The sequence below is a fragment of the Dipodomys merriami genome, unplaced genomic scaffold (assembly GCF_024711535.1).
Source record: "Dipodomys merriami isolate MVZ:Mamm:240054 unplaced genomic scaffold, mDipMer1.0.p SCAF_1, whole genome shotgun sequence".
Classification (NCBI taxonomy): Eukaryota; Metazoa; Chordata; class Mammalia; order Rodentia; family Heteromyidae; genus Dipodomys; species Dipodomys merriami.
In genome coordinates this window covers 12,566,024-12,710,202 of record NW_027202270.1, presented here as the reverse complement: position 1 = coordinate 12,710,202, position 144,179 = coordinate 12,566,024, and the positions used below count along the sequence as shown (strand labels likewise).

General features: G+C 40.4%; 2 protein-coding genes across 5 annotated transcripts; one reads left to right on the top strand and one right to left on the bottom strand.

Moving 5' to 3' along the window:
- Positions 1–60,793: 60,793 nt before the first annotated feature.
- Positions 60,794–117,695, bottom strand: Ap1s3 (adaptor related protein complex 1 subunit sigma 3). 4 transcript variants are annotated; one of them, XM_070016022.1, is made up of 5 exons: positions 100,899–101,033; positions 83,941–84,119; positions 81,477–81,585; positions 70,793–70,930; positions 60,794–65,824 (listed from the first exon to the last, which is right to left on the bottom strand). In XM_070016022.1, the coding sequence occupies exons 1-5, from the start codon at positions 101,016–101,018 to the stop codon at positions 65,789–65,791; spliced, it is 582 nt and encodes a 193-aa protein (XP_069872123.1). In that variant the 5' UTR covers positions 101,019–101,033; the 3' UTR covers positions 60,794–65,788. The 4 variants fall into 4 exon arrangements, with proteins under 4 accessions (XP_069872123.1, XP_069872127.1, XP_069872134.1 ...); XM_070016026.1 differs by lacking the exon at positions 100,899–101,033 and adding an exon at positions 116,739–116,819 and having other exon boundaries at positions 60,796–65,824; XM_070016033.1 differs by lacking the exon at positions 100,899–101,033 and adding an exon at positions 117,590–117,695 and having other exon boundaries at positions 60,797–65,824.
- LOC138828741 (NADH dehydrogenase [ubiquinone] flavoprotein 2, mitochondrial-like) lies at positions 108,111–108,959 on the top strand. Its single transcript, XM_070024891.1, has one exon. It carries the CDS (start codon positions 108,142–108,144, stop codon positions 108,889–108,891), a length of 750 nt encoding a protein of 249 aa, XP_069880992.1. The 5' UTR covers positions 108,111–108,141; the 3' UTR covers positions 108,892–108,959.
- Positions 117,696–144,179: the final 26,484 nt, after the last annotated feature.

Sequence of the window (144,179 nt, the reverse complement as noted above, 5' to 3'; positions counted from 1 at the left end):
TTTCTAGATCTGGTTTACTTAGCTTACTATAATTTTTCCAAGTCTTTCCATTTCCTTATGATTAGTACAGTATCATTCTTTCTGAATGATAAGTAGAATTCCATTGTGTGTATATACCACATTTCTCCATTGGGAGGCATCTAGACTGATTCCATATCTTGGCTTGGGTAGATAATTTTGCAATGAACATGGTTGTGCTGGTGGCTTTAGTGCAGCTTTGTTTGTGCTCTATTGGATAGGGAAGCTCAAATAATATAATTCTTCAGGAAGACTAAGTCAAGGCCCAACAAAATAAGTAAGAGGGGAAGGGAGCACAAGGGAACAGAGGTAGAAGAATGAAAGGGCAATTCAGGTAAGAATGCATTGTATATACCACAAAATTGAGAAATATAAGGGAAGAGATAGGTCAAAGTAGGGATGAAGATGTTGAAGTGGTAACATAGATCAATTTATGTTGCATACATATATTGTCTTGTTAAATGGCAAAAAAGATTCAGTACATAATCTAACAATTAAGAAAAGTGAGGGAAAGGATGAGTTGAAAGGGGTAGGTGAAAACATTAAAAGGGGTAACATTGATCAAGATGCACTGTATTCATAAACTGCTTTGTTGAATGGTAACTTCTTTGTATAACTACTTAAGGATAATAAAAATATTCAGAAAAAAACCTGAATGAGCACCAAATTTTTTAAAAAGCACAAGATAGAGACCACAATGTCCTCATGATACTAATCAGAGAAGACTCCAAGACTTTTTGAAAAAGTGTGGTGAGTACTTTAGTAATTTAGCCATTTTACAATTCAGAAAACTCTAGAAACAGAAATAATGTATCAGAATTGTAGATGGAAGAAGACATCCAGGATACAAAGATGGAAAGGCTTGCTGTATAGCATTGGAACAATGATAAGGCCTTCACCAGAAACGACACCCAGATTTCCTCTGAGCTCAAGATTCTCCATTTCACATAAAGTATGAACAAAATATTGAGCACTATTTCTGAAGAATAACCTGTTTTTGTAATGGTATGATGGAAGAAATAGGAAAGGTAAAAACAATTAGGCAGAGTCTGGGTGTTGTAGAATAAATTTTTCTATTAAAAATAAATGCCACATATAAAAAGTCACCACTGTGTTAGACTCCTAAGTGAGTAAGAGTGACTATGTATATTTTGCTGCTTACCTGCTTACAATGGAACCAGGGTGGGAAAAAATGCAATCTGCATTCTCCTACTAAAAGCAAATCGCTCCACCATGTTCTCTTAAATACATTATTTTTTTCTTCCTTAATTTCAAAATAGATGGAAGGTGATTGGGTACTCTTGGCTCTTCCACACTACTGATAAGATCCTATAGTAATTACCTTGTAGGGATATTCTAACTTACTGAAGTAGAAAAATCATTCCTCAAAAATGATAATGTTAGGGGCTGGGAAGGTGGCTCAGTGGTAGAGCGCTTGCCTTGCCTGGGTTTGATTCCTCAGCACCACATAAGCAAAAAGAAAAAAGCCAGAAGTGGTGGTGTGGCTCAAGTGGTAGAGCGCTAGCCTTGAGCTGATGAGCTGATGGACAGCACCCAGGCCCAGAGTTCAGGCCCCATGACCGGACCCCCCCCCCAAAAATGATAATGTTAGGACAATCTCAGAGCATCTGTTTAGTTCCTCCAAATTCTCCACTCTGTCAGTTCAAAGATATTACCTGTGTGACTTTGTCACTTCCAGGCCTAGCTAACTAGCTTTCTGCATATCATCATCAAATTGAGGGTATAGGCAACATCTTTGGTGTCTTTTGTACTATATTTTTCTGATGTGCTCCTCAGCTGTATTGGGTGGAATACCTTGAGCTTTAGATTTTTTTTTAAAACCTACTCAAAATTTACCTCTACAGAATACCTTTACAACAAAATAAAATTGTTTTTAAAAGCCTACTCAGAATGTCATAACAACAGGCTCGTGTAACAAGGACGACACTGGTTCAATGATATTTTCAAGATCCAAGTTCTGTCTTTCATGTCTGCTTCCTTGTGTCCTATCGTGGCCTAAAACAAGCTTGCCAGCAATACTTGCAAACAGAACAGACTTCTGAAGTAGAAAAGTGACTGTTTCTGTGTCTTCGTATAGAAAATATGTTCCTGTGCATGAAATCCACCTGGTAGCCTAGAATTGCATCTCATGCTGATGTTTGTGCACAGTCACTGGTGGGAAGTTGGCTCAAACAGATCCAGACCAGCCTCCTGTCTTTGGATGGGCCAGCCTTTCCTAAAGAATATACCTCATAAGAGAAGAGAAATTACTACACCAAATCAGAGTTCTGTTAGGAAGAGGAAGGGAGAAAAATGGTGAAGGTGATGTGAGCAATCAATGCGGCTTGGATTCTCACTCCACCCAATCATCCACCTTTCCTATCGCCTGACATTGAGCTGGCAAAGTAGTGTAGCCTACGTTCTGTATGCTCCCTGATGACAATGTGATATCTTAGGCCTTAATACTTTCTGACAGTTCATCTACGGATGTCTTTTACTCCATTCCCCAGAGGGAGATTGTAACCTTCCGCATTGCTTCATTCTGACACATGTCCCCTCACAATCTGAAGATTGTCTCACCTCCCAGAGGAAATTGGTAAGATCAGACAAGAGCTCCATCCATTTTATAAATCATATTGATAAGTGTACACAATCTTCTCCTAGCTGTATCTTCTTCCTTCCACTGTCAATGGAAAGATTGTTCCTTATCCCAAGTATAGGAATCTTAGAAGGACCCTTCTGCCACTGTGGTCCCCTCTCTACACAATTTTCAATCTCTCTTTCACTGCCCACAAAATCTTAACCATATGTCAATCTATCAGCACTCTTAGCTGATAGATTTAAAATAAATTCAAGGGCTGGAAAGGTGACTCAGAGTGTTTGTCTTACATGCATGATGCCCTGGGTTCAATTCCTCAGCACCACATAAGCAGAAAAGAAGCCTGAAGTGGCGCTGTGGCTCCAGTGGTAGAGCGCTAACCTTGAGCTGAAGAGCTGAGGGACAGCACCCAGGCCCACAGTTCAGGCCCTATGACCGACAAAATTAATTAATTAATTAGTTAGTTAATTAGTTAAAATTAAATAAATTAAAATTCCCTCCTTCCTCCCACACCCCCACCAATTCCCATGTCCTTTCTGTTCACACTTTCAAATGGGGAGCTCCACTTCCCATCTGTTCTTCCTCATACCTCAAAAGGTCTGGTATACACTTCATCATCCTTTCAAAGCACTCTTACTGTGAACCATGACCCCAATGCTTAGCCCTTGATGCTCTGCAGGCAAGCGCTCACCTGATCTCTGCTGTGTTCTGAATGATTGCATCCCCCAAAAGATCCATATGTGAAATTTAAACCCCAATGTGATAGAATTAGAAGGAAGGGCCCTTGGACTTTTGGAAGTTACGAGGACTCCATCCTTATGAATGAAATTAGTTCCCTTGTTTTTAAATAAATTAAGGCTTGAGGAAGACAAATTGTCCCATCTGCCTTATAAGAACCCAAGAAGGTGGCCATCCAGAAGCCAGGCACAGTAACATGCAATCGTAGCACTGGTGGTGGCCGAGGCAGAAGGACTGTGGACTTCAGGCCCTGTATTCAAGAAGATCAAGAGAATTCTAATTCTAGGCCAAAGCCAACCTGGGGGAAAAAAACTTAGCAAGACCATTATCTCAACCAACAAGCCAGTGGTAATAGGATGTATTTGTAATCCCAGCTATGCAGGAGGTATAAGTAGGCAGATCTTAATCAGAAGTCACACCAAGAAAAATGTGTGAAATCCTGTCTGAAAAAATAACTAAAGAAAAATGGGTTGGAATTATAGTTAAAGTAGTTAAGTGGCCAGAGCTTAAACCTCAGTACCACCCACTCCCCTCAAAAAGGATCATCTACAAAGAGCAGGCCCTTGCCAAACCCTGAACCAGTACTTTAGTTTTGAACTACCCAGCTCCCAAAATTGTGAGAGACATTTCTGTTGTGGCCTCATTTAAGATATTTCCTACAGCAGCCTGAATGGACTAAGTCAGTATCTTAGAAGATTAGGCACCTGACTATTTACTTCTTCCTCCATGACACACTTTGCTTCATATTTCACTCCACACACCCTGACTTCCTGCAACTTCAGCCTCACCCATTGGTTGGATATCAAATCTTGTGAAGGAAACATCACATTATAGGCAAATTTCCATAGAGATACCTCCTACTCTCTTGCCTGCAATGAAGATGTAGTCAACAGGAAGGTGAGTAAACTGTGGAGTAAATTTATGCAAATGGAATCCAAAATTTTTCCACCAACCACAAGCTTAGATGAGTTATTTTACTTCTCTAAGCCTCCATTTTTGCATTTCATCTCATATTTCATTTTATCCATCTCACAGGACTGATGTAAGAAAGGAGATGATGAAAATAAACCATTTAAAGCAATGTCTATGTATAGAAAGCTCCCACATGTTCATTTTTTATCAATTTTGTTGTACTGACTTCGTGTGTGTGTGTGTGTGTGTGTGTGTGTGTGTGTGTGTGTGTGTGTGTGTGTGTGTGTGTGTGTGTGCCAGTCCTGGGGCTTGAACTCAGGGCCTGGGCACTGTCTCCAAGCTTTATTTGCTCAAGGCTAGCATTCTATCTCTTGAGCCACAGCTCTACTTCTGGCTTTTGGTGGTTAATTGGAAATGAGCATCTCATGGACTTTCCTGCCCAGGCTGGCTTGGAACCATGATCCTCGCATATCAGCTTCTTGAACAGCTAGGATTACAGATGTGAGCCTCCAGGTGTCTGGCTTGTACTGATGACTTTTAAGACTGTCAGGTTCAAATCTCTTTTGAGATTGAAAAGTCTATGCAATTGAGTCTTAAATAACTCAATTTTCCATATCATGGGTGATTCCAAATGAAGAAATTATCACTTAAAATGGCTATCGGCCTGCTGTACTCTGGTGCATCCTACACCCATGCTCTGTCTTTGAGGATGGAAACTCTAGCCATGTGATTGTCCAAGCCAGCGTGATGGGATGCATCTCAGAATCCTCCTCACTGCCTGGTTCCAACTGCTCTCATCTACCTCACGACTCACTCCCCACCCCTCCCTTCACCTTCCACCATGGAACCCTCGGTGTTCTCTCTCCCTTTGGATGACTGTTGTGGATTTCACTCCAGTCCGTTCTCTGTTTTGCTGTCGAAATGTTGATCATAGGATACCCTTGTGAGCAGCTTTCACATTCCCCTTCTCCTTTGCCTTCCCACACACTTCCAACTTTTATTAAGGTAGAGTGTTTACTTGGTCAATACTCATCCTCCTCCATTCCTATCTCACTCTACTCTCAGTGGGGCCAACCCACACCCCCACCCTAGGCACAGACACACACTAGGTTCAGTGGTCCTCCCATGTTGTATCATGAACAATTTTTCAAGAGCTTGGTCATCTGTCTTCCTCACCAGGGAACACCAATGAGAATAAAAATCCATGTTCACCATGACATATCTAGTCTCTATTACTAGGCAGGGCAGTTCAAAGCATTTGTACTATGAGTATCTTTCTCTTTACTTTCTACTGATTTTTTTCTCCTTCCTTTCCATCTTTTGCATTCATTTCTCATAACTGTTCCTATTCACATGCTTTCCTCAGGTCCTATATTTCCCAAGCCTATATTTGCCAAGCCAAGGCTGGCACTAGAATTACCAGTGGAACTTTTTTTTTTTTTTGGCAAACATGGCTTCCTGTTATTGTTCACAGAACTACCAAATCAGAACCTACAGGAAGTTACATTTTAAAATATCCCAGGTGTCTTTGATAATCAATGGATCCTGAGAACCCCTACTGTCTACAATCCCATAAAGGCCTGGCTTATAGATGAGTGTTTCTCATGGAGAGAATTGCTAATTAGATGAGTTCATCCCAAGCAATATACCAATGAATTACTATGACATTCCTCCAAGGGAATCTAAAACAACATGATGCCTTATTCTAATTAAAGCTACTGTCTCCAAAAGTCCCCTAAGATCTAAATGCAATGTGGAGATTTGGAGGGTAGAATCGTGGGAGACTTTCCATCTATCTGGGAGACTCTGGCATCCTATTTCTGGGCCAATCTGTCTGAAACAGAGGTACAGAGATGTGTAATTTACAACCGAATGGGAAGAAAGTCTCATGTACATAGAAGGCATGTGTGTTCACATTTGACACTTTGACAAAATAGGCAGGAAAATTAATTTATAAAAAGGGAAAGTTTATTTTGGCATGTGTTTTCAGAAGTTGGCTTGATTTAATATAGCTTGGCCCTGTTGCTCTGGGTCTGTGGAGCACAGTACATCATACCAAGACCATGTAGTAGAGGATTCTGCTTGCCTACCAGCAGCTGAGAAGTGAAAAGAGAGGAAATGGAGAGTGATATCCTAATATCCCCTTCAATGGCACATATCCAATAGCCTAACTTGCTCACACTCGATCCCACCGTCTGAAGTTTCTTCCACCTCCCAATAGCTCCAATAGGCTAGCATCAAACACGTGGGCCTGTGCAGAACATGTCAGTTCCAGACTACAAAAGCATAATAGAGGATGAAATGGTCAAAAGGATTATACTAAAGCACTGGAATACAGAACAAATGCTATTTGAGACGAGCCTTGAAAAATGGATGGTACTTAATGTGTAGATCTGGAGTAAAGAGAATTCCAAGAAGTAAGAATGGCAATGGTTGGGGAACAAAGAATACATTCATGGAACAGGGAGCTTCTAGGTCAAACTGGATCATGGGAACAGAAGTGCAAGTAGGGTGAAGTAGGGAATATGACATATTGGAAATGAGACTGGATACTGAGACTGGGATACCAGAAAGGCATTGAATACTGAATCAAGACTTAATTACTTAGTTTTCTGGTTTCTTTGGGTTTGTTTGCCTTTTTCATATTTGTCTAGTTTTTGAATGAAAGACTTGCATAATTCAACATCCTATCTCTCAGCCAAATACATTTGAGGCCAACTGCATACAGTACTTTTCCAGGTGCTACAGGTGTTAAGACAAAATGCCTGTGCGTTTTAAAGCACATCAGACAGCTTTAATTTGTTAGGTGGAAACCTCCAATTGTTTAGTAGATCATTTCAAGGGTGATGCTACTTCTGGAGGTTACTGAAAGGAAGTACCCCCAGGCCTTTCCTGTCCAAAGTACAAAAACATCGAGAAGAGTTTATCTGTAAAAGCTTACATGGGAGGGAAACACAAAAAGGAAGAAATGAAGGGAGGGAAAGTGAAAGGGAGGAAGGGAAGAAATGGAAGGACAGATGAAGGAAAGGAAGGAGACAAGGAGGGAGGGAGGAAGGAAGGGACGAAGAAATAGGACAGGAATGATGAAGGGAGAAGAAGAAATCGGATGGGAAAAGAAATGGAAGTGAGAAAGATAAGGAATGGTGAGAGCTGTTCCATTGGGATTCTTTAGCTCTTACCAATGCCTCTTAGCATTAGAGAAGAAACTCCGCATAAATGACTTCTTTTGCTGGATGACTTTATGCACTTTCTCAGTTCAGATTGTATCTCCTCAGCAAACATTCTCTGATGCTCCAATCAAAGTCTAAGGGGAGACACGTAAGTCTTTGTTTCCTCTGTTTCCATTCTCCTGATCAATCTGTCTTGTCTTGGGCAAGTTGTTTTATATCTGTCTGTCTGTTTGTGTGCTAGGAGACTGTGGGCCTCTACTGGCTAATGTTTATATCCACAGTACTATGTGGTCTACATCATTTGGTTTCTCATATGGTGTTAGAAGCCCAAGAGCTATTTGTGGATTATAATGGCAATTTGTACCAAAAATGATAAATTAATTAGTCATATGATAAATGAATTAGACTCTCTCTATTCTTTGCTATAGGAACAGACTAGGTAATTGGGGAGGAAGGACAAGTGGAGAATATAGACATACTATGCAATGTATATGTATGAAAATGTAACTAGGTAAATTGAGGGTAGAGATGAGGGAGAATGACCAAAGAGGTGACATTGATCAAGATACCTAGTACTCAAAGTGATTTGCTGAGTGGTGACCTCTTTGTACAACTATCTAAAGACCATAAAAATAACTTTAAAAATTAACTTAAAACTATAATTTTAAAAATAACAAAAACGAAATAAGGAGGCACGATTTGGAGTTTCTGCTTCTCACAACTGAAATCAGAAAAGTGACAGTATCCACAAGTAGCTCATGGCACGCTGCAATAGTGGGTTAATGTTAAAATATTTATTTGAAATTTACAATAAAGTTAGAAATTCAGTTTTAACAAAATTCAGTTGAAATTACTGAAGGGACAAAAACTTCCTAAAGGAAGATCTGATGAGGTTGTAAAATGAGAAAGAACCTTAAAACTGCCTTATTAACTAACCATCACTGAATTTTAAGTAGTTAGAGCATTAACTCTTTGCTGCAGGGGGTCTCAAAAGCAAGAGATCTTGTGATGCTAATTGCTAAAATACTCCTAATTTGTTTCCAAGGGTTTGAAACAGCTTTTAATTGCTGCTCTATCTTTGATCAAGGCAAAAGGGAGAAAAAAACAATCTTGCATGTCAAATTAATTCAATATTCCCAATGTCCAACAAAAGACCTGTATGTTAAAAAAAAATTAAGTAGAACCACAAATGAAAAGTTGGACAAGTAAGTTGAGAATGAACATGAATGTGAGCTTGTTTCTTTCTAGCATTCAGGAATTCATCTGGTGTGTAGATACTATCATCACTCATTTGCATTCCAGTTTTGGAGGAATGCATGAACAAATTTTGGAAAAAATTTAAGGCCTGATTCTTTGTTTTTATCAATACTATAATTTAACTCATCAACTTAAAAAAATATACAGATTCTCCAACCAAGTCTACTCATGAAGCACATAGCTTAGCAGAATCATTAAATGATGTTGTAGCAGCAAACTTGCCTCTTCTTCCCATTGCTGTGGACTTTGAAAAAAAGCAGATAAAGAGGCATATGAGCCTATGGCCAATTGAAACATCTTAAAATATTTACAGACATACATATCTATGAATGAATGGTCTACATAGACAGTTAATGATGGTTCCATAAAGGAACAATTGAACTGAAAAAAAAAATTTCTCATCTAGCATTTTCATTCTACCTTTTCTGTAATTTGGTATGCTCTATGCACAAACACTATCATGCTGCAATTGTCAAAATAGTGTAGAAATGTGTAGCTTGGGAAGCCTAGACTATGCCATAGAGCCTTCATGTGGAAAGGATAGGACACAAGGATTTGTGTGAGTGCACTAATGATGTTCACACAATGTGAAAATCATCGGTAAAAGGAATATCAAATCCATCTATGATATAAGGGGTCTTCACTGACAGCTGCTGTGCAGACATCAGGGGATCGAGGAAAGAGAGCCCTAGAGGAGGTCAATCAGACTACAATGTAATACACGCACGTGTGACATAGCATGGTGAAGTTCCTTTGTGCCATTAACAGAAAAATAAAGGACAGGAGTAAACCAGGGTCCACTGGAGGCAGATTTCCTCAGAAGGGGGCAGGCCAATGGAGAGGGTAAATGAAGGGGAATATGGTTAAAGTACTTTATATGCATGTATGAAAATGTAACAATGAAACTTCTAGAAGTTATTTTAAGAAGGAGGAACTAAGAGACAGTGGCAGGAGAGATGAATTTGTATGCAGATATGGATATACCAAGATTAAAACCACCCTTGTATAACCAATGGATATTAATAAAAATCTCTAGCCAGCACTAGTGGCTCATGCATATAATCCTAATTAGTTAGGAGGCTGAAAACCATACACTGGAGTTCAAATACAGTCCAGGCAGCAAAGTCCAAAATACTCCATCCCTAAAATAAACCAACCAAACCTAAATTGGAGGTCTGGCTCAAGTGGTAGAGTACCAATTGAGCAAGTAAGCCCAGCAATTGAAAAGCCCTACATTTAAGCTGTGATATTGCCATTCTAAAAAACAAAAACAAAAAAACAAAAAAACCATACTTTTATTTAGTCCATAAATTTGAAGTGTTGAGAAACTTCTCTGAAGAGGAAAGAAGGATGGCCAATAGACACATGAAGAAATGCTCAACCTCCCTAGCCATAAAAGAAATACAAATCAAAACAACATTGAGATACCACCTCACCCCAGTTAGAATGGCTATAAACAAGAACTCTAATAACAACAGATGCTGGAGGGGATGTGGACAGAAGGGAACCTTACTGCATTGTTGGTGGGAGTGTAAACTTGTTCAACCACTTTGGAAAGTAGTATGGAGGTTCCTCAAAAGACTCCACATAGAGCTCCCACTTGACCCACAATCCCACTTTTGGGCATTTACCCAAATGATCACAAACAAGACCATACTTAGCAGCACAACTATGTTTATTTCAGCATTACTTACCACAGCTAAGATATGGAACCAGCTCAGATGCCCCTCAGTAGATGAATGGATCAAGAAAATGTGGTATATATATACACAATGGAATTCTATGCCTCCATCAGAAAGAATGACATTGCCCCATTTGTTAGGAAATGGAAAGACTTGGAAAAAATTATATTAAGTGAAGTAAGTCAAGCCCAAAGAAACATAGGTCCCATGGTTTCCCTTATTTGCAATAACAGTATATGTCTGAGACAAGCAGAAGAGGTCAGATAAGTTGATGTTAGGTGAAATGAACCCCAAGATAAGTATTCAAATTTTTTTTCTTTCTTGCAATTGTTTCTAACCTATTTATAAGATGATTTTTTGTTGCTTTGTATGTCCCTCCCCCACGGTATAACCCGTTTTCACTGTATTTGATGTTGGTATAATTTGTGGAGGGGAAGGGCAAAAACAAACCGTTTAAATATGGATACAGGTGGACCCATTACAACAATGAGATGTAAAAGTCATAATGTTGAAAAACAAACTTTACAACTTTGGCAGGGGGGGAGGGGCGGAGATGGGAAGGGGAAACAAAGGAGGAGGCAACAATGCTTGATAAGAAATGTACTCATTACCTTGCCCATGTAATTGTAACCCCTCTGTACGATATTTTCACAATTAAAAATTAAAAATAAGGGCTGGGAAGGTGGCTCAGTGGTAGAGTGCTTGCCTTGCATGCATGAGGCCCTGGGTTCCATTCCTCAGCACCACATAAGCAAAAAGAAAAAAGACGGAAGTGGTGCTGTGGCTCAAGTGGTAGAGCGCTAGCCTTGAGCTGAAGAGCTGAGGGACAGCACCCAGGCCCAGAGTTCAAGCCCCACGACCGGACCCAAAAATAAAAATAAAAAATAAAAAATAATTAATTAATTAATTTAATTAAAAATAAAAAACTTGAGGTATTAATATTTTACTCAATTTGAAGTGTCAATAATTATAAATCTTGTTATCTTTAAAGAGAATTTGCTTTATCCACAAAAAGTGTTGTGGTTGATTTTCCTTTTTTATTAAAAGTCTATTACATAAACATTAAAAGTTCTAAGTAATTATAACTTGGACTAAATACAATTGCCTGAAGTACTATCTATGATAAAGTAAACAAAGCAAATCCAATCAAGTAAGATTATTAAGCATCCTATTTTAATTATCAGAGGAGAATGTTTGGATAGAGCACTCCTACTTTTCCATGTGACATGGAATGATGCTTTAATTTCTAATTAATCCAAAAACTGTCACTTCTAAAGACCAACCAACCATTTACTCATGTCAGAATGGGATTTTGCAGATTTAATTGTCAATAAGCAACAGTTCAGAGCTTCCTAATAAGCAAAACAAGAAAACATTTCTAGAAAGAGCCCCCAATATTTAAATTATATTTGTTAGGGATTTCTATTTAACCAGCCACCACGGGTCCCTGTCTCTGAATATTAATCAAAGGTAAAGCTGTCTGTTGAGTTTAAATCAGTACCGACAACTGGCTGGACAGATATCAACTTAAGCTAAGCAATCTATTTGGGTCACATTGTGTCCCATTTGGTTGTTCTCAGAGCACAGGCATAATGTTCTGAGCATCTTAGTCAAGGTGGGCAAAGCACTGTGTGCTGAGTGGCTTGTCCACAGCTGACATCTATTTTTCAGCAGCTGTGGAGGCCAGACATCCTGGATCAAGTGTCAGCATGGAGGTGCTCTCGTGAGAGCCTTGTTCCAGTTTCCCGATTGCCAATATCACATCTTCACTGGGAGAAAGAACAAGGAGGCTTCCCAGAGGTCCTCTTATAAGAACACTCATCTTCATGAAGCCTCCAGTTTCATGACCTCATCACCTCCCAAACAGCCTGACTGAAAATACCATGAACTGTGGGGTTTGATTTCCACCATGAATTTTGGGACATCACAAACAGTTAGTCATAAAATTCATAACACCGAATGTCTCTGGACAAGCCTGTGCACACACATACATAACACACACACACACACACACACACACACACACACACACACACACACACACACACACACATGCTTGATGCCATTAATAATTAGAATAACAATAAACAGATGAGCATTTGTGAGTGGTTTGTAGAAGGCAGTGATTGTGCTAAGTTTTTGACCTGTGCTGTCTCATTCAACCCTTGGTAACTACTTCTATTATTCCCATATTCCAAATGAGGACTCTAAGGTCCCCAAAGGTTCAAAACACTTATCCACAGTTTTATAGTTAGAAATGTATGGAAATAGGTAAATCTTAGCAGGGGAATTCACTCACTGAACCTTTATTTTTCAATGTAAGTGGGTAATAGCCACAATCATAATGCTAGTTATTGTAAATAAAGTGTTCCTATTTTTCCAGGTTTTATTTTATACTGGTTATCTTAATAGGTTTAATCCTCTTTGTTACAAGTCTCACTTTAAAGTTAAGGAAAAGATAAGTAAAAATCAAAGTAATTTTCTAGGCGTCTCACAAGCAGTCAATGCTGAGGCTGGAACTCAAACCCAAGTATCCAACCCACTGTCCTGTGAAGTAGCAATTCATCAGAGAAGTCCAGGCACCATTCAGATGCTCTGTAAGGACAAAATTCCTTACACAACAATATTAAGATACTATATTCCCTTTGTACTCTTATCCTTTTGTAAGTGCCAGATTGGGAGTCTTTCAGAGATTACATGATGTGATATATTGCCACAGATTAAATGTAGAATAAAATAGGAAGACTCTTCAGTCATGGATAAAGCAAGTCATGAAATATTTTGCAAAAACTGAAAACAAAGCCACACTTAGGGGCAAATATAGCTATATTTCAATTGAAAATGTTATATTGACAAACAGTGGACTTATTACTCTTTTGAAGGAAGTGTTACATAGGTATTAAATCTACAAGTGATACATATATATTAATATGGCAAGTATTGGTAGGTACAAAGACTCTTTGGAACCTTCATTAAGTTTTATAAATCCTGAAAATTTTTAAATTGTTTCATTGCTATATACTAGATATTTCTATTATAAAATCTACTTATAAAAGTATGCATATGCATGCATATAGATAGACCATGTAAAGAGCTTAAGGTAACACCTACTTCATATTTGTTAACTACTATTAGAGGTCAAATATCTGGCCTGAATACAAACTGTTAGTAATCTCAAAAAAATGTGAAAATCTCAATGATCATGTAATAAGTTGTGTTCAGTAATGATTTAATGTGATGACCAAATTCATTTCCAGTAAGTAATGTTAGCACAATAGAGGAAAGAACTTTCCATGACAAATACCAACGGAGAGACAAGATAGTGAGATTTACGAACTCTAGGGAGGTGACAATAGACATAAAATAAAAACTACTCACATATCCATCCACTGATGGAGGAATAAGAAAATAGGGCACATTTATATAATTGAATATTATTTGATAACAAAAAGGAATTCAGTACTTATATAGGCTATCATAGAGATGAACATCGAAAACATTATGCTACGTGAAAAAAGCCAGAAACAAGAGGCAAACACCATACGATTGCATTTGTTTAAAATGTTAAGAAATAGAATATGAAAATAGACTCATGATGATATAAGGAAGGGAAATTGGGAAGTGATTACGAAGCAATGGAGCTTCATTTTTAAGTGCTGAAAATGCTTTTGAGCTAGCTAGTGGTAATGGATACCACTATTAAAAATCACTGAAATGGTATGTATATTATATCTTATAAAGCTGTTATAAAACATATTAGAATTCACCACTGGAAAAAACATGGCTTTAGAAAGTCAAAATTCCACTTTTAAAAAGTATGATGTTAAATGGTGGAGGAACAAATTGTGCAGTGAAATACGAAGCACATTTATAAATCAATAAGGAAAATAACTGGATAAAATGATCAAAACTTATGACTATGAAGTTCATAAAAGAAGAAACAAATGATAAATATACAAAGTTCTTACCTCTTAGTCTAAATTAACATGAGATTTTTTTTTGTTTACCAGATGAACCAATATTATAAAACGCAATATTCCCTGGACAGGTACGTGGAGACAGATTTTGCATGGGCTATTGAGAAGTTTACTCAGGTATAGTTGTCAGCAAACCAATATAACACGTAGGACATTTTTTTAAAGATGCATGCATTTGTATCTTAAAATTCTAATTCTGCAATATCATAATAAGAAAAAACAGGGACAGTAACATAGGCAAATGTGCAATAAATATGTCAAGGTAATTTTTCTGAGAGAACCTACATGTTAAGTAATGGAAAAGGGGCTGGGTGCTGGTGATTCACACCTGTAATTCTCAGATCTCAGGATCTGAGGATCACAGTTCAAAACCAACCTGGGCAGGAAAGTCCTTGAGACTCTTCTCTCCAATTAACCACTAGAAAACTGGAATTGTAGCTGTGGTTCAAAGTGGTTGAGCTCTAGCTTGAGTAAAAGAAATCAGGGACAATGTCCAGGCTCTTAGTTCAAGCCCCATGACAAAAAACAATGAAAAAGAGTTAAACTGTTCTACTTCTATATTGGAATTCTTAGAGTAAAGATATACCAATGTATATTTATTATTGTATAAATATATCCACATATTATATCATGAGCCAAAAATGTAAGTCCTAAATTGTATAAGAATCGGATACCAATTTTGTAATATATTTTAATTTAAAATGTTGATACATATTTATGCTATAATTAATACACATTTATAAATATGTCATTGTAGATAATATATTTATTTTATACCTTTAAGGACAATTTATGCTTTATAATTCACTATAACATGTAATATCTGTATGTTATATTGTGCAAATACTATGTGATTTTTTTGTTCCTTTTGTATGTTCTTCTTCCATGGTATAACCCCTGTTATCATTATATTTGATTCCAGTGCCCTGAACCTTTTTTTTTATTGTGAAAATATTGTACAGAGGGGTTACAATTACATGGGCAAGATAATGAGTACATTTCTTATCAAGCATTGTAGCCTCTTCCTTTGTTTCCCCTTCCCATCCCTTCCCATCCTTCCCCTGCCCCCACACCAAATCCTCCCCTCTTCCGCCCCCCTCCCCCGCCACCCCCCCCAATCCCCCACCCTACACCAAAGTTGTAAAGTTCGTTTTCGTTTTCGATATAACGACTGTACATCTCATTGTTGCGATGGGTCCACCTGTATCCCTATTTAAATGATTTGTTTATTGTATATACATTTTTCTAATGTGGGGAGGGGAAGGGAAATAACAAAATGTTGAAACAAGGATACAGGTGGACCCATTGTAGCAATGAGATGTACAAGACATTATGTTGAAAACAAACTTTACAACCTGGGGAGGGGGGAGGAATTGGGGAGGTGGGGAAAGAAGGGATGGTAGGGAAAACCAAAAGAGGGGGTCACAATGCTCGATAGGAAATGTATTTATTACCTTACTCATGTAACTGTAACCTCACTGTACATTGTCTTCACAATAAAAAATAAAAAAGATATACATAAAAATATTAATAGTACTTCTCCTTAAAGGGTAAGGATTTGAGTGAGTTTTTCCTCTGATGTCATATGCCATTTTTATATAAAATAGACAAATTGCATACTTTTACTTCATTACAGTCATGGAAGCTAATATTAAAGCTTAAAGGAGAAGCAGAGGTGGCGGACAAAGTTCTGCTATGCCTGATGACTCTGGGCAAGTTATTTCACATCCTCAAGCCATTTCCTCAGTGACCACTTGCTGCAGTGGCGATTCGTGACACGAAGTACGTCAGACACTATTAAATGTGTAATACTCATTTAATAGGTGGTATTGTTGGCTTGCTTTGGTTTGGTTATTTTTTCACATCACATCAGGCTCTGTGGCCTAGGTTGGCTTCAAATATGATTCTTCTTAGTGCCCCAATGCTGGGATTATAGCTTGGCATTCCTGTTTTTATGTATAGTATTTTAGTGTTAATACATATTCTCCATTGTTTATCCTTATGGGGCTTTTTTTTTTTTGAGACTGGGATTCGAACTCAGTATCTGATACTTTTGCTCATTGGCTTGCACGCTACCTCCTGAGCTATGCTTCCAGACCCCATGTGGGGCTTTTACATGCCTACACATAAACGTGGCTAGAACATTCCAGATATGGGGGGGGGTTCCCATAGTCCAGAGAGCTAGATATCTGTCCCTTCCCACTATAGGGAGAAACAGTTTCCTTAATAATCATGGGACTTTTTTCATTATAACTCTGTAATATCTGTTTGTTGTCTGTCTCAATGAGAAAAGCAATGCATATTTCATTTATACTTAATAGCTATGCTACCACAAAGTACAAATGAAAAGCCACATATAAATGCTGCTATCAAGTATAAACATAAAAGAAAAAATCAGAACCTGTAGCCATGTGAGCTTATCACAGGATTAGTTAGCTACTTTCTATGAAGTCAGAAACAATACTAGGATGTCGTGCAATTACATAATTATATATGCAACAGCAATATATACAAGACAATATGTTGGAAACTTTCTGTACAACTTGGGGGAGACTAGGGGAAGGGAAAGTAGGAGAAAATTGAGGGTAGGGGTAAAAAACTTGACAAGAAATATACTCATTACCTTACTTATATAAATGAAACCCCTCTATACATTACCTTGACAATTAAAAAAAATAAAAAAACAAAAAATACTAGAATGTCATGCAATTATATAATTCCATATAAATATACATAATTACTTGTGTATTGTATATATAGCATAATTCTGTGTATAAAATATACAATAAATATGCATTTCATTATGCATTTTAATATTATATAAAATACATACTATAATAAAGTAGACATTATTCATATGATGTATATATAATACCATAATATAATATCAAAATACGGTATTTTTTTCAAGTGTTAAGTAACTGGCTTTCAAGAAAGCCTGGAACCTAAAGCACATTTCTAATATGAGGACAGGATAATACCATATTATAAATCATATTATTTTATGTGTTGTATATTGACAGTATTTTATACCAGATTAGTTAATATATATTAAACAATACAATATATATCAGTTCTATGCTCTATAACCCAAGGCTTAATCCTTGGCTTGCTTATTCAGTTGATGCTACGCCACTTGAGTAAAGCATCCAACCCAGCTCTTTGCTGGTTGTTTCAGAGATGGAGTCTAACAGACTTTTCTGCATAAGCTGGCTTTCAACAGTGATTTTTGTTGTTGTTGTTGGTTGTGGGGCTTGAACTTGGGCCTGGGCGCTGTCCCTCAGCAGTTCAGCTCAAGGCAAGAGCTCTACCACTTAAGCCACAGCATCACTTCCAGTTTTCTAGTGGTTAATTGGAAATAAGAATCTCACATACTTTCCTTGCCCCACCTTGCTTTGAACCATGATCCTCAGATCTCAGCTTCCAGAGTAGCTAGGATTACAGGCGTGAGCCACTGGCACCCAGCTTAATAGTAATTCTTAAGATATCACCCTCCTGAGTAGCTATGATTACTACAGATGTGAGCAACTGGTGTCCAGCCCTACAATCATTAAAATACTTTGGTATTGTATACTCTGGGGGGAAAATTAAAACATGCACATTAACCCAGATCTTAAGAAGTGACCTCTTGAGTTTCTGAACTAGTAAGCCAGTGATTGAAGAGCTTCCTCTGATTTCCTGCAAAGGTTTAGGGAAATTATAGGTGTGAACTGTTTCTGATTTGTCCCATGAGGGATTACATTTGTCGCATCTCTCAGATGGAAAAAATATCAAATAATAAGTCAAAACAAAAACTAGAGATTTCTGTACAGAGGGGTTACAATTACATGGACAGGATAATGCATACATTTCTTACCAAGCATTGCAGCCTCCTCCTTTGTTTACCCTTCACCTCCCTTCCCAGCCTCCCCCCTCCCCCCCACCCAATCATACCCCTCTCCTCCCCCCACACACACCGACATTGTAAAGCTGGTTTTGACATGACATTTTGTACTTCTCATTGTTGCAACAGGTCCACCTGAATCCTTAAACGACTTGTTTGTCCCCATCTCCTCCACATGTTATACTGACATCAAATATAGTGAAAGCGAGGGTTATACTGTGGGGGAGGGACATACAAAGCAACAAAGAGATAATCTTATAAATGCATTAGAAACACAGGCATGAAAGAAACGAAAACATTAAAATACATATTTAAGGGTTCGTTTTCCTAACATCACATTATCTGACCTTTTCTGCTTGACTCATACCTATACTAGATATTGCAAATAAGGGAAACCATGGGACCTATGTTTCTTTGGGCCTGGCTTACTTCACTTAATATAATTTTTTCCAAGCCTTTCCATTTCCTAACAAATGGGGAAATGTCATTCTTTCTGATCTGTACAGTATGTTCTCAAATAAAATAAAATAAAATATTAAAAAAAAAGAAGTTTATACTCCCAGGTGAAGGGTAAACAAAGGAGGAGGCTGCAATGCTTGGTAAGAAATGTATGCATTATCCTGCCCATGTAATTGTAACCCCTCTGTACAGTATGTTCTCAAATAAAATAAAATATATATAAAAAAACTAGAGATTTCTCTAACATGTCTCAGAATAAAAGGAAAAGTCAGTTAAAAACCACTGGGAAGGGCAGGTCCACCTGTCTGAAGTTTTACTCTATTTATTATAGACACCCAAAGTTTTGCATAATTAATCCATTTGGTTCGCTCTGCACAGGAATATGAAAGCTCTTTAAATTCAGGGGCATCTCTGGGTTATACATGTTGCATTACAATGGGTTACTGCCATTGGAAACGCAATTGTAGAGTTTTAGGAATATCAAATAATTTAAGCTATCATCTTTGGTTTGATGGAGAATCAGTTTAAGGCTCAACAGAACTTGTAAAAACAAAGCTTACAGGAAAACATGCCAAGACCTACAAGAATGATCTCTTTTTTTTTTTTTTCTTTTTGGCAACTGTTTGGGAGTCATTATCTTAGAAATAGATGGAGGGCTTCAGAACTAGTGTACACAAGAAATGACCCAGGAAGTAGAATTCATATAGATTAAATATGGATTTCCAGAGTGGAACAGGAAATCTACTTGTTTATAAGATGCCCAGGTAAAAGCTAAGGAAAAGACAATTTGGAAGCACTTATTTATGAAATAAAAGTAACAGAATCAAATCAACTTTTGGTATACTAATCTATACTCATCCAATGACCTCTCACTAAAAAATTTCGAAGTCTATGAGCTTCTAAGCAGTCCTGACACCTTTCTGAAACAGCCATGTTGAAACAGGAAACATCTAAACAATCTAGCAGATACTTCTGCCGTCAAATGGCTAGTGTGACTCTAGTTAGCCACTTCCATGCAACCCAGGTGAGCAGTGGTTTTTACTTATGAAAAGAACACTTCCACCTCAATATGAAATGACAAATTGAACTGGGGGGGCAGGGACAGAAGTTCACTGGCACTTTGCAATTCTTTAATGATATTTAAAGGTTAACACTACTCATCACTACACTAATTAGGCTAATTGCTTTTCCAGAAATGTAGACTTGAATATCCACAGACAGTGACAGTTTATTCCCATATAGCTAATGCTACAGTTAGAAGTTTAATTAATTAGCGATTCCACAATGCTTTTAAATTCCACCTCCAAGTGCAGGCATTCTCCGCATTAGCAAAGTTGCAGGGTTTCAAGTTGACTAGCCCCACGTCCCCACATGGCGTTCAAGTGACAGCATGGCCCGGCCCGGGGCAATAACCTAAGAAAGGAGTTGGAGATGTGGCTCTGTGATTCCCAAAGTGTGTATCTTTCACGGGAACAATGGGAAGGACCTCAGGCTTACTTGGAGGGGCCCTGGAGTCTGCTTTTCTATAAGCTATACAACATGCTTCTGGTGTGGGACCATTTCCAAGATTCTGTGTCAACCCTGTCACTCACTAGGCTGGTCAGGAGGAGTACCGCTCTTAATCCCTTGTGCCTTGATCAGCCAGTCTATTTGGTGAGGGAATGACCTCGGCACCATCCTTTCCCCTTGGAATACATATTAGCGAGACAACAGTTGTGAATATACATTTAAAAATAAAATAAAGAGTGCAGCTGACACAGATTTAACATCATTAAATCTGAATCTAAAACCTAGCCAGTCTTCTAGTTACCCACTGAAATTTCCCTATCAGGCAAAAAAGATAATACTATCTAGCTTATAATGTTAGATTGAAGGAGATATGTTATATGCATAGTTCTAGTCTTAAGAGTTCACCATAAATACACAATGAAAAATAGACATTAAAATGAGAGGAGCTATAAATTGTATTCAGTCCTTTCTTCCATTTATATCAAATGAGAGAAAAATGAAACACTGTTGTACTTGCCTCTAATAACAAAGAATATTTGTAACTACTGCATAGCCTGATGTTAGTGTTTTCTGTTTAAATAAAGTAATGACTGCACATAGTTTCCTCTGTGAAGATCGTAATGGGTATAAAAATCTAAGCAACTGACCATCTGCCAGGATGCCAACACCCCTACCATAAACAGCACTTGCAGCAGCAACCACAGAGCTGCAGCAGAACACACCTCTTGCCAGATGTTGAGTTTCATATTTAGCCAGCTGCCCCATTATTTATACTTTCTTGGCACCATTTGTTACTAGTACTCATAAGGATAAGCTCTTGAGATGCCATAAGAGAAAACGACTTTCAACGAGATGTGCTGTCTGCATTGAGGTGAGGTCTCCTGACTGTACACAAGCTTGTTGCTGCTTCTCTGGGAGTCCAATCTCTCTAGAGAGCATTTTGTTCTGCTCAGATTCATCAATAGTCAGATGGCCTCTACTTGTTTACCACACAACTGATCCCCACTGGTCCTCTCTGAGGCCCTGCGTTTCCCGTGAGTCTTGTCAATATCTGTCATGGATGAAAATTTTGCATGGAAAGTTGATGCCATAACATGCAACAGGAGAGAAAAGTAATGGTTTAAAAAAAAAATCAGAAAATAGCACGATGCTCATAATTGTTAGGGAGAGGCACCAGAGAAAGAGCAGAGACTCTGAAGTCAACGAAATAGGGATTTGATTTTCATCCAAATTCATATTCCCAATAATAATAATACCTAACATTTCTTGAACATGATGGGGGATAATCTCATTTAATCTCAGGAAGTATGATGGTTAACCCTATGTGTCAACTTAACTGGGCTTAGAGATGCCCAGATTAAACATGATTTCTCTGTGTGTTTGTGAGGGTATTTCTAGAATGACTACCTTTTCATCAGTAATAAATCTACTTAGGCAGTTGTAGGGTGGCATTATCCAATCTATTTAGGTGTTACTAGAACAAAAAGTCAGAAAAAGCAGGAATTTACTTCCTTTGCTCCCTCTGTCTGCTAGAGCTGGAACACTGGTCTTGTACCCTTGAGATTCCCAGCCTTGGATTTCGGCCTTTGGCAACTGTATCACTAGATTTTCTAGGTTTTCGGCTTGCACAGACTATATCCCCTCACAGCCTCCAAAATTGTGTGAATCAATTCCTTGTAGTAAATCTATTGATGCTGTTCTCTGACAAGCACTGTCTAATGCATCTATGTCCTATTGCCTTGATTTTATAGATCAGGCAAATAGTGAACAATGTGGGGTACTACAAATAAAACATGTGTCCTTTAGTCTTTCAAATGGTTACATTCCTGTGATATTCAATTCTGTGCAACGGTTAACCATATTCAGGAATATAGGGGTCTGAAAAGTGTGATCCGTTTCAAGTACAAGTGACAGTGAACCTCTTTAAAAAATAGTTCAGGCCAGGAACCAATGGTTCATGCCTGTAATCCTAGCTACTCAGAAAACGGAGATCTGAAGATCACAGTTTGAAGCCAGCCTAGGCAGGAAAGTCCATGAGATTCCTATCTCCAACCAACCATCAAAAACATGGCAAGTGGAGCTGTAGCTCAAGGAGTAGAGCACTAGCCTTGATTTTAAAAGCTCGGGAACAGTGCCTGGGTTCAAGCCCAGGAACAGCACACACACACACACACACACACACACACAAACACACACACACACACACACACACACACACACACACACACACACACACACACACACCCTTCCACAGAGTAGTGCAGTGAGATTTCAGGAACAGTGTTCAGATTTAAAATTGGGCAAAGATAAGGTTATATAAACTCTAGGCTAACATTGGTTTGTCAGTTTCTTCACACTAGCTGCATAAATAGCTCCTGGGATATTTTCTCAAAAAGTGTTTTGTGTCCATAACAACAATTTTTTGTTTTGTTTCATTTATTCACTTGTTTTGAGCCAGGGTCTTGTTATACAACTCAAGCTGGCCCATGTGGCCCCAAACTTAATTCTCCTGCCTCAGTCTCCTGAGTTCTGGGGTTACAGGTATGTACTGCTAACAACTCAAAGATAAAAATAATTTAGATAGTAATCCTACCTTACCCCCAAAAACCTGCAACAACTTCTCAACAGTCTGAAACAAGATCATAGCTAAGAACAAAGTGAAGACTCTTCATAGTCTTCCACAAACACGCCTTCCCAGACACTCTGACTTCCTCCAGTAATACAGAAGGACTCTGGTCATAGCCAGAGCCTGCCTTTATCACCACATCTTCACCCAAGGTGTTCTCTTCCCTTTCTTCCTAATTTGCTTATCTGTCAAGCCAACAGTCTGGTGTGTTGTTGGGTAGGGCTGCTGTCAAAGTCTATCCATGCATCTCATGTAGCTCTGGTGGTTTCTTGTTTGTTTGAATGAACAAACAAACACCCGTCATATCTGCAAACCTCACCAGCATTTTGAGACATTGGGTACTTTTAAGAATGTAGCATGCTTCCAAAGAAAATTACTAAGTGAAAAGTATAATTCCCATAGCTGAAGAATATGCATCATTAGTACCAAGTTATTAGCTCATCCATTTAAGTGAAATGATTCTCCATAGAAACTATCTTATTTCACTGAACGTGCCAGCACAAATGAGACTGAGGCCTTCTAATTACCCAGAGAATGAGAGACGCATTGCTTTGATGCAGCCCACGTGGCTGTCCTTTTCATTTCTTCCTTTTGAAATGTATGAACTACAGGGAGATCTCATACCAGTCTTTTCATTAAGAAACAGGTAATGTGTTTGACTTTCATTTTATGACTTGGTCTAAAGAACATTGGAATCTGACATGTGGGGTTTATAAATAAAATAATGACATTCCAAGCAATATTAGGAGCACTTAGGAGGTAATAGAAAATTGGCTTTACCCATCTCAGGTAAAAGAAACCCAAAACATTTTACAAAGAGAAAGAAAATATCTACAACACTCAATTGACTTCTTTACCACAATGATAGAAACCAGACTTTCTTCTGTGCATTTGTTTCAATATTCTTGGACTTCAAGTACATATTCTTTGGTGAGTTCTTTGCACTGATTGAAACATCTTACTGATTTCTTCGTTGATAGTGACAATTTTTTAAATGAGTTAAATGCAATAGTTAGCACAAGATTGTTTTCTGTTTGTATGAGAATTGTGATTTTACTTTTATTAGTTTGGGAAATCATTCTTCAATAACAGTATAAAGGAAAAGTTTGTAAACAACAATGGAAGGAGCAGGAGGAAGAAGGAAGAGGAGGAGGAGGAAAAAAGAGGAGGAGGAAGAAAAACAGAAGGAGGAGGAGGAGGAGGAAGAAAAAGAGGAGGAGGTGGAGGCGGCGGCTTGGAAAGAAATTCCCTTGGATGTAGAAGCCTCCCGCAGTAGCATCCAGGACTGCTTCTCTGCCTGCACAGAATCAATTCGCAGTGTCTTCACACTTCTAGTAGGGGATGTTTTGTACCTATATTGCCTTATAAGGCACAATGGGATTCACAATTCAGGGAGAGAAATTCATGAGCCTGGTCTAGAGTGAAAAGCAGAAGATCTGTGTACTTCACACTGAGGATAGAACCATCCTAACATGGCAACCCATGACACCTTTTTTTTTTCAAGACAGTACTGAGGCTTGGCCTCAGAGTCTCAAGCTTGTTAAGCAGGCACAATAGCATCTGAAGTAGCCTCTTTTTATTTTTAACATGGGGTCTTATTTTATCCCGGGCCAGCCTGGCTGCAGTACTTCCACTCATTCTCCGTGATGCTGGGATGGCAGTCATGGACCACTGCACCCAGCCACGGTGATTTCCCCATGGCGTCTCTACCAAGTGCATATCGCTGCATCCACTCATCTTCCAAGGCTGCCCTTGAGGAATTCCAATTGCAGCTCCCCAGTAGTTACAACTCCAGGCTTGAGCTCCACCTTCTCTCTGGTTGACCTAATTGTTCTAACATGTTTTCATCATGGCCCTACCTATTCATGGGTAGGGTCACATTAGCAGTGTACTTATCCTCATCGTCCCCTGCTTAAGTCTCTGATTATCATTCATGACTAAATATTGAGTAAAGAATAGTTTAAGAATACTTAAGAATAATTCTCCTCCTGCTGCACAGGAGGAGATACTATGGGAATGTGCTCTTTAAGACTCTTGAAGACTCTTTGAGTGAGACAAGATGAAAGCTGTCTTGAACCCAAATTCTTACCATTTCCCTGACTCGCAGTCACTCTATAAAGGGCATTTTCTATTTATCACCAACAAGCACACAGACACTTGTGCTTGCCAGAAAAGAAATCCCAATTTAGGGCTGGGAAGGTGGCTCAGTGGTAGAGCGCTTGCCTTGCATGCATGACGCCCTAGGTTCCATTCCTCAGCACCACATAAGCAGAAAAGGCCGGAAGTGGAGCTGTGGTTCAAGTGGTAGAGCACTAGTCTTGAGCTGAAGAGCTGAGGGACAGTGCCCAGGCCCAGAGTTCAGGCCCACAACTGATAAAAACAAAAACAAAAACAAAAAGAAATCCCAATTTAGCATTTTCTTCTTTTAAGGTTCCCAGATTGATAAAATTCAGGCACACTATATTTACTTTTCCCTAGCCATTCAAACAGACTTCCTCTGGGGTTACTGTAAGGAAACTGAGTGATGAAGCTATCAAGATAAAGAAAGGGCAGAAAGAGAACTCAACAAACAGGCTTTATTTAGATGTGAATCCTGGGAAGGGTAACCAAGTCTCTTCAGCATGCCTAAGGGAAATGGTGCACACTTCCCCCTTATAACTAGGGCTCTTGAAATATTAGGCAGAAGGAGTGACATCAGAGAGGGGGCTGGATGGAAGCGAGGTGAGATGGAAGCAGGGTAGATAAGCAACGTCATTTTGACTGGGGAGTTCCAAGGCCTCAGCATCCTCTGCGCTCGTTAGGGGCATCCTGTTAGATATGGTCTTGGTGTCAGGCTCTCTTCTGAGACTGCCGGTTCATTTGTTCAGGGGAAGAGGAAAGGTGATGATTCAGTGGGGCCTGCAGCAAGGGCAGTTCTAAGATATGGCTGTCAGGGGCCATTAAGTGCTTTCCTTTAAGTCATTTTTCCATCTGTTACTTTCTCTTCAATTAAAAAGAGAGAGCCATGGTTTACCTTATTTGCAATAACTAGTATATGTCTGGAACAAGCAGAAAAGGGTAAAAACCTGGGACAAGCAGAAAAGGTCAAAAGCAGTGTACATATGACCAGATAAGATGACGTTAAGCTAAATGAACCCCAAGATAGGAACACAAGTGGTTTTTTCTTTCTTGCTATTGTTTCTAACATATTTATAATGTACCAAGTGATTTTTTTTTGTTTCTTTGTATGTTCCTTCCCCACGGTATAACCCCTGTTTTCACGGTGTTTGATGTTGGTGCCCTGCATCTTGTATATACACTTCTCTAATTTGAGGAGGGGAAGGGAAAAAACAAAATGCTTAAATAGGGATACAGGTTGACCCATTGTAACAATGAGATGTACAAGACACTATGTTGAAAACGAACTTTAAAAGTTAGGTTGGGGAGAGGGGAGTGTAGTTGTGAAGGTGGGGAGCAAAGGGGTGGTAGGAGAAAAACAAAGGAGAGGTAACAATGCTTGATAGGAAATGTACTCATTACCTTGCTCATGGAACTGTAAGCCCTCTGTACGGTATTTTTTTAAGTTTTTTTATTGTGAAAATACTGTACAGAGGGGTTACAATTACATGTGCAAGGTAATGAGTACATTTCTTATCAAGCATTGTAGCCTCCTCCTTTGTTTCCCCTTACTATGCCTGCTTCCTATCTCCCTCTATCTCCTCCCCATCCCCACCCACCCCCAAAGTTGTAAAGTTCGTTTTTCAACATAACATCTTGTACATCTCATTGTTGCAATGGGTCCACCTGTATCCATAGTTAAACGGTTTGTTTTTGCCCTTCCCCTCCCCAAATTATACCAACATCAAATACAGTGAAAACAGGGGTTATACCGTGGTGGAGGGACATACAAAGCAACAATGAAATATCTTATAAATATGTTTGAAACAATAGCAAGAAAGAAAAACAATTTGAGTCCTTATCTTGGGGTTCATTTCGCCTAACATCAACTTGTCTGACCTCTTCTGCTTGTCTCAGACATATACTAGATATTGCAAATAAGGGAAACCATGGGACCTATGGTTCTTTGGGCCTGGCTTACTTCACGTAATATAATTTTTCCAAGTCTTTCCATTTCCTAACAAATGGGCAATGTCATTCTTTCTGATGGAGGCACAGAATTCCATTGTGTATATATACCACATTTTCTTGATCTACTGAGGGGCATCTGGGTTAGTTCCATATCTTAGCTATAGTAAATAATGCTGCAATAAACATAGTTGTGCTGGTAGCTTTAGTGTGGTCTTGTTTGTGAACATTTGGGTAAATGCCCAAAAGTGGGATTGCTGGGTCATGTGGGAGCTCTATGGGGAATCTTTTGAAGAGCCTACATACTACTTTCCAAAGTGGTTGAACAAGTTTACACTCCCACCAACAATGCAGTAGGGTTCCCTTCTGGCCACATCCCCTCCAGCATCTGTTGTTATTAGAGTTTTTGATTATAGCCATTCTAACTTGGGTGAGGTGGTATCTCAATGTTGTTTTGATTTGTATTTCTTTTATGGCTAGGGAGGTTGAGCATTTCTTCATGTGTCCATTGGCCATCGTTTCCTCTTCAGAGAAGTTTCTCTGTAAGTCTTTAGCCCACTTATTTATTGTGCCATTGTTTCTTTGAGGATTTGTTGTTGGGGGATTCAATTTTTTGAGTTCCAGGTATATTTTAGATATGAGACCCTTGTCCGTTGTATGGCTAGTGAAGATCTTCTCCTAATCCGTGGGCTATCTATTGATCTTGCTAGCTATGTCCTTTGCCATGCAGAAACTCTGCAATTTCATGTAATCCATTTGTCCAACTTTTCTTTGATTTGTTGTGTTTCTTGGTCTCTATTAAGAAAATGTCGGCCTAGGGTTTCTCCTATTCCATCCTCTAAGGTTTTCAGGGTATCTGCTTTGACTGTGAGGTCTTTGATCCATTTGGAGTTGATTCTGGAGCAGGATGATATATAAGGCTCTATCTTTAGTTTTCTACAAGTGATTAACCAATTTTGCAAGCACCATTTACTGAAGAGGCTGTACAGTATTTTTTGCAATAAAAAAAACTTATATAAAAAAGATGGGGCCTGGGCTGGGAATGGGGCTTAGTGGTAGAGTGCTTGCCTTGCATGCATGTAGCCCTGGGTTCAATTCCTCAGTACCACATAAACAGAAAAACAAAAAACAGAAGTGGCACTGTGGCTCAAGTGGTAGAGTGCTAGCCTTGAGCAAAAGCAGCTCAGGGACAGTGCCCAGGCCCTGAGTTCAAGCCCCAGGACTGGCACAAAAAAAAAGAGATGGAACCTGACTTGGAGAAAGTTTGTCCAGATGTATCAAGATAAGGTCCTCATGTCAACCTGATTTCAACCTGATTGTCTACTTCTTTTTTAATTGTTATTTATTTATTTTATTTTATTGACTACTGTTTTATTTTATTTTATTATTTTATTGTTTGATTGTTATTATATTGTTAATGTTATTTTATTGTGCAGAGGGGTTTCAGTTACATGAGTAAGGCACTGAGGACATTACTTGTCGATCATTGTTACCCCTTCCCTTCCTTGTATTGTCCCACTATCCCTTCCCTACCCCACCTCCCACACTCTAACCTCATCCCCCTCGCCACCTGAAGTTGTAAAGTTCATTTCCAATATACTGTCCGCAGGTGTCCTTGTTGCAATGGGTCATCTCTTTTTTCAGCATTTTGCTATGCCCTTTCCCCTCCCCAGATCAGATATATTTATATACATGATGCAGGGTATCAAAATCAAGCACAGTGACAACAGGGGAAAGAACATACAAAGGAAACAACAACAAAAAATAAAATCATATGGTACATTTAAAATAATAACAATAAAGACAGACCTCTTGTGTCCTTATCTTGGGGTTCATTTCACTTAGCATCATCTTATATGGTCATTTGTACATCGTTTTTGAGCTTTTCAGCTCATTTGATAAGATTATCCTACACATATACTAATTATTGCAAATAAGGGAAACCATGGGACCTAAATTTCTTTGGGACTGGGTAACCTTACTTAACTGTCTACTTCTTAGACTTGAGTCTCTCTATGTTCAATCAACCATGGCGTCCCATTGCAAAGTCTGTCTGAGTAACTGTTCCTCCCAGCTGCCCTGGCGAGGCACCTGACAATGCAGCAGATTATTATGTTTATTTGCAAACTGAATCCATGGTTATAAGAATGGAAAAAGAAAAGATAGGAAAGATGGAACTGAACCACATAGGCAGTTCTCACATTGCTACCCATCAAGCCGAAGAATATTTAAAAGACAATGGAACTATGACTAGATCCTTCCTTCCTAGTGAGAAAGAACATAAGGTACTCTAAAGCTGATCCTGAGACCTTTTTCGTCGCTCTGATTAAACAAAGAAGAAAGACATGACTCAGTGACTAAAGGAAATGAGTCATAAGACGGGGTAGTTAGCTGTAGGCTTTGACATCACACTCAGCCAATCTGATATCCAGTATATTTGAAGCTGAGAAGTAAAGTTAGTGAACATATTTCTACTGGTAGGATTTTTATTTTCAAACATGAAATGTACTTCCTGAAATACATGGATCTGCTGACTTGAAATCCAATCCTATAGTGAAATTCACTCTCAGATGCTATGAGATTTAGATGTTCTGGGGCTGTTCTCTAAACATCTTTAGTATCCATGGAACTTATTAAAAATTTCAGTAAACACAAACACAATGAAATTAGTTATACTCTCCCTGAAGGGCAAATGAACCCATATGTATTAAAAAGAAGAGAAATTAAAAATTCAAGAAAATGATCGTGGTAATCAGCAATGCAGGCAACAGCGTCAAATATACAGCCTCAGCATCAAGTAAGTGTTCAGCTAATTTTATCCAAGAAAATATATAACTTTTCATCTTAGAGGGCAGATGCTCACAGTTTCCTCTTCCATGTGGTCCTCTCATTTTGTAAAAATATGTCTCCTAAAAAGTAAATAAGTTAATATTTTTAAGTGATAAAGTGAAATTTTAGATTTATTGAAAAGCAGCAAGTACTTAGTGGAAGTTTGGCTACATAATGTTATAGGGAAAGTAACTCAAAAACTGGTCATTCCTGGGTGCTGATGGCTGACACCTGTAATCCTAGCTACTCAGGAAGCTGAGATCTGAGAATCAGGATTTGAAGCCAGCCCTCACTGGAAGGTCCATGAGACTCTTATCTCCAATTAACCACCAAAAAGCAGGAAGCGGAGCTGTGACTCAAGTGCTAGCCTTGAGCACAAAAGCTCAAGGACAGTGCATAGGCCTTGAGTTCAAGCCATAGGACAGGCACAATAACAAAATCTGGTCCTTTAAGAGAAGAAACGTTGTTTGATTCTCAGCTGCCCCTCAAAGTCAAGCTGGCAGAATGTTCTCTGTATGGCTTTGTCTTTCAAATTATCCACTGGAATTTCCCATAATGGAACTGACCACATCATCCGTGTACAAGTGCTCAACTCCATGATGATGCAACAACCCCCCAAAGTAGAAATATTGAATAACCATAGCCACATTTCCTAGCTAGAACTTACAGAGAGCCTGTTTTATGTAGTAGACATTATTCTGGACACTGTACATACATTACCTCATTTAATTTTCATGACAACCACAGGGTGAAATTGCTATTATTATCTCTCTATTAAGAAGACTGGGGCTAAAACACAGGTTCAGTAGACTTCCAGTCACTCCCCCTAGCAAGTGGCACTGCTCATGGAGCCTTAGTAGTGTGCTCGACTACCATTTAGAGATATAAAGGCAAGTCCCACTTACCGACGAAGTACATTTCTAGAAATGGGACAGAAAGCTTTGTCGTTAAAAGCACCACGTTTTCCTGTCATCTCTCTCTAGTCAGCAGTTACTCCAGGTGGTGCTCATAATTGGACAGGAACAACAGAGATTTAAATGGGTGCCAGAGGAAATGGACAGCTTCACTGCTGAAACATGAACCAATGGCTACAGCTGTGCTATGGAGCCCTACGGGCAACACTGGGTATGAAAATGGAGAGATTCAGGGCAGTGACAACCAAAGGCTGCCAGTCGTAGGAACTAGGATATGGAGGATTCCTCCTCCCAATTGCCATAGCAACTGCTTTCCACATCGGATGCTTTAGCAATCTGTACAAAATGTCTCCATTCATTCCAAAACATCCCATCTCCCCATCCTCATGAAAAAGTAACTTAAAAGTTCAGATGTGTATTTTCCTTGCTTATGTTCTACTATAGTCAAAGCACTAATCAAACTGATGAAGAATTGAATGTTCCCTAATGTTTGTTTTCTTACTGAAGCAGTAATGCATGCAATCCAAGAAACAAGATGTACCCATGAGAGAAATTTAAGAAATAAAGTACATACACACACACATACACACACACCACCCCCCTACACCATTATCATCATCATCATCATCATCATCATCATCATCATCATCATCATCATCATCATCCTCTCTCTGTTTGTTTGGAGGGAGGTGGGTTTTTGTGTGATACTAAGGTTTGAAATCAGAGTCTCCTGCTTGTAAACCAGGCACTTCACCACTTGAGCCACATACCCCTCAACCATTATCACCAATCTTCTACTTTTTTATGTAAGTTATCCTCTTTCTTCCTTTCAGAAACTCTCAGGATTGGCACAACAATGCCAAATATATGGCACAGAGTCTGTAAGAAGGTGAGCAATAAGGGAAAGCTACTATTCAAGTAGTGATTGTTTTCATATTTCAAGTATGGATTTATAAAGGGAAGTTTCCTAGAAGTAAAATTACTCCCTACAGAGTATGCACATCTTAAATTTTACCAGTATGGGCTCAACTTCCAAAACACTGCAAAGTATTTGTATTCTCACACAGCAAGAAAAGGTCTTTTCCACATGTAAGCATATTTTTTTTTTTGCTACTGCCAGAGCTTGTGAACAGCAGATTCCAACTTCTTTTAACTTTGGAAAGGGACTCACCAGCCACTCTCCAGAGAGCCCTCGGGTCTTCAGCCTCTGACAGAGGCTGCATTATTGCTTCCTCTTGCCCTGAGGCTTCCAGATTCTTGAACTGAACGACTGATTCTTGGTTTCTTCAGCTCACCAGCATGTAGACAGCCATTGTGCAGCTATCCTATTATTCAATTGTATAAGCCACTCTAACATTATTTTTTTACAAATGCATATACAAACTATTGGTCCTATGCCTCTAGATAACCCTGACTAATACATTACCCATGTGATATTAATTTACTAACATTAGGAGTACCTGGTCCTTGTCCATTCAATAAATGTGATCCCATTTTCATACACTGGAAAGCTTGACGCCATCACCCTCTGTATGTGAACTACCAATGTTATTAGATGGAGCTTAGCACAGAGTGAACGTGACAGGGGCCAGCTTGAAAAAAGATCAATGGAGAGTATGCACTCTAAGGAGAAGTAAGAAAGAAGATTGGAAAAGAATACTAAAGCCTCAGAGGCCTGTGGGACATTATCAAAAGTTCTATCAAATTGCAATTGGAGACCAGAGTATTAGGAAAAAAATATATCACACACAAAATCTTTTGAGGAAATAATGGATGAAATGTTTTCAGATTTGATGAATGTCATAACCTTATAGCAAACAACAACCTAGATTAAAAACAAAGAGGACTATACCTCAGGGCATCATAGTCCATCTGGTATAAACCAAAGTTTAAAATCTAAATCTCAGGAGCAAAGAAAAACAATACGCTTCACACAAAGGCATTAGAATCAAATGATGACTGACTTCTCATCAGTAATCACAGGGATCAGGGGTAATAAAAAGTACTGCAATAATTGTTAGGTCAGTGCAAACGTTTTAGGTAATTTATGTCTAAAGTAATGCAATAATGTTTACATCGATGCAACCCTTTTAATTCCAGCAAAAATAGCCTTCAAAAATCATGGTCAAAAATATTTGTTTAGAGAAAACTAGATTTTATCACCTTCAGGCCTGTGCTATCAGAACTGGTAAAAAGAAGTTGTTGAGTTTGAAGGGAAATGAAGCCAGATTGGAAAAACATTTCAGGAAATAATACAAAACATCAAAATAGGTAAATATAATAAAGAGTTTTTCTTCTTAATTTTCTAAGGAACTTATATAAGTGTTCAAAACATCAAATTGGTCCTGTAGATGAACTGAATTTGTCATTTGTCATCTAAATGTTATCAGACTTAGATCTTAAAAGGTCATCAAATTTTTCATGGCATGAAACTAGCTGACAGTTGGATATAATGTGATTATTATTCTCTGAAGCAAAGCATATATTTTCTATCAGTATTTGTTTGTCACTCATTCTATCTCTCTTTATTTCTCCCCTTTGTAGAAAAATGTGTCCAGAGTTGATAAATTTAGCAGGCTTCTAGCCTAATAGGATTATTCTCAGTACATCCCTTTCAAATTTTCCTAATGAGACTTCCATTTTGAGTGATTTTTGGGTTATGAATCCATAAAGCAGAAAGTGATGACCCTGTCATCACATCATTAACTCCTAATTCCAAGAAATAGAATCTGTTTGTTAATTCTGCTGACATTGACATTAAAATGAAGATCAACCCATATTTAAATAAGAGAAAACACCTTAGGAAAGAAGACAATTATCCCCACTCCCCAAATTTTAAGTATTCTCCAAAAAGAAAAGCAAAAATATTAAAATTCAGGTTAAAAATGTATGTAGTATTAAAATTAAGATGAAAAATAAACAAAATAAAATATCAAAGTCATATTATATTTAGATTCTTTCAATAATTTCATGACATTAACAAAAAGTGTGTTTCCCAATACTTGGCTTTTCCTACTAGAGATTTATGCTAGATAGTCTATATGTGATCAGCTGGATTCAATTAGATATCCACTATATGAGCCTATGATTTGGTTTACATATGAGCTATTAGATGCCGCATCTTTTGTCTCAAAACACTTTCCCTCCTAACTATACACTGGGTAGCATTGCAACTTTTTGTCTTTCACATTCCAAAACTAAATTTTACCTGGCTCTACTCTCATTCCTCTTCAAAAGACTTACCATGGTCAGATTACTTTTTCTTTGCTGTTATACCTTTCTTTCCCTTTCTTCTTCTTCCAAAATAATTCAGGCTACAGATTCAGGCTATTTGGAGTCAAGATATTAAAAGTTCAGGATAAGAAATACAGAAGTAAGAAAAACATTAATGGTAAGTGTGTGTGTGTGTGTGTGTGTGTGTGTGTGTGTGTGTGTGTGTGTGTGTGTGTGTGTGTGTGTAATAATGAACAGTTAAATTATTTCTTCTATACCTCTAAGAGGAATGCTTATGAGACACTAATTATGAGTTACGATAAGGTACTGTGTACATCTATGAGGTACTATCAGATAGGTGTTATTCCACTTTTGAAGAGGGAGAAAATCAGGTATAGATAAGCCCCTTGTAGATCAAGAAGCACATGTACATATAGAATAAGAAGTGGGGACCAAACAGAAGTCTGTTTGAGACCAGAGCTTGTGTCTGACCCATTTTGAGAACCGGCTTTCACAGCCAAGTACCAAAGCCATTAAGTAATCGAACACCACCACCATGCTTCTACTCCAGGGAAAGGCCATTTCAAATCAATCCGGTTCAAAGTTCAGAAAAACAAGGCAGTCACAGAAATTTGTCTCATGGGTCAATCAATACCTGCTTTATTTTGATATGTTCTCTTTCACCCTCAGTGAAAGGATTTTTTTTGAAAATGGATGGAGAAAAGATAAAAAACGGAATGTGCCTAGCCAATTGATAATACCTTCTGATTTTAAAAAAAGAGAGAAAAGAGATTCAGAGTTTCATTCAGTTTAACTCCTAGTAGATGGGCCATAATTATTTATAATTTCCCTATCTTCAGTCCCCAAGGCCATTTCTACCCATAGAAAGACGTGTAAGATGAAAACATGTAAAAGCTGTTAGAGTTTAAAAAGAAATGTCCTGCCCTCATTGGGGGGAAATGCAAGAGCATTTGCTGATAGGATTGTCAATGTAACCAACAGAAAGCTATTGCCTTTCAGACCAGAGGTTCAGAAAGGGAAGATCAGAAAGCAGCGGGGAAACTGAGATTGCCAATACCGCCGCTGCAATAGGAAGGTTTTTCTGTCTTTTTCAATCAGCCTTCTTTGTACAAATTCATCTTTAAATCTGTAAAAAGCCAAGGGAACCTCCGACCTCAAATCCGATTGCCCTTTTATTACAGATTAGAAAGAGGGTTCCAAATTCAGGGATTTGGTGTAACCTGGAGATCAAGCAGGATTTATTGCCTATAACCAAAGAAGGGTTATAGCAACCAAGTTAGTAACTTCAGCCAGCGACATGACTTATCAAGCCACGCTCCTGCTGTGTGATATTGGCAGCATCTGAGCTCTTCTTCCTTTCAAAAATCCAGGTTGGCTGGCACAAGCACAGAAATCCCTTTTAAAGTTGAATGTGTCAGCCAAACTAATGCCATTAAACTCTATGTGACCTTTCTATGAGGAAACCTCATTAAGAAGAATATTACAGTATCACTATTCCTACTCTACGATAGAAATCTCCTTAGAAAACAGAATCATTTTAAATGTCTTAGAGTATCAAAGTTAGAAAGAGATCTTTTTTTTCTGTACTAGGAACCCCACCCATAGTAGACAAGAGCTATGCATTGAGCTACAAGCCAACTTAAATATCCATATATGTTTGGAGATTGCTCCCTTCAATAATCTCATTTTGTAAATAATATGCAGATAAAGAAAATTCAGTAGGATGTGTGAAATTACCTGAGGTATTTTTTTCTTAATTGAAACATAAAATACGCATACTAAAAAAATAATCTTTGGGGGGGGGCAGGGAGATGGGAAGGGATGGGAAGGGGAAACAAAGGAGGAGGCAACAATGCTTGCTAAGAAATGTACTCATTACCTTGCCCATGTAATTATAACCCCTCTATATGGTATTTTCACAATTAAAAATAAATAAATATAATAATAATAATCTTTAATTTGGTTTATGAAGTAAAATAAAACAATGGCAGAGAATGATGTGATTTAGTCCTTAAAGTAGATCTCAATATAATATAATACGGTGTTTCTTCTAAAGATAGATTAAAAGAATGTTTATTTTCAAAAATTCTAATCTATATAATTCCTGTATTGACTCAAAAAATCTCATCTGGCTGAATTGATATGCTCACCACCAGTACATTAAGTTTTTTGCTTTTTGTTTTTTGTGTTTTTGCTTTTTTTAGTCGGTCATGGGGCTTGAACTCAAGGCTTGGGTGCTATCCCTCAGCATTTCAGCTCAAGGTGAGCGCTCTACCACTTGAGCCATAGCACCACTTCTGGTTTACTGCTTTATCGGAGATAAGAGTCACGGACTTTCTTGCCCAGGCAGGCTTTGAACCGTGATCCTCAGCCTCCTGAGTAGCTAGGATTGCAGGCTTGAGCCACCGGCACCCAGCGATTAAGTTTTTCCCTCAGTGTTTGCTTTCTTTCTAGGTTCTAATGCATTCTCAACCCCACACATCCATTCTCAGTCCACTGCCTTCTCCTATTACCTGTGGGCTAACCTGCAAGCTGAAGTTTAACATAGTAATAAGTTATACTTCAGGTTTGGGGCTTCCAGTATCCATTGGAGATTGGTATAAAACAAGCAAAGCTCACCATGAAAAATACCTACTTTATAGAATGCTCACTTGGTATAAGACAACTTATGTAGTAGATTACCTCATTTCATTTTATCTTGACATGCAAAACATCAGGAGGTTGATGACATAAGTATCTCCTATGGATCTCAGTAGAGACTGAACTCCTGAAAACCAATGAAACCGAAAGATGAAAGATGAAAATCAAAATGAATGTCTCCCAAGGGGAAACAAAGGAGGAGGCTACAATACTTGATAAGAAATGTAATTATCTTGCCCATGTAATTGTAACCCCTCTGTACAGTTTTTTCACAATAAAAAATTAAAAAAAAATGAAAGCCTCCCAACCAAAGAGGGTGACAGGGGAAACAGAAATCCTAGGCTTAGAGACAGCGTCGATATGATATAAAAGGTAGGAGAAAATGCAAGAAAATAAGCAAGTAATGAAAGGCTTTTGCAAGAACTTCAAGACTCAATAAACAAAATTTACATCTGAAAATTGAGGAAGGAGATGAGAAAATAGCTAAAGAAATAGAGATTATATTTAACAGAATTTTCTGCTTGAGTACTTCAAAAACTATGAAAAGTAGAAGCTCATCTAGGTACAAGAAGCTTTTCTAACACCAAGAGACCAGACTAGAAAAGAACCTCTATAAAATACATTATAGTCAAGACAATAAGGTCAAAGAATAAGGAAAGAACCCTAACAACTATGAGAAGGAAAAAAGGTCATTTATTCATCAGAATAACACCAGATTATTCAGCAGAAAAGTTAAAAGCATGAAGAGCTTAGAATGGTATATTTCAAAATTGAAAGTTAACAATTGTCAACACCAAATATTCTACCTAATAAAACTTTCCTTCATAACTGAATGGCAAACAAAAACATTCCATGATTTTAAAAAGCAAAGAAAATTTATCACTACTAAACCACCAACCAGAAGATAGTCAAAGCTATCCTATACACAGAAGATCAACATGAACATGAAAAAAATGAAGGAAACATATTCCACAGATGAGCAAATAAGCACAGGCGTATCAGAAAGAAAAACAGTATCATGTGTTCTCAGTTTGACATATAATATCAATTAACTCAGGTCTCCAATCACAAGATATAGAATAATGAGTCAAATCAAAGGCGAGTATCTGTTGATTACAGGAAACACATCCATATGACAAAACAAACACTTGCTTAGGATAGAAGGTTAGAAAAGTTTTCCAGGCAAATGGAATCTGAAACATGGCAGGAATAGTTATACTCATAGCTGACAAAATAGAACAAGGTCACTTCATACTAACAAAGAACTCTCCATCAAGGAGAGAGAACAATTCTTAAAATCTATGCACCAAGTGCTGAAGTTAAATTTTGTTAAATAAACACCATCAAGCTTAAAAATACACATATTCTGGGCACTGGTAGCTCATGCCTATAATCCTAGCTACTGAGAAGGACTCTTATCTCCAATTAACCACCAGAAAACTGGAAGTGGTGCTATGGCTCAAAATGGTAGAGTACTAACCTTGAGCAACAGAGCTCAGAGACAGTGCCCAAGCCCATGAGTTCAAGCCCATGACTGATAAAAGGGTGGGAAAAACCACATACTCTGTCACAATCAAATAACCTACTTTACCCTGTCAGATGATAACAGAATAAAATTAGAGGTAGAGGTTCCATCATTAAGAATGTAAGCAACAGAAAATGCTGTCAAGGATGTCGGGGGGGGAGGGGGAGGAAGGAACACTAACTAACACAGTCTTGGGGATGTATAGAAGTCAATATGGAGATTCCTACAAAAACTAAAACAGAACTACCAAATCATCAGTGATACCATTTTTTGGCATCTATTAAAAAATATAAGTTTTCAAATCAGGATATAATAAAGGTAACTTCACACCCATGTTCATTGCAGCACTAGTCATAATAGCCAAGTTATGGAAATAGTCCAGGCACTCTCCAACTAATGAATGAATCCAGAAAACATGATACATGTGTGTGCATGCATGCATGCATATACATATATATCTCACTCCTAAATTATGTATTATATAATATATAGCGTTATATATAATATAGATAAGGAAGGAGTGAGGCTTCATGATATAACCCCTTTGAACAATTAACAGGCAGTTTTTAAAATGAGTATCGGGAAGCTGGAACTTTTCTTGACTGGGGTGGAGGCTAAAATGAGGGGGGCTGACAAGTGAGAAGGGGAAGGTTAGGAACATTCAGACATAATACTTATGTAAAGATGGAGCTAGGTAACTTGATGAGACAGATGAGAATAGGATAGATGAGGAGAGAAGAGTAATAGGAGGACTAACAAAGATGCATCGTACACAGAAGCTGACCTGCTAAAGTGAAACCTCTCTTGTACAACTATCTGAAGATTAAAAATAAGAAAGCAAATACAGGGCTGGGAAGGTGGCTCAGTGGTAGATCGCTTGCCTTGCATGCATGAGGCCCTGGGTTCGATTCCTTAGCACCACATAAGCAAAAAGAAAACAGCCGGAAGTGGCGCTGTGGCTCAAGTGGTAGAGCACTAGCCTTGAGCTGAAGAGCTGAGGGACAATGCCCAGGCCCAGAGTTCAGGCCCCACGACCGGACCCTCCCCCCCAAAAAAAGAAAGCAAATACATATATGTGTATGTTTGGTTTGATAGTATATATTAAAAATAAAATCTCCATTTTGCAAATGAGAGACAAAGCACAGTTAGTAACTTACAATTAGAAACAATAGAACCAAAATCTAGTTTCAGCAGTCCTATACCAGAGACCTTTCTGCCTGTATATTCATGATGGTATCTAGTAAGAGGTCAGGCTGGAAAAATTTGTCATCAGATGCCAAGAATGTAATCAGATGTATTTTTAAATGTTATACTAAATTGCTGAGGAAATTGGTGCACTTGGGAAAAAGGAAACATTTACAAATGAGTTATCCTCAGAGCCAAGTTATACGTAAAACTTTGGAAATAGTAGGGCAAAAAAAATTATCTAATTGATTTTAAGTATGGGAGAAGTCAGGGTCTGTTGTATATGTGCAGTCTTTCTGAGCTTCTACTGGAGGCTGAACTTCAACCAAGAAATTATTAAGAAATCAATGGAAAAAGAATGAAGAGTAACACTTAGTATATTTAGTTTTGTGTATATACATATACATATATATATATATATGTAACTAAAATAAAGGATGAGATAGATGAATAACATTTAGACAGAACAAATAACACAGGTGTTGGTAGCCTGGCTCAGGTCAGCACATCAGCCAATGAGCTGTAGAGAATCATTCAGCGTCCTGGAGTCAGACCAAAAGAATGAAAAGAAAAAAATAATTCAACCAAAACACAGAGAGATTAAAATGTAGTATCCAGGATTTTTAAGTTCCAATATATGAAAAACAAAATGCAAGACTTCTCTTTTTGAGTCAGATGAATTATACTTAATGCAATAATCTCCAGTTCCAATGTACGCATTATCCTGCCCATGTAATTGTAACCCCTCTGTACAGTATGTTCACAAATAAAATAAAATAAAATAAAATAAAAAATAATAATCTCCAGTTCCATCCATGTTCCTGCAAATGACCTGACTAATTTTTCTTGATGGCTGAATGAATCTTCATTGTGTATATATATCATGTTGTTTGAAATCTATTCATCTGTTGTTAGGCACGTAGGCTGATTCATATGAATTGAGAAGCACTTCTATCTAACAGCGATTAGGTTAGAAAAAAGAATTATGAACTGAAATAACAGAATTTGAGAAATATCATTGATAATGAAATAAGTAGCTTTCAAACCTATAAAACATACTTAAATTATTAGAGGGATATTCACAGATTTAACTCTTAATCATTCAAATAGATGACACTACTCTATATTCTCCTAAACAGATATGACTTACATACAAGATGTACTGGAAACTGTTCTAGGGACGTACTGTTTATCAGCATAGACTCCAATTTTATAGAGTTCAAAGAGAGAAATTTATATAGAAGAAATGAAATTTCTGAATTGTTGGGTGATTTTTAAGGGAATTAAAAACAAAAGAGGAAACCGTAAAAACATTGTTTTAATAAAGAAGTGATACTGTTTTCCTATTCTGTAGTTCCTTATTCTCATTGTAGTTCTTCTGTAGTTCTTATTCACTGTTACTCTCTTCTTTTTCCCTTCATATAAGCCATAACTTTTTAGGTTGAGATGTGGTTCAGAAGAGCTTTCTCATAGAAACTTTTCTTTCAGGCTCCAATCATATTAAGAGATCATCCAGTAACTTCATTAATAATGTAATGTCAGTTTATTGTTCTGACATCTAATCCCAAATGGTAAATACACCTTTCATATACCCTTCTGAAAAATCATATCCATGCTTGAAATATTAATTTTTCAAAGGCTTAGGAAAATGTCAAGTTCCAGACAAGAAATTTGGCATTATATTATGCTTGAAATAGCTCTCCACAATCAGACTTAATAAATACCTTAGATGTGTCTTTGAATTCAAACCTGAAGCATGGCCCCTTTTCATAAACCATCAATGGAGTGGGTGAAACTAGAGCTTCTCTTGGTCATTTTTGTACTAGCCCTGTAGTACATACCAAATAGTGTACTATCTGTTTATCGCTAAAGATATTATCATCTGGGTAAATTTTCTTTCTAAATTCCATCAGGCTTCCAACTAATCTACTAGTAAGCCACAGTGAAACATAAATAAACCAAAGTCGGGAACTGTTGGTATAGCTCATGATGAATTCAATTCAGCCTTATTTTAATGAAAATAATAAAGAGCTGATCTTATTAAGTGGTCGTTAAAATACTGATCCTCAATGTTTCTTTCATTTTTAATTCCCTCTTTTTTTCCTGTCCCCCCCCCCTTTATTTTGCTGTTGAGCTAGACTCAAGATATAATGCCAGTTAGATCAGTCCTGGTTTTTTTTTTAATTCATAGCTTATATAGCATCCTGTAATTTACACTTCTGAAGAGACTCAAGCTTTTCTTCTAGCAGGATTATCATGTCTATATAGATAACTCTGTACATGTATCACATAAGACCATACCTGCTCAACTTCAAAGAAGAAAATATTGTGGTTTTTTTCAGCTTCTTTTTTTTAATAAGTTTTTTTTATTGTGAAAATACCATACAGGGGGCTGGGAAGGTGGCTCAGTGGTAGAGCGCTTGCCTTGCATGCATGAGGCCCTGGGTTCCATTCCTCAGCACCACATAAGCAAAAAGAAAAAAGCCAGAAGTGGCACTGTGGCTCAAGTGGTAGAGTGCTAGCCTTGAGCTGAAGAGCTGAGGGACAGATCCTAGGCCCAGAGTTCAGGCCCCACGACCGGACCCAAAAAATTAATAATAATAATAATAATAAATTAATAAATTAATAAATGCTTTAAAAAAAGAAAATACCATACAGAGGAGTTACAATTACATGAGCAAGGTAATGAGTACATTTCTTACTAAGCATTGTTGCCTCCTCCCTAGTTTCCCCTTCCCATAATTCTGGTAATACAATACAAATTCAAAGATGCTAGGAAGGGCTGTGGTTTTACCTTCCACTCATCAGCACTCCTCAGTTTATTTGTGTTTGAGATCTCTCTTCTTTGAAAACTTAACACAATTTTTTTTCTAGCATCATTAAATTCAGTTAGGAAGGAAGTGAAAACATGTGGGTAGTGATACACACAAACTTTCAATGCAAAGAAAACTGGCTTCACAATTTTCTACCTCCAAAAAGGAGTCACAAATAGGTGTTGTGAGAATTTTTTCCTCTTGAAATACTGGCATTCACTTACTCCGGTATTCCCTGCCGGCCAACCACTAGGAAGGGGTCTGGCTAGACTCTGAAAACAACAGGAAGAACAAGACAGCCTGTGTCTACCAGGCTTTTCATCTAATCAGGAAGGCAGATTAGTTAAATTATCAAGTTAATTAATTTGAGTGGTGATACATGCCTGAAAGGTAGGATAGTGAGCATGACTGACAGGCGCATAAGACAAGAAGATCTCGCACATTCTGTGAGGGTCAGGTGACCTCCTCCAAGGAAATGGTTTTTCAGTTGAGAGGTGAAGGTAAGCAGATACTTAGGAGGCCTGGGAATTGAAGGAAGGAGGATTCAAGCAGAGAATAGATCTCATATGGCTTTCCTGGTAAGAGGAAGTTGAAATAAGGGTGAACCATAAGAAGTGTTTCTTGATATGACTTCACAAGAAATGTAATTTTGAAAGGAAGAGATAAAAACCATGGGCCATGGTAATTAGCAGACACTGAGTAATAAATAAACCTGGCTTCTACAATGATTGTTTTCCATTTCCATGGTCTCTCATCTCTCTCCTTACCTCTATTTCTGTCCAGTCAGCTTCTGTCTATCAGCACCTAGCCCGGAGCCTCATCCACGTGCATTCTAAATGACCTTCTGCTGAAGATATGGCTCAAGAGGTCAAGCACCTGTTCAGCCAACATGAGGACCTCAGTTCAAGCCCCAGTATCACCAAAAAAATTAACAAAAGATCTTCTTTGACAATGGATGTTTGCTTACCTAGACTAGCATCAATGTATAGTCAAGCTGGTCCTAGGTGGTGAACAATAGTGACAGCTAATGCTGGCAGAGCCCCCTGTCTTTATGCCAGGGAAGGCCCATGGAGAATGATATTTTCCCAAGAATTAGGGGTTAAGTGATTTCCTGAGGGTAATACATCTAGAAAGTGGCAAAACTGGGCTTTGGGTCCAGGTCTAGTTATATAAGGTCTGACTCCACCATGCTGCTTCTTTGGAGACACACAAGGCCCTCAACTCATAGAGAGCTCACAGCCTCCTTGGAAAGAGGCTGAGACACAGTGGAAATATTATAAATGAGTAAATAAATACGTTAAATCATTTTAGTACATGATTGATTTTACAAGGGAATAGGAGGTGCAGGGAGAAGGCTGGGTAGCAGGAGGACTGTTGTATACAAAAGGAATTCAGAAATGGCTTCTCACAGGAGGAGCCTTAGAGTCGATATCTATAGATAGAAAAGGGACATTCCATGGGGAGGTAGGGAGAAGACTACCCCTACAGAAAATCGCAAAGATGGATGCAAAGATGGATGAATCTTTCTCTAGGACCAGAGGGGCATCTGTTTTAGCAAAAGTGAAAGGCCTCAAATGAGGAACTGGACTGGTCAGATATGTCAGAGTCTGCTACAAAGGTGAACATCGAGAATGTCTTCTCAAGAGGAACAACAAGGAGCAAGGTCTTGAGCATCTGAGCATCCATAATAAGATTTATCGAAATAAACTCCAGGAAGTAGAAACGAGATAGTTTCCCTTTTTTTGCTGTTTTGTTTCCTTTTCTTTTTATCCTGTTTGTTTATGACTTTGGGAGTATAAGGGGAGGCACAGAAATGGAAGGCCAAAGAATGAACAAATGCAACACTGTATTCACTGGACACTATGTTGAAAATGAACTATACAGTTCATGAGTAGGGATAGGACAGACAAACTGGCAGAGGGAGGGGGAAAGGGTAACACTGTCCAAAAAGAAATGCACTCATTACCTGACCAGATAACTATAACCCCTCTGTACATCATCGTTATAATAATACAAATTTAAGAATGTCTTCTCAGCCAGGTGCCAGTGGCTCACATCTGTAGTCCTAGCTACTCAGGAGGCTGAGATCTAAGGATTACAGTTCAAAGCCAGCCTGGGAAAGAAACTCTGTGAGACTCTTTTCTCCACTAAACTACCAACCAAGTTGAAAATGGAGAGTTCTAGCCCTGAGCAAAGGAGCTCAGGGACTGTGCCCAGGCCCCCAGGTCCCAAGTTCAAGCCTCAGGACTGTCGCAAACAGAAGAAAAAAAAATGTCATCTCAAAAAAAACAATAGGGTCTAGGAGACATCCGCTTAGCATTAAGGTGAACAGTCTGATTAACATTATGATAATTCCACCTAAAGTTGTACTTGGAAACAACAAATAAAGGGAGTTAGGAGTGAAGGAAGACAGGTCATAGTTTCTGCTGAGAAATGAGTGAGGAATACCCACGGCATACAATAGACTGTCGGCAGTGGGCACACAGTGAAGAGACTTCATAATGAGTTGAATGGAATGGGCAAAGCAAAGAATCAAGGATTACTCTCAGACTCTTTTGGCTTAATCAACTGCAAATGGTGGTTGTTCCTAAGGGAGAACAAGTGTGTGGGGATCTCATGAGTCTCACAAAGACAGAAATACCAATCAGGCTATACATTTATGCTGCAAAACACAAATATATGTATGCGCAGTTTCAGCTCAAGGCTAGAGGCAGAAATGTAGACGAGATAAAGAGCCACAGTCTTTGTAGAAAAGAGGAGAGCACTTTAGTTCATGGATATAGACAGCACTGTTAATGAGAAGCAATGCAATAATGGTATTACCTCGTGGGTTGGAAGAATATTGTAGGATACTCTACCTTTGCCTAGTCCTAAGTATTTCAGGTAAGTAAGGAGATCTTTTTATTCTTCTCCCTAATAGATTCTCAAGGAATGGAATGAATGACTGAGGTCTTTCCCAGAGCAAAACAGGCAATAATTCTTAGATCACAGCTCAGCTTTCCTTCTGTCGAATCCCATATGGGTGCCTACAGATCTCCAGAAAGGGCCTGATTCATCTTCCATTCAGAATGTTCATGACAGTAGGATAAGCCATGTTACTAACCTCCTTACGTAAATCATTTCAAATCCGAGGTGACATTGCACTGCAGAGAGGAGTAAATAGGCACAAAGCTGTATCTGCAGCCACACAATCCTATCAAAAATTTCAGTTTCAACACTAAGAGCCTTACAAGGGCACAGCAGATCCTTTTGTCAATCAATCCACAAGTATTTGCTAGGTGCCTTTAGGGTACTTGGTACTGGACATGGCTGCTTTTGTGAGTAAGCCAGCAGGTTCTCAGCCCATGAAAATAGAAATTTAATCACTTGCTCATCCAAGCATTTCCCTTCTGCTTTTCCAATGAGTGTGTTTGTGTGTGTGTGTGTGTGTGTGTGTGTGTGTGTGTGTGTGTGTGTGTGTGTGTGTGTGTATGTGAATGACTAACCGAATAATGTCTACAAAAGACAGCCTGCAAGTCTCAGCCAGAGGCCCTGAGCTGAGAAATGACTCATCTCCACCTGACGTCAAAGCCCCTTTCCTTTCTTTCAGAGGAGGAACAACAGAATGCTAATGGCCTGGCAGAATGACCCAAATGCCCTCCTGAGACCTGTGTGGGTCTTAACTGCTTCCTCTTCCCACGCCTGGCAAAGATGATTAAAACTCGCAGGAAGTTTAAGCTGTGAAACACTCCAATTTCACTGTCAAGTTAACTGGAAAACTAGAAACAGAAGTCGTGTTTCCTGTCAAGCAATACCATATCTTTGTTGTGAATTCTTTTACCTTGGAAAATATCCAAATATGTAGGGTGATACGTGTATTAGTCCATTTGGGCTACTATAACAAAATAACATATACTGACATATACTGGGTGGCTTACAATTGGGTTCACCTGGAGTTTGGGAAATCCAAAGGTCAAGGTGCTACCAGACCTGGTGAACATCTGCATCATTGACAGATGCAATCTTCTTCCATATGCCTGCCTGAGAAACAGAGAGGGAGAGAGCGAATCAGACAGAGGTGGAGAGCTCTACTGCCTAGGAACTCCTATTCTATCATTGCTAAACTCATGTCCTCATGTAGGCCCAATCACCTTCCCAGTCCTTATCTCCAAATACCACACTGGGAGTTGAGGTTTGGACATATGCATTTGGAGGAGAGGAGGGGAGTGCACACAAACGTGCATTCCATAACAGTATCTGCACAACACCTCAATGGTGACCATTTACAGTTTCTCTTACAAGATTTTCAAGGACTTTATCAAGTTAGGCCCAGGGTCATCCCAGTGTTTCCTTGATAGTTACTTTCAATATGGCCCAAGACTGGCAAGGAATCCACCAGAAAAATCCAACAAAGCTCAAAGTTTGTATCAATAGTCAAGCAAATTTGTCCTTGGTTAGGTAACTTCTCTATAATTCAACTCCTTAGGAATTTGCTTTGAGGATCCTATCTGAGAGATCCCCTTGTTTGCCCTCCTGAGAAGAACTATCAAATCCATTCTAAGTCTCTCTCTGCTTCCTAAAGACACTGGATATCTAAATAACATGTCATCTCCAAATTGTTGACGGCCAGGAAGAGACCAGCTACTTCTCCAAAAGTCTTTATTCAAATCATACCTGGCTACAGCAGAACCTACTATTGCTTAGATGTTTGGGTTTTTATTATGTAAGAGACTTTGTCACTCATTTGGGCATCCTTTGTTTCTTATTTTTCTTCTAGAGGTAGTGGTGTTTGACCTCCTATTTCTTGTTACATTAATTTTGTGTGCCAAATATTGTGGTTCAGAGTTTAAATAACCCCCACCCCCATAGGCTCATGGTTGAGAATGTAATCCCTAGGGGGTGATGGTATTTGGGAAGGTTTTGGAGACTTTAGGAGGTGCATCCTTGGAGAGTTGTAGTTTAACCCCAGTTTCCGGGCTGCCATGAGGTGATCAACTTTGCTCCTCCCCATCCTCCCCATCATGCTGTTTTACCTCAGCATGGTCCAGAAGCAACTAAGGCACCTGGATTAAGGACTGATACCTCTGAGACTATGAGCCCATCCTTTGCAGATGTTCTCGGGTATTTCACTACAACAGTTAAAAAATCTGATGAATGCAAAAGCTTCTAGTCTATTCTGTGATTCTTGAGGGCACAAGCTTACTTAATTTCAGCTTCCACTCCTATCCTGGGAGGAAGCACCCCAGTGCTTTGCACTAATGGATCTCTCCGTAAAAGTGTTTTTCAGGTTGAGTTGGACTTCTGTTATGGCAACTTCAGGAACTACAGATGTGTCATGACTTGTGATTGTGTGATATCCTAATAAGACCATCAGAAATTGACATACCTTAATAACAGAGTAGAGGTGCAATGTAAGATGATCTTTGTGGACTTGAAGTTTCTTTGGAGATAGGTATAGGAAGGAACACACACCATTTGACAGATTATAACCACATGGTTTTTACCCATCACCTGGGAAGTTCAATAACTACTTCCTCCTTCATATTCAAGCTGCTTTCTGGAGTTACAGCCTCTATGACACCTTTTCAATCTCCTTCATATTCAAGCTGCTTTCTGGAGTTACAGCCTCTATGACACCTTTTCAATCCTCCATTGTGTTTATGTCCCCTTTGCTAACCACTGATAGCTGTATTCCTGAGGGGATCCTGATGGATACAGTTACTGTCACCACATGGAAATCTCTCCACCCTCCCATTCTCATGTACCTTTGTCATGGGCATCTGAAGGACTTAGTATCCCCTGCTCATCCAAGCACAACCAGCACAGCATCACCAAACTGGGGACAAGTGTGCTATTCTTTGCAGTGTCAAACTAATCAAGATCTCTACAGATATATTGTAGCAGAAAGTAGGAGAGTTGACACAGTCCTGAACCCATACTTAGGAGGTACATGCATGGCTGTCGAGTAAAAGGAAACTGCCTCTGGCAGTCACTGCAGACTGGCATAGAAACAACTACATTCATGAGGTCAGTTACTGTATGCGCAGTGCCCAGGGCTGCAAGATTTTTTTCAGTAAAGATATAACACCAGGACAGATGCTGGACAGATCTACCATTGGGGGCACCCTCAGATCACACTTTTAGGAATCCATGGGCATTTTCTACGATCTATTTTCCTCTGCTCAAGCTACATAGAAAAGATGAATATGAGTATGACAATTGCACAATCCCCACATCTTATAGGTTTTTGAGGTGCAGGTGTATTGGTATTTAAAGCTATCAATAATTATATTTTCTGGGAACCCGCTATACTGAGGCACTGATAATAAAAAAAAAAGATGAAAAGATAATGGGACATGCCAGGTGCCAGTGGCTCATGCCTGTCATCCTACTACTCAGGAGGCTGAGATCTGAGGATTGGGATTCAAAGCCAGCCTGAGCATGAAAAGTCTGTGAGATTCTCATCTCCAATAAACCACTCAGAAAACCAGAAGTGGCACTGTGGCTCAAGTAATAGAGTGCTAGCTTTGAGCTGAAGAGCTGAAGGATAGCGCCTAGGCCCAGAGTTCAGGCCCCATGACCAACAACAATAACAACTACTACTACTACAAAAGATAATGGGACATATAAAGGCTGCCCTCAAGGAATGATTTTTTCCCCTCTGGAAATGGCCAGGAAGTAAAAGTAGATACACATGGTTAAACTGTAGTACAATCATTAATATTGAATACAAAATAAAGTGACATGGGAATACTTCATACAGGAACAAAGTGTCACTCTTTTAGAAAAGACTCTTGAGAAGGCACTAAATATATTTTTCTGGAGTTGGCTTGAAGCTACAATGATCAAAACAATCCAAAGCTTATTACAATGGAATAGCATTTGGGTTCATCTTCTTATTTTTTTTTCATTTTTCAAACTCCGTAATGTACTTTTCTCTACTTTTTTGTCTTAAAGAGGTTTTAGCTTACAGTTCTTTCAAACAAAAGTCCCTGTTACACCTTAAGAGTCCCCCTTCTTATGTATTTCCAAGTCAGCTAAAATGACAATGGTAAGAAATGATGCTTCTGGTGAAAAGGATATTTTATTGCTTTACAGTTGTGTGAGCTGAGTTCTCTGACTCAGTTTCTCCACATGTAAAATGGAAATAGCAAGAACATCTGCTGAATAAGATCGTAAAAAATTACATGCATAAAGAGAAGTGAAGCCTGTATTTAACCCATAGTAAGAACTCAAAAAATAGTATCATCGATGATAATGACAATATGACAAACTACAAACACTACAGCATTTATAGAGCACCTTTGGTGTGTCAGGCCCTACGATAAGCATTTCAAGAGATTCTGTCATCCACCCTCCCCTTAATGAGCACAGAATTTTAATTTCAATTGCTTTAGTTATACACATTCACAGACATGCATCAGAATGGCAAGTGTATATAGGCATGAATATGAATCATTTATACCTTCATTGGTTATTTATTCATTTCTGAAATTCTTTTGGATCCTTCCACCTAGAGAACCACCACTTAGATTATATCTTAATGCCATGAACTTGGGTCTTTTCCCAAAACTAGACAAAAGCTTTTGACTCCTCAAAAGCAATGTTGGTTTTTACTATTTTGTCCACTGGAACTGGGGTTGACTCCAGTTCTGACTAAAGATAAGACATCTCATTTGTTAGGTGAACTAATTACAATATTGATGCTGTTATCATCTACGAGGTTTCAGGGGGAGAGGGGGGGAGGGAGGAAAGAAGGAAGGAAGGAAGGAAGGAAGGAAGGAAGGAAGGAGAAAGAAAGGTAGAGAGAAAGGAGAGAGAGAAAGAAAGAAAGAAAGAGGAAGGAAGGAAAGAAAGAAAGGAAAGAGAGAGAGAAAGAAAGAATAAAAGAACAAAAGAAAAAGAAAGAAAGAGAGAAAAAGAAAGAGGGGAAGGAAGAAAGGAAGGAAGGAATGAACAGAGGGAGGGAGGGAGGGAAGGAAGGGAAAGAAGGAGGAAAAAGAAAAGGAAAAATATAGAGGAGGATGATTATGAGAAGGAAAAGAAGAAAAAAAGAAGAAAAAATATAGAGGAAAAAGTACAAGTAAAATTGACCCTTAATCTGCTCTGCACTGGTGGAGTACTTTTTAACTTTAAGAAAAGATGCTTTTAGTAAATGTTACTGTTCCTGGTTCATCCAGATCAAGCTAGATCAAAGAAAGAAAGGCAAGCTGAAAGGAGAGCTCAAGAGAAGCCGGAGACAAACTTTTGGTCATGATTTCTATAAATTGCCTGGGGCTCTTGACACTATATTTATCTCAGTAAGTTCAAGTTCAAATCATAAATAAAGTAACAGAGGAATCAGATATAACTAACGTTCGGGCTACTGAGACTCTAGGAGGGATGTAAGTCCACAGCAACGCCATTCATGCTTATTTTCTGCGTCATTCCCTCTCCAGGGACAAATTTAAATCATCTATGAGTAGACAGTTCGGCTAACTCACAGTAAAAAATACTTTAAATGATTGCAAAATAGATACATTAACAAATCAAATGAACTTAAAGCATTTTCATCTCCTTTAGGGGCATTTTTCTCCCTATTTTCAAAAGTCGTTCTGGAATGGGTTGACTATCCTGACTACATTTGCAAATACAAGCCTGGGCCCACCCCCCACACATGCGCATTCCATCCTGCCAGGCAGTCTGGGGCATTTCTCTGGATTCTCTCTTTTCATGCCTACATTCCATGTCTCCTTTCCTGAAATATTCTCCTTCCGGCTGTGGCAGGCTTCACCTTGGCAGCAGGATGATTCTGGGTACCTGCCTCCCTGCAAACGCTAGAGAGTTGCCTCTGTCTACCTTCTCCCTGCCATACAGCCAGGCCTCGATTCTGAGATCACACCAGAGCCAGTCACGCGGAAGCTCGGCAGCCTTTGGGACAAAGGATAACCACGAACGATCTCATCCTATCCCATCGTGTGGTCTACCACAAGGGTGGCACTACTTTTCTGGAGCTTCAGTGGTGTCGCTCTGCACAGGTAGCAGTTTCTATATAGAACATTCTGCTGGGTCCTGCTGCTGAGCGCTCTGGAGCTGCCTGGGGCCTGACCTTTGCCCAGACTCTAGTCAGTGTGATGTGATATCCAATAAGAACATAAGGAGGGTAAGAGGGGATAATGAAAGACAAATACTGGCCCCTTCCCCCATTAAAGATATTCACCATGTTCTTTCTCAACTGGTTTACCACAAAACATCAGATTGGGCCATCATGGCAAAGTATTTGCAGGTTTCAATCCCTTTATGACTAGATCAAGCTAAAAGTGATGGCCACACAAATGACAAACAAATACAAGCATGAACTGGTACTGAAGAAAAAAACTACAAAAGCCCATTCACTTCAGCGGTTCTTAGTTAACTTTTAAAAAATCATTCATTTTAGAGGTTGCACAACTGAGCTATGCACTAGTAGCTTCCTACTAGCTGCAACACCACCTCTGTCATGTGGGTTATGGTAACAGTTGCCTAGGCTACTTCACAGAAACCTAAGGGCTGTTTTGCTAAAAATACTGACTCTTTACTGGAACCTATATATAACTGATGGGTGACTAAAATAAGATAAAAGGTTTGGCATTTCTCTCCTCACATTGTCTGTCTCCTTCAATGTCTCAACCCTTGAGTCAGACTCTACTTGATTCTGCCTTTAATGATATGTTGATTACTTCTTTTGTTCAAGGCAGGGTTAACTTGTCCTATTGCCTGTGGTAGCAAATACACACTATTCCTCCTATTCTGCTTTTGTAGTTTCATGACAGTTCAAGCTATAACTCATTCAGCCATAATATATATTATATAAATCTGTAGATATTATATATCATATTATTATGTATTATGTACAAAATATTATATATATATATATATATATATATATATATATATATTAGACCCATGCCAAACTCAAGTCAAAATACTTATGCAAGACTTCAGGGACTAGAAAAAACTGAATAGATGAGAGTAAGTCACTGCCTTTGAGCCCAGTCAAGTACAAAGCCAGAATGCTTGCACTCAAGAAAACATATTTTCCAAGCACACCTATGACCCCCCCCATGATAGCAACGTGTATGCCACGCTGAACAAGTCAAATAAAAGCCTGCGCTCTCTGTTAAGCAGTGAAGCCTGATCACTTCTTTGATTCCCTTCTTTTCCCAATAAAGCATCTTTGCTCCTCTTGATCACAATGTATGATTTGGTCTCATTTTCTATTGTTCCATGCCACAAAATCCATCATTTAGTTGCTCTCCTATTCTCTCCTTCCTTTTCCACTTCCTCCTTCCTCTATTCTCTTTTCCCTTCTCTTCTCCTCTCTCTTCTCTCTCTTGCTCTCACTCTCTCAGTTCCTTTCTTATATATTGATGTTGTTGCTTATAATCAAGAGGTATATGAAGTGTCAGGAAGACATAGCAGGGTCTCAATTCAATTCAAGGCCATGCCAGAGAGAAACAAAACAACCCTAGTGAAGTTCTATCTCAAAAAGTAAGCCTGGAAGGAAGGGAAGACATTGGGAGGCGTATGGGAGAAAGTTGCAAGTGGTGAGTGACTGATCCAGATACATTGTATTCATAAACTGTTTTGTTGAATGGAAAATCCTATTTTCAGAAATTATAATTTTACAGCCCCCACTCCTAAAAATAAGACTGTGTAGTAGTGTGTGACTATTCAGGAAGTTGCAGTAGGAGGACCATATTCTGAGGCTGACTCAGTTAAAAGAAAACAAAAACAAAAACAAAAACCTGAGGGACAGAGCTCAAGTGGTAGAATGCAAGCATGTGGGCCTGAATGTTTATATGCCAAATATACTGAAATATTTTTCCTATTTGTTCTTCTGAAACTATCACCTTCAAATTCAGTCTACAAATTACACAGCAGTTGGTACCACAAATACACATTACCTTTGGTCCTATATCAATCACCTACCATATCCACCGGATGTGACTTCCTAAGATCTCTAAATGCCAAACTCTAATTTGAAATCAGAACATTTGGAAAGAATTTTCTGTGAGACCTTGCTCAAGTCAACCACTTTCTGTGCCTCCACTTTCCTAGCTGTGAAATTGGTGTGACTCTTATTAACTACATGAGTAAGGTCTCTAACAGCAGCAGATGTCAGAGAGGAGGAATTCAGTTAATAATTATTAAATGGCTAAAATGGGGCATTCCTAGAGGGAGGTGTGAAAGAAGAATTCTAGATCTTTCCAAAGTGAGGCCAGTGTTCACTTGGGCTTTCTGTTCTGGCATTTCAGCCTTTAAAACAAAAACAAAGAGTTGCACCAAGTGGCCAGGGAGCCCCACTCTGCTCAGCCTTATCTGCAGGCCAGTGTCCTTTTGTCCTCCTGGTCCTGACACACTGCCCAACACACACATGGGCAAAATAAAGCTCTTGTGGTTGTTTCCTGAGGACCACCTTTGGACTTAAAAATGAGCCCTTTCATCCCAAGCCACCTGCCCTATGACAACTCAATGAGTATTGTACAGAGATAACTTCGCCCCCATTCTCTTCCATACTCAATGAGGTAATAGTAAAGAAGGGATGTACACTTGAACAAATATATAAAGAAAACAATTAGTGAACAATCTTTTTCAGCTTCCCTAGTTTTTTTTTCCTTTTTTCATCACTGTGTATTGTCAGTAAGTTTCACTGTGATATTCCCATACATGCAGATGTATAATGTACTTTGATCAAAGCCATCACCTCCTCTTCCCTGCATCTTACATGTGGATCACCTGAACGTAGCCCCCACCTGACCCCTTAGCCTGTATCAATACTCTGAATCTGTGATTCTAATTAATTCCTATCTCTTTGTGCGTGAGGTGTCTGGCATGAATAGAATCACATCCACTGGAATCATGAGCTGAACTCTTAGAAGTTATTTCAAAAACCCCTTTTCCCAACATACTGTGCATGCGCTCAATGTGGTAGAAAGAGGTTGATACAAGTTGCAGGGACTGATGTATTTTGCCTCTAGATGATTCCTAGAGTTTTACTTGTGTATTAAGACTATGAAGAAGGGGACAAAGAAGAGGAGGGGAGTAAAAGGAGGCAGCTACAACAAATAGAACCAAGCCTGCCTTCTCCATACTGTGTAAGTATACATTTTACGACTTTGTGGGGGTTTATTCTGATTGTTTATTTCATTTAATTTTTATTTTTAATTGTTACTACAGAGGGTTTATAGTTTTATGTCAGGTGATGAATACATTTCTTTTTGGACAATGTCACTTTCTTGCTCTCTCCCAGTTCTCCTTACCCCATCCTGTTTATTGGTTTTTGAGAAGGAGCCAAATAACAGACTCAAATCAACTCAACATACATATTAACTTGGAACTATTGTGGATTCATTAACTGATTCATTCATGCATTAAATGTTTGCTCCTGCTGGGCACTGCTGTAATCCTAGCTACTCAGGAAGCTGAGATCTGAGGATCATCGTTGAAAGCCAGCCCGGGCAAGCAAGTCTGTGAGACTCTTATCTCCAATAAACCACCAGAAAACTGGAAGTGGCACTGTGGCTGAAAGTAGCAGAATACTAGCCTTGAGCAAAAAAGCTCAGGGAGTGAGCCCAGGTCCTGAGTCCAAGCCCTACCACCTCACCCCCACCCCACCCCCAAAAAGGCTGCTCCTACATCACATCATAATAGGCAATGTGTGAACTGTGGATACAGAAAGCCCATGCTTAACTTCTGGGGCTGCTGACAGAAGGGAAGTAGATGATTCACCAACAAGTAGCAACAGATACTTAAGAACAAAAAAGGAAGTACCCTCCTCTGCCCTCTCTAGTAGATATAATCTGGTGAAGAAGAGGCAGGAGGGGGAGACCATGAATACACAATTGCATCCACACATAGGTAAATAAACTGCTAAGCAACCAAACAAATTAATAGGATTTCAGACAATACAAATGTAATGAAGGAAGTAAAGGTGGGTGATGGGAGAGAAAGTAACTGAGGGGAGATGAGCCACTTTGTCACCTCAGTGATCCATCTCGGGCCTCTCCAAGGCAGTGACACACAAGCTTTCAGGCAAGAGAAAATGCAGAAGAAAGCAAATTATATATTGAAGGTGGGGCTGCATGTGGCTTGCTGGGCTTAGGGAGGCTAGAGAGGTCAGGAAAATAGCTAGCTGCACACATGGAATTTTCTCACAAACACAAGGACCATTGTAGAATTTAGAGCAGGTAAATCTGACTTGAATCTCAGCCATGGTTTTACCTGGAGAAATCACTGCCCTGAGACCTAGATACAGAAATTTCTCTCAAATCAGAAAGACTGAAACAGTAGGCATTGATTGATTTTACAATCTAATGTTTTTCAACAGAATATAACGTGGCCCTGGTTACATTGCTGGCCAGGCTCTAAGAGGCCAAACTTATAGAAGTAACAAAAAAGCCACATGATGCCAAGAAATCTCTGAAAATGCCTTATAGTACTAGGTTACAGAAAGAACTATAAATCAAATACATATATAATCATATATCTAAATATACAGTATATAAATACATAATATTTATGTCATATATATGATTTTTCTGAGACAAGACTTATGTAGCCCAAGTTGGTGTCAAACTGCCAATCCTTCTTCTTGCTTCTAACCCTTAAATGCTGGGGTTACAAGCGGGCATGAACATGTTTGCTGTACAAAGCCTAACATTTCTACTAGCTAGCTCCAAAACAACAGCTTTTCCTACTCTTTACTCTTACCTAAAAGGGGAAAAAAAAGCAAAATAAGGAATGTCTTCAAGAACAAAGATCGTCTTTGCAGTCATTTTTTAACAACTTAAGAAACTAGGAGTCATCCAATGGCCAGGATAGACAAATGCTTTTGAAGTATAAAATCATGTAAGAGGTTATTTCTCCACCCATACAATGATGGCTAGTGAACGGCACCTGGGTGGATGAGTCTGTTATTTCGCCTGTCTGCGGCTCACCTTCGGACTGTGTTATCAGCCTCCTACTGCATACTGATTGGGAAGGCCTGGCACAGGGCACTGTGCCCAGAGGAAGACAAGACAGTTGTGATGGAGTGCTAATTTAAATGTTCTGCTTTCTCTAAGGACAATTAAGCAAGCAAGAAGATCAATGGGCTTTTCCCAATCAGTTTTATTTTTAAGTTTTATTTTTCTAAACATTTGCCTTTGCATTGTGATTTTTAAGGAAGCAGCTGAGGAATCTGCCCATATTATCCATTTTTAAAGGAAACACTTGGTAATCACACAGACCTTTTATCACTGACCTAAATCTTTAACTGCCTATAATTAATTTGCCTCTGTCATTAAAATGTAATTAGCAAAATAGTTGAGAGAAATCAATAAAAAAAATCCTTAAGGTGGCTTTCAGAACTTTTTACTCAAATTTGAGCTTTAACTGCCTTTCCCTCCAGAAGCAAGAACACAAAATGAGAACTAAATAAATGGAGCAGATTTGCATTTATTGACAGGACATATCATTATCTCTTTCACTATTGTACTAAATTAAGAAAAAATAAAAAGAGGGATGAAAGAAACTGCTTCCTGTCCCTAATAAGTAATACCTTAACTAGGTCTAGCATAGAAGGAAATTGGTAATTGATCATTCCCATGGCAACAACCACCTTCAGCGACTGGCAGGTTTCCTTAGAATGCACAATTCCCTATCTGTGTGAAACATGCCTTCCTAGGTTTTGTCTTTGAAGTACTTGCGTATACACAGTGCTCTCATAGCAGACCCAAGAGAAAATCAACTCATTTTAACAGCCAAGGACAAACAAGATAGGAGAGACAGAGAGGATTTAGTATACCACTGCTTTCTACTCAAGTCAAGAAAAAAAAATCATCGAAGAGCTTCCCCTGTATTCATCCTTTATTAAAGTCATAATTAATGTGACACAATCCAAAACACAAAAAGTGTCCATCTTTGAATAGACATGGACCAAATTATTCTATAGAGGGAAATTCTCTCTGTACAAGCCCATCAGCAAACTAGAATGGCTCTGTCTAACTGGCTGGCCTGGAAACATGGTTACTTAGCTTTTGGTCCCAACTCACTTGTTTCTTTCACAAGAAACAAAATTCATTCCTTACACTATCCCCATGAGTGCTGTTAGTTGTATAACTGTGATCATTTTATTCCAAAAATGACCGCAGCTAGGCAATCACATGTTTAGTCTGTTAGCATTCAACGTTCACTCAGCAAACACTGTTATGCACTTATTTCAAGAGGTTTCCAGATTCCCATCTAATAGCTCCTAGTAGTTGTGTTAATACATGCAACACATCAATACTTAAGAAGCTTCTTAAAAAGCTATTTCCTTCACAAACCATCTTGGAGTTTCTATAAAGCGAGAGATACAACATATATTTTATTTATTTATTAAGCTACATGCTTAATTTTATTTCAAGTTTATAGAGATTATTCGAGATTAAATGGTCAGTAATAAACAAAAAAATGGTATGCTTTATATTTGCATGTACTAACATACAAAATGTGCTGTTATAATTCTAGTCATCAATGACAGCTTAAGCTAAATATGTGAACAGTGCAAATTCTACTGTTATCAATGTGAATCAAGTCAAATTTATTGTCATTACAACTTATTTAGACTTTGGGAAGTCAGACTACAGAATGGGAGACATTCTAATAATGAATTTCTAACTTCGTAGTTTTCTCTATTTCAAAATGTGTCTTATTTCCTTCATAAGTTATCAAAGGCAAGCAACAGCATGTAATATAAGTGGTGATTTAGAATTCTTCTAAAACCCCATATGTAACACATTATTTGTGGGGCTATTTTCTGGTAGATTTTTCTTTGTCCTGTTACATTTTGTGAAACAAAAAATAATAACAAATGTATTCTATTTGACCTATAGGTCAATGTAATGAAGTGATTTTACTAGTTTATTCAATTAAAATGTATCAATTTAAACAGCTTATGCTTAAAATAGGAACCTATTCGAAAAGTATGTCATTATTTTTAGACAAGTAAATGTTTTTCAGTCAATTATAGCAGCTATAAAAGAAAAACACAACAAAAATTAAAACACAATACAATCCCAAAATAAGCACACCTGCATAACAATGTCTAGATCCAGAGATCCACATCTTCTTCAGAAACTAACCTTACCTGTAGGCTTCAATTGATTTTCCTGCTATCAAGTTTCATATAAATGGAATTATACTGTATATGCTCTTCATGTGCCTGACTTTGCTCAGCACAATAAGAATAGCCTATGTAGTAAGTATGTAAACCATTTGTTTCACTAATGAGAAATGTCATTTTCCCAAAATTTACTTTATTACTTACCTGCAGATACAAATAACAGCTGTGCTGACTTTGGGATTATTTACAGAGGAAAAAAAAGTATAAACCATTGTGTTCAAATGTTTGTATGTATGGGTTTACTTTTCTGTGGTACAAGTAAAATTAATTTCTTTTTTTGGGGGGGGGGGTCCAGTCATGGGGCCTGGACTCTGGGCCTGGGCACTGTCCCTCAGCTCTTCAGCTCAAGGCTAGCACTCTACCACTTGAGCCACAGCACCACTTCTGGCTTTTTTCTTTTCTTTCTTTTTTTTTTTTTTTTTTTTTTTTTTTTTGCTTATGTGGTGCTGAGGAATCGAACCCAGGGCCTCAGGCATGCAAGGCAAGCGCTCTACCACTGAGCCACCTTCCCAGCCCACTTTCTGAATTGTATTACAAATGGATATTTAACTAATGGCCATGTGGCTTTACATTTAAACTTTCAAAACCTGTGAATTTCAGTCTCAAGAATTCTTTGTCAACACGTCCTAGGATCAGGCCACCTAATGGAAGTGAAATGATATTTCTTTGTATTAGTATTTTTTTGAAACAGTATTTCTTTGAGTAAGGATATTAAGTATTTGGAGCATTATTTCATATTCATTGGATATTCGTATCCCCTTTCATAAAAATCAAAATTTTGTTTATGTTTACATATTAACGTTTCAGGCCAATATCTAAATATTGCAAGTAAATGCTGGTCTCGTTTCTGTTGTGGACAGAAATAACGTAAAGAAGGAATGCTTTACTTTGGAGTTTGGTTCATGGTTTCATGTAGTTTGCTCGCTTGTTGCCTGGTCCCTGGGTTTGGACAGAACTTAATGGTGGTGGGAGTACACAGTAGAGGCACATTTCACTTCAGGGCAGACAGAAAGTAGAAGAGAACTGAGGACCCAGTGTAATTTTCGTAATTACTCCCATCAACTAAATACTCTAAGTAAGCACCACCTCCCAAAGATCCCTCAGATAGCTGGGGGCCAAGCATTTAAAACATCAGCCTGCAGAGTATATTTTATTCCTGAACCATAACCTTCCACCCCTGTGTCCCCAACCAAAAGGTCACTACCATCTCATAAGGCAAAATGTATCCAAATCCGTCTCCAAGGATCCCCAACATCTCAACAGTTCAAAGTCTAACTTCAAGTCCAAATTCTGAGACTCAAAGAAAGTCTTAGCTGTGAGCCCATGATTAGAAACTGGGTAGTTCAACAATGGCTTTCTACATTTTGGAAGAAACAGAGTATCTCATAACTTCCTACTTGAAGAAACTGGCCTCAGGGCCAGGAGGACCAGCAATGCAGTCCCAGGCCAAAACTGAAGGCTGGAAAGCTCCCAGAGCAGTCACTAGTAAAGGCTGAGGAAGATGGAATGTTATGTACACAGAAATTGACAGAGTCAATAAGATTCAGTCACTCAGCACTCAGGAAGAATGGAGCTTGGTAATGAGGCCTATACTTAAAATATCTATCATGTAACATTATAGTGACAAGTACTGTAGGAGACACAGCCCAAGCAAATTCAAGGGACTCTTTATCCCCAATTAACCAAGAAAAAGCCAGAAGTAGCAGTGTGGCTCAAGTGTAGAGCACCAGCAATCAAGCCAGGTGCTGGTGACTCACACCTATAACCCTACTTAGGAAGCTGAGAGGTGAGGATCAAGGTTCAAAGCAGGAAAGTCTGTGAGATTCTTATCTCTAACCACCAAAAAGTGAGAAGTAGAGCTGTGGCTCAAATGGTAGGGCACTAGCCTTGATGTAAAAAAACTAAGGGACAAAGCCAGGCGCTGGTAGCTCATATGCCTGTAATCCTAGCTACTCAGGAGGCTGAGATCTGAGGATCGAGGTTCAAAGCCAGCCTGGGCAGGAAAGTCATTGAGACTCTTATCTCCAATAAACCACTCAAAAACCATAAGTGGCTCTGTGGCTCAAGCAGTAGAGCACTTGCCTTGAGCTGAAGAGCACAAGGACAGTGCCCAAGCCCAGAGTTCAAGCCCCATGACCGACCAAAAAACAAAAACAAACAATAAAAAAAAACTAAGGAGCAGCATCCAAGTCCGTCAAGCCCCAGTATGAGGAAGAAAGGAAGGAAGGAAGGAAGGAAGGAAGGAAGGAAGGAAGGAAGGAAGGAAGGAAGGAGGGAGGGAGAGGAAGAAAAGGAGAGAGGGAGGAAGGAAGGGAGGAAGGAAGGGAGGAAGGGAGGGAGGGAGGGAGGGAGGGAGGGAGGGAGGGAAGAAAAGGCAAAATAAAGACAGAATCTGAGTACAAAAGATGGAGCAATTGGCATTACAGGTAAAAGGAATTAAGCAAGCACCAACCAACAGAATATAATGAAGTATGAAGGAAGAATATGTGACTTAAAACTTCAGAGGTAGTCCGATCAATGCAAGACTCAGAGATGGGTGTATGATACATATGTGATTCCCGCTTCTCAGGAGGACTGTGGTCTGAGGCCAACCCAGGCAAAAGTCCAAGTCTTGTCAAAAAGGTCAAACAAAAAGCACATGGATTAGGGTTGTGGATCAAAGGGTAGGAGTATAGATCAGTTTATCGAGCAAAGGAGAGACCTTGAATTTGTAACTTCCTCTTCTATGACATTTATTAGCCAAGACAGATAATTGTTTCATTTTACTTTAAAGGATGCTCCAGTTTTCCATCTTCTGCCCATAACCTTGATTTCACAGCCCTGCTGATCTTGTCTCAAACATTGCTAATGGTAGGCTCAGCGCCACAGCCCACAACCCAGGAGTACAGTGGCTTCACACAAGAGAAGTTGAAACTTTCATCGTGTAATAGTTCAGTATGGCTGATGCTCGTTGGTTGTTTTTCCTGACAGGCTTCTTTTAGCCACCTTCTATCTCCTGGCTCGAACTTCCCCGGATTCTTCTGTCTCTTCCTTTAAACAGGGAAAGATAAAAGACTAAAGACACACACCCGTGATTGGGCATATGTTACTTTGACCTGTATTCTTCTGGTCATAGTTCAACAATGTTTTGATCAAAGGTGCTATCCCAACACTTCAAAGAAGGCTGGGAAATAAAGTCTGGCTGTGTACCCAGGAGGAAACAAGAAGCGAATTGTTGAACAAACATCCGGTCTCTGGCTCCATTTTTCAAGCAATGTTTGTTTTCATTCAATGCTGGTTCCTCAGCTCAGACCCAAACATGAAGGTGTTCTTTTATATTCAGATACAAAGTGGAAATGAGAAGCCTTAACTAAATGATTGAAGTATTCACAGAACCCTGTTTCTCCAGATTATTCAACACCCCCACCAAATCATGTCTTCCCATTCCGTCCTCCCCTATGAAACACAGGGGAAATGCCCACCTGCAAAATCCAGCAACAAAAATCTGCAACTCAACTTTGAACTGGATTCCAGTAGTTTGATTTTCTTTTCTCTTCTTCTGCAATGGAATTGTTCATTTAAATTACACTCAATATATTTCACTTGTATCATTTAAAAGGGTGAAACACATGTTTTGAATGTTATTAGCTTGTATTTCATTCCAGGAAAACAAGCTCATCAAATACTTTCATAGGGTAGCACCTTTGATCAAGACAAGGTTTAATTAGACAAACAATTAGCACTGGGACCCGATCAAAGCGTGCGTTGGTGTGCTGATTTTCTTTTCTCTTCTGTATAATGAGTGATTTGGTGTAGCTCACTTCCCTGATTCCATATGACTTGCACAATCTACTCACAGCAAGAACGAGTTCACAGGTCTTTTCAATGGCAGCTGAGACAGCCTGAAACTACTCAAGTTCTAGTCTACTGTTATTCTAACTAAACAAACTAAGAGAAGCTAATGAGAGAAAACATCCCAACAAATGTGCTATTACTTACTTGTTCGTGTTCAGAGACTAGATGTTGAACATTACAGAGAAATGTTCAGAACATGAATTAGTCTATAAACTAGAAATCAAAAGAGTAAAAGAACATTTTGAACTGAATTAATGAAAAGAGATCCCTCATGTACTGATAGCCCAGATGTACAAAGATCTTGAGATTCAGTTGATGTGTGAGTTCCTTCATGAAGGTTCATCTTCAAGTTGGATTTCCACATCACTTTTGATAGAACTATCAAAAGGTAAATTTAATAAAGAAATCCCTACAAGTTTTAGACCTTTCTGGTTTTAGCTTCACATGACAAAATTGATCACTGCTGCTTAATATTCAAGTACATTGTCAATAGACTGAACTTTCTGTTAAGAGGTTTTTTTTCTTAAGGGTAAAAAACTGGCCTTTACTTTATAAATTGTTCAGAAAAAGCCTTTGGCTCAGTTTCCTTGTTTTCCAGAGCATCTGAGTGAACTTCACCAAAAATTGCAGGGAACATGTGGAAAAATACATTAGCATTTACCAATATAATTTATGGATTAGTCACATTAGTAAAGTGCATGTAAACACAGTTCATTAATGATGTTTTATAGGTATTATGATTCCAAAGAATTATTAGAGGCCAGGAATAATGGTAATTTCAGCTACTTGGGTGGTGGAGATTGGGAAGATCACTGTTAGAGCAACTCAAAACACAAATCAGGCATGATAGTTCACACCTGTAACCCCGGACACTTGGAGACAGAGTTAAGAGGATCACAGTCCAAGATCATGAGGGTCTAAGGCCAAAGTGAGACCTTCTGACAAAACAGAAAAACAAATGAACACAATCTAAGCTAGGCATTGCTAGCTCAGGTAAATAGTCCTAGCTTCTCAGGAAGCTAAGATCTGTTGGATCAAGAATCAAAGCCAGCCTGGGAAGAAAAGTTAGCCAGACTCCATTTCCAAAAACAAACAAACAAAAAAGAAACCAGCAAAAATCTAGCATGGCTAAAGTGAATTGAGTTTCTGAATTCAAACCCTACCACCAAAAACAAACAAAAAACTACAGCTAAAGGGGCATGGAATTTTTAAAAAATATTTTATTTGAAAATTTTATACAAATTGAATATTATCTCTTTTCTCTTGGCAATTTTCTTATAATTATATAATATAAAGAAAGCATGATGATTATTTTCACCTAGGCCCATATAAGATGTCCCCCCAAATCCCTCAAATTTACTCCAATGTGCCACATAAATATGATCGTCTTCTGTGTGTGATTCTCAGCAAATATGAGAACCCCTGTGCATCGCAAGAAAGTGCCAAATATGGAATTATCCAGAATATTTGTAAAGCATCTGATGAGGTTTGAGAGATACCTTCATCCAAAAACACAATCACAAAAATGTAGATGAATTTACACTTACATAACATGAATTATTATGCAAAATAACAAGTTCTACCAGATTTTTTAAGTTGAAGGAACTGGAGGTGTGGCTCAGTGGTAGAACACCTGCCTGGCAGGTATGAGGCCTTGAGTTTAAACCTCAGAGTCATATACACATACACACACACAAACGTTAAATATAAAAATAAAAACAAGATTAATTAAATTTCTGAGGCCATAATTATACCTCTAGTTCATTAATCTGAGTCTGAGGAATTATTAGAAACTAAAAGCCTACTGATTATTTCATATACTATCTGAATTATTTCCTTCAAATAAATGATTTTGATGAGCAATTGGTCATTTTCCTTCTACATTCTTCTGAGGTGGATCAAAGCTATCATTTCCCACTGTATCTTCTGAGGATCTGCCATACAGGTTCTCCCATAGCCCCCACAAGCAAGCATGTATGCTCTTGTCCTGGGAAGCACTAGAAGGTTCCTGCCCAGGCTACTTTGAGTGACACCATACCTCAAAACTCACGTTCAAGAAGCACAAGTAAGACATGATGAGACACCGGGACAATGACCACGACTGCTTCCTCATAGTATCTGATCCCTGCAGAATCTGCAGGAGTATCAAGGTGACAGATTCACAATAATAACATCTAGCAGCAAATAACTTCTTTGGGGAGGGGAAGGAGGAGGAGAAAGGAGAAATGCACCTCCTATCTATGCTGCCATAGTAATCAATGCCCAAAGTGAGCCCAAGAAACACTGACCTCAAATATACTAGGTTTAGCATTCAAAAGCATGCGAAGCTTTCTCAAGCAACTAAGACTGCTTGGAATGTAAGAGGTGTTTTTAAAATAGTAGTAGCAATAATATTTATTGCCATTGTTATGAATCCCTATCACTGAACTGTAAGACATGTCATAGACATTATTATTTCTGATGTCTTAAAACCTGAATAAATAGCTTATAGAAAATATAACACTAGGGCTGGGAAGGTGGCTCAGTGGTAGAGTGCTTGTCTTGCATGCCTGAGGCCCTGGGTTCGATTCCTCAGCACCACATAAGCAAAAAGAAAAAAAGCCGGAAGTGGCACTGTGGCTCAAGTGGTAGAGCACTAGCCTTGAGCTGAAGAGCTGAGGGACAGCGTCCAGGCCCAGAGTTCAGGCCCCACCAACAAAAAAAAAGAAAGAAAGAAAGAAAAAGCAGACTGAGAGTAGCAAGAGTAAAAATTGAAGTTGTGGTCACAGTTGATTTGGGAGGAATGGTTTTAAAAGGTGTGACCAGACCGGGGCACCCATGGCTCACACCTGTAATCCTAATTACTCATGAGGCCGAGATCTGAGGATCGGTTCAAAGCCAGCCTGGGCAGGAATCCTAGTCCATGAGACTCTTACCTCCAATTAACCACCAGAAAACCAGAAGTGGTGCTGTGGCTCAAGTGGTAAAAGTGATTGCCTTGAGCTGAAGAGCTCAGGGACAGCGCCCAGGCCCAGAGTTCAGGCCCCACAACTGGACCCCCCCCCCCAAAAAAAAGAAAGAAAAGAAAATATAACGTTATGTCCTTTATAATCAAATGTTTTTTTTTAAAAGAAAAATTACAACTCCAGCTTAGATAGCAGCTTTTAAGACATCAAAACTTACTGAATAGCTCCTCTATGATCCTTGGTTATTCTCTATAATTCCAGTCCCAAACACAAAAATGAATTAGGACATCCATACCAAATACATTGTATCTGGTCTCTCTCTGTATATTTTTTTAAGTCCAGCAATATACAGGAACTCTTAACTGTCAATATTATTTTGAATTAGCATCCAGGTTGTACAAACCAAACACTTAGGAAAGGCAAATAATGACATTAGGTTTACTTTATGTTCATAAGCATGAGATATTACAATATAGTTTAACTTTCATCCCTTAGAAAATCATCCCAAAAATATATATTGCAGTTATTTCTTTCAATGAGCTTACAAATAATCTCATGGAGTTAAAACATTACAAACTATTCAATCTGCTGAGTTATACAGCAGTGATTTCCAACACAGAGGCAGATTAAGGACTCATATACAGTATACTATAGACATAGACATTTCAAAAGTATTATGCTAAACAACATGAATCTTTGCTAGTTAACCAAGAATCCCTTTAAGTTATTTGTGGCATGATTCCAGAAGCTCTGTCTGGACTGGATACAAAACATTGAGTTTTTAAAAATTCACAACTTGCAGCATTTGGAGTCTTCAAGTAGGTGCACAGTTAAAATGTAGGTTTGTTCATGTATTCTTCCATTGTCTGAAAGAGAACAACGAATGAGAACCATTTTCCCTTTATTACACTAGATCCTCTAGAGGACTACAAATTCTTTTTCTTTATATTTTTTTTGCTATGGAAAGCAAGCTTTTCAGAGACACATGTAACACTGCATTCTATCAAGAAAGGTAGTTCAATGTTTGAGGATCCTTTGAATATACAACCATTTGGCTGAAGCTACTTATATTTCAACTGAGAAGTTAAGCCTGCTCACAAAATGAGACAAAGGAATGCTAGCTCACCAGCTGCCAAGAACATCATTGTTGATTTAAGATAAATGGATCATAGGGACCACATCCAGGCACTTATACTACGAAATCCTGAAATGATTTGTATAACATGGGTGGAGTATCTTTATCATACTTTCTGCCAACTCAAGAAACATAAACATACCAGGATTCTGAAGAATTCTTGCCATATGTTTTGAAGAGGCCTTCCTCCAAAGTACACAAATTACCTTTCTCCATCTTACTCCTCATTAGTGAACAAGTTTGCTAACAAGCCCTGGCCCAAGGCCGTAATTAGTTTTCCCCAGCACTTTTTAAATGTTTGAAAAGCTTTAATTACAGCTGAAGTTATACCGTGATGTCACAAAGCCTGTACCATACAAGATGGATGGACTTGCTCTTACACAGCCTCCTATTACAAACACAGGCTTCTGTGTAGTACCACGGTGCCAGGTTGAATCAACATGTGAGCTCTAAGGGCAGAGAGTTACCCTTAGGGAATCCCCTGCCTCTTTCCTGTTAGCCTCACTTAGCAACCAATGCTTGAGGGTATTTTTTTTTTAGTTTACACCTCAGTCCATGCAACTCCTTTCAACTTGCTGGGAAAGACACTACAAGCATGAGCCGAAGAGATCAGGCCACTGGCCAAGCAAGATTGTCAGGGATACCAGGGTTAGAAAATAGGCTTTTTCCACTCCTGTGTTCACCTGTTCTCTCCTGAATCCCAGTGCTTCTCTGCTGGAAATAGTTGTACTCAGTCACCCACACTCTCTTCTAAAGCTTAGATCTCCTAAAATGAGTACTGGCCTGTTGGCCCTCCCTGACTTTCTCTGAAAGATGTCACCCATGTCTTTTAACTTGGATAGGGGGCATCATCCTGGACAAAGCATGAGCTGATTTTGTAGATCCTGGAGTTCATTTTTAAAGGAATACAGTTACAAATTAGGTAAAAATTTGTATTGAGAATTAGAAAAGTTACAGCACATTGCTAATATTAAAAAGATGACAGATGATCAGAAAAAACCCTACAATTTTATGTTACTTTCACTAAGAAACTGCTTGAGACTCCTCTCTATCTTATATTTACTGTACAGCTACATAAGTCTTTGCGATTAAAATATCTTGATTTTGCAAACCTGACTAGAATAAATGGTTCCATGAATACATCACCAGGCTTCTTCTGCAGACTTAAAGGAGCCTTTGCCAGTCAAAAACCATGGGGTAGGCACTTCACTGGCTTCTCTGTTCTTGGTGTCTGGTTATCATCAATACTCAGAGCACATCTGGTGCTCAGATGGGGTGATCATGCCCTGACTGAGCCAGCTGTCACTCAGAGCACACGGAACAGACATGGAAGAGTTGGTATTTTCTTGAGCCTTCCACCTGAACTGTCCATACTAGACCTAAAACCTTAAAGATGCCTCTACCTTTGCCTTCCCAAAAAGCACACTGCAGTTAGTATCCCCACCCATTTCTGCATCTTTTTAGCTAGCGTCCTGTGTTTCTTGTACATTGTTTGGAACATGCTGTGACTTTCTACTGCATTGTGATTGGGTTTTCTGCTTTGAAGGGTACCGTGCTGGGGTACAGCAAGCAGGTGCTCATGCATCCACACTTACATGGCTAGTATCTTATTTTTCTTTCTTTTTTCTTTGGGTTTTTTTTTTGGTCAGTTGTGGGGCTTGAACTCTTGACCTGGGCGCTGTCCCTCAACTCTTCAGCTCAAGGCCAGAGTTCTACCACTTGTGCCACAGCACCACTTCCAGTTTTCTGGTTAATTGGAGATAGGAGTCTCTCAGACTTTCTTGCCCAGGCTGGCTTTGAACTAAGATCGTCAGATCTCAGCCTCCTGAGTAGCTAGGACTACAGGCCTGAGCCACCAGTGCCTGGCTTTGGTATCCTCTTTTTTGACCTTGACGTACCATTTGAGATTCCCTTCTTAACCCGCTGCTGTCCCCAGTGGCAACCATAGGAATTGCAGCCTCGACACTTTCTGTTCCTGTCTCTGCCTGTGCCTGTGCCTGTGTGTGCCTGTGTGTGTGTGTGTGTGTGTGTGTGTGTGTGTGTGTGTGTCTGTCTGTCTGTCTGTCTCTCTCTCTCTCTCTCTCTCTCTCTCTCTCTCTCTCTCTCTCTCTCTCTCTCTCACACACACACACACACACACACACACACACACGAGTCTCTGTACACATCTGGCTGAAGGCTAGCACTCTCTACCACTTTAGCCACAGCTCAACTTCTCACTTACTGGTGGTTAATTAGAGATAGTTTCATAGTCTTTACTGCCCAAGCTGACTTAGAAACACAATTTTCAGATCTCAGTCTTGGGAATAGCTAGGATTATAGGATAAACCACTGGTACCTGCCTCAGTCTCTTTTTCTTTTCCTTCTAAAACTTTCTGTTACCCACATTGTCATTACAATAAGTCAACCCCCAAATTAAACTACATTTATTCACTGGTTACCAATTTCTAGCCCTTATAATCTCAGAATAAGCCTTAAGCATTGAGCATTTGGCGATTTGAGACTGTGTGGCTTCTGACTAAAACTGTGAAGACAATCACCCACCCTAACAGAGACTAGGCAAAAATCCCAGGGGCCACTTAAAGATTTACAGTTGTTCTAGAAGTGAAGGTAAGTCCCTGATGCCTTCCCATGCTTACAGTAACGCCACGGTCCGAAGGACAGGGAACCAAGAAGCCATTCTTTCTTCCTTTATTCAATTATATTGTTTTCTCCTACGCATCCTAAACTTTCTGAAGCAGAGAGGCAAACTCAGTTGTTCGATAAGTTCCCCCAAATTGAGTACCAGAGCCCAAAAGGTCACAAGGAAAACCTGCTCTATTTGGCAGGTGTTGGTAACAAGAGCAACTTGAGGGCAGACATGGCATTTACTGCCTAATCACAGAGGACACAGGGCTAAGGGCAAGGTTCCTGTGACCTACCTACCTACCAAGAATGTCCACTCCATCACCAGGGAAACAAAACACCAATTGATGCTTAATTGTGAAAACACTGGGTCTTGAAACACCTGCTTCCCCAATTTAAACAGAACTAGAAATATCTGATTCACTGAAAGCTCGTTAAACCTGTTTCTAATGGGTGAGGGGTGATTTCAAAATAACCCAGGTCAGGTCTATTTTAGGAAGCTTTAATTACAAAAGCACCAAAGACTCTGTGAAAAGTCCATTTCTCCTGAAAGGAGATTCCACCTGAAGAACCCTGAAGACAACACTAAATAACCTCCACCTCCCACTCCCCCCTCCAGCATTTTAAGAAATGCTGTTCTATGGAATTTCCAGATCACTGATTTCTCTAGTATCTTGGGGGAGAAGCGAGTAATCATCAAGGTGTTTAATGCAATCTTAGCGGTGAGAACACCAGCAGTGATTGCTTTGGCCCCTTAACCCACACTGGAGCCCTCACAGCGCCCAATGACGCTGCTGTCCTTCCTCATAGCCACCGCCCCATGACTGTTCCCTCTGTCAGCTCTGACCAATGCCAACACATCTGCTGGGAAATGTATTTCTAATAGTGGGAAGAATGGCTTCTTTACCAATCTTAAAGAGGCTCATGACAATGCTCAGAATCCCCCCTCTGGCCAGCTGTTATGAAAACAGGGACATGAAAGACTCACTGATGTGGGACACACACATACTGGTGGCAGAACTGGAACAGAATCCGGGCCCCAAACACAATCATGTCAACTGGTGGGCAATGGGCAGTGCAGTGAAGTGTTTTTCCTCATTATGTTCTTGGAGGGCTAAAGGGGCTACAAGAAAAGTCCCAGGTTTGACATGGTATAATTCCAGGTATTATGGAGGCAGAGATCAGAGGATCTTGATTGGAGGCCAGTGTGGGTACAGACCTCATCTCAACTAAACAAGCCCCATGTGGTTGTTTGCACTTGGTATCCAGCTACTTGAGAAAAGGGGCATATGTAGGAAGATCATGCTTTGAGGCCTGCCCTAGGTGAAAATATGAGATTCTCGTTTTTCTAAAAAAGCAAAAAAAAAAAAAAAAGTGAGGGGGGGAAGGGCATCATTCAAGTGGAGGAGTGCCTGCCTAGCAAGTACAAGGTATGAGTTCAAATCTCAGTACTACCAAAAAAGGAAGAGAAAATGAAAAGCCCTGTGAGATTTTATGTGAATCGCAATGCAGAGCTATACCAAATGGGTGTTCAGCGCCCATTTACACTGGGCAAGCAAGCCACAGAGTCTCCCATTTCCTTATGCCACCAGCAGCACACATAAGGCCTTTCCGGGAGGTATAAGAAATTTTAATTAAAATGAGAAATGCCACCTTCTATAATATTCCTGGCAATGAAATAACTACATGTTGCTATTCTTCACTCCCAGAGCCACACCGATATTTTAATAAAATCCCTTTTTTAACATCTCATAAAATTATTTTTTCAAAGAAGATGCATTAGCCTCACATCAAAAATTCAGCCAAACAGGACAAGCAAAGACCCATGAATACAAATGCCTGGGTTCCAATCTTGCTTTCATGCTTACTGAAACTGGGAAGGCTATTGAACCTCTTCATGTCTCAGTTTACTCATTTCAAAAGTGGGAAAGCAATACTTGTTAGAGCAGTAGAATTAATTAAATTAGCTAATATAGTTGTCATGTATTAGAAGAAAATACACAGGTTAGTACCCAGTATTGACTCACATTAAAAATATCATCATCATTTTCTTCTTCTTCCCCAAAGTACTAACCTCCTGTAACATGTCAGATTCTTCAATGGCTTTGACAGCTGTTTTCTTGGATGTTTCCTGAATTTCTCCACCTATTATAAACTCATCAAGGATAAAATACGCCTTTTCAAAATTAAAGATGATATCCAGCTCGCAGACCTGGTGGGACAGAAACAAATCTTTGGATAAATTTGCAATAGAAACAGCAGAAGCAATCACCATGGTCCCCAGCTTCTCCAAAGCAGCCAAAAGACAAAATGGCATTTTAATGACTGAAAAGTAAGGCCAATGAATCTGAGGCCTTTCATAAAAGTAAATGCTCTTATAGTCTTAGGAGAGAAGCACAATGGTGCAATACCCAAGCACCTCCTCCTGTGTATATAAAATAATATGCATAGTGAAACAAACTCCAAAGATATGAAACAAAGGACTCTTCTTGTTTCTTTTCTTGTTGACTCTGTATTCTTTACCGTATATAAGGAGGATTCACATCCACATCGATGAAAGGGTGGAAGGAGGACACAGAATCAGAGGGAAAAGGGTGGAAAAGTGCAGCAGTGGCGTGCACTGGCTGCACCAGACATTGATGAAAGTAAATTATGCAACTCGTGGGTGGAGCTGGGAGAGAAGGAATGGGAGAGAATGAGGGAATAGATGTCACTATGCAAAAGAAGTGTAGTTATTTCTGGATATGTATGTAAAGGTAGCCCCATTGTATATCACCTCTAAAATATAAAAATATAAAATATAAATATCTTTATATTTATAATTGTAATTATATATAATAATATGCTTACAAAAATATAAATGAAGGAGGAGATAAAAATAAAAATAAAAGGAGGAGACCTAAATAAAAATGAAGGAGGAGACCTAAAAAAATAAGTAAACATCCTTAGATAATGTTTTACACAGGGATAGGCAATTGGAGACTGGGTAGAGGAATGTGGCCACTCAGCTCCTGTGTCCAGTGAAAGCTGAGCCTCCATTCAGAAGAAGGAGGCAACTCCTCCCACCTCCTCCTCCTCCTGGTCTAGAAATCTCACCTCTTGGCTGTAGAACGCTCAGAAGCTTACTCTATGGAGTCAAATTTGCTCAAAAATTTTGCCATATATCAGTAGCTTTCCGACATTAGAGTGTATTAAAGTCTTCTGAAAGACTACTTAGAATACTGTGTAGGCCTAGACCCTGGGCTTCTGAGCTAGTAGAATGGGTCAGCAGATTCCCTTCTGTTGCTGACACTTTGATGCGTGTGTGTGTGTGTGTGTGTGTGTGTGTGTGTGTGTGTGTGTGTGTGTGTGTGTGTTTTCTGGGTGTGTATGTGTGTGTGTGTCCCTGGGTATGGGGGGACTTCACATAGGAATCCACTGTGACCAATCAACAGAGACACAGACCTTGGTGTGTAAATTCGGTGAGAAGGTCATTCATTCCTCCAATTCAAGTAGAACTCCTTTTCCACTGAGTCCACCAGAAAGCAGTGAAGCAGTCACTTCTCTTGCTCACTTCCTCCATTCCTATTCTGCCACTCACTGACACCTGGCATTGCCTTTCCATCTACATTTGCCTGCTCTCTTCCGGTGTTCTCACTGAAAGTTTCCAATTCTCTACAGCCAGGGCTCAGCAGCACCTGCTGCTCCTTAGTTTCTTGGCAGTCTCTTCTCCCTTTGCTCCCTTGATCTTGCCAATGCCACCCACTGCCTGTCCCCCTGTCTTTCTCCTCCTCCAGCATCTCTGACAACTGTTTCTCAGAAGGCTTCTTGGATCCTTTACCTAACCCTTCCCTCACACCTCGCATTTGTTTTAACCAGTGTTTATGGGGTGTCTAAAACATAGCCATCAGACCAATAGACGTAAGTACCTCTGCTGCATGTTGCTATATTCTGGCCAGAGTCTCCACCTTCTCATTAAATATTGGTGCTTTTCCAGTATTTCCCCCCCCCTTTTTTCTTTAGTCCCTATTTTGCTTAGCAGCTGCAGCCTCTTTCTGTTTCATTCATATGAGAGTAGAGTTCTTATTTTCCCTCTCCTTTCGTTCCTCTCACTTCCTGGCCTTGCACTCTCAGTTTAGTCACCAACTCCTCACTGAGTAAACCTCTAACCTTGCCCATTGCTGTCCACCTCAAAGCTGCTCAGGCCTGCAACACTTCTTTGGACTCTTGCAATCACCTTCCACATGGAATCTATGGCTGTTCAAAGCCATCTATCATTCACACTGTGCTAAAATGCTATCGTTTTCCTCCTCTAGAGGAGATCTAATGTTCAGAAGGAAGTTTTAATTCTCAGCATGGCATACAAGAACCACCTAGCCCAGACCCTGTCTCTCCCCTCCTGTGCCAGCATCCACCCTTCATTACAGTTGCTCTTGTCAACTTGCAGTGTGCTTTCAGGCCTTTGCCCGGACACATTCCAGCAATTCCTGGAATGTTCCCCCAAATGTCCTTTTCTTTATTCTCCTGATAGTGAAATCAGGCTCCTGTTTCAAGACCAAATTCAAAGGCCAAGGACACCAGATTTTCAAATCCTCTTCCCATTCTGATTCCACAAAAATGCTTCCTCATTCACATCTTGCCTGTACTGGTACATGCCTAGCTAGATGTCACTCACTAAGCACTCCTCTGAGATCCAGGCCCAGAGCAAAGACATTTTTTTCATTACCTTCACATCCCTCCTATCTGGCACACTGTGGGGCACAATAGGGGGATACAAAGATTATAGAGAAAGTGAACAAGCCAACAACCATGGGATTTCTGTGTCTTCATTATGATGGGGATAAATAACTCTGATTCTTCTGAGTGTTATAACTGCATACAAAATGAGTGCTAATAGTTTAGCAAGTTGCTCTATATATTTAGGATTCACTTCAATAACCTTTCAAACTGTAGGCATAGAACATGATTTATGTTGACAGATTCAAATGAATGTAGAAGTATATGAACAAATGTATACAATCTCACAGTGATAAATGACCAGCTCAGAAAAACAGCTAACTCATCCACAAAGGTTATAGCCTCTTCATTTGCTAGAATTCTAACAACAGTAAATTATCAAGAAGCAGATAGATGGATGGATGACAGGTAGATTAATAGATAGATGGAACACAGATATATGGATGTATGATATAGAGATAGACAAATAGAAGATGAACGATAGAAAGATTGAAGAAGATGGTGGATGAATGGATAGATTTCTCCTTCTACCTTAAAAGACTCTATTTCTTCTCTCTCAATATCTCTATATATAGTGAATATGCATAAACATGTACACACATACACACATGGAAAATTGTAATTTTTTAGTATCTGTTCACAGGATATTTGCTAAATAACCAGACTTCCTGAAAACTACCATCAGTGAAAAAATGATATGAGGCAATCAAATCTTTAGTTTATGAACTTTTCTTTAACCTTTCATTCAAGAGTTTGAATGACAGTGGAACACAATTGTCCGATCAAATATCAAAGAATATTAAGACATAATGTTTATAGCAAGAAACAGTGTGTGATATTCATAGTGAGAGTGAGATAGTGTCCCTAATAGAGAAAGAATTCTCACAAATCCCAAAGTTAAACATCACAATACAATAATAATAATATAGGCTATCAAGAAACAATTCATGGAGAAGTCAAAACAAGAAAGGGACCCACATACACCTAATAATATACAGCCTCACTCATAATTATAAAAACACAAATTAATCCTCATCTGAAAAGTATGGTTGGAAATGGTATAGACAAAGGTATTCATACAGTTAGTGGGATTTATAAATTTTACAGATGCATATAAATAAGTAAAGCATAACCTAAATAAAAACAAAGAAGAGAATGCCGAGAGGTATGTATGACAATGACTGGTAGCAGTAGCCATCACTGGAAAGTCAGTGGGTCAGGTGTGGCTCAGGTGATACTGAGGTTCAAGTCCTAGTCTCAGACAAAAATGGGAGGGACTGTCTAAGGCCAGAGTGATACAGAGTGGAAAGCTTAGGGGATGGAGAAGATTTAAAGAAAGAAGATCCTTCTTGGGCTGGAAAGGTGGCTCAGTGGTAGATCGCTTGCCTTGCATGCCTGAGGCCCTGGGTTCGATTCCTCAGCACCACGTAAGCAAAAAGAAAAAAGCCGGAAGTGGTGCTGTGGCTCAAGTGGTAGAGCGCTAGCCTTGAGCTGAAGAGCTGAGGGACAGCGCCCAGGCCCAGAGTTCAGGCCCCATGACCAGACCCAAAAAAATAAATAAATAAATAAAATTTAAAAAAAAAAAGAAAGAAGATCCTTCTTAATTAGGAAATATAAGCATCCATTTTTTTTCACATCAGATGTCAACTATATTTTAAGCCTTTCTGGGTTACAAGCAATGTGCTCAATGCTGGATTTATAGCAGTGAAAACAGAGAGACAGAGTCTCTGCATTTCTTTAGGAAAGGATGGACAATGTCTAAATAAACAAGATAATTAGATAATGTAATAAATGCTCTGGGGAAAAAATAAATGGTGGTAATGATAATGGGGCAGTGACAGCTTGTAGGTATGTGTGTGAGTCTGTGTGCCTGTGCGCAGGTGTTTACTTTCAGTTTTCTTTTGTGTGGCATGACAAGAGCATTGAATATAGCAAGGGCTCAGTTAGTTCACAGTAATTAAACGGCTAATCATGCACAATACAGTCTCCAAATCAAAGACCTAAAGTCAAGTTCTCCCATTCCACTGCAGCTGGGGACCCTCCAAGTGCACACGAACTTTGTCTCGCTGGTACTCCTCCAACAGTGACTGGAATGTTCTGTGCCAAACATATCAAATTAGAGCAAAATAGTGATGGTAGAAGAGTCAAATTCTGTCTTAAAAAACATAGTTATGAATGTGTTGGAAACATTTCATGGACTGTTTTAGCGGCCTTGTTTTAGTATCTACTTTTTATTCAAATTCAAACTGGAGTTTGAACTTCAAGGCTTTAATGCTTGCTATGCAAGTGTTGTGCAACATTTAAGCCATGCCTCTAGCTTGTTTTGCCTTGTTACCTTTGAAATAGGGTCTCATCCTTTGTCCAGGCTGAACTGTCCCTTGATCTTCCTGCTTGCATTTCCTTCCATAACTGGGATAACAGGCATACACCATTCACCTAGCTATTGATGGAGATGAGGGTCTCAATAACTTCTTGCTGGACTAGCCTTGAACCTTAATCCTCCTACAGCTTCCCACATAGCTATATTACTAGCATGAACCACCTGAGCCCAGTTCAGGAGCCGTCAATTTAACATGTACAAATTCATCTGGGAAATTGGCTTAGTGGTAGAATACCTGCCTAACATGCATGAAGCCCTATGTTTAATTCCTCAGTACCACATAAACAGAAAAAGCTGGAAGTGGTGCTGTGCCTTAAGTGGTAGAGCACTAGCCTTGAGCAAAAGAAGCTCTGGGACAGTGCCCAGGCCCTAAGTTCAAGCCCCAAGACTGGCATAAATAAATTAATTAAATGTACAAATTCTTCGACCTGACAATTCCACAAGGAATCTAATCCCATTCTATACTCAAATCAGTGCACAATAATATATACATATACATATATATATATAAAAACAAAGATTGTGGTAGTATCATTTATATGATAATTGGAAAGAACTCAAAAGTTTATCCACAAGACAGTCTTTAAAAAAAGTATGTATACCTCTCCAATGGCATGGGAACTCTGTGGAAATTAGACATTAGACAGAATGAAGTAGAATGTGAAGGTAATTTGTACAACTACTTACAGGAATTTCTAAGTGATTAGAAATGGAACACACAATTGTGGAATAATACACATATTGTCTCCCTGTTTATAAAAAAATTCTAGGTCTAGAAGGATTTGAAAAGTGTTTTACAATTTTTTAAGTAATATAACTAAGAAAAAAGAAATCACAGTAGATTAGACATCCATAGACAGAAAAGATAAGAGAAGAAAGCAGTTACCAGATGTCAGGAAAAGCAGAGGTCAGGAATTACAGCAGCGACAGCTGAGGACTCTCAGAGTTCAAGGCAGGTGTAGACCAGGAATCCAAGGCAGACAGCAGCCTATTAGGATAGACTAGCAATTACAATCCTGCCAAGTGCACCTGACCGGCAAACACTAACACAAGTTCTCTAGGAACTTCTTGTGCGCCACTCAGAGCAGCAACTGTCCCCAGGCCTGTAGAATCTTCTGGTAGCTATGAGGCCATCAATTTCCCATACCTAGTTCCAAGGGATGAGAATAAGGTAAAGTGGAACGCATCATCAGACAGACATAAAATACTCATTCAAACTTGTTGTACTAGACTCTAGAACATTAAGAGAAATTATCCCCAGTGCATTAGCATTATAGAGAATGCTATAAATGAGCAACTATTTCATATACAGTGACTCCAAAGAAATACTCTGGTTATTCTTTGAGTCTGACTTCATCTGAAACTATGAAGAATAATGTTCCAAAACCTTGGTAACATTTAAGGTTGTACTGAGTTACTCAGATATGTAAAAATTCCATCTTAAGGTTCAGTACTAGTACATTATACATATGACCTTGATGCTTGAGAATTGTATCACATATGTGTGGTTTCCTTCTCCATAAACTATGTAAACAAACACAGAAACTTTCTACTTACTTTTCCCCATGGACCTAAATTCTAATAGGTTCTGCTTGTTTGTTTTCAACTTCCTAGTCTTGTGTTTTAATATATTGGATATTGAGGTATTCTCTTGTAGTAGAGTACAGTAAGATTACTTCTGGCATTTCATCAGCCAAAGCCTCTAGAATCTTAAGAATGCTTGTCAAATTCTGTTCTAAAGTAAATACAGTTTCAAAGTTATAGACAGGAAATTATTCAGATTAACATGAAACTACATAAATATAAGAAAGCTATTTATAAAGTGAATCAGTGTAGTGCAAAATATGGCTTGTAAGTTTTGCTATTTATAAGTCATTTATAAATTCAACTATTCTCTCTACCCTCTGTGACCCTTACTGCAGTACCATGTGGTTGGAAAAGCCAACAGCTCTATTCTCATTTTGAAGTATCATTTTTCACATTTGTAAAATGGGAGTCTTATGTTTGAATAGTGAGCAAGTAGACATCAAAATTCAGCGGGATCCTCAGAACCACTCTTAGAAGAGAAACCTCCCCTATGTCAAGTTCTAAAGCTCCTGAAGATACCAACATCCATACATTCTCAGTGCATCAGTTAAAAAACAAAATAGTAATAAAAAATATCTACAGTCTGTAATGGCAAATATAACCTATGTCTAAACCCTCAGATAGACCATTACCTTCTGAGAGACCCAGAGACCTTTCTTCTCAGCCTCTATAAACTGAGGTTGATGCTACTCACTGAATATTGAGAGATTAACTAGTTAATCCTTATAAATCTCCTGGGAATTGAAAAGTGTGGAAAAATACATAAATTAGTTGCCAGGCATTTTGACTTATCTATCGTTGGAAGATGATATTTTCCCATGTTCTAAGAGAAGCTCAGCACAAAGTTTTTACTTGGTTATTATCAGGACAGAACTCAAGGAAGCCTTTGGTATTAGCACAAGAAGAAACGAAAACCAAAGAGAGGTAATATTGCTGAGACGATGTCAATAAGAATCAGTCCTGGAAGCCTTTGCTCTTCACTGTTAATTAATAAGGACTGAACACCTACTGGGCATCTAGCCTTGAAGTGCTCTTAGCTGCTCTTAGCTTAATGAAAGATTCATTGAATTTCTTAGTGAATTAAATTTTGATTCACGACAGAGCTTCAAAAGGTAGACCAGAATAGGATGGAAAATTAATGCTATAGATACTGGGATTTATTCTGAGTCTCTTCATACTTTCTCGGGACTGATCATTAGCGCAGGTCATCCAGATTCTCAAGAAATAAGGTAGTCTGGGATATCTTGGCTGAATTCTGGCTCAACATAAGGAGATCAAAATTCACTCTCAATTCGTATGGCCATAACTGGTCTACTCTAGGAAAACAGAAAAAGGCAAACCATAGTTGAGAAACGAAGAAGAGAAGGCAGGTTATGAGTAAGTTTGGGCATCAGGAGTCTCCTCCAGGCCCTTCAGAAGCCCAGGTCTGCAGTTCATTTCAAAAGAAAGAGGCACCAAAATGTCACCATTCCTTAGAATAAAAGACAGCATGAAGTTAAATGAACTCACATTTGGAAACATTCGACTTATGTACTTATTATCTTAGGGAGGCAGGAAGAGAAAGACAAGATGACATTACTGTCTTATTTCTATTTACTAACACTCAAAATTCCTGAAGCAGCAGTTTAGACCTTGCAACATCATTTATAAAGAGAAAAGATGGAAAAAGAGAAAATTCTTTTAGCGCTCCTCATTATAAAGGCTGTTGAAAACATTTGATTTTTTAAAAATACCTGATCAATACTGCAAATACTGTATATTCCATTACAGAGAACACAGGAATCTACTCTGTAATCAAAGTCTTCTAAAATCAGATGATAAGAATAAAAAGTCCTCAGTGAACAAGGTAATAGAGCAGAGAATGTCTACCAGAAGAAAATATTTCCACTGGTTTATTTTGTGAAGTCATGAATGGGATTAAATGCATCAGCAGCATTTGCTGAAATCAGGCCCTGAGCTGGTTTATAGAAATAAGCCATAAGTCATCATTGCAGAGATCAGCAACTTAGTAGTCAGAAAACTCTTGTCCTAGGTAATGATGCTATGTGCTGTTGCACACCCTGAAGCACAGGCTATGTTAGGTATATAAATGTAGGAATACAGGGGTTGAAGGAACAATCTAGGACCAATGATGGTTGAAAAATACTTTTATTATCTTTGGCAAGGAACTGCCATTCAATGACACAGTTTATGAATACAATTCATCTTCATCAGTGTCACCCCTTTCAACATTCTGGAACCAATGATTTTGAGGTGTAAATTTTACTCATGACAGAAGATGAAAAGTGACTGCAAAGAAAAGTCACATGTTAGACCTGTGCTTTGTAGGAAATATGGTAGCCACAAAACCAAGAAGAGAAGAATTGAGCAGAAAGGATCAAATGTAAAAAGTCTCAAAGAAAAGCAAAACTCAAATTCCAAGAAAACTAAACTAGTGAAAGAGATGGAATGAGGAGGATGAGCTTTAGTCTAATTTGAACAAGCAGAGGCGGATTCTAGCAAAGGGTAGAGATCCTCTTGCATGGCAGGTAGGTAAAGGTAAACCCTAACTGGTTGAAGCCAGAACCATGTGTTTTGCTTCTGAGTACATGCCCTGCATTCCATCTAAACAAGGGATCTAACTGGCAAACCCCTTAGCTTCTCAGATATGCTCTGCAATCAGTGTGTGCCAGGAAGCGAATGCATACCCTTCACATACACGCAATCTCATTGTGATGGCAGTTTAGATGCCTGGAGTTTTTTCCTTCAACCTTTAACTTCTGATGAGGACATAGTAAAGCCTTCCATTCTGCTGGTGGATGAACATTCTTGTAATATCATCGATTGCTTTTTATTTATTTATTTTTTATTTTATTTATGTATGTATGTATTTATTATGCTCTCACTAGGTACATACTGGAATATAAATTGTCATGTGAGTTCTTTCTTTGTGTGTAGAGCCATATTGTTACATAGCAGAGTATTATAAGACAATTAACATAATGAAAAAAACCAACACACATACACACACACACAAAAACAAACAAAGATCCTCCAGCATTAAAGGACCCTAGAATGTAATGAATTCCTGCTACAAGACACAACAGTTCTAAAAAGATGAGTTTGGTTCTTGGCAGTGAGAAGCTCAGTGAAAACCATCACCAAGGAAAGGAACAGCAATGGGGTAGTGAATTCCCAGAAAACAGGGATTGCAGACACACTTTGAGGATGGGAAGAAAAGATAGCATTCAGCAGACCAGAACCCAGCAGCACAAGTAAGGCCTCCAGATGTCCAGAATAAGAAGCAGCAGAGTTCAAGAGGAGGAAATTTAAGAAAGAAGAAGAAGAGGAAGAGGAAGAGGAAGAGGAAGAGGAAGAGGAAGAGGAAGAGGAAGAGGAAGAAGAAGAAGAAGAAGAAGAAGAAGAAGAAGAAGAAGAAGAAGAAGAAGAAGAAGAAGAAGAAGAAGAAGAAGAAGAAGAAGAAGAAGAAGAAGAAGAAGAAGAAGAAGAAGAAGAAGTATTGTGATGAGCAGGATTCAGTGAAGGAGACAGGATGAAACAGGAAGATTTAAGAATTGTCACTCATTGGTGCTGACTAGCAGAGAGTGGAGCTTTCTAATCTGGCAAAGTGGACAAGTTCTTCAAGATGGAGTCAGTAAGATACTGTTACTTAGGAGTAAATGACAGAAGGTAATGGAGTAACAATAGGAAGCAAAAGGCTTTGGTGCTTTTGTTTGTTTGCTTTGTTTGCTATACAGAATACCTGCAGAGAAGGCATAAGGGTCAAAACAAGAAACAGAGAGAGAGGATAAAGCTAATGAGGAATAAAGAAGACATCAAGGAATTCTTGACACTCCAACTCTGGTTATCTGTAACAAGTACTCCAACACATCTATGGTCTAACAATAAGTCTCCGAACTATAGGTAGGGAGATAAACCATGGATTATGACCCAAAGTGAGTTAAAACAATTTTGGGTACAAATGCAAGTCACATTTTAGACTTGAGAGAGAGAGAAAAAATGCAAGAGAAACAAAAGGAAGCAAGAGCTGGAAGGGAGACTATGGCCAATACTAACTGCCCAGAACCACACTTACATTTCCAAAGTACTTGTCCAGCAACTCCACATAACGATGTACAATCTCTAGTGTCAAGAGCTCATTATCTTGATTCTCTACTGCACAGCAAAAATATAAGCTAGCATACCTTGAAAAGAAAAAAAATAAAGGAAAAACAGGATGAGACACTAACAACCTAAATAAAGATGGATTTTCCCAAAGAATATTAAGTAGAGTTACTTCCTTACTGACAGAGATGTTCTCCATCCAAGAATGAAAGCATCCACGCATCACCCAAAATACTAGAGGGAATATGTAAAATATTGTGGGAGATTTACATTTCTCATCATTATATGGCTCTCCACAAAATTCTACCTTGAAGGGGTAGGATTTGGGAACAGTGTCCTTGGTCTGGGGCAACCACAGTGTCTGTTCATGCCCCTCTCCAGCTTGGAAATTGCCTTTGTAAAATCCAAATCCATACCAGGTCTCAGTGGTTCACATCTGAAATCCTAGCTACTCATGAGGCTGAGAGCTGAGACATAGTTCAAGGCCAGCCAGGGTAGGAAAGTCTATCCACCAGAAAACCAGAAGCAGAGCAGTGACTCAAGTGGTAGAGTGTCAGTCCTGAGAGGGAAAAAAAAAAGCCAAAGGACAGTGCCCAGGTCCTGAGTTCAAGCCCCAGTATTGGCATACACACACAAAAACAATACTAAACTCTTGCCCAGTCCTCCCAGGGGCCCTGCCCTTACTCTCTTACTTCATGAAGTGTTTCTGTCATTCTGTGTCTGTTTCCCAGTCTCTTATCAAGCTATGAGAATGCACCAGCAGAAGAAGCTTTGTCCACCTCCTGCTAGTAATTTATTTTATTAAGTATAAATCTTCAGAGACCCTCTCCTCTCCATCAGCTTTAAAAAAATTTCCATGTTATTTTTTTATCTTAGTCCTGAACCTATTTACATATATATGTATATATTATTTATTTATTTATTTTTGTCAGTCATGGAGCCTGAACTCTGGGTCTGGGTATTATCCCTCAGCTCTTCAGTTCAAGGCTAGTGCACTACCACTTGAACCACAGTGCCACTTCCAGTTTTTTCTGCTTATGTGGTGCTGAGAATCGAACCCAGGGTCTCATGCATGCAAGGCAAGCATTGTACCGCTGAACCACCTTCCCAGCCCCATACATTTTTGTATATACATACACATTTATATATAATCTTTAAGTAGTCATCAAGGGAGTTTCCATTTCATAAAGCAGGTTATGAATAGAATACATCTTTATCAATGTCACCCCTTTCAACATTCTCATCCATCCCTCCCCTACCAAGCTCTTCTTCATTCTTCTTTTTATTTACTTATTTTTTATTATCTTTAAGTAGTCATACAAAGAAGTTGCCATTCAACCCATCAGCTCTTATAAACACTCTCTGCCAGGCATTTCCAATGTGTGCTTTGTTCCTGAAAGCTGTGGTATGGTATCAGGTGCAGCTACATTCAGACTCTGCCCAGGGCATCAATGTCCTGGGTCTTCATTTACATCTTGGGCCTGTTTTCTCATTAATAAAGATTTCTTTCTAATATGTTCATGTCATTTTAAGCAGATGTGATTTTTAAAAAAAAGACTAGACAAGCCTGTAGTCCTAGCTATTCAGGAGGCTGAGATCTATGGATGATGGCTCAAATCCAGCCCTGGCAGGAAAATCCATGAGACGCTTATCTCCAATTAACCAGGAAAAGGCCAGAAGTGGCCAGGCACCAATGGCTCATGCTTATAATCCATGATCTGAGGATCATGGTTCAAAGTAAAAAGTCTGTAAAACTTTCATCTACAATTAACCACTGAAAAAAACCAGAAGTGAAGCTGTGGCTCAAGTGATAGAGCAAAAAAGTTCAGTTAGTGCCCAGGCCCTGAGTTCAAGCTACAGGACTGGCACACATACACAAAAGGCCTTAAGTAAAATTGTGACTCAATTGGTAGTACACCAGCCATATGCAAAGAGAAAACTAAGTGAGAGTGTTAGGCCCTGAGTTCAAACCCTAGAATTGGTATACACATACAAAAGAAAAGGAGTAATGATAGGTTTTAAAGCCAGACAGATCTGGACTTAAGCCCTAGCTCTGCTAATTACCACCACTTCAATTACTATACCTGGATACTAGTTACTTAAACTCTATGTCCTAGTTTGACTGTCTGCAAATATAACTGATAAGCCAGGAATACATGTGCTCATGAGACATGTCTTGAATATAATGGTAATAATACATACATTATTAATATATAGTTTAAGTACGTAGAATCCACCCTAACACATGAAAACCATTTCAATCAATGAGGGTTCTTTGCTTGTTAGTCTGTTAGTACAAACTTTAAGCCCTGGCTTTTAAGGATTTCAGGAAAGGATGGATTTCAGAAAATGGTTGTATTGCTGTCTAAAATGTTCAAGATGAATACAAACCAATGCGATATTGAGAAAGTCAGTTCTCATAAAGGTACTCACACCTTTTATAAACAAGTTTCAGCTCCTTCCAGTCAATGAAACTGCTTGTCCGATGACCTCGAGACAGAACAAGCTGAACAATTTCCCGGGTGATTTTTTTCCTCTCTTTGTCAGGGAGAGTGGTGTACCATTTCTGCAGCCGTAATTTCCCTTGTCGACTGAACAGCAAGATGAAATGTATCTAGAACAAAGAAAGGACAGGGAAAGCCAGAACTTGATCAATCAAGTTATTCTCTATAGACATGGAGGTTCTGTGGCAGTGTTTACAAAGAATGCAAGTCTGATCAGATGAAAAAATATTTACCAACATGAGAATCATCTCAACAGATGAAGTACATTTACTTCATCAGAGAAAACAAGTAAGTGTATGTATCACCACCTTAGCATACTCTTATTATAGGGAAAGATGACTTAATTTCTTTCAAGAGTTGAAAACCATCAAAGGGAGAAAACTGTAACAAGGCAGTCATAGTAATCCATAAAGAAAATAATGTTCCTTCACAAACAAGAAGACAATGTCAAGAAAAATGGATTTACTTTAAAAAATCATATCCAAGCTGCATATCCCAACTAAACAAACGAAATGATGATACAGAAATAAAGGGAAAAAAAAAAGAAAACAGAAATTAAGCCAAGAGAGAAAGAGTCAAAAAGGGAGAGGAGACTACCATATCTTTGTTAGCTCTTCTCCATTTTGTGGTTTGCTTGGCTGAGAGCTTTAGAATCAATCGATCATCTCAAATTACAACTGTCTTGACATCTGGTAGATTTTTAACAACTTCAATAGTTGTTGACGATGCTAGGAAGCAACCTGATTTTATTTTAAAGTAAGTTTTGAAATGTGTATTCAAAAATGCAGGTTCACATCTTTAAAATTTTTGAAAGTTTTAAGTGAGGAGAAAGTTTAAATCTGGACATTTGCTTCAAAATCTTGGAATATAGTGTTCTTATTTTCAGACACTGTTAAATGGCCCAATCTTTATTTTATGAAATATTAAATTTTCTCAACACATAGCATTAGAAGGGCAAGCTTAAAATCTCAATTTATCTTACCCAGCTTTTATTGTGAGGTTTTGTTTATTTTAGAGACAAGGTCTGTCTATAAAATGCATGCCAGGTTGGAACTAGCTATATTGCAAAAGATGTCTTTGAATTCACAATCTTTCTGTCTCTCCTCAAATGATAGGATTTCAGACATATGCCACCATACTCAGGTTGGATTTGATTTTAAAAATAAATACATTGTTTCAGTTGTGTTGAAGGGAGAACAATATGTATTATAAAACAAGATTAACTGCATTATTTTCTAAAGTTTTTAACAAACTATTCAACTTGTTATTGAAGAGGTTTAACATTGCCCAGGCCCTCATAACTTACTATAAACAAAACAGAACCTGGACATTCATTCAGAAGTTTCCCCAACTTACAGAATTTGAGGTATCCTTGATAACTAATCTTAGGTTTTAGAAAGAAACATGTTATAGCAATAATCTGAAGACCAAGATATGACAGAAGATGAGAAAGAAGCCAAGTTTAAAAGTTCTACTCATTCAGCTGCCTTTAGAAAAATCACCCTCAGTCTGGAATTTCAAACATCTGCTTAGGTCACTGCATTTTATTAAACACCACTTCCCTATTGGTAGAGGTATGAATAATTAGATAATGTAACACAGTTCCTAACTTCCTAGAATCATATTGAGATGCGTACTTGTTTCAAGAAGAGATACCACAAAAATGATTATCATTCTCAAAGTACAGAATTGAATGAGATTTTAAAAATCAGGACCTTGAGAATAAGCCCCTACAGTTTATTACTACCAACATATGATACTCTTTAACCCAAGGTCTAGTGAATGGTCAGATTTTTACCAGAGAAATGAAAGGCACACAATTGGTGTGTGTGTGTGTTTTACACATAGACAGAGATAGATAGATAGATAGATAGATAGATAGATAGATAGATAGATAGATAGATAGATAGATAGATAGATAAACAGACAGAGTTTTCTTCCCATTTGATCTAAAGCTCTTCTGTTACCATTTAAACCACTTTCTCCACCATAGAAAAAACAGAACATCCACACTACCCTTGGAATAAGATTAACTTTTCACATACATAACGATGAATTTTAAAGATTTAAGCTCCCTTTGTCCTGGAAGAAATAATCCAAGGTATATACTTTTTCCTTTTTCTCATACCTCATAATTATCACTGTTGAGAGTGCTCTGGGATTTTCCATAGGCTACATGTTACTAAAATTACCATTGATGCTCAGAATTCCACTGCGAATCTGCTGTTCAATAGCCATTTCCTCCCTAGTTCTTCTATACAGCAAAGCAGGTCAAGAACAGGAGGTCTGCCAATGTGAATGTGTACAATACCACAATGAAGAGAACAATGAAGAGAGCAACATCTCATCCTAGCAATGAGAGAGCATGATTGATCAAGACACAGTATACACATTCATAGCATCCATGTGAAATATATTAATGTGCTCTGGGTGCAAAAGAAACAAAATTAATCTAACAAATGCATTTTCTGGAAGATATAGCCTTTCAAGTTCTGCTCTGAGGGAGAGTGAGCTTGGGACCTGTCACCAGACTTAGCAGTGTAGCTTGTGCATGTATCATCACGTCCTGAAATTAATTTTATTTAATTTATCTGTTTAGTCATTCAGGGCATATTTGACTAATACATGTTAAGAGGTTAATCAAATGCCATCTTTGATTAGCATTTGTTAAGAGTAGGAAAAAAAAGTCAAGTGGAAGGTTTTCCAATATTTGCAGTAGTAACTTCAACAAGTAGGTGTCATAAAACACACTCTCTTCAATAATACTGCTGGGGTGTTCATTTTGATCAATCGAAATGAACAAAGAAAGGACAGCTCATTTCAATTTATCGAAATGAACTCAAAGAAATGGAAACAGGTTTTTCACTTTACCTATTGTGAGATTTTTTTTGTTTTGTTTTTCCCCTTTGTCTTGTAAGTAAATTTATCTGATTTGGGGAGGGCAAGGGGAAACACAGAAATGGTGGGACAAAGGGTGAACTAATTCAGCAGTAACAGTCACTAGTTACTATGTTGCAAACAACCTCTACAACTTATGGGGGAGCAGGGCTAGGAGGTAACAAAAAAAACTGGGAGAAAATGAGGGAAGAGATGACACTGTTCATAAAGGAATATTCTCATTACCTAACTTATGTAACTGCAACCCCTCTGTACATACATTATAATAAAATTAAATAATAGTAATAATGATGCTGGGGTGAAAGGAACAACAGAAAGTCTGGTAACATTCTCCCATAAAAACCAACATGATACATTGAATGGGGTTAAGGATTATATTCAGCTCAAATGCTTCACTCAGGTTAGCTCCAGAGTTCACCAAGACTTTTGATCTTCACCTCAGGAGGAAAGAGCTCTACCAGCTGCCATGAGCATGATCTACCACAGGCTGGATGATCCCTTAATCCAAAGATGCCAGATGAATTCCTTGTTCTCAGAGGGTCTACTAGAGCAATCCCTGACCACATATTTCAGAGAGACCCAAATTCTTACTTTGACCTAGAACTTGAAACAGGGTTTTCTTAATATGGACTTCTGCCCATTTTTTTTTTGGTTGGTCGTGGGGCTTGAACTCTGGGCCTGGGCGCTGTCCCTCAACTCTTCAGCTCAAGGCTAGAGCTCTACTGCTTGAGCCACAGCGCCACTTCTGTCTTAATATGGACTTCTGAAGCACATCCAGTAGGCACCAGGTGCCTTCTAAGGGAAGCACTGGGCAGACCAATACTAACTTGTCTAGTCTGTTGCTCTGAACCAGTGTTTCACGTTCCTTTATGTCAATATGTATAGTAATGCCTTTGAATAGCAACTACGGTCCTCAGTGTTTGCAAATCCACCTGCTCCTCACCAGGATCCATGATATGGACCTCCTCCCAGCTTTCAGGAAGAGAAGCATCCAAGAGTCTCTCTCTGTCCCCACCACCGGTAACATCACAAGCACCATTGTGACAAGGCAGGCTTGTTTTGGGGATCTGAGCCATGAATATACAACATAGAGAATAAAAATGGGTCTTCACTAAATCAAAAGCCTTTTCTACAGCAAAAGAACAATTACTAGAACAAAGAGGCAACCCACAAGATGGGAGCACATCTTCACTAGCTATTCAACAGATGAAGGATTCATATCCAGAAATTTCAAAGAGCTCAAGGAAATCAAACAGCAAACAAAAATAGCCTAATTAGGGCTGGGATGTTGGCTCAGTGGTAGAGCGCTTGCCTCGCATGCATGAGGTCCTGAGTTTGGTTCCTCAGCACCACATAAGCAGAAAAAAGCCAGAAGTGGCGCTGTGGCTCAAGTGGTAGGGCACTAGCCTGGAGCTGAAGAGCTGAGGGACAGCGCCCAAGCCCAGAGTTCAGCCCCCATGACCAACAACAACAACAAAAAAAAGCCTAATTAATAAATGGGCAAGTGATTTTATTTTTTTTCTTTTTTCTTGCAAGTCCTGGGACTTGAACTCGGGGCCTGGGCACTGTCCCTGAGCCTCTTTTGCTCAAGGCTAGCACTCTACCACTTGAGTCTCAGTGCCACTTCTGGCTTTTTCTGTTTATGTGGTAGTGAGGAATTGAACCCAGGGCTTCATGCATGCTAGGCAAAGCACTCTGCCACTAAGCCACCTTCCTAATCCATGGGCAAGTGATTTTAATAGGTAGTTCTCACAAGAAGAAATACAAATGACTAGCAGATACATAAGGCAATATTCAATATCCTTGATCATAAAGGAAATGAAATCAAAACCACACTGAGATTTCATCTCATCCCAGTGAGAATGGCAATCATCTAGAAAACAAATGACAACATGTGGGCCAGAAAGGGGAAATCCCTCCTACACTGCTGGCAGGGAATGTAAACTACTAAGAACACTATGGAAATCAGTGTGGAAGTTCCTAAAAAAAAAAACAAAAAAACAAAAAAAAACACCCTAGTATACATTCTTGGGCATTTATTAGAGTCTAAATCAATACACAAAAATGAAACCTGCAAACCCATGCTTACTATAGCTTTGTTCTCAGTGGCCGAGCAGTGCCCAACAACTGATGAATGAATAAATACAATGTGGTACACATATACCATGGAATATTATTCAGCCTTAAAAAATATTATATCATTTTCAGGAAAGTGAATAGAGCTGGAACTTATCACATTGAGCAAAATAAACCAAGCTCAGAAACTGAATGTGTGTGTGTGTGTAAAATATACAAGTTGACTGTAAATATGAGGTTGTTTGGGGGATGAAGGGAGAGGGAAAGAGAATTAAGAAGAGTGAATAATATTGAAATATATGATATCTAGGTATGAAACTGGCATAAGACATCTTACTGAGCTAGGTGCCAGAGGCTCATACCTGTAATCCTAGATAATCAGGAGGCTGAGATCTAAGAATCATGGTTTAAAGCCAGCCAAGAAAGTCTATGAGACTCTTATATCCAATTAATCACCATAAGAGCCAGAAATGGAGCTGTGGGTCAAATGCTAGAGTGCTAACCTTGAGCAAAAAAAAATCAGGGACATTGTCCAGGTTCTGAGTTCAAGCCCCAGGACCAGCACAAAAACAAAAATAAAAGAAGAAGAAAGTAAGAAAGCGTGCACACACACATGCACATGAGAGAGAAAGAGAGAGGGAGAGAGAGAGAGAGAGGAAGAAAGGTAGGAAGGAAGGAAGGAATGAAGGAAGGAAGGGAAGGAGGGAAGGAAGGAAGGAAGGAAGGAAGGAAGGAAGGAAGGGAGGGAAGATCTTACTAAAAATCATTAAACAACGTTAAACAATGGGCAAGGGACTGGGGAAAAGAAAGCAATAAGGAATTCATTCTGATTGAAATTCTAAAGCACATGCAGAATATCATAGCAAAACTCCTTAGTACAATCAAATTGAAGTGTCTACTTTAAAAGTGAACGATAGAGCCAGCCGGCAGTGGCTCATGCCATGTAATCCTAGCTGTTCAAGAGGCAGATCTGAGAATCACGGTTCAAAGCCAGCCCAGGCAGGAAAGTTCATGAGACTCTTATCTCCAATAAGGTACCAGAAAACTGGAAGTAGCACTGTGGTTCCATGGTAGAGTGCTAGCCTTGAGCTGAAGAGTGGAGGGACAGTGCACAGGCCCAGAGTTCATACCCCATTCACTGACAAAAAAAAAAAAAAAAGTGAATGATTGGCTGGACACAAGTGGTTCATGCCTATAACCCTAACTACTCAGGAAGCTGAGATCTGAGGATCAAAGTTCAAAACCTGCCCAGACAGGAAAGTTCTTGAGACTCTATCACCAATTGATAGAACTGTGACTTGTTTGGTAGAGTGCTAGCCTTGAGCTAAGAAAGCTCAGGGACAGCACCCAGGTCCTGAGTGCAAGGAAGGAAGGAAGGAAGGAAGGGGAGAGAGGGAGGGAGGGGGGGAGGGGGGAGGCAGGCAGGCAGGGAGGGGAGGCAAGCAGGGAGGGAGGGAGGAAGGAAGGATACTAGAGTAAAGAGTCAAACAGGGTGCATTCAAGAGAGGCTTCAGCAGAAGTGAAATGAGGATGCATATGGTCTAGGTCCATTATATTCACATATAAATTTTTTTAATCAGTCAAAATTGTTTTGAAAAGGAAAGAAGAAAGTAAAGGAGATTCACGTCACAAAGAGTCCCTTATGCAACTAATGTATGCTAACAAAAAAAAAAAAAAAGAAATCTTTAAGAAATAATACACCAAACACATTTCTGTCCTCTAAGTCGATCAGTCTGACCAGCGCCCTCCTGTGGCGGCCAGGGTAGCATGCTATGTCACTTAGACAGCACTGCTCCTTCCCATCCTTGCCGATGTCTGCAGCAACTTCTGCACACTCCCAGCCCAGATCAGCCCATCCATTCTCACCTTCCTTCCAAATGCAGATGTCAGACCCTGACATCCTAAAGACGCTTCTCAGCCTGGATGATGGCACAGCAGAGCTGAACCGCCAGAGCTGCTCAGAAACGTTCCAGGCAATCCAACATTGAATGTACAGCACCTTCAAGAACCTCAAGTCAGTTACTCCAAGTCACAACCATGACCCTCAGTCCCTACTTCCATCCTCACTCCCAAACAAGGAGGAGGGGATAACAGTCACTCGGGATTTCCACAGGTTCCACATCAGTACGTCTGTCTTCAACCTACATCATCCCCGTGCTGAGGTAACACAACACCTTCTTAGGCCCCGGCTTGCCTTTCTCACCTGCCCACTTCTTCATTCCTATGCTGCCCATTCACGTCCCATATTCTGCAGCTCCCTCCCTAAATGAAGATGCTAAATAATTCTGAGGCCTCTCTCAAACTGCAACCTTCTGGAAAAGTGACTTGGTGATAAGCTCCAAAGGACCCTGCCTTTCATTGTGTGTGTGCTGCTCTTGGGGCTTGAACTCAGGGCCTACACACTGTACTTGAGCTTCTTCAGTTCAAGACTAGCACCCTACCACCTGAGCCACAACTCTACTTCTGGCTTTTTTGGGGGGTGGGTCTGGTTGTGGGGCCTGAACAAGTATAAGCCATCAGAGCCTGGCTGTAAGTCCATTTTATAATCTATCTTTAAGATACAGATGAATAAAGCTAACTGTCATGAGCATGCCTATAATCTCAGCACTCATACAGCTGAGGCAGGAAGATCTTGAGTTCAAAATCCTGTGCTATATAGTGGAATCCTGTCTGAATTTTTTTTTAAAAAAAGCAGATAAATGTTCAGGCATTAGATGTTCATGGCAGCTCTCAATCATAACACACACACACACACACACACACACACACACACACACACACACACACACACACACACACACACACACACACACACACACACACACACACACACACACACACACACACACACACACACACACACACAAAACACAAAGGATTGTTGAGTAATGAAAATACATGTTAAATATATTTGTGCAAAGCGATAGAATTTCCAAATAAGGTTTTTTAAGTGATATTTGTTAAATGACTTCAGTGAAATAACAGTGATATACTGTTATAATCATAAAATTATGTGTCTGTGTGTAATGCTGTAGCAAAGCCATATTATATTTTCAAAGGAATTATATGAAGAATCCTGTTATACCATTGGTGGGAATATAAACACAATGAAAGGCAATATGGAGATTCTTCAAAACACTAAAAAATAAAAATACCCTATGATCCAGCCACAGCACCTTTGGGCCTTTATCAAAAAGATTAAAAATCAAGATACAATAAAGACACTTTCACACTCATGATCATTGCTGCACACTATTCATCCATTCACCCATTCACTATTCACCATTGCACAGTGCCCTGCAACAGATGGATGGATCAAGGAAATGTGGTATGTAGATATATACAGTGGAATTTTACTCAGCCATCAGGAAGAAATCTATTATGTCATTTCAAGGAAATAAGATGGCCTTTGGCAGAATGATGTTAAATGAAGCACGTCAGACTCAGAGAGACAAAGGGCACATGTTTTCTCTCCGATGTGGAAGTCAGATTAAATTATAAACACATATGAGAATATATACAGGTCCATATAGATACATATACAAACAAACTGACTGAAGTAAGGTATGCTCGGGTCGGGGAGACCAACAGTGTAACTCCTCTGAACAACTACATTACATTTGAACAAAATGAATACTAGAAAGCTGAAACAGGTTTTGGGAGTGGGGCAGACAAATGGAGAGAGGAGGAATGGGTGAAAACAGTCATAATATTCAATGTAGGTATGTAAACATGGAACCAAGGAACTGGAGGAGATGGGTGCACTTGGAACAGATGGAAGAGAATGATGAGGGGACACCGATCAAGGTCCAGGGGGTCAAGAGGAAGGGGTAGATGAATGAAGAAGAGAGGAGGAAGAAGATGCACACAAGAATCCAATGCATATCCTACCAAAAGACGGTGAGGGAAGGACTGCGTATGGGAGGGATTGGGATGACACTGAAAAAGATGCATTGTATTCAAAAGCTGCTTTGTTAAGTGGCAACTCCTGTGTACAACTACTTATAAAGCGAATGAGAAGATGCAACTGTATTCAAACCAGAAATGCTGAATCGAAACCCTTTTGTACAACTAAAAGATAATTTTTAAAAAGAAATTATATGAAAGAGATGTACTAAAATTTTAAGGGGTTTTCTTGGAATAGTTGAATTATAAATGATATTTTCTTCTTTGTCACTAGATTTCCCAAAATTCATACACATAATCCTGTAGATTAGAAAACTGTGAAATGGAAAGGACTTTAACAGGTTTAATAAAAAAAAAAAAAAAAGGAATCGTTCAGCATTCTATCTGAAAGCACAATACTAAGTAAATGCCAAGTTTCTTCCTTTCAACATATTAAACTTTACCTGAAAGAGATGCCACAGGATTGAGAATCTGAAGTAAGGGGAAAATAATAAGACTGTGGAGAGGAGGGGTGAGGAGGGAGGGTGAATAGGCAGAGTACTAAGGATTGTTAACACAAATCATCTGTGACCTCCCCCCCATAATGGGAGATGCATACCAAATATATTTGTCCAAACTGATACAATGTCCAATACAAACACAATGTCCAATCCAAAAAAAAATGAATGTTAATGTAAACTGTGGGCTTTGGGTAACAAAAATTAATGACTGAAGGCTCTTTGGTTATAACGGACTCACTCTCCAGTACAGGCCACTGATGATAAGGGAAGCTATGTGTGGAGGTTCGGAAAGGGTATATGGGTATATGGCTATATGGGCTGTCTCTACACCTTTTGCTCTATTTTGTTGTGAAACTAAAGCTGCTTTAAAAATACAGATTGGCAGGCATCTGGGGAAGGAAAGAACACCTATTAAACTGTTGATGGGAAAGTTTAACTGGTGCAACCACTAAGGATCCAGTTAGCTTGAAGGGCTGGGGGGGGGGGAGAGGGGGAGTAAGGTGAGAAGGGGGAGAATGATGGAAGGAATGAGTTTATCAGGATGTCTTATACTCATAATGGCTGAATTATAACCCCTTTGGACACAACTATTCAAAGGACAAAAAGAATGATAAAGCAAAATCTCTCTCTCTCTCTCTCTCTCACACACACACACACACACACACACACACACACACACACACACACACACACACACACACACACACACACACACACACACACACACACACACACACACACACACACACACACACACACACACACACACACACACACACACACACACACACACACATAAAAAATATAGAATGGGTAACCAGACAAAAACAAAATGTCTTCTAGCCATACAAATAAGATGCCAGCAGGGTATACACAAGGACAAAGAGAGCTAGTAAGGCAGATACAGAAATTGTCATCCCAACCTCTTTAGCATGAGAAACCTCCACCAATTGTTTCTAATTTCAAGGCAATGTTATTTGATTTTGCCAAAGAAATAAAGGAAGTAGGGATATGAACTTACTTTAAAAATTTCCCATATTAACGAGAGCACTGTGTTTCCAACAACAGGCTGCAATCCTATGGGTTGTAAAACACAGTCCCAATCAATCAACATATATATAGAAAGAGCAGAACAGAATGTCACACTTCAGGGCAATTATTCCCACTAACAGTAAATATTTTCTTCAGATACTTCTAGTCAGGGGCCTACACTTGCCCAAGGTGGTAGTATAAAATGAATTTCTAGTAGGGGCTGTGGTTAAAGGAAGAAAGAATAGGAGAAAGATGCAAGGGCAAAACCCAGCATGAGGTCATTTGCACAGAGATGCAAAAGCAAAACCAATGTATAAACAGAAGGCTAGTCAGTAAGGAAATGCTAACCAAAAGGCAAACTTTTATGCAGTGTTAATCTTTAACTCTCAGAGAATGTGGGTACCAGGAAGAAAACTTGTATATATTTTTTTCTAAGTATAGAAAGGAATTACTTGGGTGGGACACAGGATGGGTAAAACCACTGCATTTTAAACAGTCAGAAGCTGACCTTCAAGAAGGTCAATAAGAGACCAAATAGCTAAGTCTCTCCTTACAAAGCATAGAGAAGTATAGTCTTTGAAGCAAGAGTTAACTCAAATTTCTTTTACTTAATGATGATCAATAACATGCATAAAATGGAGGAAAATAGCTGCTTCAGTCATGAAGTTAGCCTGAAAAGCCTCCCCTTGCTCAGTACTCTTCCATCATTTCAAGATTCACCACAGATAATCTCAAGGCTCACAACCATGCCAGGTCATCATATTTCAGACAGACCTGAAGATCATTTATTCATCTAACAAATGGTAATTAGTATACTATGAAACATACAAATTTAACATTTGGACCTCCACTTAGAATTGTGGTAGAAAAAAAAAATCAAAAGAAATTTCAAGGCAGATATACTGAATGTATCTTTTATCTCTTCCCTCACCCTCCCCAAAAATAATGCCACTAAGTGACAAGAGCAGACTTTTCTAAACTGTATTAAGCACCCAAAACCAAAACATTTGGAGGGGAGCTAAAAGCAGGAGGCTCTAACTGGTCACTGGAAAGGAGAAATGTGATGGCTGATTTAGTACACTAATAAAAGCTGAAGCTTGAAAATTACAATGCTTGCACCTGTAATTCCACTTACTCAAAAGACAGAAGCCGGAGGATCTTGAGTTTGTGGGCAACCTGGGTAAAAATTGGTAAAACTATCTCAAAAACAAAATACAAACACAAGTAGGGGTGTGGCTTAAGTAGCAGAATGCTTGTCTACCATGTGTGAGATCCTGGGATCCATCTCTGGTAATCTTAGAGAGAGAGAAAGAGATGTGAGAGAGGGGGGGAGAAGGAGGTGGTGGAGGAAGAAGGGGAAGAGAAGATGATGAAGAGAAGAAGAGGAGGAGGAAAGAAGAGAGAATGAAACCCAAAATGACAAAATAGAAAATGATCCATGTCCAGAGGCATGAGTCTTCACCAGACCTCCTGGCATGTTCTCCTGACTGGTTTAACAATTCTCTGGCTTGAAGAGCTTAATGGTATCTGCAAACTCAAAGGGATAACAATTGTCTTCAAATTATTTTTCTAACCAGTCATGAAGCTGTTTCGCAGGACTGGTCTGAGCAGTCATGCCTCCAGGAGTACACAGTTTCTATCTGCAGGCAACAAGGACCCTGCCTCTACACCCACTGAGAACCACAGGCCTGCTGCCTCTCACGTATTGTCTTTCACTCTGCATCTCCAACACAGCCATGCTTGCAAGTGGAAGGAGGGTCATCTACTCCACCAACATGCTACACTCATCTCCTCTAAAAGCTCCAGCCACATACAGTTCCCTCTTCACAAGCCATGCTGCCTTCTCCCAAGACACATCATGTGTATAAAGCCTTACATTACTAGACATTTTACCCAGCATACTCTGGGTGAAATCAGGCTGAGCAGACTGAAGATATTTCCAGGTGCCATTTATGCATGCTCTTTGGATGTCTGCTGACAATCTACCTGTTCTGAGGAATTTTTGAAACAAATTTGTTACATGGAACAAATTAATATCAATATTAATATTAATATTTTATATGCCATTGGGCAAAATGATATAACAAAACCACTTTTTTCTAGTTTGTTCCAAGACATGCAGTACATTTGTCAATCAGTTCATCTAGATCTGGCCCAGAACGTGCTGTGAACTTATCGAAGGACCAATCTATTTGGCTTGGGGCATCCTAGGCACTTACTAACAGGCCATGCCACACTTTTGGCCAAGGGCAGCACAGGGCCTTGGAGTAACTGGGTTGGTCAGTGGGAAGCTTTGAGAATCACAGCTTGAGAACTGGCCAATGAATTCTGCTTCTGTTGGAGGAAATGGGCTAAGTAAATGTGGATGTTATCTCATCTTTCTAGTCCTCTGCCTCTTCATCTATATAATCAGTAATGTGACTCTCTTATTGCTGAGTTGGGCACACAGTTAGCAGTTTGGTATCACTAGCAAATCAGCCCCTTCTTCCCTCCCTTTTGTTTTCATTGAGGAAAGGAAGAGCCTTCTCTGTCCCTTTTGGAATGATGACATTACTCACCCCTCTTTTTTCTTTTCAAAAACAGATTTCCCCCTTTTCGTGGGTATTCAGCAAAGCATCCCGCTGTTCTTTGTTTATTAACAAACTATTCAATTGCTAGCTGACTTGCTACCTTGTCTTCTCAATCACTCAGTCTCCTTAACCACCTGTCCAATGCTTAAATAATGTTTACCCCAGAAACTGCTCAGACCTGCAGATGAGTCATTTTGTTTCCTTTCTTTCTTCTGCCTGTTAACTACTAGTCTTCTAATCATGTGTTTATTCATTCTCTCCATAGTCTCTGTAAGGTAGAGTCCATTTATAATTTCTCCCTCCATTTGGATGTACTTCCAAGATGTTTTCTATTCATTAACAGAAGCTGGTTTGGGGGATTGTGGTTTTCTTTTAGGGTTTAGTCACCTTCCCTGTTAACTTTTTACTGGAATCGCCTCACTCTTTTATGGCAAACCAAGTGCCCTTTCCTACAAAACAGCTTGAATAGTGGGAGGCAGACAGGTGAGGGATTGAACAAAGTGTCATGTCAGCCCCCCTGCCCAGACCTCAGATCAAGTTCCATGAACTAGAAGAGCGGGTCATGTGTCCAAATACCTTCCATGGGCTGGGCAGGGCAGGTTCCTTATTAAATGTGAGTAAAGGTTCAGTGTAATAAAATAAAGGATGGAAGATAAAATAGTCAACTCAAAATTACAAGTTCCAGTGAAGGCAACAGTGGAAAGTCAGCCACAGTGTTACCAAGGGAGCAGGAGTGAGGTGGGGACTCAGTTGCTTTTGCCAAGCCTTCAAGAACTCTGGAATCTGACTGGTTATGGGAAACACTGGGAATGTTTTAATGTTGGCCATTAATATGGCTGCTGAGTTAACTGATGGCTAAATATTCTTTCTGCCCCAACATTCTATCACTTTATTACTAGTAAAGATTTCTTTTGGCTACTTTTGTTTGAGGAAGAGTCTTCTGGTCTCGAAACCTTTCCTCCTCATCTCAAACCAAGATTACCATCAAATCTAGTCTGAGATCAAGTTCTCTCAGTGTTTTTTCACTGATTTTATATGGTTCTTTTACTTCCTCAAGAATGCTAGCCTAAATTTCTGTTACCATGTAAAGGAAAAGAAAATCTATACATTTAATTAAATCTACAGAACCTCAGAATTTCATCTTTGTCTTATTAAAAACAACCTGTATCATGAAATAAAATGTGGAGAGATTACCACATTGGCTGATGTATTTCAAGTTTTCTCCCAGTCCTGGTACACCATCTGGTGGCAGAACTATCTACTTGTAGCATCAGGAATTCTCTGAGAAGCAGGTGAAATAAGTAACTTTCAGAGCTCAGCTGAAATCAAATAGAGAAATAGTAAGAGGACACAAAAAATAGAATGAATGGCCCAAAGAACACATGCCACCTCAGAGCAATCTGCAACTTAAAAGTCTGACTGTTCAGAATTAGCTAGTAGCCATATACAAAACTTTAAAACCCCTTTTGTCAGGAAAATTCCTTGACAAAAGACAAAAGTATTATCCTTATGTCCATATTACATAATAACATTTCCTGAAGAAAAAAAAGACAAGGAAGGAAGGAAAGAAGGAAGGAAGGAAGGAAGGAAGGAAGGAAGGAAGGAAGGAAGGAAGGAAGGAAGGAAGGAAGGAAGGAGGGAGGGAAGAAAGGAGGGAAGTTGGGAGGGAAGGAAGAAAGGAAGGAAGGAAGGAAGGAAGGAAGGAAGGAAGGAAGGAAGGAGGGGCGGAGGGAAGGAGACAGGGAGGGAGAGAAGGAAGGAAGGAAGAAAAGGAAGGAAGGAAGGAAGGAGGGAAGGAAGACAGGCAGGCAGGCAGGCAGGCAGGCAGGCAGGCAGGCAGGCAGGCAGGCATACCAGCTTTCTCACCACATATATTCATGTGTTAAAGTCCTAAGCCCCAGAATATCAAATTTTGACCTTTGGAAACAGAGTCACTACAGAAAAATCAGTTACAATGAGATCAACTGAGCTAATCCAATGACTGGTGTGCTCTTAAAAATAGAAAATTCAAAACCAGACACACACCCCACAATGCCATATAAAATGAAGGCAGAAATTGGGGTGGAACAGGGGGCAAAGTGCACCAAAGTTGCCAGCCAACTTTTACAACTTAGGACACCTTGATCTTGGGCTTCTACCTAGAGAGCTGAGAGCAGCCTTGTTATTATCACCTGGTTCATGGCCTTTTGTTAGAACAACCTACAACTTGCCTTGAAGTGTACATATTTCTTTTCAGTCTTAAAAACCGTCTTCAGCTGGACCCTGATGGCTTATGTCTCTAATCCCAGTTACTCAAGATGACTGTGGTTTGAAGCCAGTCAGGACAGGAAAGTCCAATTAACCAACAAAAGGCTGGAGGCAGAGTTGTGGGTCAATACGTAGAGCACTATCCTGAAGCAAAAAAGCTCAGTGAGGAAGTGGTGATGTGGCTCAGGTGGTAGAGCACTCGCCTTGAGCTGAAGAGCATAGGGACAGTGCTCAGGCCCAGAGTCCAAGCCCCACGACCGACCAAAAAAAAAAAAAAAAAGCTCAGTGACAGCACTGGAGTCCTGAGTTCAAGCCCAAATCTTTTTTAAAAATTAAAGATTTCATTGTGTTGTGTTTTTTAATGTCATTCCAATTATCATTGCAAGTCAATCAACTGAATATTTTAAATTATCTACACTTAGGACAGCTAGTAGATTCCATTCAAGTTTGCAAATATTTATTCAGTATCTATCAGAGTAATTATAAATGAAACAATCATGCATTACCTAGACTCACAGAAAGGATTTGCATTAGAAAAGACAAAAAATCTGAAGAATTCTCATAAACACAGAAGCAAAATTCCTCAACAAAATATTAGCAAATTAAATATTATAAAATTAAATCTAATAGTATACAAGTAGAATTAATCTGTATTATACAAGGCTTGTTAGAAAGTTTTCAGTCAAGTAATGTAATATATCAATTCGCCAAAGAAAACAGAAAGACATGATCATATGTGATTATGATCAATACTAAAGAAACTGGAACCCAAACATCTGAGCAGCTAACTCCAGCTCAATCTCAGTTAGATGGTTCTAGAGCTGGGCTAAATAGTTGTGCATTGTTGGTTGCCTCCCTAAGGAGAAAGCAAAAACACATCCATTGGCAACAGTTAAACAGAACTCACCAACTTTTAAAGTCATTATGATACTGAGCCATCTTTATAACATGAAGATAGCTTTTTTCTTTAACTTGGTAGTTTTCTTTCTTTTTAAAAAATTTTTATTGTAAAGGTGATGTACAGGTATGTAGAGGTGTTACAATAAGTCAGGTAATGAATGAGTACATTGCTTTTTGAATAGTCACCACCTCCCTCATTTTCTTCCAGCCTTTTCCCTCTGCCCCACTGCCCTGCAAGGTATAGTTCATTTCCAACACCGTGTCTAGTGATTATCACTGCTGAATTAGCTCATCCTTTGTTCCATAGTTTCCTGCTTCTCCTTCCCCTCCCCAAAGAAAGATAGTTCTCAAACTTTACTCCATCCAGTACCAAAGGTTTCCCTGCCAAACATAAAAATAAGCAGAAAAGCCCTAAAGTTCTAGACTTATAAGAGATTAAGATAGAAGTGAAATAGGGATGCTGAATCTAACCAGCGCCATCTTAGCCACATGGTGGATGATAGGGTATTGAGTTTGACTGGTGACATCTTGTCTTCATAGTAGAGGCAAGGAAGTCCTACCGCCCAGGTGATGGGCTGCCTGAATTCCTAGAGGCAGGGGCTGGGACAAGATAATAGGTTACTGGACCTGCCAGTCTTGGGTTTCAAACTCTCAAGCTCCCTGGGACCTTCCCCTTGACTTGACTCTATTTAGGCCTGGACCAGCTCAGGCACCCACACGCCATGCTTCCTGTCCTGTCTCCTGGCTCTTCTTCAGTTACCATGGTGTCCCACTTCAGCTCTCCATTGAAGTTGATCTGGTTTGTTGGTATTTTTTTGCTCTTTCTTTCCTCTCCTGCTCTCATGGCTCGATTTTCTTTGTGACAAGAGGCTACCTGCATTCTCCGGCTTTCCAATAAAGACTCCCAATTAGTCCTCTAAAAATGTGCCTTCTGTTTCCTTGCCATATAACAGAACCAAAAACTCAACTGAAGACAATAATGGCACTAGGTCACCACTATTACATGTACTATGTGGCAATAAGATGGGTAGGGAAAACTCTAGGCCAGGTTCGTTGAACAGGCAACTTTTGCTCACAGAAAAACAATGAAGTCATCTGAGTAGTTTAACTAGATCAAAGTGGCCCCTTATCTTTTCTCATACAAAGGAACAAAGAGGAACTTGAACTTGAGAAAATTTACTTGGTTATCTCTACCAAGGGTCTAGTTAGAAAGGAAAAGCCAGTACTTCCTTTGAGATGATATGATAACTAAACAGATTCTATATGGGTAGGGTGCGGTCTCCAACAGAAATGGGGTGTGAGGACAGGAAAGGAGGACAAGTAGGTACAGTGGCTGCCAGAAAACTACTCTTCTTATTAAGAGTGAGTTCAGTTTTAACTTCTCTCCTTGAGGAAGCCCATAAGCAAGTACATGACTTTCAGTTTAATACCTGAAAGACAGCAGTACTTGGAGGTGCACACTCAACTGTAATCCTGGCACTTAGGAGACCAAGCCTAGAGAACTGCAAGTTGAGGCCAGTCTGGGCTACCTCAAAAGACTCTGTCTCCAAAAAGAAAGGAGAGAAAGAGTAGAGAGGGGGGAGGAGAGGAGAAGGGATAGGAAAAGAAAGGATAGGAGGAGAGAAGGGAAGGGAGCAGAAGGGAAGGGGGAAGTGGATAGAATAAGGGATAGGAGAAGGGAGAGGAGGAGAAGGAAGGAGAGACTTGCATCAAACTTTGGAGAAACTGCATAGTTGTCCAGCAGGCTTGTCTGCAGGTTAAAAAGAAACTAGACCGGTTCTGGATGAGCAGATGACCACATGCTTCCAGTATTCAAAGTTCTAAGTACCAGTAACATATCCCATAATCTGCCAGTAAATACCAATGGGAAAGTGATGGCTTCATTTATTTTCTACAAACAATATACATAATCTACCTAACAATATATATAAAATATATAAATATATAAAATATATATGAAATAAACAAGATTTCCTTTCTTTTACTTTTCTTAATGCCAGAAGTTGCCTTTAAGCTTTCAACAGTGAATATGTGTGTGTGTGTGTGTGTTTATTGCCTCTAAGAAAATATTAAAGAAAATAGAAAATTCAAGAAAGTATTTGAGAATATTCAATAGAACCATCCCTGCAGGGTTCTCTCAAGACATAATTTCAAGTGGTGCATATTGTCATCTTTACATATCTGTGTTTTCCAGAATTTCTGTAATAATTTGGTATTACTGCTAGGGGTTACGGGGAGGAAGGTGAGAGGCACATGGCTCAGTTGGTTAGAGCACTAGCCAATGAGAGAAAGCATCAGATACCAAGTTCAAGTCACAGTCTTGGATCTAACAAAGAAAAGACAGAACACAGTACAGAACACAGTATCTTTCCAACGCAGAAAAAAAAGAAGTGTACTAGGTGGCTGTTGGACAGCTAGGACACAGCCTGGCAATTCATCCCAGGATTATGGCTTTGCTAATATCGGGGTACAATCAAGAAACCATCCAGGATTTGTTAGCATTCCCTTAATCAAAATGAACAAAAATTACTGGGAATTAAACCCAAGGCCTTATGTGACCTACCTTCCCAGCCCTTTGGATGTTGTTTTGTTGTTGTTGCTGGTCTTACTAGTTTACAGAGGGGATTATCCTATTTCTACACATTTCCAATGAACTCTAGTCTATCTCATCTTCTTTACTCATACTCTATGCACCCTTTAATATTTTGTTTTGAGACAAGGTCTCTCTGTTTCCCCAACTGGCCCTGAAGCAGTGATCCTTCTGTCTCTTGATTCCTAAGTAGCTGAGATTACAGGTATGTACCACAAGAACTGGATAATTCTAAATACCTTTTAAGTGTAATGAGGCCTACTTATTCTTTGCCTATTACCACTGCTCCAGTAAAATAATAGCCTTAGTGATATGGAATTGTGGCATATAAAGTGCTTAAAAGCTCAGGCTTTGCCAAGTAGCATCTCTGTGGTCACATAAGCTGATGTCACAATGTGTCTGGGGAACTGAATCTGAGAGGCTTCACAGGGTCCCCTCCAACTCTTCACCACCTAATGCCAGACTTCTCTCTCTCCACAAGGCAACAACAGCCATATTCTCTCTCTTCCTCTCTCTTGCAGACATATTTTGAATCACTTCACTTAGTTGTACAAGGGGTTCCATATATAGGGATGCATCCAGTGCATCTCCATGAGACTCACCGCAGCACCCTTGCTCACCCACCTCCCCCTACTCTATATTCTTTATAAAAAGAATGGGATGGGACAAAAAGGGTCTCTTGAACCAACAGTCAAAAATCACTTTTACACACTTCTCAGAAACCAAGTATTACAGACTAACTTGAGTATCACATTTATGAAACCAAAATCTCCCCTACTTAGGTGTGTGGGCCTGTGAACCTTGGTAAGGTGGGAGCAAGTGCCCGATCTATTTCCTACCCATTGTACTTTCAGAAGCAGTTTTCAAGACTGGTTGATGTTTGTTAAGCATGGAATTCTAGACTGAAATAAAAGATAATTTTAAAGAGTGAAATATGCAATCTGAACAGTTCTTGTTGAAGAGAGTTTGGAGGAGTTCAGGGGTTTCCATGGAGCTTGACCTCATAATACCAATCACTACACTTCACTGAGAACTATGCTTCCCAAGTCTGTCTTCAGAAACTTGTGCCTAGAGCTGAAGTATGCAGGCCATGCATGGATTTTAATTGTCTTCACAACTAAAGAACAAGTCGATAGGTCTTCACTGAATGGGAATTGGAGTCAGAAGTTCCCTTGCTTTCCTTGGAATGTTCTAAAATGTCCAGGCAATTATTTGTACCTAATTATGAACATATAAGATACACATTTGTCTTTTACTGAAAAGAAAAAGTCAAGATATGGTAGAAGAAATGTATAATACAACAAACAACAATGGATTACTATTGTACAGTATTTAGAAAATCACTATAGATCAGGCTTTGTGATGTGCAATTTTAGTTAATCGTCACAACAAATATATAAGGAGGATAACAATTATTTTCCATCTTTTAAGATGAGGGATCTGGGCTGGAAATGTTGCTCAGTGGTAGAGCTCTTGCCCAACATGCAAAGACCCTGAGTTTCATTCCCAACACTGAAAAGAAATGAGTTAGCTGAGTATCAGGTAGGTCACATAATGGATGAGCTCAAGGTCATGCAGCTAGATGGCAGACCTGGACTTAGGGGCCAGGCAGACTCTAGGGGATCCCCAACTCTGAATCTATACCAACTATAACCCCATCTGAAAGATACAGCTGGGCTATATCCTCCATTTTTCTTCTGTGAGCCATTTTCCAAATAGGAGCCTTGTGAGGGCCAATGTATGCAACACAAATTTCTTCAACTTTTTTTTTTCTTTTTTTGCTTATGTGGTGCTGAGGAATCGAACCCAGGGCCTCTGGCATGCAAGGCATGCGCTCTACCACTGAGCCACCTTCCCAGCCCGCAACACAAATTTGAACAAGCACATTCAGAATTCTAGGAGAGCCCTGTTGAGTAAAAAGAGTAAGAAGAAGAGGTGGTCCCTCCATCCACTAAGTCCACAAAAGGTGGCAGGCTTCCAACTGTGGCATTATTCAATTTGTCAGAGAAAAGCCAACAATGCCAAGACAGCAATGTTCTCCATGAGTCTATCAGCACATGTCCACAACCAAGCCAAGCTCCCAGCATGCACAATGGGTCCTCACATTTTTATGATGCCTTACAACATTTATAAAAGGTGAAATGAAAGTCCACTTTATTGGATGTATGACACATGCCTCAATGTCTTTGGCATAAGGCTTTATAATGTGCCATAATATTTATAGCACTATTTGAACACTTCATTTCTCTTTTTTATATACCAGAGGCTTCAAGAAATAGAAGCAGCCTGAGATGTTCAAGCTGTAGAGGACCTGACCTCCTTCTAGAACTCTTAGAGAAAGAAGTCACTGAACAAGGAGGCAGCCGAGGTATACAATGTGGGGTGTCACACTTTCTGCTCTTTGCTTTGTCCGTCATGAATGGGAAGTGGCTGTTCTGTTTTATCCTCTCCAGATCAGAGGCCCATGACACCAAGCCTTGGCAGCCCTCCTCTTCTTCAGATATCACGCAATTCTGAAAGCACATGTACTTGAAGGATAATATTCAAACCATCATAAGCCCTATAGGCCGGAATCATCATGCTCATGTACCTGAGACTGGTCTTCTAAAAACTCTAGTGAACTTTACAAATGAAATTGTCACCATCACAAGAATTCTCAGTGTCTCATTTGTAAAACACTCCCCTGTTTTGAACCTCTTATTTCTACTTCAATCAAAAGAAGGCATTTATAGAGTTGAGCGCCTGTGGCTCACACCTGTGGCTCACACCTGTGGCTCATGCTTGTAATCTTTGCTGCTCAGGAACTAAGATCAGAGGATCCTGACTCAAAGGCAGCCTGGGCAGAGCAGTCTGTGAGACTCTTATCTCCAATTAAACACACCAAAAAAAATCCAGAATTGGAGCTGTGGCTTAAGTAGAGCACTATCCTTGAGCAAGGGACAGCACCCAGACTCTGAGTTCAAGACCCAAAACACACACACACACACACACACACACACACACACACACACACACACACACACACACACACACACACACACACACACACACACACACACACACACACACACACACACACACACACACACACACACACACACACACACACACACACACACACACACACACACACACACACACACACACACACACGTATTTGTTAAAGTAAGATCAGGATCAAAAGTATTTTAAGCCTGGACAAGAGATTTCAGGCTGACCATAAGAACAAAAAAATCCATTTTAAAATGACTATTGCGGGTTATTTGACTTCAATTTGTATTAGTTTTGTATGAGTGCTGGTACTGGAGCTTGAACTTAGGGCCTTTCCCTCTTGCTTCTTTTTTTCACCTAAGACTGGAACTCTATCACTTCTGCTTTTTGATAGCTAGCTGGAGATAAAGAGTCTCATGGATTTGTCTGCCCAGCTGGCTTTGAACCTTGATTCTCAGATCTCAGCCTCCTGAATAGCTAAGATCACAGGCATGAGCCACCCACCTGGGTTTGACTTAAACTTTTAACTCATTTCATCAATACAGTTCATTGAGTTCACAGAACAATACAACTGACTCAGAAAATAACCTTTGAGTAATTTTTGCTATAGAGTTTAAGGATACAACCATCCATTCTCCTCACTTAGTAAATTTACTCTTGGGCTCTGATAGGCCCATAATATATGTTTTGGAGGAAGAGTCCAGGAGTGTTATTCTGGGAGAAGCCACCTAGGGTTGATTTTTGGATGAACTCCAAGGAAAACAGAGGGACTGAGTTAATTAATTCCAGGCAGACCTAAGTAATAAATCTTTAGGGTCTGACCCCATTTCCCTCCTAAACTTGTGAACCATCTTCAGATTCCTGAGCACTGTGGAAGTAACTAACTTAAAAAGAATGTGCTCACAGATGGTAAATGTGAGCTCTAAGGAAAAACTAAGGTGATATGCTCTGATTTCCTAAGAAGTGAAATGTGTTAACTCCACAGCAAAATAAGGCTATGCTTTTATTCTTAGTTCAGTGAATACACTTCTTATTATGGAAATGTTTTATTTATGGAAAAATAAATGCATACAAATGTAGGTTGCAAGTGTGAAAGTCCTGAGTTCAAACCCTACTACTACCTATATATAACAAATTAGATAATAGACAGACATATAATAAAGTGGCAGAAGAAAGTACTAAGCACAGATACAAAGGGTCAGAGAGCAGATGTTTTTTGGAGATATGAACATTAAACTGATTCACCCAGAGACAAAGTACTCACAGATTCAAAGACAGCAAAATACACTTGAAACTTCAATCGCATTGAACCTTGTCTGCAGAGATGCTCTACCCAAACCATGCCACTGAGTGAAGTCAGTCCCCTCCTGACTCTGAACAAACCTAAAGCTACTTTTGATCCAGTCCCACAGACTTCTTTTTTTTAAATACTCTCAATTTTTAAAGAAGTTGCTCTTGTTTGTTAAGTGGAAAACCCACTTGTGACAAATTTTATTCTTGAAAGTTCTGTATAAATAATTTCCCAAGGGGTTGTCTGGGGAAGCAGGGTTAGTGGAGGAAGCAGAGGAAGATGAGAAAATCCATAGGGACACAGTTCAATGTGGTCAACTTTCACCCAGCTCTCCTCCAGAATTTACATTTTCTTAATAATTACTTTTTTTTTTCAGACTGGGCATGTGGCTTAGTGGTAGAGTACTTGCTTAGTATTCACGAAGCCCTAGGTTCGATTCCTCAGTACCACATAAACAGAAAAAGCAGGAAGTGGCACTGTGACTCAAGTGGTAGAGTGCTAGCCTTCAGCAAATGAAGCTCAGGGACAGTGCCCAGATCCCGAGTTCAAGCCCCAGAACTGGCAAAAAAAAAAAAACAAAAAAAAAAACCTTTTTCTTTATATCCTGCTCACCTACTGCCCCCCCTCACATGCATACCTCATCCTCATACACACGTTCTTTTGGGAAAGCTGGAGGCAGGGCCACCTCGACCTGCTAGGTTTGATTTTGGATGAACTCCATAATCTCTGCCCTGCATCCCTCCCATCTTTCTCCCCTGAACGTCTGTAATGATATAAGTTAACAACACACATCAGTTTAATTTGCCATTCCTGTCCAAGGCTAGCTTTGCAGTGAATAGTACCCATTTCCTGAAGAGCTTCTCATAATCAAGAGAGATTCAGATCCTACATGATGGGGTTTTCTTTCCTGACAACTAAAGAATGGAAAGCTGGGCTCCCCCTGTAATCTAAGCTACTCAGGACCCTGAGAGATCTGAGGATCCTGATTTGAAGCAAACCTGAGCAGGGAAGTTTGTGAGACTCTTATCTCTCCAATTAGCCACCAAAATGCCAGAAGTTGTAGCATGCCAACCTTGCGCAAAAAAGCTTAAGAGCAAGTGCAACCTTGACCACCGTACAGTTTGGCCCGCCATGTTCTTCTCCCTGGCGTTTCAGGCCAGAGCAGCCAGCCTCACTGCCCAGTGGGGAAGACAAATAAGGAATTTGCATAAGTCATCTGTGCAAAATGGTGCTGGAGGAACCTTATTTGTGCACAGAGATACGCCTGAGAATAACCCAGATATCCCATTTGATTTCACACCAGAAAACTATAAGAGAATAGAAGCAATTGTGAAAAACTATCCAGAAGGACACAAAGCAGCAGCTGTGCTTCCAGTCCTGGATTTAGCCCAAAGGCAGAATGGGTGGTTGCCCATCTCTGCTATGAACAAGGTTGCAGAAGTTTTACAAGTACCTCCAATGAGAGTATATGAAGTTGCAACTTTTTATACAATGTATAATCGAAAGCCAGTTGGAAAATACCACATTCAGATCTGCACTACCACACCTTGCATGCTTCGAAACTCTGACAGCATACTGGATGCCATTCAGAAAAAGCTTGAACTGAAGGTTGGGGAGACAACACCTGACAAACTTTTCACTCTTACAGAGGTGGAATGTTTAGGGACTTGTGTAAATGCACCAATGGTTCAAATAAATGACAACTATTATGAGGATCTGACACCTAAAGATATTGAAGACATTATAGATGACCTCAAAGCTGGCCAAGTTCCAAAACCTGGGCCAAGGAGTGGACGTTTCTGTTGTGAGCCAGCTGGAGGTCTTACCTCTTGGACTGAACCACCTAAAGGTCCTGGATTTGGTGTTCAAGCAGGCCTCTAATTTATGTTAAACTATAAATATGTCATTGGAGAAATAAAGCTCCTACTTTAAAAAAAAAAAAAAAAAAAGCTTAAGAGCAGCACACAGGCTTGTTCAAGTGCCAATACCAGAACAAAATAGAGAAGACAATGTAAACCAGATGCCAGTGGCGCATATCTATAATCCTAGCTATTCAGAGGCTGAGATCTAAAGGACAAGCATTCCAGGCTAGTTTAGGCAGCAAATCCGTCAGACTACATTCCCTAATAATCAGCAAAATGCTGAACTGGAAGTGTGGCTTAAGTGGTAGAGCACCAGCCAAGCAAGCACAAGACCCTGACTTCAAGTCCCAGCACTGAATAAAAGGACAAGTGAAAAACACCCCAACATGCAATAGATGAGAGGCTACTCCTTTTACATCATTTTCCCAAGACAGACTAAGTTACTTGGAACTTATCAGGGTCACCTTTTGTTTCTCTTCCTTTTTTTCCTGTAGTGAAGCATGCTCTTTTTGTTTTCACTGAAAGCACACAAGACTTTTGTTGGAAGTACAAATTATCTGAGAGATAAGAAAAATGATGCTGGTGATAGAAAGTAGAATTTCCAGGCAATTTTCGATATGCCTTGAAGTCAAATAAAACATTAATGACTTAGTGATGATGCTTATTTGATCTTTCTAAGTTTTTTGAACTTTGTTCAAGACACTGTGTTTAAGATGCTAAACTCAACACTCTGTATGGTAATGGCCACTTAAATGGTTATTAAGAACTTTCTTGTTCTTTCTACTTCAGCCAACTAAGCAGTCATTCAAAATCTCCCTGGAGCTGGGCGCCAGTGGCTCACAGCTACTTAGGAGGTTGAAATCTGAGGATCATGATTCAAAGCTAGCCCAGGCAGACAAATCCAAAAGATTACTTAGCTCCAATTAACCATCAAAAAGCTGGAAGTGCAACTGTGGCTAAGAGGTTGGATGCTATCCTTGAATCAGATGAAAAACAACTCTAGCAAGTACTTGTTTTTCAACTATTACAAGCTTGATTCTTTTGTTTCAAGGGATGACAGTAAGCCTGAGGTTGAAAATAGCCAAGGTGATTAATAAAAACAAAAATCTTTTGTCCTCAACAACAAAAATAACAACTGTAGTTAACACTTATGGAATTAGTTCTGGGTGTCAGCCCTGTGCTACTGAATGATCTCATGCAATGCTCAGGTAAGTTAGGCAGAGGTGAGCAAGGACTGGCCACTGGCGACGGGCAGAGTCCCCCCTCCCCCCCCCTCCTCCCCCCCCCCCCCCCCCCCCCCGCAGCGCACAGCTGCCTACTTGTCACCTCTCCACCTGAGCATTCACACCTTCTTTTTGAAATGGACACAGGAGCCAGGGGTAGGGGGTAAGCATTATGAAGGGCCATTCAAGCAGCCCTAAGTGACACTTCCATAAAGAACACATAACACATGTGATATGAACACAGCAGAAATGCCTCTTCCAACAGCACCTCTGTGACTCAACGCAATCTGACACTTTCTTAAAAGAACTACTAATCCTCTTCAAGTCTCTCATAACTTCACCTGCACAATGGAGATTTTTAGGGGATAGAGGAAGGGAAAAGAGTTGGCAATGCACAAGAGACACAGAAACCTGAGGTCACACAGGTCAGTGATGATCTGTGTCTATTCCCAGGCTTGACAGGTCCTTCCTGACCATTAGCTATGCAACTCTTTTTGCTGTTGCTATTGTTCTTGATACAGGGTCTCCATGAATGCATATATAAAAATCTCGAGTCTTAGTCTCAGTGACGGGATTACAGGAGTGCACCACCACTCCTGTGGTGCACTTATAAACATGACTTCTTAATCTTACAGGAACATTCAGTGTCTACTGGACACACAAAAGCCCACCCCAGAGGATCTGACAAGCCTCTCCCTATTGTACTGATTCAATCCTATGCAATGATAAGATGTATGATTTTATTTCATTACCCAAAATCTCTTTTCTGTGTCACTGAAAAAAATGGATCACATCATTCTCTCTCTTTTCATTCTCCAGTCCTCAGTTCTCATACTGAGGCAAGTTCATTCAGGAGTCCCAAGAATCTGGCCAAAAGCTCAGTGTAGGTAAGTAGGTAGATGACAGAATGTATGTGCACAAACGTTCATGTGTGTGCATATATGTAATATTCATGTGTAGAGATGTGTGTTCATGTGTGCTCTGTGTATACACGTGTGAGTAAAAGTGTGTGCATGTGTGTGGTGTTTCCTTTCATTTTGACCTCACACACAATCCAAGCCTAAGACATTATTCCCACTGAGTAAAAGTCACATGATACTCTGACAAGTATTCATAGTAAATCCTGTCTGTGTGATTGATCCACAGGATTCACAGAGCTTAGAGGTCATCCTATTGAAAGTATGATCTATCTGAATGCAGTGACTCCTGGCTTGTTTGGGGCAATCTCCGAGGCCTCACCCCAGGGCCTTTTTGTGTGCGCAAGATCACTGCACAGGGCCAGCATTCAGGAGGGCCTGGCAGTTGGCTTAAAGCTCCACTCCCGTTATCTAGAAATTCTCAGTATTTTTTAATCAAGAGACCTTATGCTTTCATTTTGCACTGGGTGCCATAAACTGTGTCGACACTCTGGCCCATCACAAACTTATTTGTCCAAGATGCAGATGAATCAATTAGTAAAAGCCACCTTCAAATATGGGTCAAGGAACTACAACATGAAGATCAAATCTGGCCCTCCAACCTGTTGTTGGTACAAGAAGTACCTGCAATAGAAGGTTGAGAAACAGAGAAAGAGAGTGATAAAGGGGAATATTCTGATTAAAATATAATATATGCACATCAGTTACTATAGTACAGTATTACAATTAATATATAGAAAAGCATGAATGGCAGGAGAGTAAGACAGTTACTTCTGGGTAGTGGGGAGAGTGAATGGAAAGGGTGAATGAGGGTGAATAGGAACAAAACACTTTAGATAAACTTATGAAAATACAACAATGGCATCTGCTGACATTGTTTTAAGAAGTGAAGATGGCGGACAGACGAGGTTGATGGGATGCGTTGTATGTATGTATGGTAATGTTGCGATGAAAACCTGCTAATTTAAAAAATCATTTAAAGGGCTGGGAAGTTGGCTCAGTGGTATAGCGCTTGCCTTGCATGCCTGAGGCCCTGGGTTAGATTCCTTAGCACCACATAAGCAAAAAGAAAAAAGCCGGAAGTGGCGCTGTGGCTCAAGTGGTAGGGCACTAGCCTTGAGCTAAAGAGCTGAGGTACAGTGCTCACGCCCAGAGTTCAGGCCCCACAACCGGACCAAAAAAAAAAAAATCATTTAAAAAGGATAATAAAAGAAAAAAAATATGCTAGGTGAGATGGTTCCCATCTGCAGTGCTAGCTATCTGGAAGGCAAAAGCTGGAGGATAATAGTCCAAGACTGGCCCCAGGCAAAAATTCAAGTCCCTCCCACAAAAATAATAAATAGGGATGTGGTTCAAGGAACAAGGAGCTTGTCTAACAAGCATAAGGCCCTGCATCCAAAGCATAGTACCACATACATACACACACACATACACACACACATACACACACACACACACACATACATACATACATACATACATACATACATACACACACACCAAAGTGATCGTGCAAAAACAGAAAGTAAAACCAGAAGTGCAGCCCTATCCATCCACTTTATTCCGTAAGAGTGAAGTCAGTGACAGAACACCATAGGGACTGCTGGAAAGCCTAAAATTATTCCCAACTGGCCTTTTCCAGAGAAAACTGACCATCCTGTGTGATAGAGTTCTGTCTCTCACATTTTTCTGTCCAGATGCTCCAGGGCAGGTAACCTCGTGAAATCCGGAGTGCTAGCTGTAAGCAGCCAGTGAAAAACAAGCTGTCTAAGGGCATTGTCTTTAAAATATGCATCCATTTTGCACTGTGGACCCAAGCTAACTTGCATTTTAATACCAAAAAAAAATGTGTATTTTCTTGCAGATCTAAAGCAAGCTGTGAGCTGACCCTGTGTGTTCCTGTTGACTTCTCTCCTCTAAAACAGTGAGCACACAAAGAATTCGGGCACCCTAGTTTGCAGCTCCTGCTCTTGGGGTCCTACCCTTTGAAGAGTCTGTTGAACTTCCAGGTGACAGTGTAGTAATCTGGGTAGAGGCCATCTGCAAGGTCATTATCTTGGAATCCCTGATGCCTTAATTCTTGACTGGATGTACTTTCTTAGGTTCATGCCTTGTGGCACTGAGAGACTAAAGTGTGATCATCATATTTCCAGCCCCCAAGCCCCACCCCCAGGCCATCTTAGAAAGTCACTCTCACTTTGAGAGGAGAGTGACTTCCAAACTCAGCTCTACCTGTCAGAAGCTTACAGATCTGAGACTGGCAGTATTTTTCCAAGGCCAGCTTCCTCCTAGAGGTCAAGGGCATCCCATTTCAAACTGTGCACTACTCAAGCTCTTACTTTACCCTGATACTAGCAGATTTCTCCAGGCAGTGTGGTACTGGAGAACTGTGTAATTAATGTGCATTTGTTTCAGGCACAGGATCTGGGAGCATCTCAGTGTTCAAAGGCCATCTTTTGAGTAAGGGGCTCCAAGGCTTCAGGGAAAATGGACAGTCCTATCAGGAAGAGTATCATGAGAATTAGAGGTGCCAGATGGGAGAGCAAGGAGAGGCAGCAAGTCCCAGGGGAGAAAGAAATCACAGTGAGGGTCTCAAGTCTCCTGAGGGAGGGTCTGGACGTAGCAACAAAAAAGACAAAATTGAACAAATGATTAACCAACACAGAAAAAAGGAATGTTCATTCCCACAGGCTCTTACATGAATGTTCTGTATTTGTATGTGTACGAGAGAGAGAGAGAGAGAGAGAGAGAGAGAGAGAGAGAGAGAGAGAGAGAGAGAGAGAGAGAGAGAGAGAGAGAGAGAGAGAGTAGGAGAAAGAGAATGCATATGTGTAAGTAAAAGGGAGAGGAAGAGGGAGTAAAGGAAGGAGAAAAAGAGAATGAGAGATTACTTTTACTTATTACATCTTAAGGCATAGTGAAATAATTGATGGAATCTCAAAGGACACTGACAACACAGTACAATACCACACCAACTGCTTCCATCCCAATGCATATTAATATAACACCATAGGAAAATTGTGAGCCTTTCACAGTATGGGGAAAGAAGCAGTAGAGAAGCAGCGTGGCTCAGAAGTACCAATCCTCTGTGGTGGTGGGGAGGGCTTGGCAGAAGTGAGCTCTTGGCACACCTGACCCCCACTACTACTGCTGCCCAGGCCAAGTTCCAGACAAAGAACACACTCATTGCCTAACAGATTCTTCACCCTCACACTGGAATTTAAACTGTCAAAAATAACTAGTCTTATTTATCCTCTAATAATAAGGCTGCTATAGTGGAGGATGGAGCATGGTGGGATCTACAAGTTTATGGTTTCCATTCTTTGCCTTGGCTCTTCTGCAGCTCCCTTGTATCAACAGGGGAAATTCCTTATTAGAGTTGGCTTTGGGGAGGGGGAGGGAAAGGGGAGTTCAATTTGTTTTGGGGTTTTTGGGGGGAGGGGCAGTACTGAGTTCTGAACTCAGGGGTTTGCATTTGTTAGGCAGGCTCTCTACCACCTGAATCATACCTTTCGCCTTTTTTGTGCTGGTGATTTTTGAGATAAGGTCTTGCTTGCTCTATGCTAGGGCTAGCCTGGAACTATACACATCTTCTCAATCTCTGCCTTCCATATAGCTAAGATTAGAGGCCTGAGCCACTAGGCTGGGCTGCAAAACTGCTTTTTAAATCTGATCTAAGAAAAAGGTGCACTCATTTTTTTTTCCAAGCGAATATAAATCTGGAAATGGCTTCACAATTCAGTTGACAAATTCCTCCCCCACTCCACTCCCATCCTCCCATCTCCCCTCTTCAGATTTACAAATCATAGACATACAACTTTACCATAATTCCATATTGATTTATAATAATGACAAAGATTATGAGAACTGGATTTACAACACAAAGAATGCTTATTTGGCTTTGCCAAGGGGTCATGTTTGAGTTTCTCTCAATGGGAGATTCCTGTTTTGTTCACAATGAGGAAAAGCCACATTAGCTTTTCAGAAACAGAAGGAGCATCATAAATCAAAAGTCCACTTACACTGTTATTAAAGGTAGCACCAGAGCCTCTCTGTTACCACCCTATCGGTCTTCACAAATGTTACAACCCTATCAGTCTTCTTCTTAAAGGAAAAATAAATAAAGGAGTCCTTCATCCATTGGCACTGTCAATCATTCAACAGTAAGTCCTTACAGATCAGAGTAAAAACCTGTGGGATTCCTCCAGAACAATAGGCCTAGCATTGTTTCAAAGGCAGAGATTTCTAAACAAAAAGGCAAGATAAAACATATACATAGTTAACTCAAACAGAACAATCCAGTTAACAAACAGGACACTGGGCCCAACATGCAGGGGACACCAGGGCACCAAGGAAGCGAAAGTCCCTTTCTGGGTAGAGTACCAGGTGACATGAGATAAGCATTTTCTAGTTCCCTAGCAAATGAGTCAGCAAGAGACAAGAACCAGGAAGGAAGGAAAAAACTCATAAACTGGCTGTCCAACCAAGAGGGCTGAGTGCTAGAGCTACTAAGGCTGCAAAGGCTTTCCTGCTTGGGACTACACGTCAGAGGTAATGCTACAATGCTACACCTACAAGGGGCAGGGCTCCACCAAAGCACTTTTAGGTACACTCAACCCGAGTCTGTGGCATATCCCCATGACCATGAGTTTGAAATAGTTTGACCCTCCTACATACTAAGAATGCCAAAGTTCTTTTTGCTTACATGGGTTATATCCATTAATACCATTGACAGCAGCATTACTAATTCATTTAAAAATACAGTACCTGGGCCATATGCATCTGTACACAGACCAACTGACTATAAAGTATGGCATACACAGGGGAGGATTCCACTGGACCCAGGTAACTTGTCTTCAAGTTATCTTGGGTGTGGTTGGGATACATGGGTGAGATGCATGGAGAGGGTGTCACTGATCAATATACATTGTATTCATACACTTACTTGTTGAATTGAAGCCCCTTTGTGCCAATTAAAGACAGCTTTAAAAAATGAAATAAAAAATAAGTGATATTATACCTATTCCATCTATGCATCAGCATTTTCACTATTAACACTGTTTCCCAAAGGCAAAGAAGTCAGTTAAAAATGGCCTTGTGTTGATTTTGCAATTCTCCTTAACGTTTGGCCTGACAGAAGGCAGAACTGGACTCCCCTTTGCTCTGCCTTTGGTCTGCTGTTCAGTTTCCCATCACAGGGACTCAGGAAAACTTCACTGTAGTCTTAGGAGAATGAGAATTACAAGGGCAAGTTCCATCTTAGTGCTGTTTTGACCTTGCAAATCTCCCCAAAGAGATCCTGGAGGACCCCTAGGGGTACCAGGGCTGCGCTTTAAGAACACTTGTCTTACAGGTTAGGAGCAAGTGCAGAGAAAGGGGGCCAAGGAGTCATCTCAGCAGGAGGGGCTGCTGGAGCGGCTCTGGGCTGGGGAAGTGCAGGCCGTGACCGCCGTGTCTGGCTGGAGGGGATGAGAAGCCTAGGGTACGGGGCTGGCCCGCTGGTCGGCCGGCCTTAAAAATGGGCGACAACATATCCTTGAGGAGCAGCCTGGTGGAAACAGCGGGAACAGCAGCGAAGACTCTCCCCAGGTGGCTGGGGTCAGACGACAGGGCGTCCCTTCCTCCCGGAGGCTCCGGGAGCGGGCAGAGCCGCACCGCCAACGAACGCGGGCCGCTACTCCACCCTCCATTAGGCAAATGAGCTGGCGGCCTGGGAATCGCATCACCTGCGCGCGGCGTCGGCGCGCTCCTTCCTTGGAAACTTGAGCAGGCCAACCGAGCTGCTCCATTATTTACCGCGTCCCTGGTGCACGGGGATGCATGGACAGGGGACCCTCCGCGCACAAGCAAAGTGGGCCTCCCGTGGGCCGTGGGGCCTCGCCTAGGAGCTCCACCGTGGACCGTCCCGGGCAGCGGCCGCGTCCATCCGTTTTCTTCGCCCACCGAGCGCCCGCCCACCGCTTTCCCCCACGGATTTGCGAAGTGAGCGCACGTGGGGCGGCGGGGACGGGCGCGGCTCCGGGCGCCTCCCACCTCCCGCACCAAGCCGGCACAGTCGCTCAGACACCCCCTCACCCCCCCCACCTCCAAGTTTGTTCGGCTGGAACCAAAACCAAAACTCCTCACTTGGGTTCAGAAAAACTTGCCTCCTCCGGCCCCGCCGCCTCCCCGCTCTTCCCGCCCGCAGAGTGCCCCCCGGGACCCGCCGCCTCCCAGCGATCGCCACGGGGGGGGGGGGTCCCCTATCCTTCTTGTCAACCGCGTCTCCTTCCCGCCCGAGCCGGGAAGCTCCGTGGGCGCAGGGCTCCACGGGTCTCCCGCGCCGTGCCCGGCGCTTGGCGCCGTGCCTGGCACCGACGGGGCGCCCGGCAAGCCGAACAGGACGAACGCGGCTGCCGCGCTGGTGTGTGTATGGTGGGGGGCGGGGGGCGGCCACCCCTGGAGCCTGCGGGGTCGCGAGCTGCAGGGCCCCGGGGCGCCACCCCCACCCCGCACCCCTCCCGGCCGCGCGCCAGGCCCCCGGCGCCGCAGGCGTTCCTGGGTCGCCGCCGCCGCCGCGCCGCCCGCCGGCACTCACCATGGTGACCCGGACCCCGCCGCCACCTGCGCCCGGAGATCCGCCAGCGCCCCGGCCCGCGCGGCTGACAGGTGAGGCGGGCGCCTCAGACCATGGCTGCTTCCCACAATGCCCTTGAACTGAAAGTTACAGACTCCTCCCCCTCCCGCCTCCCCCCCCCCCATCCTTCTCTTCCTCTCCTCCCTCCCCTGATCCCTCATCTTCCCCCCCCCCCCGGTCCCCGGACCCCTGCCCCTCCCGGTGCGGGTGGCACAGGTGTGACTGACCTGCCCCTCCCGGGCCCGGAACTCCGGGCGGACGGGCGCGGGTTCCGCAGCCTGCACGTGGCAGCCCGGCCAAGGTCCCGCTGAGCCTGGCGCCACTGTCTGGTCCTGAACCTGGTCTGGAGGCGGCGGCCGGTCCGCAGCGCTGAGGTCGGAAGCTGGGCCTCCCCTTCCCGGCTCCACGTCTGTCCAGGATCGCAGATCCTTCTCCTCGTCCCTTCTTTCTAAAGGTCGCCGTACATACAGGGTGCGCTGGTTCCTTGGCGATGGGGTCTCGCTGACTGCTTCCTCCTCGGGCTGGCTTCTAACGGGATCCTCCGGATCTCAGCCTCTGAGTAGCTGGGATTACAGGAATGAGCCGCAGGTGCCTGGCTCTTCCAGAGTTTTAAGGCTAGGTTTTTATCTGGGGCGTATTAGGACTCTCCACCCCCTTGAGTTGTAAGCAGGGTGCTGATTTGTGTTCTTTCGTAGAAAAGGAATGAATAGGTTTTATCAAATACCCCCAAAAGGTCATATGACCCTTTTGGCCTTTGACTCAACCCCCCCCCCCCCCGCCACTTCCCCCATCTCCAGAAAGGAGAACATCCTGGCCAGGATTTATTGTGAACTTTATTCTGTCCTGCGAGCCACCTCAGGGTGCAGCAAAGTAAACGGAGGCCACAGAGAGCAGGCCAGATTAGGGCCACAAGTATTTACTACTATATGCCCCCCAGGGATCCCACCGTGGGGGGGGGGCACAAAATTTTAATACTAAGCTGGTGGAGGGGGCTAACAAAGATTTGATAATGGGAGGCCAGGGAAGGCTGCACCTCTGGGCAGAGTTGTAATGGACAGACACCAAAAGCCTGCTACAACCCACCCCCAAAGCCCTGGGGTCCCACAGCCTCACTTTCCCCAGAACCCGAGGCTTCTAGGTCCCCTATAGCCAGGTGATCCTTTTCAGCATGGTGGTGTAGCCTCTTCCTGGACAGGGGAGGAAGATGACTTGATGCTGGGAAACCTCAAGAGGTGTGGATTGGTTTTGTCTGGAAGAAAAGGGACCCTCCCTGGGAAAGCTGCTTTCTAAATCCTGGCATTCCCCACCCTGGCCCAGGCTCCCCAGCGTTGGGCCTTTGGGGGACACACACACAAACACACACACACACACACACACACACACACACACACACACACACACACACACACCCTTACCCTTCTTTTTCTTCTATAGCTAACTTAATGTCAGCACACACAAACATTCTTTTTCTTCTATAGCTAACTTAATGTCAGGACCCAGTTCTGTGCATTCACTTTGCTTTGAGAGAGAGAGAGAGAGAGAGAGAGAGAGAGAGTGTGTGTGTGTGTGTGTGTTTGTGTGTGTGTGTGTGTGTGTGTGTGTGTGTGTGTGTGTGTGTGTGTGTGTGTGTGTGTGTACTTGAACTCAGGGCCTCCTATTCTCCCTTGGCGTTTCCCTCTGAGTGGTGTTACATCCTATACGTTTTGCTGGCTAACTGGAGACTTCAGACTTTTCTGCCCAGGCTGACTTCAAACCTCAATCCTCAGGTCTAGCCTGGGTAGCTAGGATTATGGGGAGTTTTAAAGCTAAAGAAATCCCGATGCTCTTGACATGCCTGTTAAGTCACACATTAAAACAGGAGAAAGTTCCCTTACTGTGCTGTGTTGGAACTTCATTCTTAAAGGGGTGATATTGATCCAGATGCATTGTACTCATAAAGTGGTGGCTCAGACCTCTAATCCTAGCTACTGAGATCTGAGGATACCAGTTTGAAGTCAGCTTGGGCAAGAAAGTCCATGAGACTCTTATCTACAATAAACTAGCAAAAACAAGCCAGAAGTGGAGCTGTGGATCAACTTCCAGCCTTGGGACAGCACTTAGGCCCTGAGGTCAAGAGGGAAGAAGGGAGAGAGGGAGGGAGGAAGGAACAAACCACTGGAGCTGGGTAAGGTAACTCACTCCTGTAATCCTAGCTACTTGGGAGGTGGAGATCAGAGAGAGGGATCACTGTTGAAGGCCAGCCTAGACAAAAAGTTTGTAAGATTCCTTGTCAACTATTAGCCAGACACAGTGGCACACACCTGTTATTCCAGCTGCACTGAAGCACAACAAGAGAACTGAGGGTCAGGGCAGCCAGTACATACATAGAGACCTTTTCTCAAAAAAAAAAAAAAAAAATGGACCTGGTGCTAAGCAAGCAAGCCACCAGGCTCTCAGTTCAAACCCCAACACCACCACCACCACAAAAAATAAATAATATGTAAAGATAAAGAGAAAAGGACAGGGAAGTGGCGCTGTAGCTCAAGTGGTAGAGTGCTAGCCTTGAGCTGAAGAGCTGAGGGACAGCGCTCAGGCCCAGAGTTCAAGCCCCACAAGCGACAAAAAAAAAAAAGAAATAGCCAATGCTGTGTTTGCTATATTTTCTTTCAGATGTGCATTCTTTATGAGGAGGGGATTTCATTTTTTAAATAAAAATGTAATCCTGTTTATGATCTGAATGTGCCTTCCTAGAATCACAAGCAAGCAAGTCCCCTTGCAAGAATTCTAAGATGTGGAGGGTCTTCATGCTTAGTACCTTATAAAGGGGCTGGCGAAGATGCATTTAGCCCACATAAGGAATTATAAAATTACATTATAATGTATTCAGGCCTAAATATCAAATATATTTCAGGCCTTTATCCTGCATAACACATGAAGAAAATATTGGCCCCTTGGGAGAATTCATTATTCAAAGCTTCACCTTGGCCGGGTACAGGGGTCTCACACTTGTTACTCCTGAAACTGAGGTCAGGAAGATCACAGTTCAAAGCCAGCGTGGCTGAAAAGTCACCTGGACTACACCTGCAGAATAGTCAGCAAAATGCAGAGCTGGACACATTGTTCCAGTGACAGACTCCCATCTGAGCAAGTGTGAAGCCCTGAATTCACACCCCAGAACAAGCAATTACCACTTGATTTTAACTGAGCAAAATTGACAAGACGGATGTCTGAACGAATTCTCACATACTAATCTAAATGGTCTGTGGCTCCCTAGAAACCTCACGGCAGTACTCTCCTCAAAGGTGCCCCCCTTTTAATGGGCTGGTTCTGTACCTTCCCTTCTGTCTTCCCTGAGAAAACACAAGCAGTCAAAAGAGGGCTTTCTTCCACGAGGGGCTTGGTTCCAGTGGTATAGCACCTGCCTAGCAGGTGCACGGCCCTGAGTTCAAACCCTAATGCCACCAAAAGGAAAGAGAACAAAGAGGAGGGGGAGAGAGAGACAGAGACAAAGACAGAGAGACAGAGATGGAGAAACAGAGAGAGAGGGAGAGAGAGAGAGGGAGAGAGGATTTTCCCACTGCTATACTACCTATGGTCCCAGGCTCTCCACTTTCCCCTACCTCGTGAAGATGATGTAGGGTCATCTGGGCGGGTCCCTTGCTGGTCACAGGCCACACCCTCTCACACAAACGTCATGTTTGGCAATGGCTGCTCTCACTCAGCCATTTTATCCTTGCCTAGACAGTCAGTACCATCCCCAGTGCTTGAAACCAAACACAAACTCGCTTGGCCTCATCTTTCCTCTCTCTTTGCTCTCCTCAGTCACCTGACTCATCTGTATCCTCCCTCGTCTGCAATCCTTAAACCCACTCCAGGAAACTTCTGCCACTACCACTTCACCAAACTGCCCTTCCAAGATCAGCACTAAGCCTTTACTGCCCCATGCAGCGGGCCTGCCCTGAGTCTTCACTGCACTACAGCCCTCACTTAACAGAACTTCTCTTCCGTGCGTCACCCCCAACCCCAGGAAACACCATTCTCTGGCACTTCCTCTCTTTCCTGTTCCTATCCTCTTACCTTTGCTCAGTCCCATGTGAGCCAAGCTTCTATCCATTGTCATATTTGGCTTGGTTTTAGGATTTCTGTCTATCCTACTCTTAGAACAGTGGGAATAGGGGTTGAAGGCATGGCTCAGTTGGTAGAGCACTAACCAAGGAGCCAAAGTGTTAGGTACTAAATTTGAGTTCCAGTCTTGGACCTAAACAAACAATGAGTTTTTCAAAGCACTGGTTTGGTATAAACCAATCTTTAAAGGAGCTTTTTGCCAGTCAGTAGAGAGGAGGAGAAGCCACTGAAGAGTTTCAAGATTGGAGGATGGGCAAGGGGCCAGTGCACAGCTGGATTAAAGGAGATTAACTGGAGAAGGTATTTGGCTGTCTGCCCTATATCAAGACATCTAGACTAGAAGTAATTGTTCAAACAATAAAGTGCCCAACTGTGTGGTGCTTTGAGCTTACAGAAGTAATGGGCAATCTGTCCCAGAGATTCAGTGTGTATGTGTGTATGTGTGTGACTTTTCACCTGTGTGTAGAAGTGCACATGCACACGTATGCACACACAGGTTCGTTTCAGTCACCAGTCGCTGCAAACCAGCCAGGATTTAGAGGAAGAGGTGGCTCTTTTGCTGGTGGCTCAAGTCTGTCATCGTAGGTAATCAAGAGGCAGATATCTAAGGATTGTGGTTCAAAGCTAGGCCAGGGACAAGAGCCTGAGAGGTTCATCTCTGATTAACCAGCAAAAAGTTGGAACTGGAGGTGTGGCTCAATTGGTAGAGCTCCAACCTAGAGCAGAAAAGAGAAAAGAGCTCAAGGCACTGAGTTCAAACTCCATTACCAGCACAAAAATGGAGGAATGCAAAGCTCCCGACTCAAGAGCCATGGTGAGAGCAAGATAGACCCTTGAGGGTGAGGAGAAGCCAGCCAGTCAGATGCTACACGCTGCATCACCTAGCATGTTCTCTGCAGTAGGCCCACTGGATGGATCTCTTTTTTAGGAAAAGGCCTGGAATGCTAAACTTGTTGGTTCATACATAATTTAATTCTGTCCATTATCTCTAGAGACCAAATGTTTGCTAAAAAAAAAAAAAAGCAAATAAACAACAACAAACCCACAGGTCTATATGCTCCATACACATACCATGGAGAATTCTTTGGTCTACCATCTCTTCCTGGCTCCTGAGGAATTTGTAAGACAGTGAGCATGTGCTATGACTACAGGGTAAGACAAATACCCTCCCCCAATCCCTTCCCCTCCCAATCAGAGTCTTAATGTTAGCTTAATCCAGTTGACCTCTCTCAATACTGATTAAGACCACACAGATGTTACTTTAGCACACTTCAAAACCCCCCATTGTCTCTGGAAAGTAAACAGGGTGTGTGGCCAAAGGCCAGGGGGGATCTTTCATCTGTGTGCTCATTCAAAGCTCTTCAGATGCCTATTGAATTCTTACCAGGCATCTCTGGAATCTGAAAATAGACAGGACTTACTTGGCTTCATCACACAAGACCCATCAGGAAGCAAACAGGTCTCCTTTTTCCTTTAGAATAGGGCTCCATCCTCAGGGGACCCAGAATCAGATTAAAGACTAATAAATCAAAGAGAAGCAAGTCTGGGACTACAGCTTCTCGGCTTCTCTTCTCTTAGTCTGGAGGAGTATGTGCTACTTCAACAATGCATTCCCAAGCTTCTCACAGCCACATCTGAAAGAGAAAAGAAATAGTATGCAGGTGCACGTTAGAGGTGGGCTGGCAACCTCAGCCCAGTTGAAAAGCACACAGGTGGGTGTTCAGATGTTGGTCCTTGATGTGGTTCTACAGGGGGCAGTGGTGATCTGGCCTCCCCACTCCGGGTCTCAGGTTTAAAGAGTTGGAATCCTTACCTGCTGCAGGCAGCCCTGGTCTGACTTTTGGTACCATTTGCTCCCTCCCCATAGCCATCCAACTTCCGGATTCAGAATGCCTAAACTCTTGTCCCTCTCAGGAAAGTTCTTGTGGCTGTGGAGCTGGTGCAGTGATACACACCTGTGAGCTGTGGATGACTTTGACAAGTCTCCCAAGACACAAGACAGACAGACAGTGTGGGTGAACACAATCATAATATTCAATGTACACATGCAAAAATGGAACCAGGCAACTTGAGAGGATGTGTGGGGTTAGGAGAGATGGGAGTTCTCAGAAATCGATACATTGAATTGAAGCTCCTTTGTACAACTACTTAAAGATAGCATAGCATGTGAAGACAATATTAAGATAGGAGTATATGTGAGATGGCATACACCTATAATCCCACCAAGCAAGGAAATGGAGTCAAGTTCTGCTTAGGCAAAGTTTACAAACCTTCTACTCTTTTGACGCCATGTTTTAATCACTGGATGAATTGAATAGCTGCCAGGAACTCACTTAGCAATGTAGGTTTTTCTCTGTAGATCCTTCCTTATCTGTGTCCATAAACCATAAACTCTCCTGCATTTTGGAAGACATTGAGATTTTTCCACAAGTTCTGTGTACATGATTATTCCATTCCTATAGTTGATAAAATTGAGACTCAGAATGGTTAAACAACATGTAAAGGTTATGTAAAGCCTAGCATGGTTGTTCCTGCCTGTAATCCCAGTACTTAGGAGGTAGAAGCAGGAGGATGGTGAGTTCAGAACCAGCCCGGTCTGCATGGTGATGTGTTTCCTCAAAAACTAAACTTAAAAAATTATCTGGTAAGTGGATATAGTCATAATGCTCAATGTGCCTTTGCCAAAATGGAAGCAGGTAACTAAAAGGGATGGAGTGTGGGAAAGGGATGATGGAAGAGGCAGTGTTGATCAAGATGCGTTGTACTTGTAAAATGACATGTTGAATTAAAGCCCCTTTGTACAACTATTTAGAAAAATAAAAGTTTCAAAATCCTCTCACTAGGAAGATGGAGACAGTGCTGAGTGAGATTCGGATTCTGCTTCTCCTGGTGCCAGAGCCAGTCATCTTTCCGGTTGTAATTCTGCAGCTTCCACCATGTGCACATCCAGACTTTGAGCTTTCCTTCCTTCTTGTGCTTTTCATTCCCAGTTCACTTGGCTGTACTTTTTCTAGCCAAACTGTATTAGTCACACTCCTGTCACTCTAACAAAATACCAGAGGCAATTAACTTCTAAAGAGAAAAGGTTGCTTGTGGCTCACTGTCCGTAGTCATGGGCCTCATTGTTCTGCACCTCTACTGAGGTAGCAGTGTACCCCAGAGCAAACTGCTCACCTCTTGATCAGGAAGACAAAGGAGAGGGGGGGAGGGGGGCTGCCCAATGACATAAGGAGCTTACACTAGGTCCTGCCTCCTAAAGGTTTCACCATCTCCCAATAACACCAACTTGGAGATGGAACATTTAACACATGGATTTCAAGGGGACATTTAACCCTTAAATACAGCACATCTTTCACATCTGTGGGCAAAATTTTGAACCTAACACATGCTTTTCCACCTTGAGGTATGGACACAGGCCAGAGGACCACTCAAACTTCCTGGGGGGAAAGTTCCCCTGAGAGCCAGCGTGCTTGGGCTTGGCATCACACATCATCCTAGAGGGAACCTGCTCCAGCACAGTCTAGTTCACATGTGCCCCAAGGCCTTGGTGGAGAGCTCAGATTCGCCTACAACCTAACCTCTGAGTGCCTGGGTTTCCCTGTCTGTAAATGACATGGTGGTAGTACCTGATTTGCAGTTTCATTGTAAGAATTAATGACACTCATACCTGAAATTATTTAGCATGCTCCCTGTAATTTTAAAAAATGAATGAGCAGGTCTGACCAATTGGAAAGTGTGTGCACCACTGTCTCAGGCAGACAGGAAGATCTCACTAGGGCAGCGTCCATCCTGGGGATAGGGGAGGAGCTATAACTCCCACTCTCTTCTCTGCCAGCGACAACCACTCTCAGCAGGCTCCAAAAATGAGTTCTTTTCCAGTTCAGTTTGTCCCAACTCCTCAGAGATCTGCTTCACGGTCAGTTTCCTGAAGCCCTACTGGCTGCAGGGAACAGAATGTCTTATTCGTGGCAAAGGGCATGCATTATTTTTTTCATACCAATAATTATATTGAATTTGTGTTAATATACCACACTTTTAAACATAAATAAGAAGAGAACTAGCATTATTAATAATCATTATGATTTGTGATTCCTAGAACTGCTTCTTCTATTCACAAGTACCATGTCTGTCAAGTATTAGTTATTTCCTTGGCATGCCCAACTCAGCAAGCCTAAATGAAATCTCCCTACTTGGCCAGGACTGTTTCCATGCATGGGGCCACGAAGTGTTCAGAACTAACTGGAGAGCAACACGCAGTTGGAAATTGTGATAGCGTATGTGGAGGATAAAACCTGGGTACAGTGACAGGGGATAGTGGGTGGTGTGTGCTTGGCTAGGGAATTCAGAAAGGGACTCTTTGAGAAAGGACCTGAAGCCTGAAGAAAATCAGCTACATGAAGGGTGTGGGGGGGAAAGCCAGGGGACTATGCTAAAATAAGCAGGGAGTAGGTGATAGAAGATCTAGCCCAAAGTAGGACAGGCCTATAGCCACTGAGCTAGGATTTTATTAGCAAAAGATTCTTTTTCTTTAGCTCTCTGTGCTAATGGCAAATGGCAACTAATAGTCATTAGTCCTCACAAGGGAAAAAAAATAATAAACAGTGCAGGGATGTAGCTCAGAGGGAGAGCACTTATCTAGCATATGCATAAGCACTGCAAAAACAATCCATGGACAAAATCCTGGTTCCACACTCACCTACCTTGGCTTCTTTTGTGGCACTGGGGCTTTGAACTCACAGTATTGGTATTATATTTGCTAAGTTTGTGCTTTACCACTGAGCCAACTTCCAGATGTGTGTTTTTTCTATTTATTTATTTTTATTGTGAAAATACTGTACAGAGGGGTTACTATTACATGGGCAAGATAATGAGTACATTTCTTATCAAGCATTGTAGCCTCCTCCTTTGTTTTCCCTTTCTATCCCTTCCCATCCTCCCCTGCCCCCCCATTGGATCCTCCCCGCTCCCCCTCCCCTCCACCAAAGTAGTAAAGTTCGTTTTCGACGTAACTTGTCAGATGTGTATTTTTTTTGCTATTTTTAATTAGTTGTACAAGGGGAGGTTTATTGTAACATTTCTACATATGTATACAATCAGATCAATGTCTGCGTTGTTTTGTTTTGCTTTGTTTGATATAGGGTCTTGGCCTCCTACTTGGACAAGCTCCTGGACAGGAAACTGTATTTAGTCCTGCATCATAGCTAGCATGACAGGCATGTCACCATATCCATCTTCTATTGAGACCTTTCTGATCTGGAACTGTAATTCTCCAAATAGCACCCTCTTACAAAGCTGTGTGCCACTGTGTCCAACTTTACTGCCTAGCCAGGCTGACCTTGAATCACAATCCTCTTGCTCTCAGCCTCCAAAGTAACTAGAATTACTGCAGGTGTGAACCACTGATGCCCAGCTATACTACCCTACTTCTCAATTATTTTTCAAACGAGGTCACCCATCCCAGCCCTTGGCAGCTGGAAATTCACTTCCATGAGCCTTCCTATGCAACTCAGGAAAACATTTTCTTGGACACGGTTATTAGGCGTTTGCCCTATTTTCATTGCTCTTTGTCATCTTTGATCAATAATGTGGATAACTGATGTTCTTGCATCAAACCTATACTTTCAAGAAAAGTGGGACTCTGGTATCCCACAGTTGGATATTTGGTAAAATGAGGCTCCCAGAGCAGTGAAGAATTTTTTTTTTAAAACTTTCTTGGCCTTTATAGACTAGATTCAAATAGTCTCCATAGAATTACGTGTTCGTGTTGATTTCCTTTTTCAAGATTTTAAAGTTTTCATCATAGAGGTCCTTCACTTCTTTGGTTAAGTTAATTCCTAGGTATTTTATTTTTTGTGGGGCTATTACAAATGGAGTTGCTTTCCTAATTTCAGCCACACTTTTCTCATTGTTGGCATATAGAAAAGCCATTGATTTTTGGGGGTTAATTTTATAACCTGCTACTTTGCCAAAGTTTTGAATCAGCTTGAGTAATTTGGGAGTGGAGTCTATGGGATTCTTTAAATACAAGATCATGTCATCTGCAAAGAGGGAGAGTTTTATTTCTTCTTTCCCTATTTGGATCCCCTTTATGTCTGCATCTTGTCTTATTGCTGTAGCTAGGCATTCTAATACTAGATTGAAGAGAAGTGGAGAGAGTGGGCATCCTTGTCTTGTTCCTGAGTTAAGAGGAAATGGCTTTAGTTTTTCACCATTGAGTATAATGCTGGCTGTAGGTTTGTCATATACAGCCTTTATTGTATTGAGGAATGTTCCATGGATTCCTAATTTTTCCAGAACCTTCATCATAAAGGGGTGTTGGATCTTGTCAAATGCTTTTTCTGCATCTATTGAGATAACCATGTGGTTCTTATTCTTGCTCCTGTTGATGTGATGAATAATATTAATTGATTTGCGTATATTGAACCAGCTTTGCATCCCTGAAATGAATCCTGTTTGATCATGGTGTATGATTTTTTGGATGAATTGTTGAAGTCGATTGGCCAAAATTTTGTTGAGAAGTTTTGCATCAATGTTCATCAAAGAAATGGGTCTATAGTTCTCTTTCTTTGATGAGTCCCTGCCTGGTTTTGGGATGAGGGTTATGATGGCTTCATAGAATGTGTTCGGTAGTGAGCTTTCTCTTTCAATTTCATTGAAGAGTTGGAGGAGTATTGGTGTGAGCTCTGCTTTGAAGGCCTTGTAAAATTCCGCTGTAAAACCATCTGGTCCTGGACTTTTCTTAGCTGGGAGGTCTCTTATTGCTGTTTCTATTTCAATGCTTGATATGGGCCTGTTAAGCTGGTTCAACTCATCTTGGTTTAGTTTTGGCACGTCAATATTTGCTAGGAAAAGGTCCATTTCTGTCAAGTTCTCAAACTTATTAGCATATAGTTTTGAGAAGTATCCCCCAAAACCTCCCATGCTCCTGGATTGGCAAGATTAACATCGTGAAAATGGCAATACTTCCCAAGGCTATCTACAAATTCAACGCGATACCTATCAAAATTCCACCCTCATTCTTCAAGGAAATAGAGGAGGCAATCCAAAAATTCATATGGAACAATAAAAGACCCCGAATAGCAAAAACGCTCCTCAACGGAAAGAACACTGCTGGAGGAATATCAATACCAAATTTCAAACTCTACTATAAAGCCATAGTAATCAAAACAGCTTGGTATTGGCATAAGAACAGACCTCAGGACCAATGGAATAGAATTGAAAACCCAGAAATGAACCTACAGACCTATAGCCATCTAATCTTCGATAAGGAAGCTAAAACAATAGAATGGAAGAAAGACAGCCTCTTCAGTAAATGGTGCTGGCAAAATTGGTTAACTACATGTAGAAAACTAAAGCTAGATCCTTATATATCACCCTGTACCAGAATCAACTCCAAATGGATCAAAGACCTTGAACTCAAAGCAGACACTCTGAAAACATTACAGGATGGAATAGGAGAAACCCTAGGTCTCCTTGGCTCAGGCCGAAATTTTCTGAATAGAGACCCGGAAGCACAACAAATCAAAGAAAGGTTGGACAAATGGGATTGCATAAGATTGCAGAGCTTCTGCAGGGCAAATGACATAGCTGGCAAGATCAATAGAAAGCCCACTGATTGGGAGAAGATCTTTACTAGCCATACAACGGACAAGGGTCTCATATCTAAAATATACTTGGAACTCAAAAAATTAAACCACCCAACAACAAATCCTCAAAGAATCAACTGCCCAATAAATAAGTGGGCGAAAGACTTAAAGAGAAGCTTCTCTGAAGAAGAAAGAAGGATGGCCAATAGACACATGAAGAAATGTTCAACATCCCTAGCCATAAAAGAAATGCAAATCAAAACAACATTGAGATATCACCTCACCCCAGTTAGAACAGCAAAAATCAAGAACTCTAACAACAACAGATGCTGGAGGGGATGTGGACAGAAAGGAACCTTACTTCATTGTTGGTGGGAATGTAAACTTGTTCAACCACTTTGGAAAGCAGTATGGAGGTTCCTCAGAAGACTTCACATAGATCTCCCCTATGATCCAGCAATCCCACTTTTGGGCATTTACCCAAATGTTTACAAACAAGACCACACTAAAGCTACCAGCACAACTATGTTTATTGCAGCATTATTTACCATAGCTAAGATATGGAACCAACCCAGATGCCCCTCAGTAGATGAATGGATCAAGAAAATGTGGTATATATACACAATGGAATTCTATGCCTCCATCAGAAAGAATGACATTTCCCCATTTGTTAGGAAATGGAAAGGTTTGGAAAAAATTATATTAAGTGAAGTAAGCCAGGCCCAAAGAAGCATAGGTCCCATGGTTTCCCTTATTTGCAATATCTAGTATAGGTATGAGTCAAGCGGAAAAGGTCAGATAATGTGATGTTAGGAAAATGAACCCTTAAATATGTATTTTAATGTTTTCGTTTCTTTCATGCATGTGTTTCTAACGCATTTATAAGATTATTTCTTTGTTGCTTTGTATGTCCCTCCCCCACAGTGTAACCCCCGCTTTCACTATATTTGATGTCAGTATAACATGTGGAGGAGATGGGGACAAACAAGTCGTTTAAGGATTCAGGTGGACCTGTTGCAACAATGAGAAGTACAAAATGTCATGTCAAAACCAGCTTTACAATGTCGGTGTGGGGGGGGGAGGGGGGTATAATTGGGTGGGGGGAGGGGGGTAAAATTGGGTGGGGGGAGGGGGGAGGCGGGGAAGGGAAGTGAAGGGTAAACAAAGGAGGAGGCTGCAATGCTTGGTAAGAAATGTATGCATTATCCTGCCCATGTAATTGTAGCCCCCCTGTACAGTATGTTCTCAAATAAAATAAAATACAATTAAAAAAAAAAAAAAGAATTACGTGTTCGTGCCTTTTAAGGTCAGTCAAGGTACAGCAGTGACCTCTTGTGTTCATTTTGAGTAACAGCTATTAGTAAGCATTCCACTCTTCGGTCCTCTCCCCTCCCCCACTCCTCATCTCTTTATCCCCCCACCCTCCCATCTGAAAAAGTTAAAATTTTAATGTGGAAAAATATTCTACATGAACTAGCACCATTCTTAAGAAGGCATTTTATTTGTTCATTTACTGGAGTGTTTGCTTCAGAAGTTCTGACTTGGTAGTGAGGTCACTGACCCTTCCAACTGTCAGTATTCTCAAATGGAAGAGGTTGGGGGAGGGGATGGAGAAGTTCAATGAAGTGTTCTCTTGGGTCCTTTGGCTGCAACTCAAAATTTGTAATTTTCTCAATTCCCAGCTGACTTCACCACTGCAGCCTGTCCAGCCCATGGCAAGTCACACACCTGACTCAGACTGGGCCTTTCCTATTGCTCTGTAGTCCTTGTCACCAAAAAAAAAAGGACTAAAAAAAGGGTTATCAGGAACCCCAGAAGGAAGACACAAATTGTGTCTTCCCACAAGACAGGATGAGAAGGTCTGGGCTCACCTCAATATGAGCCTTGACAGGCTGAGCCTTGTCCTGATTCTTTGGGGATGAGCTTCAGAACACCACAGAGTGACACTTGGGTTTACATAGCTGACCTTATGGCCCGGTCTGGTACATAAAAGCAGCTGAAACGAATGGAGTGCTGTGTGGCAGGCACTGACTGCTGCAAACACCATGTAAGTCTAGTGCCACCAGTGGCTCACACCTAGCTACTTAGGAGATGAGATCTGAGGAACATGGTTCATAGCCAGCCCAGGCAGAAAAGTCTAGGAGACTCTTATGTCCAGTTAACTACCAAAAAGCCATTAGTGGAGCAGTGGCTCAATTGGCAGAGGGCCAGGCTTGAAGGAAGAAGCTGAGTGAGACTGCAAGGCCCTGGTAACCCATCCAGTCTTGACAGCAATGCTCTCAGAAGGTGATTATCCTCCCCACCTGACAGACACCCCAATGGGAGGACACAGGTAAATGGCCAGAGGGCACATGGCTGCTACTGTGGTTCGAACCCAGCAAATCGCCCTGCACCCCCCAAACTCAGCACCTCGCTTGCGTGTTCAAGTGGCACATGCTGAATGACACATGTAAACACCCTACTGAGCAGTGTCCCAGGACTCCAGCTCCTCCCACTATCTCCCCTTTTCTGAGCCCTCAAGGTTCTCAGCCCTGGAGCTCCAACCCTTGCCTTTTGAGGCTTTCTCCCTCACAGATCACTTGTCTACTCTCAGGGAATGGGGATTTCCCCACACACTTTTATCCGTCCCCTTTCCAGAAACCAGGTAACAAATGCCCAAGGGGCTGAGTCAGAGATGCCTCATTGGTACGAGTCAGTATGGGAAAGAACCCTGTGTTCTTCCTACTCCATGAACTGGAAGTCAGGATGGGGCCAGGCCACACATCTCCACCTACAGCTCCCTAGACTCTCCTCCCACAGTCCCCTCCCCACACACTGCCCTTCACTCCTCCCTCCCCAAAGCAGCCTCAAGTGCCAAATCATTTCCATTATTTCCAAGTGAAGGAAGGGAGAGGAAAGCAACCCCTATGGATTCTCTACTATAGATTCTAGTCTAACTACTTTTCATGCCTTACATGTTTCACACATGATACTACTGTACACACAGTGAGGTAACAAGAACAGCCAATGCCTACAGTGTTTGCACACAGTACAGATGTGTACATGGTCAGTGAGGAGGAGCACTGGAATTTAAAGACAGCCTGGGATCTAGTCCAAGCTTTCTGGCATTATTTGCATAGAGTACTTTTGAATGAGCAAGAGGATATATTTTGGAGGGAGACAAAGTAGAATTTGAGGACCATTTATTTATAAAATGGGAATAAACATAATTGCTACCTCAAGGGAAACTTTGTTTCAAGGCTGCTCTTGACCACTTGAGCCATGCTATCATTTCCAGCTTTTTGCTCTTTAATGGAAGCAAACAGTCTGAGATTTGTCTACCAGGCTCATAGGAATCTTAATCCCTAGATCTTTATCTCCTGAGCAGCTAGGTAGGATTATAGTTGTGAGTCACTGACACCCAGCTTCAGGGCAGTCTAAAAGGAATTATAATAATCCAGGTAAAAAACTTAGCACTGGGATTGAAAGAATGATAATGCTCAACAGGACGTCTTCTCTCCCTCTTCCTCTTCTTCTTCCTTCTCTATTATGGCCCTTTCTGGGCTCAGATGATCACTGGGTCTCCCACAAGAGAAGCAGCAATTCAGAAAATTGTATGGCAGGCACAGCATGGTAGCAAAGATACACAACTCGTGTCTATACAGACAGACATAGCCTCACACGAACACAAACTAAAACCATATGGTGACAGTGATTCTTTGTGCAAATGTGTTAATTTGCACTTTGATAGGCTTGGACTCAAAGGGACAAAAATCTAAAATCACCAGCTGACAGCAAATCTACTTTGAAGAAGGAGAGTAATTCAACTCTGATTCAGACTTTTAAAGGAACTCCTACAATCAAACAAGACACTGTAAAGAAAAAGTAAAAATATAAAATATAGAACATGAAGACATTACCCAAAGTAAATAGTCTAACTCCTGACTCATCACATGCTGAGATGCAAGCATTGGGTTCAAAATCAAAATGTAATAAGATAATAGATCCTAGGCCTTTTTCCTCCTCTTGCCTTCTCCCTCAGATGCCATAGGCTATTCTGTGAAAAGCAGACATTTTCAAGTTTATTGTACTAAACAAAAATTGGAAAGGAATATTCTTAGTGAGGTTTACTTTCTTTAATAAAAGATTGTATTTAGATAAAACCAGTGTGGGAAAATTACAACTTAAAATTTACAAAAAGAGGCGTTACCTGACTTATGTAACTGTAACCACTCTGCACATCACCTTTACCATCACAATTAAGAAAAAAGATGAAGTCTTGTTTACCTTTGCATTTCCAAAAAACATAGTTTGCAGTGTTGTGTGCACAACTTCCTATTCAGTCTCCTACCTGTACATCTTCAATAAATTAGTGCACATACAATATGTGTGAGTATGTGTGTAAAGAATGAAGTTTCTCAGCTGAATATGCTGAAGTAGTTGTAAATTCTCCTTCACTTCCTCATGGTTCCTAAACTTTCAAACACTGGACAGAAAAAAAAAAGTAAGGCCTAAACCCAAAGCTATGCGAAGGAAATAGAGCTGATGATGGCAGCAAACTTAGGAGGCTGTAAGAGATCCAGCTACAGACCAGAGAAGGCTGCAGTTAAGCTGGTTTTAGAGTGAAGTCAGATTGGTTAGGTCTGCACCCCAAATCCCTGGCTGATCATGGAGACCAAGGCACAGTTCTTTTTGAAGGAGGGGGGTACAAAGGAGACTGAGGCAGGGGACATCAGAAGAAATGAGGCATTGGAACCAGCAGCCAGAAATTCAGAGACAAACATGGTATTTGTGAGTAGCTCTATTACAAACACAGAAATATGATCAATTAAGCCTTGCACTCATTCCCCCCATAAACTGTAGTATTAGTGAAAAAAATTAGTGCGACCTGGAAACCAAGCAAGGATAACTTAAAGAAAAATATTTTTTCCAGGAAATATGAACATTCAGGAAAATGACTCCTCTAAACACAAAATGTGTTGAAGTTTTATTTATGTCAAGGATGGACACCTGTCTTGTAGAGAGTATCTGGCAAAATTCATCCTGTCTTTTAAGGGAGGCCTAGACATCAATGGACAGAGTTTGATAAACAGGCCAGTTTCTGAGCCCAGTTGGTAAAAGAGTAACAGCAAAGAATACTTAAATGTAGCAGGTGTCAGATGGAAAGAAACTTTTCCTAGGATGTTTCACCATACATACTCATGATGTTAATGCACTCTGTTCCATCAGATATGTCCATACCATGTACTATCTTATTATCTTTTCTTCACATTGCCTTACTAATAAACTTTCTGGTCTCTACCTATGTGTCCTCAAATTCTTTTCTGCTACAACATCAAGAACTCAGGACCCAAGGAACAGACAGAGGCCTCTTTCCAAACTATTATCAGCCACCAATCCCAGAACAAGAGCTACAATAGGGCTGGCTAGGGATTGGATGTGAAGCAGTCAGCCCCTACCAACCCCTTTTTCGGTCTCAGGACCCTGAAAATTGGGACTCTATGTTATAAAATGTGAGCATCACCTATCCATCCATACTTGCCTAACTCAGTACCAGAAAGCTTGGTCTTTTATCACCAGAAATCAACTGGCAATGTTCAGAGAAAGGCAGAGGCTGACCACTGGGAGTTTCCCAAAGAACTAGCCAGCAAGTGTTCTCATGGAGACCATGAGTTTCTTAATGACTGTAAGAATAAGTAGCCAGCCAGTGATCCCCAGTCATTCAAGGAAAGACTCTGCCATGAATGACAGGTGGAAAACACCCAGAATAAACTGTGTAGGGAGATTAGAGAGGCAAAGCAGTCAGAAATTGGCATCACAGTTTACAGAAAAGGACTGAGGCATAACTCACTGCCAGAACTCTGGTCTGGTATTCTGAAGCCCCAGCAATATAAGGAGAAATGGAGTGGGGGTGGGAATGGAAATAGGTCATATTTAGGGCTGAGAAGTTGCTCAGTGGTAGAGCTGCTTGCCTAGCATGTGCATGGTCCTGAATATGATCTCTAGTAACCATGCACACACTCACAACTCTGTAAGAAGACAGCAGAAGATACTGCATTTTTACTCAGAGAAATAGGAAGCATTTTGAAAATTCAGGGAACATGGAGCTCTTGAAAACCATACATCTAAAAGCCAAAAAGAAAGCCAATAGAAAAAAAAGCCAATAGAAAAATTGTAAAGTAAAATTGAGGAAATTATCCAGAAAGTAAAAACAGTGCCAAAGAAGAAAAAAGGGGAGGACAAGAACACAAGAGGAACCAGCCAAGACATTCTAATCTCATAGAAGTCCTGTACAAAAAACAAACACCAACACCAACAGCAGCAAAAACAAACTACAACAACAACAAAACAGAAAATTCTTGGAGGAATTATGAGGGCAATAATCCAGAAAAACGTTCCAAAATTGAAAAGCCACATTGTCATGTCACAGGAACCCCAAGGAGGGGGAACATTAACTAATTTGAAAGCTTTAGAATACTGAAGAAAAAGAGACAATGCTAAAATATTTTCCCCCAATGGGGCTTGAACTCAGGGCCTTGGTGCTATCCCTGAGGTTTTGTGCTCAAGGCTAGTGCTCTACCACTTTGTCATAATTCAACGTCATGTTTCTTGGAGATAAGAGTTGTATGCATTTTCCTGGCTGAGCTGGTTTCAAACCATGATCCTCAGATCTCAGCCTCAAGAGTAGCTATATTTATAGGTTTAAAGGATTATAGGCTTTTAAGATTATATGGGAGGAGGGTAATCTTCTTTAAAAAAGGAGGTGTCAGAGAAAAAGGTGGAAGAGGAGGAGGAAGGATAACGTTTCTTCTTGTGATATAAAAATCTAGAATTAAAAAAAAAAATTCCATGTTAAAAAGTATATGCACCAGTGGATCACCCCTGTAATCCTAGCTACTCAAGAGGCTGAGATCTGAGGATCCCAGGAAAGTCCATGAGATTTTTATCTCCAATTAACTATCAGTGCTGGAAGTGTAACGCTAGCCTTGAGCAATAAAGTTCCAGGATAGTGCCTAGGCCCTAAGTTCAAGCCCCATGCCTAATGCACACACATGCATGCGCGCGTGCACACGTGCACACACACACACACACACACACACACACACACACACACACACACACAAAGATATTCTCAACCAAAGAACTATTCAGACATTAGGCCAGAATCAGGCCTTTTCTTTTGTTCAAGTTATGACAGGAACTTCCTATCTTTTGCACCCCTGAGAAGTCATTCTACTCCTTTCTTCCTTCTAACAGGATCCCAGGTTGTCTTAGGTAGGTGAAAGAAAACCCTTGGATTTCAGGAAAGGAAGCTTGTCCTGTCCAGTGGTGGCTGAGGACAGACATATGAGCAATTCTGATCAAAGTGCTCTGAGTAAAATGCTATTCTGGCAATTCCAGATAGGCATCTTTTCTCCCTTAGCTAGGAAATGCAGAAGCAAGAGCTTTTTGTACCTGTACCTTTTCTCCCATGTTAAAACATTACAGTATCATATCAAATACAGCGCTTGGCTTCCTGCAATCAAGCGCAAATGAGGGCAAAAATCTAATACAATGCAGTGGGTGAGGGGCAAGGACAAAAAGAAGCTGGTTCCTTGGTTGAACTAGTATCTGGGAAAAGTGCAAAGGCCTCTCAGGGAAGCTTTAGGTCATGGGGAGTGGGCAGGAAGGGGATCTCTATTTCAGTTGCTGTTAGTTGGATATTTGATAACATGCATGAGAAATAATCCTGACCCACAAAACACTCTTTCCATGAATTCTTTCTTAAGAGTTTAAAGTTGTTCCAAAAAGAAAAAAAGAAAGAAAGAGGGAGAGAAAGGGAGAGGAGAGACGGAAAAAAGGAAAGAAGATCCAGAAAACAGACAATCCCACCCTCAACAGCCACCCATGAGGACACAGCGGGATGGTCTCGTTCTCATCAACATGACTACTTCCTTTTCAAACTTATTACTTCTTTAGACCTGTAGGGCACCGTAAACTCAGCAGTGGGCAAGTTCTACCATTCTGATTGGATCGTCTTGAAGAATGCCAGAGCTCCTGACTCTATGCTTTTCACCAACCAAATTAACTAGTTTTTACACTGACTCCATATGTTGTTCAAAAGATCTCCCAATTTTTATTGAAAGATCTCCCAATTTTGTTCAAAAGATCTCCCAATTTTTATTAAGGTCCAAATAGATTGCACATGAGTGCCTGTGCACACACACACACACACACACACACACACACACACACACACACACACACACACACACACACACACACACACACACACACACACACACACACACACACACACACACACACAGGTACTGGGACTTGAACTCAGGGTTTTACATTGTCACTGGGCCCAAGGCTAGTGTGCTCTCCCATTTTAGACATACCTCCATATCTTAAATTATTGGCCCTCACTTGACACGAAAGGTTCAGTTGATCATTCCTCTGCTCCATTCCTTCACACTGTGGTGTGATATCCAAGAAGGAAGTGAACTGCCTGCATCTTCACTGCTATAACCCATTACCCAGAACTGCAAAGAGGAATATCTGAAAGACTAAATGAAGGAACAATAGAAATAAGTATTTACCCTCTTTGATACTTTCTCTTCACTGTCATGTCTTTGATGAAATCACCAGTTTTCCTCTACTTCACAAGATCTGCCTAAGAAGAATACAATAAGACATGTTCATTTTCATGGGATTAATTCTAATGAAGCCTTTGGTACTAGAAAAAAAAAAGAAACTGGATGTAGGCTTGAAACTTACTGAGCACTCACACATTATCATTTATGTTCTTTTCAGCTGTTAATTATCAGAGGCTGGAAGCAGACAGAAGAAGGCAAAGGGTTAATGGTGCTTTTTGTTCTGTAACTCCACACTGGGTTCAGCTGGGCCTTAATGTAAAGAAATTTAGCACTGAACACTTTAATTAGGACCTTCTAATACATTCATTAGGATGCAGGAGTTGTAATTGCAATGATTGTAGAAACACAAAAACCACTTTTCAAACATGAGAATTGACGTAAAAGTGCAATTGCATTTTCAACACAATTAGGTACTTAATTGTATACTATTATTTTATTAATACATTACAGACATTAGGCTTAAAAAAGACTGTTTTTGTCTATTGCCATTTGCAAATATGAAAAATATATAAAGCTCCCTCTTACCCTCTATCATACAAAGGTTTTGAATGGTTCATACAAATAAAATCTGCTTATTAGTAAACAATGTCTTTTTTTTTTCAAAAAAGGACATTAAAGCAATCCATACTTAAAATATGTCTCACATTCCTAGCTATGACATGATTTTCCTCTTCTTGCATTTTCTTAATACATAGTAATTGTATAATGTGGAGATTTCATGGTGATTATTTCTGTACAGGTATTTAACACCCTTGGGTCATTTTACCCCTCATTATTACTGGTAAAATATTACTGGAAATTAAAATATATCAAATTAAAATTGGCAATTTTGTTTCATTGTCCTAACAATTTGAAAGGACACTAAGTTGAAATATAAATTTCCTTTTAAAAAGGCAGTCTAGGGCTGGGAAGGTGGCTCAGTGGTAGAGTGTTTGCCTTGCATGCATAAGGCCCTAGGTTCAATTCCTCAGCACCACATAAGCAGAAAAAAGCCGGAAGTGGCACTGTGGCTCAAGTGGTAGAGCACTAGCCTTGAGCTAAAATGTTGACAACCACCACCAACAAAAGTCTATGTAGCTCCCAAGGCTGGCCTTAGACCCTAGATCTTTCTACCTCAACTTCCGAGTGCTAGGATTACAGGTATGTACTACCACATCTAGCTAAAACACACATTTCATTTTCATTTCTTCGCATTTGCAAGTTTTGAAATATGGCAGCAAAAAAAAAATCTTACAATGATTCATGACAACCATTCCAGGGATGTCGAGATAAAGACATGTCTCATTTAGGATAAATAGGATTCATGTTTCATTTTGAATAAATAGGATTATTTAAAAGTACCTAAAACTCAATAAGGAATTCCATTCAGAAGCAGGCATAATTATCATAAAACAAAAAGCAGAGCTGGGCATTGATGTCCCATGCCTGTAATCCTTGTTACTCAGAAGACTGAGATCTGAAGATCCAGTTTTTTTTTGTTTTTTATTGTAAAAATAGTGTACAGAGGGGTTACAGTTACATGAGTAAGGTACTGAGTATATTTCCTATCGAGCATTGTTACTTCGTTTTTCCCCTACCATCACATTCCCTCCCCACCTCCCAACTCTTCCCTCCCTCCCCCCACTCGCCAAGTTGTAAAGTTCATTTTCAACATAGTGTCTTATTCATCTATAAGATGTTGTTAAGTGAAATGCACCCCAAGACAGGGACACAAGTGATTTTGTTTCCTCTTTGCTATTTTTTTAACATACTTATAATGTACTATGTGATTTTTGTTTGTTTCTTTTGTATGTCCTTCCCCCATGGTATAACCCCTGTTTTCACTGTATTTGATTCCGGTGCCCTGCATCTTGTATATATACTTTTCTGAGGATCCTGTTTGAAGTCAGCTCAGGTAAATTTGAGAAACTCTTATTTTCAAGTAGACAGAAAAAGCTGTGGCAAGTGGTAGAGCACCATCCTTGGGGGGAAAAAAAAGCTAAGTGAGAAACCAAGGCCTAGAGTTCAGACCCTAATACTAGCACACACACAAATCAGACCTTTATGTACACAATCACACAGAAGCTATCCTAGCAAAAGGCAAAACCATTTACCAACAAAGATGACAATAACAACATGAGAATTTTGGGGGAAATTTCATATGAAATGTAAAAAATTGAGAGCAGTGCATTCCTGAATATTCCAAAACCTCATAAAGTATAATTGAACAAAGGGAAATAAATTGTTATATAATATTGTTCAACAATATAAAGATACCAAAATACTAAGACATTGTTGAAGCAGCTCAAAAAACAGAAAAACTTCATATGGATAAATAGATAAGTATAGTCAGGAAGTTACAATACAGGATGAGCTCTACTTGTTAAGAGTAAATTATGTGGACATCCAGGTTTATTGGGCAAGACCCCTTCTTACCTGGTGAGAGGAAGTGAAAAGTTCCAGCTATTGTCTCAGGTGACCTTTTATAACCTACAGGATTTGGGGAAATCTCTCTGCCTTATATGTCATAGTTATACCACAGGGGTGATCTCTCAGGGAAAGGGGGGGGGGTGGCTAATCATTTGCTGCCTTTACTATAATACAAAGGCCTAGTGTTGCCTAGGGAACGAGTATGTTAAGCTATGAGGGAAGAGGCTTCTGTACTTCTAGTCCCGTGTGTGTATATGTGTGCACAAACTTTGGTACAAGAGCTTGAACTCAGGGCCTCACTCTTTCAGCTTTTTTAGTTTAGGGTGGAGCTCTACTACTTGAGCCATACTGGCCTTTTTGCTGGCTAGTCAGAGATAAGAGTGTCAAAGACTTTTCTGCCTGGGCTAGCTTTGAACTGCGATCCTCAGATCTCAGTCTCCTAAGTAGCTAGGATTATTAGGTGTACCAGAAGGGAAAAAACAATCAGAAGGCCATGGCATTCTTTCCTTAATATTTTTGTCTTATGAAAGTGTCATTATGTAGAGAAAGCAGATAATGCCAGCTTATATTCTTCCCGTTTAAAAAGTTGTGGAAAAGATAAACAGACATAGGGACTAACCAGGGCTGAGAATCAAAGCCTGGCTCTCCATTTAGGTTGTACAAGTTTAACTTTGCAGATGCCTTGGCTTTATAAGGGAGTATATTCTTGAATAACCATGCATAGGAAAATCAAGCTAGGAATTTAGTTAATTCTGAGCAAGTTTAATTCTTTTTCTAGCACAGATATATAGATGAAGGCTTCACATCTATTCTTCATTGAAGTCAGCCACTGATAATCATAATTCTGATCTCGGTGACAGCTCCGACTTTATAGTTGCTGGGAGTCTTATTTTGCCCCATCTTGCATCCAGGACATGCAGAATTTTTGCTGACTCTCCCACCCAAATACACCCAGCCTATGCCTCCCTCTTTCATACCCTCAGCCACCCTTGCCCTTGACTAATCTGGGACACACCTCAGCCTCTCCAGCGGCTGCTCACACTTACCTTGACAGATTGGGATGTACTGACAGGAGAGTCGAAACCTGTTACTCCTGTACTCAGGCCTGAAGGCAGCCCTTCTTAGTAAAAGCCATCCTTATCATGGCTCACCAGGGGTCCTTTCCCCACTGAACTTCAACATCTCTGCTAAAATGCTCCCCATTTCTCAGGGCACTGCAGCCACTGTGATGCCCTTGATCCTTCCCATACATATCAAGCCCTCTGAGGGCAGGGACCCCTTTTGTTCCAGCTATTTTCTCTGCCTGGAACCTTCTTCCTTGATTTCACCTTAGCTGTCTCCCTCAGTTCCCATTCTAAATTTTTTATCTCTCCATCACCTGCACTCTTTCTCAACAGCATGTGTTACTTTCTACCATTCTGTATGAAATACCTATTAGGTTTATCCCTTCTGTGTCTTCTTCAAGAATGTAAACTTCAGGAGATGAGGGATCTTTGCTTTTATTGACTTGCTCACTTTTTTCAACAGTAAATGAACCATGTCACATCAAGAAAAGCATATTACATGGAGAGGATACACATAAATAGCAGTCATTTTATTGCCTCTACTTGGACAACTGAAAGTTTACACTCAGAAGCTGGGCGCCAGTGCCTCACATCTGTAATCCTACTTAGGAGGCTGACATCTGAGGACTGGAGTTTGAAGCCAGCACCAGCAGGAAAGTCTGTGAGACTTTCATCCCCACTAAATCAATAAAAAAACAAAGTTGGGAGTAGAGCTGTAGCTCAAATGGTAGAGTGTAAGCCTTGAACAAAAGCTCAGTGTCAGTGCCTTTGAATTAAAGCCCAGCACCAGCCAAAACAAAAACAAAAACAAAAACAAAAGCCTCAGAACATCTCTAAATTTTCTAATCATGATGCACAAGTTGCCTTGCATAATGACCAAAAAAAATTTAAAAATTGGAAGTGATGCTGTGGCTCAAGTGGTAGAACATGTGCCTTGAGCACAAAAAAGCTGAGGGCCAGGGCCAGGCCATGAGTTCAAGCCCCAAGATAAGCAAAAAAAAATTTTTTTTAATTAAGTACTTTTAATTTGACCAATATAAAAAATTGAATGTTTCCTCAGAATGACCTTTTTACAATTCCCACAAAGCTTCATGCACTTGGGCTCCATGTCACACATATACTTAAAACTATGACTACCTTGTACATGCAGCTTCCTTCCAAAAATCTTCATAGTCATGACCCCTCCTTTCCCTAAGATCAGTCATCATTGCAATAAACCCCTCTCATTCTCCCTGAGCCCTACAGAAGTAAACATTTTCATGTTCTTACTCTTGAGCTACCTCGCTTCAATTCGTGTTTATCTTCTCTTATCTTCTCTGTTAAACTTGCTTTGCCACTTGACTTTGGTGTGTGGGAGTCTTCATTCAATTATTTGAGACACCAAGAATCTCGGATCTTTATCACTGTGAGCAGTAGGGTTATGGACTAGATGGACAGCAACAAGGAAGAAGTCTGAAGGAGACATTAATGAGGCTCTGATTAGTTATATAGACCCTTCCATGCCCTTAGGGGAAACCACCATGTTTCTCAAGCTGCTGCTACTCTGCCCTGTAGTTCCATGTCTACATTGCTTCCTTTGCCTGCAAACAGTTCTGTATTTTGATCCCTAGAGAAGGGATTCAGAGACCGGTGGTAGAGTGTCCAAGACCATTTTGCTATACCTAACAAATCACTCCAAAACTCTGTAACTTAAAGCAATCATTTTATTTTGCGCACAATTTCTTGGATGCAGAATGTGAGAAGAGCTCGCCTGAGTATTCCATGGTTGGGATATATAGTCCATAAAGTTAGTTGCTGGATGGATCTGCAACTACCTAGAGCTCAACTGGGCTGTACCATGATGTACTATCAGGGACAAGGCTGGGTGATGTTCATGACGGTACACTCACAAGGCTGGGTAGTGTCACAGATGATACACTCACGCAGCTCAGAGGTATCCTCAGTGGTACAATCACAAAGCTTCGTTGATTTCACAATGGTACACTTACAAGGCTTGGAGGGATCCTTAGTGGTACACTTACAAGTCTTAGTGATATTTACAATGTTACACTTACAAGGGTGGGAGGGATCCTTAATGGTACACTTACAAGACTCACAGATGGTACACTTACAAGGCTGGGAGGGATCCTTAATGGTACATTCACAAGGCTGGATGGCATCACAGACGGTGCACTTACAAGGTTGGCAGGGATCCTTAATGACACACTTACAAGGCTGAATGGTGTCACAGATGGTGCACTTACAAGGCTGGGTGGGATCCTTAATGATACACTTACAAGGCTGAATGGTGTCACAGATGGTACACTTACAAGGTTGGCAGGGATCCTTAATGACACATTTACAAGGCTGAACGGTGTCACAGATGGTGCACTTACAAGGTTGGCAGGGATCCTTAATGACACACTTACAAGGCTGAACGGTGTCACAGATGGTGCACTTACAAGGTTGGCAGGGATCCTTAATGACACACTTACAAGGCTGAACGGTGTCACAGATGGTGCATTTACAAGGCTGGCAGGGATCCTTAATGACACACTTACAAGGCTGAACGGTGTCACAGATGGTGCACTTACAAGGCTGGCAGGGATCCTTAATGACACACTTACAAGGCTGAATGGTGTCACAGATGGTGCACTTACAAGGCTGGCAGGGATCCTTAATGACACACTTACAAGGCTGAATGGCACCACAGATGGTGCACTTACAAGGCTGGGAGGGATCCGTAGTGGTACACACACAAGGCTGACTGGTGTCACAGACGGTGCAC

Coding starts and splice junctions, on each gene's coding strand:
- LOC138828741 (XM_070024891.1), top strand. CDS start 108,142: ATGTTCTTCTCCCTGGCGTTTCAGGCCAGAGCAGCCAGCCTCACTGCC.
- Ap1s3 (XM_070016022.1), bottom strand. CDS start 101,018: ATGCAGGTAGCCTCTTGTCACAAAGAAAATCGAGCCATGAGAGCAGGA. Junction 81,586..83,940: donor CTGAAACTTGTTTATAAAAG/GTGTGAGTACCT, acceptor TTTCTTTTCAAG/GTATGCTAGCTTATATTTTT. Junction 70,931..81,476: donor TGGACAAGTACTTTGGAAAT/GTAAGTGTGGTT, acceptor CTGTCCCACCAG/GTCTGCGAGCTGGATATCAT.